Source organism: Sinohyriopsis cumingii, chromosome 9, assembly GCF_028554795.1.
Source record: "Sinohyriopsis cumingii isolate HCF-2022 chromosome 9, ASM2855479v2, whole genome shotgun sequence".
Taxonomy (NCBI): Eukaryota; Metazoa; Mollusca; class Bivalvia; order Unionida; family Unionidae; genus Sinohyriopsis; species Sinohyriopsis cumingii.
In genome coordinates, this window is record NC_142969.1 from 55,553,269 (window position 1) to 55,697,447 (window position 144,179).

General features: G+C 34.1%; 5 protein-coding genes and 2 long non-coding RNA genes across 7 annotated transcripts; 6 read left to right on the top strand and 1 right to left on the bottom strand.

Annotated features, from left to right (window-relative positions):
- Positions 1–7,301: 7,301 nt before the first annotated feature.
- LOC149791854 (zinc finger MYM-type protein 1-like) lies at positions 7,302–9,165 on the bottom strand. Its single transcript, XM_089969485.1, has 2 exons — positions 8,422–9,165; positions 7,302–7,622 (listed from the first exon to the last, which is right to left on the bottom strand). The coding sequence occupies exons 1-2, from the start codon at positions 9,163–9,165 to the stop codon at positions 7,302–7,304; spliced, it is 1,065 nt and encodes a 354-aa protein (XP_089825611.1).
- Positions 9,166–13,506: 4,341 nt separating this feature from the next.
- LOC149791855 (uncharacterized) lies at positions 13,507–19,942 on the top strand. Its single transcript, XM_089969486.1, has 4 exons — positions 13,507–13,707; positions 18,426–18,515; positions 19,263–19,422; positions 19,767–19,942. Exons 1-4 carry the CDS (start codon positions 13,591–13,593, stop codon positions 19,940–19,942), a joined length of 543 nt encoding a protein of 180 aa, XP_089825612.1. The 5' UTR covers positions 13,507–13,590.
- A 734-nt stretch (positions 19,943–20,676) lies between these two features.
- Positions 20,677–22,858, top strand: LOC149791856 (uncharacterized). The gene is made up of 4 exons (XR_016423220.1): positions 20,677–20,752; positions 21,247–21,340; positions 21,826–21,903; positions 22,707–22,858. It is a non-coding gene; the product is annotated as an uncharacterized LOC149791856 (long non-coding RNA).
- A 5,529-nt stretch (positions 22,859–28,387) lies between these two features.
- On the top strand, positions 28,388–43,563 carry LOC149791857 (A disintegrin and metalloproteinase with thrombospondin motifs 17-like). The gene is made up of 6 exons (XM_089969279.1): positions 28,388–28,491; positions 28,945–29,115; positions 33,892–34,027; positions 41,958–42,068; positions 42,473–42,514; positions 42,874–43,563. The coding sequence occupies exons 1-5, from the start codon at positions 28,409–28,411 to the stop codon at positions 42,506–42,508; spliced, it is 537 nt and encodes a 178-aa protein (XP_089825405.1). The 5' UTR covers positions 28,388–28,408; the 3' UTR covers positions 42,509–42,514; positions 42,874–43,563.
- Positions 43,564–48,333: 4,770 nt separating this feature from the next.
- LOC149791858 (uncharacterized) lies at positions 48,334–79,364 on the top strand. The gene is made up of 5 exons (XM_089969487.1): positions 48,334–48,409; positions 70,224–70,331; positions 73,736–73,983; positions 76,851–76,940; positions 79,197–79,364. The coding sequence occupies exons 1-5, from the start codon at positions 48,334–48,336 to the stop codon at positions 79,362–79,364; spliced, it is 690 nt and encodes a 229-aa protein (XP_089825613.1).
- A 704-nt stretch (positions 79,365–80,068) lies between these two features.
- Positions 80,069–85,378, top strand: LOC149791859 (uncharacterized). The gene is made up of 5 exons (XR_016423221.1): positions 80,069–80,199; positions 81,543–81,615; positions 82,396–82,489; positions 83,137–83,214; positions 85,227–85,378. It is a non-coding gene; the product is annotated as an uncharacterized LOC149791859 (long non-coding RNA).
- Positions 85,379–86,677: 1,299 nt separating this feature from the next.
- On the top strand, positions 86,678–103,126 carry LOC149791860 (metalloprotease mig-17-like). Its single transcript, XM_089969280.1, has 6 exons — positions 86,678–86,781; positions 93,703–93,873; positions 96,710–96,845; positions 100,958–101,068; positions 101,482–101,523; positions 102,720–103,126. Exons 1-5 carry the CDS (start codon positions 86,690–86,692, stop codon positions 101,512–101,514), a joined length of 543 nt encoding a protein of 180 aa, XP_089825406.1. The 5' UTR covers positions 86,678–86,689; the 3' UTR covers positions 101,515–101,523; positions 102,720–103,126.
- The last annotated feature ends 41,053 nt before the right edge of the window (positions 103,127–144,179 follow it).

Sequence of the window (144,179 nt, forward strand, 5' to 3'; positions counted from 1 at the left end):
TTTCGGTGCTGCACGAAGTTGACAAATATCAGAGAGAACACATCAGATTCAACGATGAATATCCATGGTATCCTTGAGTACGGAAATATGGTCGATTTCAATCAGTTGTCTTAAAATTCCGATTTAATACCACAATGTGGAAAATATTGGCCAGCTCGATAGTTTGATAAAATTTAGCTTTTGTCATATAATTTGATATTCATTGTTTAATCATTCTCTCTTACCTGGTTAGTGTCATATAGACTGATATTTTCTTTTGATTGTATAATAAACGTACAATGTGTATGATGGGAATTTTCAAGATAATATCACGTGTGTAACTGAGAAGGTGACCATTGCAAATTACTCAAATGCTCAGTGATTTCACTGCAGTATTTTGAATACATATTATTTTGCGATTTAGCCAACCATTCTGAATGAATTAATAATTCCTGTTATAAAGACGGTATAAATATGGCAAACATTGTGATAATATTGGCCACCAAGTTTACAACTTATAACTAAATCTTACAAAATGTACTAGTGGCAAGGTTATAAATTGCAATTCTTACGAATGCAAAATGGTTTTCGTAGTCGCAGACACTTTGTCATGATCAGTCGTCTCGTCAAAATATGAGTTATCTGCATCTCTATTCCGTTGTTCATTCCATCCTATATTCCAAGAGTTCCCTACTGCAAGTCACATTTTTACTGTAACTCACATTGTTTTTAACTTTAAGCGCAGATAAGGATATTTCAATACACTTAATAGAAACACAAGACGAGTGAGATAACTCACCTGGTGAAATAAACCTAAAGGAAGGATCGATAGAATTATAAATTAATTGAGCTTCAGCAAGAAGAATTTATGTAACGACGAAGTTGTAAACAATTGCAAATAACTTGATAAAACGTTTTACACGTGGTTTGAAAATAGTCGTGAACATGTTTTCTTAGTTTGCTTTAAAATTCCCACATGTTCTAACCTTAATCATCAAACTTTGAGATCCATTGAGATTATAATAATGCCTGTGAAATGTAGTAAAAATTCTGTCCTGCAGTAATAAAGCTGTCATGTAAAGGTTTATTCATTACTAGCAGCGGTAGATTTAAAATTAGTTTTACAGATGTCAGTGAATCTAATGTTACAATATCATGTATTGGAATAATATAATATTTTAAGACTAGCAGACAAACAATTAATTTATGTATATATTACTCTTCACCCATAAAGAGAAACATTTATATAATAAAGCCTTCCTCTTACCATAGGTCAATTATGCATGTAGTTTCAATAAATATAACATAAAAAGAAATCTTATGAATAATACAAGGTAAACATCAAATAATATATTTCTAGCCAAAGGAAAGTGCATCTGCTGTTAAATTGTATTTTTCCTTGATGTGCATGATGTCAATATTATATTCATATACCAAGAAAGTCAAACTTAATAATCTCTGATTTTTTTCTCTTCATCTTTCCGATGAAAGTGAAGTGGTTGTGATCACCAAACACAATAATCGGAGAATGTAAATTTCAAAGTGTTGAAATTAATGCCAATATCAAAGCCAAACACCTATTCTCGACTGTATAATAATTTCTCTGGTACTTATTTAATTTCTTAGACAAATAGCACACTGGATGATCAACATCATTTTTATCTTCTTGAATCAATATTGTTCCACACCCAACATCACTTGTATCAACACACAGTCTAAATTATTGACTTAAATCTGGAGCTATAAGAACTGGTGCATTCTTAAGGATGGCTTTTAACGTATTAAAAGCCTCCTGATATTGTTTAGCCCAATCGAACTTGATATTTTACTCTATAAATTTTTCAGGGGTTCAGCAATTATGGAAAACTTGGAACGAAATTTCCGATAGTATCAAGCCGTTCTTAATCATATCAGCAGTTGCTTTTTACTGATAGGCATAGGGAATTCAGAGATAGCCTTGAACTTAGCTTCTATAGATTTTACCTGTCCTTGCCCCATGATATGTCATAAACATGTTACACAAACACAGCCAAACTCACTCACATTTGGATAAATTGATTGTCTAACTTCCATCAGTGAGTCTGTCAAATAATTTCCGAATTGTCGCTAATGTTCTTTCCAGGTGTCGTTGTAGACGATGACATCATCAATGTAAGCATCACATTTATGTTGATCTGAGCTAATCATGTTCATTAAACGTTGAAATGTACTTGGCGACCCCTTTATTCCAAACGGCATCAATTTATATTGATAAAGTCCATCTGGAGTCACAAATGCATACATTTCCTTTGCCATTTACGTCAGTGGGATTTGCAATGCAAAACTCCTTTTTAGTAGGTCAAATTTGGTGACATACTTGGCATTTACAATTTTATCAATGCAATCATCGATTCTTGGTAATGGAAACGAATCTATTGTCGTCTCACTGTCCAGCTTTCTATAATCAGTGTGCATGCGGAATGTTTTATCTGGTTTCGGAACAGGTATAAATGGTGAATTCCAGTCATTTTTACTCGGTTCTATAAAATCATTGTCCAGCAAATCCTGAATTTCCTTTTTCTAGGTATTCATGTTTGAGAGGGTACCAAGGATTGACTAACTCCATATTGGACGAGACCAACACATTCTTGTCCGCAGATTTCAGAGGCGGTATTACATTTGAACACAGGAGCTCATGTAGCCATCTGATGTATTTGTTTCTAAACCTAAGAAGCTGCTACCTATTAAATGTGATAGGAGTTAATAAGCACAATAAAACAAACCCATCGAAGTCGATCACTTAGTAGCATCAGTGAAAGTCTGTTACTCTTAAATTTTGTCCTAATGTAACATTTGTGAACGGAAGTTCAATAACTGCGCAACAAAATTGAATTATTGGCATTACCACTCTAAATGAGTCTATAAAGTTATCATTGCAGGTTGCAATCCCCAGAAAATCGTTGTTTTTATTTCTTTTCCAACTTATCTTGGAAATTTACGAACCACTCAAACATGTTGGCCTCATTTAATAGAAAGCTTTATTAGAGCCAAACTAGAACATATATTGATAACAAGTGTATTGATAGCTTCTTGTAAAATAAACAAAGGTAATCATCTGATAACCTGGATATTACAAAACAAAGATTGTATCATCACATAGAAAAATATAGATACTGCACCGCTCAATAAAACTTGCAACAATATAATGTAATTTATCTCTTATGAATAAATGATATAGTCCATTTTCTATTACAAATATCACGTAATTGAACATACGTTTACCAAGTGAACGTAGAAAGCAAACAACGTAGTTTATATCATCACATGTAAAACCTATGCAATTCGTTATCTCGGAAAAGCAAAAAAGCAGTACATTGTCAGGAAGATTATAAGATGAACCTTTACAGATCTATTACGGCACCAAATAATCTTGATAAATACTTGACTGCGGAGCACTTTTGTTCTTCAATGGTCATACTTTCAATGATAAAAATCTAGCTGCAATTGCTCATAAACGCATCTGGTGTTTCCAAACAGGAAAGATAAAGAATTGTACTCGATATGCCGTCATAGAACATTTGAACCAATCTCGATTTATTCGTTGTTAATTGGTCATACATTCAATGAAATAAGTTTAGCTGCAATTGCTCACAAACGCATCTGGAGGTTCCAAGTAGGAAAAATAAATAATTGTACCCGATATGCCGTCCTAGAACACTTAAACAAATCTCAATGTATTCGTTAAAACTAATTCGTTTAACAAATTAAGCACTCACTCACCTATAATTACTATCGTTTGTTGTAGGTGCATTAGACAAGGACCCAATAAGGGTTAAAATAATTAATCTAGTTCAAAGCTAGTGTTAGCTCTGATTGGTGTTAGTCATATACTGTTATGCATATATTCATAACAAATGGTGAGGTGTTTCATCTTTATGCATATTGTACACCCATTCTTATTTATCTGTTAGCCATGTATCACTCTTTGTTCACGTTTTGAATTCTGTTTCAAGACTATTTGCGTAGTTGTATATACGCTATAGTTATGAAACAAGATGCACGGATCTCAATTAGGATCATACCCTAACAAATAAAGGAAGCCATGATTGCGTCCTTTTCACATCTGACATGTGAAGGTTTAGTTTATGTGTTTACTTCAAAAACAAATTGGCGATTTTCACTCTGACTACATACCGCTGCATCAGTTTTATGAAACTGTATGAGCTGTATTTTCATGAGTAATATCACACCATGGCAAAAGTATGTGAATGTGTGTACAATTACATGCTTCCATGACAGAGCCAGATTAATTAAATTAAATGACAGTTTCACATCCTTACAAGGAAAGAAGGACAATGCGACAATCATGTGCTATTTACAGGATAAGGACACTATTTGATTTTAGCTGACGACTACAAAAGGTTTCATTATCTCATATACATTATTGTTATAAGTGTAGCTAGGAAACTTGGTGTGATGAAGCACTTTGTTGAGTGAGACACCATATTACAAAGGTGATCACTGTGACCTGTATTTTACACATCACTGTCTTTATTTTCTTTTTTTCTGTTCATGTGTGAATCATTAAATGGAAATAGCAACACCCTTTCAAACGAAATTGCTATGAATTAATTTCTATGATTTAGAACTTGTTTTTGAATTCAGCTCATGGTACTTAGATCTATGACATACAAAAGCAGGATGGACATTCTAAAAGTCAATACAGAGAGAGAAGACAGCCGTTGGGAATTATGTAAATCGTTAACGAAGTCATTCGCATCAAAGTCTTTGAAACGCATCTACCTGAGACTGATATGCAGGAGGTTGCAGGTTTGATCCCCGGCCGAGTCATATCAAAGACTAACCAAATTTGTACTATATGCTAAATGATACAAGCTTAGCATTAAGAGGGTATTAGGACTGGTCGGCTTGGTGTCAGAATAACGTAACTGGATAGGACATGATGCTAAATGTCTACGGCTTTATGTCCCAGTGCTACTCATCAATAAAACCTGCCACACTGCAGACTTGATAGCGATATGACTGACAAACGGTTAATGCTACGTCAAAAATCTAGATCACACACACATGCACTAACGCACAGTGTATCTTATTTAAATAAAATTATATTATGATTTTGTATATTTGTAATTATAAGATCGAGCCAGGATGTGATACATACATTGCTCGAACATGTAAGATATCTAATTAAGCACGCACTGTCCAAATAGAACATATATCACACTGACATTTATATTTTGATAGGTCGAAATTGAGCTAACGAAGGGCAGTATGGCTTTTACACTTAATCCTTAACCAGTCAAGCATTTCTGCAAAACGTTCGGACGAAAGCTTTCATTTATTGATCGTAAGTTCGTAATTACTTTCCTCCAGATAGTCACATTCTAATTCTCTCGTCCTGCACGCTGGGATATCTAACGAATTAATCACATCATCCGTACAAGCATCGACAAACTTGCACCCATCAACATGAAAAAGAATCAAATTTGCTTTCCAATATCATGATGTAATCAAACATTTTATCGACTGGAACTTTACGACTTTCTGTAAACTCGTATGTTGCTCTCGGTATGGGCAGGTGTTTGTTGTGTTCCTTTTTAGTTTCACGAATACTCATGAAAAGATGTAATTTGGTACGGACAACATCCAGAATATGGCATGCTGTATCGGTAGGGGAGACTAATCCCGTTAGTACTTTTCTGTCAACACAAAAGCCTTTGTCCTCTGAAACAAACAAATCGGTAAAAACTTGTCACAGATTGGTACAATCAGAAGGACATAAGAAATGATCGTGATACAAATATGATTAAAACACACGAAACTATTATGTACCACTATTTGTCTCCTTCTGCAAAATATATTTTGGTCAAAGAGGCATTCTAAAGAACTAGATGTAGGTTATAATGAAACTGAACGGGACATTTCTTGGTCATGAACCAAACTAGATCTCAAAGGTTCACATTTTGTTTAGACATTATCTGCTTTATAAACAGACAACAATAACACGCATTGTGTGCTAGTTGGTGAGATCGGCCGTGGAATTTAATTACACTCTTATAGCTGACATCTTGGTTCTGACAAGACAATCCGTCAATAAAGTCTTCTTAAATATCGGTTACATGTAGCACTTGTAACATTTCTTGGGAAGAAGAAACATCAAAACAAATTTGACATCTTCTGCCACTTAACTTCTCCAAGGCCTGACTCATACAGATGTATGATAGCTCGTTCAAATGTAACGTTATTGACAACAAAATGATGCTTACAGTATTGACCAGTGTCACTGAAAATGCAAACACCATTACTACATTTATGGCTAGTTGTTAAATTAAATACCAGCAATAAAATATATTTCCTTTGTGACCTGTTTCAGACTGTTAACATGTAGGAAAGGTGGCGAGGGTTATTTATACCTGAGGAACACCAATCACCTTTGTTGATAAGGATATGCATTGTTCGTCCGTGTTATTAAATTCATATCTATTTGCTAATTGATCATGCAAGATGTCACATAATATAATTTTTTACTAGGTACGGACAATCCAGTGTATGATTGTATACATTAAGGAACTATACCATTCCGTTATATCCGTTGCTGTACTAATTAAATTAGTACAGCAACTTACTAGATTGGGGTTCACCTTCGTTACAGTATAGTTTATAGGAGGTAAGTGAGCCACTAAGAGTCAAAGATTCGTTCACAATTAATTTACATTTATGAATAAACATCTCGTTCATATAAATGTGTCAAATTTCTTGGATACAACCGATCTATACAAAGGTCAGGATCACCACAATACCAGATGGTCTCCACAATTTTTAAATGGACATGAAAAATTAAGACGGAATGGACTCTAATAGTAACAATGAATAAACTATTGTTTTTAAATGTCGGAAATACATCTCATGAATAATTGCACAGTTTATAACCAATTGAAACTCACAATTACTTGGATTTAGTAGACCTAGATCTAACGAAACTGTAGATTTTAGAGTTCATACATACATACATACATACATACATACATACATACATACAGTGCCGGATTTCGGACAAATGAGGCTATGTGCTAGTTAAGTTATGAGGCCCCTTACTTGGGTCCTGAAAGAGGTAGGCCCGGTAGGCCTACACAGATAGTCAGGCATACATACTCAGGAAGTTTAGGAGTAGTTAAAATAATACGTGTGACCTGATCAATCATTATTTTTACAATGATGATCGATGAAGAAGTTTACTGTTTACACAAAACAGTCAAATAGTCAAATTGCCATGTTTTCGTATTACCCTGTTAAGGCATGTTTACATTTTAACAGTAGGCTATTTAATGTCGGAACATCTTCCTTTGAGCTTTCCTGACTGCAAACTCATCAATGATGTCATCAAAATCAATAAGTCGCAGTTTATCATTCTCTATACAGTGAATACTCAGACCAGACAGCCGCTCTTGTGACATTGTTGAACGAAGGTCACTTTTGATCCTTTGCAGCCTAGAAAATGATCTCTCTCCAGAACAGTTAGTGACCACCAAACACAGGAACAATCTAAAAATTGTTTCCACGTTTGGGAAAGCAGCCTGAATTTTCTCCTGTTTTGTTATCTGGTACATGTCTTGGTGGCTGAAACTTTCTTTTTCTGCATGAACCTGTTGACATCCAACTGGAAGGTCAAGAGTTCGTCAACAAGACTGAGATCAACATCCTTTGGATATTCTTGTTCTAGTCTCTTGACACCATGGAGAATTTGTTCCCTCGTTGCTTGCAGGTCAATTAAAAACGAGAAATTGTCAGCAACACTCCTATACACAATAGCTCTTGTTTCTAAATTTGAGTGAAGAGCATCAATTACAGGTATAAATGAATGTATCCTAAACTTATCTTTTGGAGGAATTTCAATTTCATCCAAGGCTTCAGTTGCAATGCCATGATTGTATTGTCGTTTTCGTGCTCTACGCCTTCTTTGGAGAGTTATGTACTCTACATCAGGTAGAGTAGTTTTTGCTTGCTCCTCAATCTCATCAAAGTTTTCCCATGTGTTGGAAACAAATTGCAGAAGTGGACTGTTTAGGCTTGCACACGTGGTCAATGAAATCTGTGTACTTTGAATGGCATTACTTACTTTGTGAAACTGCTCAAGCAAACCTGTCCATAGATGAAGATGAACACAAATTAAAATTCTTCCATTTTCTGCAACATATTTTGAGCTTGTCGTCTAGTATCACCCTTTTCAGTGTCATACTTATGGATGTGACTGAGTGCTTCAAGAATCTGAGCATAACTTTCACTGATGGCTGTCGTTGCTCTGGCATGGGCCTCTCATCTTGTGTCAGATAAATGTTGCAGAACATTTTACTGTGGTGGCAAGAAGTTTTTCAGCACTGCCCACCGTCTTGAAGAGGCTGAGAAAAAGCAATAAATTTCATTGACCACGCCAAAGAAATTCACTGCATCCAGGCATGAGTCAACTGCAGCTCTTCCATCCAGATTTAAGGAATGTCCAGCACAGTGAATAAATTTTGCAAACTTATTCTTTTCCAGAATTTTATATTGAACGCCATTATACTTTCCAGCCATGTTAGATGCATTGTCATATGATTGACCCCTGCATTTACTGAAATCAAATTCAAGTTCTTCAAAGAAGTTCAGTATCAATTCAGCCATTCCTTCACCTGTGTGATTCTTCAGTTCAATAAATGTCAAAAATCGTTCAACTTGTATTCCATCAAAGGCAGAAACATATCTAACAATTACAGTGAGTTGATCAACATTGGAATCATCAGGTGTTGAATCGACCGATACACTAAAATACCTTGCTTCTTTGATTTCTTTCACTATTTCGTCAAGAACGTTTTTAGCCATTAGCTGGATAACTTCTTCACATGTGGTTTTGGATAGGTATGATGGATGGCCAGATCTTTTATTTCCATACTGGTTTATGTGGGTACATAAGAAGGGATCAAATTTGACAATAAATTCCAGCAAATCGAGAAAGTGTCCGTTGCTTGGTGAGCCGAAGGTTTCATCCTCTCCTCTAAAAGCCAATCCACGTTCTGCCAACAGACAAATCATTGCCATCACTCGTTGAAGTACATGCCTAAAGTATTCCTGTTCTGCTTTGACTTGCTCATCAAGTTTTGTTGTAAGCGTCTGACCACGTTTTCTTATTAAGTAGGTCAACATAGAGTCCATATGACTTTTTGAATTTTCATGGGTCTTAATAATTTGAGGATGAGACCAGTTATCAAATCCTGAAGAAGCAACTGTCGTTGGAGAAACATTCTTAGATAATTATGAGAAAGGTTTGCACACAAAACAGTAGACTTTCCCTTCTGTTGGAGAATATACTAGCCATATACTTTATCTTAGTGGAGAAGAATAAACTTCTTGAGCATGAACGAGTTTGGCTTTTGTAGGTTCGCTTCGAAGTTGTGAAAGGTCTATCCCAGTGTTGACATTCCAAAGGGCCTTTCTCAATCCAGTATGAAATTTCTTCATTGCTCAATGTGGTCCATAAACCTATATCATTCTTGACAATGAAATCAGCAGAAGAGCCAACACTCGCTTCCGTACATTTGGTGAGGGAAACTGAAGCTTCCGTGTCTGTGGATCTACTTGTACTTGGAGTTACTGACAAATGGTCCTAAGTGCCACTGATACTTGGAGTTACTGACGAAGGTTCTTGAGTGCCACTGGTACTTGGAGTTACTAAAAAATGTTCCTGGGTGCCAAGTAACGCATTTGAATCTTCTGTATCTGCTGTTGAACTTGTTTGTCCCGGGTATGCAAAGCCAAATGATGTGATTGGCTTTAAACGTTTGACTATATCTTGTTGTTCTTTTTGGCGTTTTATTTTACTTGTACCACTTTCATATCGTCTACGCATTGTTAGGATTAAAGAGCTGGAGCAGTAATATCAGTTGTTTGGATTCGATTCTGGGAACTGAATAATACAAATTTTTAAAATCAATATGTAATAAATCAACAAAAGAAATTAACAATATAATATCAAAAATTAAAACAGACGGTTGGATAAAAACATGCAACAAACTAGATCGAACTTACAAAAAATACGCCAGAACATTTTGGCACCACGTTAACATCATCACTCAACGAAAAACAATGACACACACAAACATTCCTATACAACATAACAATCATAGATTCATCAATCATACCGCATATACTTCGCAGCAAAAAGCCAAATTACTAGCATATTTCTATAAATAACTATCTACTCCGGCTATACTTCACACAATAACAACATAACAACAAAACCAAACATAAATCAACAATCCTCAGCACACAAAACACAGACACAATACTAACAGACCCAATCACTACATCTGATATGCAAGAAGCAATACAAAATCACAAAGACAACACGCCAGGTTCAGCCGGAATTAATCAGACCACTCAGAAAACCCGCCACAGGTGGTACTGCACCCAAACACTACAGTCCAATTTCACTTTTATAACTTTTAGGAAAAACATTTGGACGTTTTGACTTTTGAAAAACATTTGAAAAATTCATCGTAAAATTTTTTGTTGCCAGGAAGATGGGGCCCCCCTGGCCAACGGGGCCCTGCGCTTAAGCACACCTAAGCACAATGGTAAATCCGGTACTGCATACATACACATACATACATACATACATACATACATACATACATACATACATACATATCTTTGAGATATCACCATATTATCTTTGATTTTTTAACACGAAACAGATTGAGTATTTTTTAAAAACTATTCCCATTATATTCCCCTTCCACCGGGTAGATTCTCAGTATGTATGTATGTATGTATGTATGTATGTATGTATGTATCTATGTATGTATGTAGTATGGATGGATGGATGGATGGATGCATGCATGCATGCATGCATGCATGTATTACTGTTATGACTGATCGGCCTGGTTTCAGGTGGTACATGATGATATATATCTGCGGCATTATATCCCAGTGCTTGACATCAGTATGAACTGCCACAATGCAGACATCATAGCGATATGAGTGAAAATGTTTTGAAGGTACACGTTACAAATCGAAGTCACACTCACACACACGTGCAAACGAACACACATACACATACACAAACACATACCCACACACATATATATATATATATATATATATATATATATATATATATATATATATATATATATATATATATATATATATATATATATATATATATATATATATATATATATATATATATATATATATATATATATATATAATACGCTATATAAAACATACTACAATTACATGAATATAATCAGGGATCACTGATATGTTTGCAACTGAGCTGTTGTCTGATTGACATAACTTTCGACCAATAGTTTCGCTATGAAAAGTGAGCCGTGGCAGGAACGAATTGGTCGTCACCTTTAGAATCCTCCCCTTAATACATTATACATTAGGTAGTTATTTGTGCATAAGCCTATTAGTCTTCCAATATTCTCTAGCAAGTCATGACTATGGAAAATTATATCTTCATTTTTGTTGTTGGTCTATTGATGCACATTTTGTCAGGTACGTATCTAAGCTTGAACTATATATTTAGACAAGTACATGAGTTGCTAAATCTCTCTTTAGAGCTTCATATTTGTATTCTAGCACGTTTGTTTAATTTCTGGTATATATTTTGAGGTCGTCTTAACCTTGAATATAATGTTGTGATAGTAATTTTTATTAGAAAATGTGTCCACTACGAATTTCAAACTGAAACTTGGTTTTAATCCATTAAAGGAAGCTAACCAATAGCGCAATATGTACCTGCGTTTTCTACATCAATATGATAAGTGAAAATCAGAAAACTAAATAACGTTTCTTTTTCCTCGCTTGAAATTTTTGGACCATGGATAATCTATGGTGTCCACATAGATTCAAGAGTACATTTGGATGTATGAAAAAAAAATGTGTCTATAAAGAAAGTGACGTTGTCATTTGCTAATCTTTTTTTAGTAGCTAAATGGCTCTCCTGCACTGAAGTATTTAACTTTCGCTCAAACAATGTTGGTATTATTTGCATGCATTGTGTGAACACTCGCAAACGAGTAGTTTCAAAGGACTAGACAAAGCTTTGATGAATTAGTACTTGCCCAATTTTATTAAACAGTGGGGATGGCCATGCCGTCCATTATGAATTTATTTGCTTCACAATTCCTATTACAATATTATGTTCACATTGTACTTCATCATTTTATGCACAAATATTACAATTGACTGTGGCTGCAGGAATGAAAAATGTTTCTGCATGATCACGTCAGTTATTTTCATCTACCGTTTCTGAACTTTGTGTACTTAAGTAGCTTGTGGTAAGAAAACCAAACATAATTTCACTCTCCAAAGATCATACGTCAGCCATCGTAACTGAAAGAAGAAAATGTTTGCTCATAATAACTAGAGATTTCCACAATTGCAGCGACTAAAAGTGTGTGAAAGTCACTCCAACTGAAAATTGGATAATTGTTCCTGCAGAATAACTGGAGGTGTTCATTAAATACTATAAAATAACGTTACGCTTCTGGCTTTGTGTAATAAAGATCCATATTGTGTTTTAGTGATGAGGTCAATGGTCATGATTGTTGCAAATGAAATATTAAAAAATGATATCTTGACAAGAATTTTACTTTCATCAGGATGGCTATTGATTAGACGGCAAACGATGAAAGGTCTACAGAATGATTATTAAACACCGTGCTATATGTTGAATTTTCTTATCGCCACAGTGGCGATATCATTTTATAGAACTAATTTGTTTTCCCATGTATGTAGCACATCTGAAATAATCGGACCTTTATTTCCATATCTATGACTTTTCCGTTTTGTTTCTTCTTCTGTTCTTTCTTTTTATTCCCCCTCTACCCATCCACATCGGGATGTACAGAGATTAATGTGTAGACTCTAGTGTATATGAAGGCAATCATTAAGGTGCCTTCAAGAAGTGATACAAAGTGTATCGCCACATTGAATAAATATATCCCTCTTTATATATGTAATTTTATTATTATTTGTCTATGAATGTATGTATCAGCGTTCAAGGAGAAGTTTGGCAGAGTAATGGCCATACATTTCATCTGAAATAATGCAGCTTGGAATCCGTCTATCTTTAGAACCTTCGTACATTTCCATTAGTAAAACTGAGCATTATTATTATCATCATCACTATTATTAATATAATCATTTTCGTGACATTTGAAATTATTATTATTATTATTATTATTATTATTATTATTATTATTATTATTATTATTATTATTATTATTATTATTATTTACGGAATGCTACTGACTCATTAATAAGATGGCTGATAAGTGTTAGTTTTTGATAATCATGTGAATATTATACAATGTTATGTTTGTTGTTTATATATAGTGAAAGTAACGTGCACCAAGTTACTCTATCACGTACATTCGCTCTTTCACTTTATTGACATTATTTTTTAGAAGTTTTCGTATCTCCATTTTATCAGCGGCAACGGCTTTAGAAAGGGTCTGGCTTAAGGACGTGACTGCACCATTGCTGACTGGAAAACGTACGCTGAGTGAGACTGACCTACCTAATGAGTTAGTGTTTCAACTTACTCGCCGTTCAGAAACTATGTACTTAAATCTGAGAAGAAATCATGACATCAATCCAAATCCTAATTTCTATTTTGCACGAAAGTTGAAAAACGGTCAATCCGTTTTGGTGAAAGCACGCAACGTAGACAAAGAGGTACGTTTACGACATTTTACAGCAAACTAGTTTGGTTAAATTAGTAGCTATCATCACAAAACATACCAGCTGTTAATACCATATTTATGGGGCTTTTATGACGCATATAAAAGTTTATAAATTCGCGTGGTTGTGAAGTTTGCAAATCTTGTAATATTAGCTCTAAGAACATACTCTCCTGATGCTGATATTTTGCTGATTACAAAATAAAATAATAGTTAGAAAAGGGCCGCTGATATGAAGATTAATTTCATTTTTACCTGCGCATATTTTATGTTATGCAGAATTGTAAAAGCATAAACATAACTTATAAGAAAATTAAGAGGTAATTAAATTCAAACAAAGCATTTATCTGTCTCTACTTTGTGTAAACACTTTCAGATTCACTTTAATGATACAAACACACATACTAACAAATGTACCGTAGATAACGGACAAAGAATAATGTTAAAAGAGGAGAATATAACAGAAGTGAAGCATGAATTGAAATTAATATCTCTGAAACGAATGTTGATTACATCGTTACCTGGTTGATTCATTTCATAGCATGTGAGAAGGAAATGAAATATCTAGTTTTAGAAGGAATTAAGGTATCTAAATATGCAAACTAAAAACAGAATATTAATGATGAGATTTAATGACAATTTTATAAGAATTGCAACTTGGGACAGATTGTGTGATGGTAATAATGAAAGGTTCGGATACGTCTGTATAAATGAACTATACTGGAAGAAAAACATTATGTCGGAAAATTAGTGAATTTGTTTACATTAATGAATGCTTTGACCCAATGACTGACTTATTAAACGGATTTTTGAAGAAGTAGAGAAACTGAGTACTTGATGTTTGTTCGATGGTGTACGTTGGTTTAAAGAAATCCGCTACACAGTATCTCCATGCGGAAAATGTAGTCACGTTGGGTTCAATTAATGCTTCATAATCCGTGCCCATATTTTCCACGAAACAGTACACTGTATCCAATCTCACGGTGTCCATGCTCATACTATCCATACCACAGTATCCACACTAGAGTATCCATGCTCACAGTACCCATCCCCTTAGTATTAATGCGTCAATATATTAGCTATGCTGCAGCATCCAGGGTCATAGTTTCCTTGATCAGAGTATTTATATTCTGGACCATGTAAAATGTGTCAGTAATACATGTTCCACAGGAAGAAAACAAAATCAGCCCATAACATCAACGTATAGATAACTTCCATCCGCATCAAAGAAATATACAAATCTTAGTTTAATAAGTATTTTGCAAAGGATCATATAAACGTGCAAATCATGTTATGCTCTTCAACGATATAACGAGTTCAATTCAGTTGATGTTGATCATATTTGTGGAAAACGAAAACTACAAATGACGGCTTAGAACCATTATCAGCTCACCGAAAGGTGTAGACTATATTGATAATAATAAAAATTCAATTACTATGATGTGCAGCTGATAAGTTTCTTCCTTCTCTAGTGAGACGAGCTACATATTTCGGAGTTACTTTATGATTAAAAGATAGAAAATGCCTCCAAACAATGAAACACTTAAATCAGTTATTTATTGGAATATGTGGATATAATTGATAAGATCGATGAATTATCATTATACATAAAAAGGAAGTTGTTTTATAGCTTGTAAACGCCTTTATTTGTAATGCATGTATCCTTTCTTCGTTCATCAAAAACATATCCGTGGTTTCTGTAAATTGTTGTATCAGTAGAAACCCATTTGAATAAACCATGTTTGGCAGCCGTTCTTTAATAATAATAATAATAATAATAATAATGATGATGATAATAAAGTGGACTTAGTACAGAGACTCAACATTAGCAGCTCAAAATGCTTTATAATATTTTAAGAATTGTGATAAAAAACAACACAAACGCAGAAAATTCTGTGCAACTAGTTTCGCATTTAATATATGCTTCTTCAGGCTCGAAATGTTTTTCTAAGAATTGTGATAAAAAACAACACAAACGCTGATTTTTCTTTCATGCCAATAGATATTGTGCATGGTGACATGAATAGACTCATAATGATTTTTCTTTCATGCCAATAGATATTGTGCATGGTGACATGAATAGACTCATAAACTGTTTGGTTTAGATTTTTAGATGACATATTTATGATCTGGAACCATTGAACTGAAGAACTAAAAATATTTATTGATCGCCTGAATCATTTTCATCCGACAATTAAATTTACTTATACTGCATCAAGTACGCAAGTTTCATTTTTAGATGTAAATGTAATAAAACATATTGATAACACTATCTCTACAAATATTCATATCAAAGAAACTAATATCCACCAATATGTAGAATATTCTTCATGTCATCCCATGTCATGTAAAAACGGCATATCATATAGCCAGGCCAAAAGATACCGACGCATTATTTCAGATGATTGTCAATTACAAAATTCTTTGAATAAATTACGAACTTATTTCCAAAATAGAAATTATCCTACATACATAATTGATTCTGCACTGAACAAAGCCCTTAATCGTACTCAACATGAGGCTTTAAACGCAGCAGAATGTAAAATAGAGAGAGATGTAATTCATTTCACAATACAATATAATCCTTCATTACCTAATATAGGTCGTATAATTAATAAATATTATAGTCTCTTAAATTTATCCAATAAAACTAGCGTCAAATCACTTTTCAAAATTAAACCAGTTCTCGCTTATAGAAGACCCAAGAATTTGCAAGATTTTTTAATCAGAGCTAAACAGACAGAAAATAAAAAAATACACTTTTCGTCATCTAAATGTAACAGACACCGGTGTTCTCAATGTGCAAACATAAGAGAAAGTACTTCTTTCAGTAGTGCTAATACAAAAGAGGTATTTTCTCTACGCGATAACACTAACTGCATATCAACTGATGTGATTTATTTAATAACCTGTAAAAAATGTAGCATGCAATATGTTGGACAAACACTACAACAAGTCTCTAAGAGAATGAATAATCATCGCTTTCCTATAAAAAATTATAGAGATCCTCAGTTTTCCTCTAACGTTTCAACACACTTTAACACCAATAATCACTCTCTACTTGATTTTTCTTTCATGCCAATAGATATTGTGCATGGTGACATGAATAGACTCATAAAAGAAACTTATTGGATTCATAAGTTATATACTCTGTATCCTAATGGACTTAATGCTAATGCACTATATAAAATTGTATAATTTACATTGATTTTTTGTATATCCTTTATAACAATATAATTATATGTATGACTGTTTGTCTCTAGTGGACATGCAATTGGAAATAAACCCATTTTGGGTTCAGTGATTACCTTTCTAAAATCATCTCACAGACGGAATGCATCATCTGGTGTCGTCACAATAATACATTTGACCGACAGTTCATTTTACGTTTCCAGTAAGTATTGAATTTTCACTCTCACATAGCAAAATTCAGGGGATTCATCCCGTAAAGATGATGTTTCAGAGGTGTGAAATCTACAATTTCATGGTCATGATATATTTGTATGTGCTGGAACGAAAGGAAACTTATTATATTAAACATCTAAAAGCTGGTTTCGATCATTGTTTTATTGCATTCAAAGATTTAAAAGTTTCTAGTCCAGATTTTTAATATTTCTGATCGTAGTAGATTGGTTATATGAGAGTCAGATTGCCTTTTAATGTTTAGATACACATTGCTTGGGAAAGGTAAACTAAATTGATCGAACAATCAAAACAGATATGGGATATCTCTATCAAAATTCTATTTAGCATATAAAACATTGTTTGCTTGTCCCTCCAAAGAGTGTTAATTTTATTGTTTACGTCATGTCCTTATTATTAGTTGTATAAATACCAAACATGTTCTTCAACGATTGATGAATTCTTCCCAAAGACCCCTTCCTTTCAGCGTGATAGGCAGAACATTCAGGGAGTTTGATGCCTAATTCATGCATTAATAATTCCAGACAAAAATAAATTGCCCCTTGATCAGGCGGGATTGATTTACGTAGTCCATGAAATGTAAAATAAGCTATCAAAGCTTTAACTATGGTTAATTTTTATTATTTCTCAAAGGAATTGTCTCGTCTAAACGCACACAATATTGTGAGCTGATATTGATTGTCTTGCTTGGTCTTAGATTAGGGACTGTACACATTCTTTGATTAATATGTTTAATTGTTCCTAAAATGCAGGAATTGTTTGCTCGTGAGTCGTACGTATCATCTGATTTGGTTTCCCTAAATTCCCTATGATTTTACAAATGTGACAAGAACAGAAGTTTGGCCAATACTAAGACAATATAGACGCACATTCTTCTAATCTTTGTTCTAACACAAGGTCTCATATGACAGTTCCCATGTCTCCTCATACATGTTCGTATAATATTGACACCATGTATGGCGCTTGATAAAAGTTTCGTCAAAGGTTCTCATGTTCTAATATTTCTTGGAAAACATAATCATACAGCTAAAGAACTGCGAACCTACTCAACAGCAACAGGGCTTCATCTTCAAATCTATCAGTTTGTATATCTACGTAATACATACAAATACCTAGCACCAAGCACATAAATAATACACATACATAGTATCATACCCACTTACCTGCGTACATCCAGAGCTACATATGTGCAAATTACATGACTATCCAATTTTGTATTTACATATTTCAATACTGTATCTACCTGTCTTCGAATATACATAAAAAATTGATGCATATTTGTTTCTACAGAATGTGGCTTATTACCAGGACATAAATAATGGGGCATTTGTGACTGCCCGATGTGTCAATAAATGGAATGAACAGTGTGACATAACCATCGTGAGTATAAATTGAGACTAAAATGTCTAGAGGAGTATTAATATGAATATATATCATATGAATGTGGTTACTTGTATGCTCCTGATACTAATCCTATGAATATTCTTCTTTATAAGTATTAGTAGTGTTGAATTGCCGTAAATGCGTATATAATAGAGACTGACATATTTAGTAGCATAATCAGGATCAAATTTAGTATCGTGAAGATTTGAATTTCCGCTATTATCACCATTATCACTAGTATTAGCAGACTAACCAATATTATCAAAACACGTATCATTATTATTACCACAATTATCACTAGTAGTATCACCTTATGACACTTGTTGTCTTTGATCTTATTAACCTGTATTTCCGTCTCACACTCTATACCACTGCTCTTTCTGTATTGTTATAATTTTGTAAATGCATTACTAAAGAGCAAATGAGTATGCAGACAGTACATAGTCTGATAATCGTGTATGAGGATTAGATAACGAATTAGGATAGACACAAATGATAACTGATTAATTCGTTATCTCAAGCGTATTTTATAAGTTTTAGTATATCACTTATTTCATAAAATAGTACGTATCCTTGTTAAAATCTTTCACGACTCTTGATACCACCATATATGTGTGATTCGTATTTCCTCTTCTGGTCATATAACCTCCAGTATTATTTTAAACGAAAGGAAAATTAGTTAAAGTGATTACTAATAGTAACAGAAACCCACTTGGACGATATTTAAATAAACATATGTTTTAGAATGGAAATATACGAATACGAGACGTAAATTACGGTCTTGGACCAGCGGAAACTGATGTTGCATCAAGAAGCTTCTTCGAAGATCCAGGTCATCATGGTAGACAATATGTTCTCGAGGACCAAACACATGCCCAACAAAAATACTCACTCGAAAGGAAAGGTTAGGAATATTTTATGTTATTGATGTATAAAGAATGCTGAAATAATCTGTGCATTGTAATTTTATTTCAAGAATTCACAAAGGTGTACATTATTTATTTATTACACACATTTAATGTAATATAACTAATTATTTCCATTTGTTGTCACTCTTGAATTGAAGGAAATTTAGAACGGACGAAATCACTGATAGATCAATATGACTAAGACCTGTCTTTCTGGTGGGACCTTAGTCTAAATCACTATTCTATTTGGTTTGTTGGTATGACAGTATAATACAATGATGAAATATAATAACACTTACGTCATGATCTTTGTAGCTGATAATAAATATATATTCTACAGGTGCAGCTCAGGAGAATGAGATAAACGTACAACATAAATTTAGGAGTCTTCGCCGACATTTCGAAAACCAGCACAAACAAAAGCACAAATCTCCCTCAGATGACACGTTATCATCCCGAATAGGATCAGCTTTACATAATAGAGCGGACACAGGTCAGTATAGTCATAGCACATAATTTGTGTATATGAGGATTGACATATAAATCACAATGAGAATGACAAATTGAGTTTTAGTACGGTACATATATCTAATAGTATTAAGCACTGCATGTTTTAGTACGGTACATATATCTAATAGTATTAAGCACTGCATGTTTTAGTACGGTACATGTATCTAATATTATTAAGCACCGCATGTTTTAGTACGGTACATGTATCTAATAGTATTAAGCACTGCATGTTTTAGTACGGTACATGTATCTAACAGTATTAAGCACTGCATGTTTTAGTACGGTACATGTATCTAATAGTATTAAGCACTGCATGTTTTAGTACGGTACATATATCTAATAGTATTAAGCACTACATGTTTTAGTACGGTACATGTATCTAATATTATTAAGCACCGCATGTTTTAGTACGGTACATAGATCTAATATTATTAAGCACTACATGTTTTAGTACGGTACATATATCTAATATTATTAAGCAATACCTGTTTTAGTATGGTGCATATATCTAATATTATTAAGCAATACGTGTCTTAGTTTGATACATATATCTAATACTATTAAGCACTACATGTTGCCTACGAATTTAACTTAGTATGAAAGAATATTATATTTTTCATGTAACTCATTCTGAAGACAGCAACGACAAATTACGTTAAATATCAAAATGGTAGATATAAACATTTAATATTAATGACTGGACATATACAAATATGTTTACTCACTGCAAATTATATGCGCAGATAAATCTCGGCAGTTAACCCACATCTACTATGTCAATCTCGCCGTACTGATAGATTCAGGATTATGGGACTTGTAAGTGATTTTTGCATGAAAACAAACTCTGTAATCTATTCATCTTTCTCTCTCTGTCTTTATCATCCATCCCTAATATCAGAGCGAAACTGATTTCATTATGTGGCACCAATTATTTATGCATCAGGTAATCACAAGGCTCACAGTAATGCGTGTCTAAAAATGCATACAGCATATCTGACCTATCAAATTTAAGCAAATTTCAAGTATTATTCGCCAATTCGCACTGCGATTGCAACGTATATATATATAATGATCAATTCATTGTGATAATTTAATTTGCGGTATGTTACCATTCGTTCTGTGTGTATGTATATGTGTGTGTGTGTGTGTGATTTGGATTTTTAAAAACATTTCAGTCATATCGTTACGAGGTCTGCTCTGAGGCAGTTTATAGTGATGTGTATCACTTGTGCATCATTCCGCAGACATTTAACATCATGTCCCACCGAATCACATTATCCTGACACGATATATATAATCTATATTTGCAGCTATACCTCCATGATACACTCCTATAATATCTTAACAAGAAATCGTGATGTGAGAAGAAAGATTAAACAAATTTTTTCACACGTCATGAACGGCGTAAGTTATGAATTTGTAACCAATGAACACATTAACATTCATTTAATTTATACCCATACGAAGCCATGTTTTGAATTGTCTACATCGGGGCTATTTTACAGCTATTTTGAAGCATTTCATTTGATTCGATTTCTTTTTAGATAATTATAATACACCTTCCCTAAGCAGGCGCATCTGTAAACTGGTCCATTTTGTCGCACTGCATAACAAACACGAACATGTTTATAAATTCAAAACCAACGTTCATATAAATATTTGAATCTATGAAAAAATAAATCTTTTGATATTAATATTGCCCGGTGTAAAGATATTTCATAATACTTTACAAAACGAAACATTCTTTTTTATGCCAAAGTTAGATAATTATGCAAATTACATGTGTATAGTCACAAAGAACAATTTTAAAAAAGCAATTGTTTGCATATTTTCAAGTTTATATCGTAAATTATAATAAGACTAAAACCTTTATTTGTATTTTATCACAGGTAAATATGCTCTACAGAGGAATAGAAGATACTAGTATATCAATCAATATTTTCCTTCATGACTTTATCATTTTTAAGGTAAGACATGTTCATCGATATGCCAGCCCATGTTTGAGAGCTTGCTATATAATGCATGTTTTGTCATTATACAAATGAGTTAATCTAATTCTTCTATTACAACAGAGGTTGTAATTATTAACACCTTCACGAGTTTGCTGCTATTGATATCTCTCAAGTGATCACCGAATAGTTTTGCACCGATGACAGATAATTAAGGAGAATAGTTTCAGCTAATCCACATATTTAGAAAATGCGTTGATACTTCTATGGCAAATCCCAGGAAGCAAAGTTACAAAATGCAATATCGTGTTCATTATTACCTATATTGATTTATGATAGATATTTAATGAAATAAAATATCTGCATTCTGTCCACATCTTTTTTCACCCTGAATAAACAATTTTTGAATTATTTTAAAGAGAGATGACAAATAAGAACGCAGGTTAATTTGAATAAGATTACTTGATATGATATACTTTCTTTCACGAAAATTATCGAATTATGACAGAACCAACAAAACAACGTTTTTCGAAGATCGAGCTGGTTTCATATCATAAAGATTTAAAGGTTAAAAATATATTGATGTCTAATATTTAATGTCTCATGCAGAGAAATACGAAACTGACAGGTTTATAACTTTATCTTGAAATATTGAAATGTATGAACGAATTATTAAAAATGTGGCAAATAGGGTTTTCTAGGTTTCACTGAACAATAGACATTATAATATATTTTATACGCATTGATTATCAGAGCGATTACAAGCCAATTCAAACCGCTATATCATATCAACATATTTTTATTTGCTTTTTTGAGTATAGACAAAAAATGAATTTCCACATGAAGGATCTAAGGTGGTGCGACATAATGGGACATATTATATTGATCTAAATCCCTACCTTGATGATATTGTAAGCTGGGACAAGAAAACAGATGTGAGGAGACAAAAAACTTTTGGGCACGGAATGCTCTTTACGAGGTAAGTAACTGTCCACCGTTTATAACATTAATGTATATTATATACTGATGATGCGCGGATTGTACCCAGCTTGCATGCTATATGCGATTCGAGCGATATGACCAATAGATACCAAATATACATTTCATTATTTTCTCATTATAGCTTAATAGTTTGGAGACAGGTTGTAGCTCATAAATACAACTATTAATTTTAAGGTTACATTCATTGCAATAAACACGGTTCGGTGTTTCCAAATACTTATACAGAAAATTATATAAGGTACACAAGAAGGCATGCAAGAAAACCGTTCTGATTCCATAATGGATTGTTTCTGAAAATATTTGAGTAATAATCTATCACAAAATTTTTAAGGTAGAACAGACGTTCGATGCATATCGTTTATAATGTAATGGAAGTTGAACTGTTCTTTACTGAGAATATGGTAATATTTATTTCTAGATTATTTTAAATAGAGCCTTGCATTGGTTACACCATGAATACGGACACAAAATGGACATGTCGGTTGTATCATATATCAGAGGCTCTTTAATATTTCTAAATCATAACATCACTTTATTTCATTATATTTTCATTGTCGAATATTAAATAGTCTTAAGGCCTTTTGTTATGGGTTTGTTTTCTTTTCGTTTATCTCAGCAACATGACAATGATATTGATTCCCATCAAGTATATTGTTAATTATTGGTCAGCATCGACTTTAAAATATTTGCTGTACATCATGCCCAATGGTGTCTAGATATATACCGCTACGGTGGCCTAGTGGATAGAGCGTCCGCCTCTGATGCGGGAGTTCGTGGGTTCGATCCCCGGCCGAGTCATAAAAGAGACTTACAAAAATGGTACTTACAGCTGCCTCGCTTGGCGTTCAGCATTAAGAGGTTAGTGTTAGGACTTGTCGGCCTGGTGTCAGGATAATATAACTGGGTGGGACATCATGCTACATGTATGCGGCATGATGCCCCAGTGCTAGACAGCACTATAAACTGGCACATTGCAGACATCTTAGCGATATGACTGAAAAATTGTTACAGCTACGTTAAAAATCAGAATCACATCACATCACATCTAGATATATATTTTTTAAGCGTTATACGGAAAGAAAGTGTGATACACAATGGTAATTCAGTTAGGATGTGTTTCTGTATGTTAACTGGAATAATCAATTCTTTGTCATTTAACTCACACCTAGTTTTCCTACATTGCTCATAACTTACATACGAAAATAAATCTGAACAAAGTTGGTATGATGTAAAAGTGCAGATCGGGCCAACTCAGCTTGACTGCCTCGCAGTGTGATTGGCAATGTTACTTAGTGTCCGTTTTCTCAGAACGATATACGTAAGAAAGTTCAAAAAGTGAAATGTCAACGCAGGCAATAAACGAGCCACATGCAGGTTTCTTGGAGACGTTTTCAAAGTCTGCACCTTTATAATTTAACTAGATCTCTAGGGATAGCAATATACAACAAATGAATTACTGTATTATTATTATTATTATTATTATTTTGATAGTTGAAATTTAATGAAAAGATAACGTAATTATTAAACATTTAATTTTTACTGATTATGTTATGCAAACTGTAACGATGTCAATCAATGTAGCTTTCAACAAGTTTATAACAAAATGTGACAGTTCATATGTCTATATCGAGGTCCACGTAGAGCTAGCACGAACTCTCAATTAAATAATAAAAGAAATTTATTTTGGTAATAGCATAAGTGTGTACTACTGTTTACAACCAAAAGAAGCCTTTAGTGAGAGCTGAAGCCAAAATATGTGCAACCAAAACAGATCTTCCCACCCGCAAACTTCCCGACAAATGTCTATATATGTTAAGTACTTCCAAAAATGGTCCAATAAGGTTGTTCTTTGGTGATGGCATGCAGTGATGACTTGATTCCTCTTTCAGCCCGCTATTTGCTTTGATTATGTTTCATTCTCTGCAAACGATATATTGTATTTGATGTTTTATTTCCTCTCTGTTTCCTATATTTGTTTCTTGTCGTGTTGTTGCGCATGATTTTTTTAAAAAAAGAAACGCCTTATTGTTGTATAAGTGACGATTACAATCATTTTGCAAAAGGAAGTTCTTTCGAAGAACAGTTTTACTGTAGTGCTCCGTTGGGTAAACATTTTCACAAACATACTAAGCAATGCAAAAAAGTGGCAGCAGGTACATTTGGCAGTTACTTGAAGACGAATGCCTTCCGGGAAAATAGGTGATGCAAGTACGTATATTTGCACACTAACTAATGGGTTTGTTGTACACACACACACACACACACACACACACACACAGATATATATATATATATATATATATATATATATATATATATATATATATATATATATATATATATATATTCTTGAGGTCGAAGGTAACCGTCTTAGCAATTTGGAATGCAAAAGAAGAATCCAACACAAATGAAGCATAAAAATGATTGTCTTGCTGCATATATTTTTTACATATACCAAGTGTGTGTATTTTTGTTACCTATGTCACGTATAAATAGGACTAATATAACTTTTTTTCTTTTTATTTTATGAAAAACGTATTCTATACTCAACGGAATTCATTGCATTTAAGAATGCAACCGTTTCTTAAAATATTTTGCTTTTGTACCACGTTATCAATGTCATTGTTTGTATGTAAATGAGGATTAAAGATTATGATGTGCTTCAAATAGCATATTGTAAATGTACATACTATATATTTATTTTAGGTACAAATTGTATGATGAAGACCTAAGTGAAATTGATGCTAGTGGCAAGTGCTCTCTCTCTCTCTCTCTCTAATAGCACGTCATTCCTTATATGCCTATGTGAAAAATTCCTTGTTTAGGACCATGTATAAATTTAAACTGACTTCTAACTCAGGTCTCCTCCTCCATCCTATGGAATGTACCTTGGGTCTCGACTTTAAAACCAGACTGATCGTTTATGTTTTCATATTTATATGCTAGTTGGCAACTGTAATGTTAGTTCACTGTACGGGGCCCCGAGTGGCCGAGTGGTCGAAAGCGCTCTCCGTTACGGATCACTGCCATCTCACCTCTGTCTGCGTAGGTTCGTGTCTCGGATTCAGCCAATGTGGGTATGTCAGAAAGCTTGCCAGTAGCTTCTCGAGGACCGGTGGTTCTTTCCGGGTTTCTCCCCGGTTCTTCCTCCACCATTAATACTGGCCGCCATGTATAGCCTATCGTGTGCTGCAAAATGGCGTTAAACCCTACAACAAAACTTCACTGTACCGTACCAATCGAAGTCATACTTATCAATATTTGTAAGGGATAGTTTCCTTATATTTCTACATAAAGACATCTAGTATTACATTTAGAGACAATCTGTTGCATGTATCATGAAATTTGATTATGCAGTTGACGCTTAATATGTTACAAAACAAGACCGCCTGATTCATCGTCCTGATTTAATAATACAAAACATGACCTAACAAGACAGTACCCACACTTGTATTATCTCATTCAATAATTTTTTATTGATCTCTGTATATATAATCTAACTGATAACATGTTTTGTCCTACACTATTTGTTTTCATTTCTCTAATAAATGCTACTACATTTGTTAATACTAACATATAGCACAAACAAGTACAACACGTTGCAATCAGGGATCTCAGAGAGGTGACAATGCTTAATACCATGCCAAAATGTATCTATAAGAGTAACATATATCGCTAGAACTCTGTCAGGTCCCATTATTTTCCATCGAACCAATACTCAGTTACACGATCAGTAATTTATTGCTCTCTAATAAAGCGGATTGTCAAACATGTAATACCCTTATATTATGTAAAGAGTGGACTATTACGTTAGGATGTTAGCTTCTTATGATGTAAATTATTCCGTTGACAGATTTACTTCATCGAAGGTTATATCAGTATATACACTGGCATACACCACGGATCCTTCAAACAGCATGCATATTTCGTTATCTAAGTTGTGCTGAAAATAATTATCTTTAAGCTTCTCTTGAACCACCTATACTGAACTGACCTTAATTCAAAATACCAATCCAGCTTTCTTGCAAACAATTATACCGTATTTCAGCTTATTAATATGTTCCATAGTGTAAGTAATGCGCTTGATGGCAAGAATGGCATATGTTTAGTCTTTTGGGACATCTCAAAAGCATTTATTCCGATTTGGCATAAAGATTTAATACATAAAGAGCAATTGCATTGATATATCTCTTTTGGATTGGTTATCTGACAATCTATCGAGTATGCTTCACACAGATTTTATAAATTTTGCCGAATCAAATAGCCTTTATGTTGTGGGTAGCATACCACAAGACTCTGTTTATGGTCCCTTATTATTCCATGTGTATTCTAACGATATAGGCGATGACCTTTTGAGTGGCACGATACTCTTTGCTGTGAATAGATCTATTGATTATTCTTATGACATAGAATATGAACTGAACACAGATTTTCAATCGGTTGACGATTTGTGAATGCAGTGGATGGTTGACTTTAATCAACCCCGTACTGTGGCAATGTTATTCTCGTGTAATCTAGAATCGGCTTACCTTGAACTAAAATTAAAAACGAAATCAAATATCTTGTTGAGTTCAACAAACACATTGACGTAACTTTAAGCAGTCTAGGACACTGGACCAAACATATTGGTAACATTTATGTCGACCCTAAAAATGATAATTGATTTTCAATTTAACACTTATCGGGAAGACATTAGAAATGATACACATTTCATATATCCGCCCCTTACTAGGATAGTGTACGGGGTGGTTATTCCACAGAAAACCTCTCCATTTAGACACATTACAATTATAACAGGGATAATTGCACATGGGTTCACTGGAAGTGTCTCCTGTAATAAGATTTATAAAGAAACTGGTTTATCTACCTTGTCAGCTACACACTATTTTCGTAAGCTATGTTTTCGTTCATAAAATTGTCTCTCCTTTTCATCTTTGCTAAAATTCTAACACCAATGCTCAGTGAGACAAACAGACATAATCATAGAAATAAGAGTAATTCAAAGGCATTAATGCAAGACTCAACATAAGCAGAATCGTATTCCCGTATTTTATATTCGTGTTTGGAACTCACTACCAGATATATTAAGAAGCGAAAGCACCTATTCTATCTTCAGAAGTAAAATAGACTAAGGCAGCACAGGTGCCTACCCATCTTTTCGTTGGTAAAAGTAACATATCTTTACTGCCTTCTAGAGTTAGAAAAACTATATTGACTTACATAATTACTTTTTATTCTAATCATTTAAGAGATAATCATTGCGTGCGTGAGGTGACGATTTAATTTAATTAAACAATACTTGTACTTATCGTTCTTTATGAATTTATGTTCTATGCCATTCCATTGATATCAATCAAACATATTCTTATTAGTTAGTTACTGATTATTGTGGTTTTGTAACCAATATAGCATACCCGTCCATATCAGAGTATCTGATAAGAAATGCACTTTGGTTTGTAAATATGGCATCTATTTTTCTTCTTGCTTCATTCCAGGTATCAGCTATGTAGGGGATATATGTATGGTTGGTAGAAGAATGTCTCTGGTTGAATCAGGTTCTTTGCTTTGGATGGTACATGGAGCAGCACATGAACTTGGACACAAGTAAGTAATCTCCTTGCGCCGTATTTGTCTCACGCATGTGCGTTCACCCGCTTAGCGCTTCTGGTGTCCCATTTTGCATTCCCCATTTATAAAAGGGCCACTATCATCAGTCGTTAATCCATGGCCTGTGGTTTCTTCCGAGATTTGTTTTCCTATCTTCAATTATCAGATCACTATATCATCATGGTTGTCAAAAATATTTCGTTTTACTATTAATTCAAAATACGTTAAGTTCGATAATGATCTGACACATGTGATTTGCGGAAAATTACCAGACCAGCTATTTTCGCATCATTCTAAATTCAAAGTATTTCCCATGGGTGTACGCATAACCCTGTTTAGCTTAAGGTGTACTAATACCGACGTATCTATTAAAAGTATGTGTTGTCTGAGCAAAATACTTAGTTTTCATTATGTTTACAGTCATACGTTTTACATGTCTCTTATTTCCAGTCTTGGAGCATATCACGACGGTGACGAGAACGCCATGGCTTGTAAGGCAGATGATTTTTTTATTATGAGTGACGAAAGGGTTGAACCCTATCTTGGTTGGCCATACTCCAAAAACCCATGGTTATTCTCTAAGTGCTCTGTGGAAGCGTTTAAGAGCACTCTAAAGAAGAAGTATGTACACTGTTTATTGATACATATACTATTAGAAACTTTAATTTGTTTTAGACCTCCTTTGACACGAGTTACTGGCTTGACCGGTAGTTGTTTAGAACGAACACTGTTACGCACTCACTTTGAAAGCATCTACCGGTTCGACCCTTGGCATCAAGAAGCATCGTGTAAATAATGAATATAAAGACATCTTGGACAGATGATATATACTTAAAGGGTGTATATGCAATTTTTGTATCCAACATGTCTCTGTTGTGTGTCTGAAGAAAAAAAATTAGATATGATTTCGATTGAAACTAAAGGGGATTGATCGCTGAATCTCCTCCATTTAACATAAGCATTGCATCCTTCTGACTTTTTTGTGTGCAATTGTATTCAAATAGTTGTTTGTTGGGTAACGCAATTGCACTTTTGTTCTTTGAAACCATCCAAATCTATGATATTTGCTTTATTTTATAGGCAAGCCAGTGCAATAATTTTGAGACAATTATATAGAAAAACCGTAATCATGCCCTGGATTTTACATCATTTCATTCTTATTACAAAACTCAGAATTATAAGTCTATGAAACTTTTGCATTTACTACATAGTTCACGTATGGAACTCCTGTCTCACCCAGTGCATATATATAGCATTGAAATTACAACTTTGTTATTCACATTCATACATATTCATGTCTTACCAATATGTTTCATATCCACTGCAGTAGATGTACTATGTAACTGAACATATTCTGCGCGTGCATCTTGATAACACACATTATTCATGCCTAGAGTGAAAACATTCAAGGAATTTTAAAATCTCTTTCCATTCAGGATCAGAGTGGATTTACCATTTTGAATGCTTAAACACGATTACCTGTCTTGTCAAAATACAAAGAAGTATCGAGAAAAATATCTTTAGCTATTTTGGTAAACAAGCTGACAAAATTAAACATCAACAAATAAAAAGGAAGGACCGTTTCCATATAAGAAATTGTATATGCTATATAATATGCTTTAGTAGCAATATTATTGATACAATTGTACTCTGGTGTCCGATTTTTGTTTGAAATACTTTCTTATAGTTTTGTGAACTCTTCGTTCATGCAACTTTTGAGTTTCTGCTTTCCATTGTCTATTTTTGCAAATATTCTATCATCGAAACAGTATACACATGCTATACAATTTCATGTTGTTTTATATAGCCCACAAAGTCGTTTCTCGGCTTAATTGCATCTTGTACCCTGTAAAGCACTCCTTCTTTGGATGACTTCCAGTTTCTTCCTTAAGAAGAAAACTCGCAATCACATGCCTCTCCCCGTTGGATTCTTGGAACAGGCTCTGGTGATGTGAAATGTTAATTTCCTTGGCTCTTATCTTATTTGATAATTCTTTTTAGATAGTCACACGAATTCTGTGTGTATTTGTTAACAGTAGCCCTCGTATCATTATGTTGTGTGCATACATAACTGCCTTCTTCTTCTTTCAATATTATTCTTGCTTCTCCTTCTCGGACCTTTTTTTAAAACCTCATCAGGATTATTTATTCCAGGATAATCAGATAATTACATGGATGGCTTCCAAAGGCTGTATTATCTGCTTAAGGCTGTCATTCTCTAGCACGGATCATCTATCATATTTTTTCTCGATCCTTCCGTCTCACATGCCCGTTTTGCATTGTTTATTTATATTTCCAGTCATTTGGGACTGAAATTGATTCAGGTACATCTTTGTTATCAATGACTTGAACACGATTTCTCTATACTCTTATGAAGCCAGTTTACACATTCTAGACATCGCCACCAACTGCCTGACTTTGCGTCCGAGCAAATGGGCTCATATTGGGGATAACCCTCCTTCAAATGCACGGGCTATTGCCTCATTAAATTGTACCAAACCCCCAGTGTAATTGGTGGTTTGTTATACTCTTACTCCGTAAGATGCTTCATCGATGATATCTGAGATTCTTCCACGACCAGTCATTTTCAAACTTACACATTTAAAACCACAATTTATGTACTTACCCCTCCATCAAGCAAACTATGCAATGCACACGTTGCCTGCAAGGGTGTGCCACTAACACATAATTATAGGCTATTTTGCTTGCTGAATATTCAACATATAAATATTTGTGAATTTCGATTGTTTTAAACATGAGTTTCAACAGGTTTAACAAATACTGACAGGAATGACGTACACATAATCTCAAAACAGTTTTACATACTGAATAACAGTTACTAGAACATAAGATTTGCCATTATTCCCTGCTTTGTAGAGTTGTTGAATGATGTGTTACGGATATATATAACATAGTTTTATTTAAGTCAGTTCGGTTACTGTCATTTTTTTTGGAATTTTTTAAATACGTGGTTGGCACGTATTATAAGAAGAGTACATGTACAGGCTTTCTCCATATTCATAGATCAAGTTATTTCTAGGTTCATATCATCAACTAACTCAATTTTTACAAGTAGTATTATTCTCTTAATTACTCGTCACCCCAGTCGTACATCTTGCAGTTATAAATTTTAGACTTGGCTGCAAGAAACAAACATTTGTGTTCCTCGGTAGACAGCTCTCATATACAGAATTGCATAAATGCCGTTTAAGTGTTTATTTAAGTTTCGAAAATTCCTTTGAGTAATGTATCTTCAATAAGTTTGAATGTATTAAGTATTGAAAAGCTTTATTAACCTCCTTCCATGGGATTGATTGTAGTATTGAGTGTAAACTTCGAGACAAATAGTCTTACAGGGTTTTATCAATTTGTAAATTTATCAAAATAGATCATCAGGAGATTATTATAAAGAGAGGCGCACTGTTGGCATACGTTGGGGCCCTCAAGAGCGCAATTACCACCCTGAAACTTATTTTCGTGGCAGTTTTGCTCCAAAAATCAGTCTTTTTATCGTATGAAAATAGGAATACTTTAAAAATTGCGAAATATATTTTACTTTGCTTTTTATTTCAATCTGTAGGAGCTTTTACGCATCTCAGAAGGTAACTTACAAATACGCTCTTATTCTACAGCATCAATGATAATACTATTCTGGACCTACTGAGGAAAACAACGACACATCGAACACCTTAGGGCATGTTGAAAGAGTTATAAATATCTAAAATCACATTAGAAAGTCATTGCCCACAATAGACGTGTATGCTTCTATGAGAACCATAATGTTTTGTAAGTACATCTGCGACATCTGTAGATGGGCACAGAAACAGCAGTCTTATCATTACTGGTGATAAATGGGTTCAATTTGATGACTTCTAATGATCAATACCATTCTTTGAACTGGTATTGTGTTCTTGATTGTGATACGAGCAGGAATAGCCACTGGATTCTTTCTTCACTTTAAGAAACTCGATGATTTTGCGGAAACAATTATTCATACAAGCTGTTCGTCGTATTATTGATATTGTTTTTGTTAGGAAAGTGCTCGTTTTTGTAGTCGTTTAGTAATCCGTATCCAGTATCAAGAGCCTTAGATAATTTGACACTTACCTATGTTTATATCAAGGCGCACTCTTCGTCCTCCTAACGACAAGGCCGGTGTTGCTTACAAGTGTTAGCACACTTGCACCATTACAGAGACATCATCTTGTTATGGCGATGAGAAGGCAACACAGACTGATACATGTTTGTCGGTAGAATGAATTTAAATTTGGTCAGACCTTCATGCTGGGGAAAGTGTTCAAAGGTAATATTTTGTTAATTTCTGTCACTTTCTTTCTCGTATTATAATTCGACGAATGACGTCGCCATCGCCTTGTGCCTGCCTGCTCCTTGGAAGGGCGAGATAGGTTCATGATGGCAAGCGATTCAGTCTTAATTTGACCTTGAGTATTTCTCTCTATAGGAATTCCTATATGCCCTCTACAAGTGAATATACATCTATTCAGATTCATTCTGTGAGGATGTAGCAACCCCGAACGATGACATTTATCGTCCGAGATTTGCATGAAGTGATCAGAAAAGACACATTCAACAGGACTTTTGATAGACGGAAGACTAATCGTCTGTAGTTAAAAGCAAAATGCAAGTTATTTCTTTGAAGACAAAATGCAGTGGGACACAGAATGTCGCAAAACGGAACCTCATTACAGACTAATAGTTTTGTTTTAATTATATTATACCTGTTCACACTTAATTTTTCTTTTCTTGTTGTTTAGATGTCCCTATCTTGTTGTATTGCAACAATCGTATGTTCTTCTCCCGTTGATGGTCTACAATATATCTGTCTTTTCGTTCGGTTTTCTTTTAACATCTGGAAGTTATGAAAAAGAATGAAAAAGTTGAAGTATTTGATTCAAGGATAAGGAATCGAGAACGCGCAATCTTGACCCAATGCATTATCTGGAACATTAAAAATTACAGCAATAGTCAAACGGTTAGCACAGGCTTGCAAATTATCCACTGCGTTAATATTCATACCCTTTATACTTTGCTCATCTCACTTATTTGAATAATAGGGTTACAACTGTATTAGGGAATGTTTAGTTTCGTTTTGTATATACATAAGTTTGTTAGAAATATTAGTCCGATTTAGTTTTAGTTAATAAGGGGTCAAACATACGGAATATTTAATTAGCACATTTACTTGTTCATATAAGACTACACAATAGTAACATGTCATGTTATGTTAATAATGTGCACATGAAGGCTCATGTTATTTACATGGGGTAATGTTAAGTTCCGTTAAGTGTTTCATTTGATTGCTAACCGTCGTTATGCAGATAATGTCCCATTGATCATAGACTATCCCACTACACTAATTTTATATTCGCATTTCAGAACGTGCCTGAGAAGCCCGGGTCCGTACTATAACCACGGGGAATATACCGAACATGTGATGAAAGAGGCAGGACAGGTGTTCACAATTAATGAACAATGTGAGCTCATTGTTGGACGCAACTCTGCCTTATGTGAGGTATTATATTGTGTATGCATTTATGTGTGGAAACAAACGATTGAATGCATGAAGTCGTACAGAAGTAGAATTGTGTATGTGTTACAAATCTAAGATGTAGGCTGGGCTAACTGCCAAGCTTAACTTTAAAGGTATTTGAACGCTTCACTGACCTTTCATTCCGACTACCGGACCCTCTGACACTGAATCACATGCTGTACTATTCAGTAAGATTACATAGTAGAATCACAATATTTCTAACAGTTATGACTTTTGACGTAACAAAACGTCGATGTTGATTCTTGACAAACAATGTATATTTTCGGATTTAAAGGGTTAACTAACTCCATAATTTTAATAGACCAAATTGTTCATGTACACTGATGGTTGTTTTTGAACCAGAATGCTTCAGAGGCAGTATCAAATTTGGAAACTAGAGCTTATTTAACCATAGTGTATTGTTTGTTTCTAAAAGTTGTTTTCTAATAACCGCGGCAAACCTAAAGTAAAAGTAAAACATGAAGCACAATTAAACGAACCATATCGAAGTTGATCAATTAGGAATAAAAGTTTAAAATTTGTAACCGGACAAAACGCTTAGTAATCGAGTCATAGGCATTACCACTATAAATGAATCGATGAGCTGTTATCGCAGACTGAAATCCTCTAAAAGTCAACATTATTATTATTTCTCTAATTGATCTTATAAATTCAAAAGCATTTGCCTTCATTTAATATAAAGCAATATTAAAGCCGATACATAACATGCATGTATTTCTAAGGTGAGGTATATTGATAGCTACATGTAAAATAGATAAAGAAATCAATCGCATCACCTGGAAACTACAAAATAAATAATTGAATTATCATCACATTGACACAAGTGAAAAACCCGATACTGTATATCTAAAAACATGCAAAACAGAATGTAATTGATATGATCTCATGATTATATGATAGAGTTCATGTTCTGTTTAAAGGATCACATAATTGAACACATATGTCCAAATGTAATTTGTATTATCACATGTTAAACCTAGCGTTAGCAATGAACATTGTTAGTTACATACTGTTATATTTAGATTTTGAGATTTCATCATCATGCATACTTTACTCCTAAATGTAGATATATGTTAGCCATGTTTCACGCTTCACTTCAAGACAATTTATTTAGCTGGGTCCATGCTTGAATTTTGAAACAAGATGAATGGATATCAATTAAGATCATATCCTAACAACCAAAGGAAGTCATATGTATATACGCTTAGCATATAATGTGTTAGATAACGTTTATTCGTTTAGTTTAAAATATCATGGGTGCTTTGCGTCCTGAATGCATACTTTTACACTATGAATTATGACAACATTTGAGATATATCTGCATCAGTACTTGCCCATCATCACCAAAGTATGTGAATGTGTTTCATATTTCATGCTTCTTTGACACTGCCAGGGTTACCCAGTGCAAGAGTCATCAGTCAAGATAACCGTATGCATATATTTAGTACAACATCAATACATAAAAAAGGAGAATGTGACAACCATTTTATATTTAAAGGATAACTAGAAATACTTTCATAGCTCTTGAACACGTCATGTTTCTTTATTACGTAAATAATATGGTTATAAGTTTATTTACAAAACTTGGTGTGATGATGCATATTGTTGAGTGAGACGCCCATATCACAAAGATGGTCACTGTGACCTACATGTTTCACATCACATACGTTTTATCTTTGTAGAATTTTACTGTTCATGTTTGAATCTTTAACTGAAAAAGCAACATTCGTGCAAAAAATATTGGTGAGTAGATCATTGTCATACAAAGTACATTTTGACCAATCATAACGCTTAGCGATAATGAACACTATTATCACAGGTCAGTAGCTTGCTGTTCTAGCTCATAATGAAAATTCCGCTGATTTGTGTTACAACGTTTGTTTTTAATTTTGATTTATCAGACACTGATGATGCGAGAATCGAGTAATCGATAATGGCATGCATTTATGGAACAACCATAATTGTACACTCAATACGTCTCATGTGACTACAACTTAATATTTTACTGGCTGTACTTTAGTTTCTATATTTAATTCTTAATCATAAAAGATTGTTTGTATGCGTACATATGTTACCTAGAATCCAGAAATTTGGTGAGTGGATACATTTTGATAATGGTTGCATCCTTATTGTACAAATGCATTTTTATGAATATACTTCATGCTTCAGTGAATTTTACGCTCCATTCATCGCATATGATGTATCACATTTGGTACAATGCCATACAACCCAATAATTATGAATGTGACTTACATCCAATGATTTACAAAAATGTACTCATTATTTGCTTTTATGATCACATCTAGCAATTACTACTAGACCTATATAACTCCGTGTTATTAACTCTACAGTTTATGGGTGATACGCTGACATCAACAGGTTTAAATGTTACCACCAGCAAAACTACAATATTCATATCAACATTTTAAATGTCTCATTCGTTTATGAATTAGTATTAGAATTAGATGAGCCGACTATATTCGGATGCTTTTCATGTAATGCTCCGTCCTCGTGGAAGTTCCCGTTATCATCATGTCATATGAAACAGCGTTGTTGTATATGCAAGTCTGCGTCAGGAAATATGACCTGTACCTTTTGCGGCTGAGGGTTTGCAGTCAATGTTGATCTCCTTGATGTCCTGTTCTACATGTCTGAGCCAAGTGCATGTCGATAGCGATTTTCGTTCAAGTGCATCATTTAAAATAATCAGTTGTGATCCTTATCTGTAAAGTCTATAGAATATGGCATAAGACTTGCAATTGCCAAGACCTGGTGGTATATGCGACCAACATTCTCTTTGATCTGTTCCTGACTTCTGAATTAGTAATGTTGTGAGGGCATAGAAGGCCAAGTGTTCTCTCTGTATGACTAGGTTAGTAAACTATATGTACTATACAGACATACCTTTGCATCAAACCAATATATGTTATTTATATGTTGTGGAGTAAGTAAGCGAGAGAGAGAGAGAGAGAGAGAGAGAGAGTTAGTTAAAGGAGTCCAGTGTCTCTGCCTCGAGTCCGTCTGTTGTTTTGGCTGACGTGATGTTTTATAAACTGGTTGTTTGAATTTTACACTTTGCTAATCCCATGGCCCAAAATCATTTCATCCTCTTGCATGATTTCCTAGGAGATCAACACCAGGAAAGTCAATTAGTCAATCGGAATTCCCTCTTGTAAGGAGTAAATATTTTAAAGTCCTTTCCCACGCATATAGCACATAAAAGATGCGAGCATTGACCTTAAATGTCACTCGTCTATCACACAAGGTAACTATTGACTAATGAAACTAAATGACCACACTGCGAGCTGTCACGCCATGGTTGATCAAAGCCTTAGACTTATTCCAGTAACATTCGGTTTGCATTATAAACTTCAACACAGCCAACTGCTCAAAGAAGCATAGATGTATAAGATAACTTAATTTAGTACATCATAATAATGTAAAACAAGTACACAGCAGAAGTCATACGTTATTATTGTACCATGTGTTCTATAACATTAGCAAGACAATTCCAAACATTTTCCTTAATGTTGACATATATGGCCTTTGGGTCTCAGAGGTTTCTGTAGTTTTGAAATCTTTCAACTTCTGACCTTTTTATTAGTAGCTAATATTTGTGGTTTCTTCAGGTGCAGATCATTTATCAAAATATGTGGTTGAATAAGGTACATGTCTAGAACTAATGCTGAGCAGACACTAAAGTGGTAAATGAACAAATAAGGATGGGGTCAGCGGTTGAATACCAGCTTTCATTTTAATCAAAGTTCATTAATCGCAGATCTTACAGCAAGCTCGCGTCTTTGTTCTAGTTTATTATCAATGCAGAAATGGCAGGTTATGGGAACGAAATTGAAGCTGGAAATTACAAAACAGTGTATAATTATCATATTGTTGAGTCCAGTTTACATATGCCCATAGTTGCCTTGAAGGTTTCCTACAAAGGCTGTTCACATGTGAGTTGAACAGCAGTTGATAGTCAATGAAATTTCCTAGCAGTCTAATATTTTTTATTCACCGTTAATGAGAGCACTGCTTATGTGTACCACCGGTTTCATTCCGAATCTTGTTTTACTCAAAAGCTTGTGATATAAATGTCTTGCAGAGTTGGCTTGCATTTTATTCGCAATGAATCACTCAACAAGTTAATCAGAATGTTGGATTCTATTTCAAATGTGTTTATAAGAGTGTCAACATATGTTGAAGAACATGATACTTGTTAAAATATGCATAGTTATATAAAGATCCATATTCAATGAAAGCATTGAAAAGTGTTGGTAAGTTGATCTTAACTTGACAAAACCCTTTTCTGAATACCTGTCAAGCTAATCCGGGAACCATGTATCCTACTTTGCTGCTTCTATTTGACAGATAGACAGTAATAGTCCAGACCGCTCCGGTGGCCTAGTGAATAGATCGTCCGCCTCGGATGCGGTAGGTCGTGGGTTCGATCCTCGGCCGAGTCATACCAAAGACATACAAAAGTGGTGTTAACAGCTGCCTCGCTTGGCGCTCAGCATTCGGAGGTTAGTGTTAGGACTGGTCAGCCAGGTGTAAAGATAATGTGACTGGGTGCCACGGCATAATGACCCAGTGCTATACATCACTATAAACCGCCACAATGCATATATCGTAGAGGGGCCCCGAGTGGCGGAGTGGTCTAAAGCGCTCACCGTTACGGAACCCTGCCATCTCACCTCTGTCTGCGTCGGTTCGAGTCACGGGTTTGGATAATGTGGTTATGTGAGAAAGCTTGCCAGTAGCTTCTCGTGGGTCGATGGTTCTTTCCGGGTTTTTTTCTGGGTTCTTCCTGCACCATTAATACTGGCCGTCATGTATAGCCTATCTTGTGCTGAAAATGGCGTTAAACTCTACAATAAACAACAACAACAACAACAACAACGACAACAACATCAGCATATATCGTGGCAATATGACCGAAAAATTGTTAAAGTTACGTTGTAAATCCAAATCACACACACATTAACTGTCCAAATGCGCCATTTGAAATACTTAAATTGCAAATAAGAGTTGTATGAGGCAGACAATCGAAAGCATTGGGAATATGCATCAGAAACACAGCTACATATTTGTTTTAATAACATTCCTCCGACTTTACGTACACGTAACATAATGGCATGACATTATTGATCATTATCAATTGCACCCTAATGATGTTAGCAATGTTCTCAAAGACTGCTTGTGACTGGGTCTCAATCGATTTACTAGAAAGTTTCTTATAATAGGTAGAATGCTAAGAGGTCTATATTTATTTTTATCAAGAAGACTTTTTATTTGAAAATTAGAACCACTTCAACACACTTTATGTAATCAGGAGAACATATTTGGCTCTAAAATTGTGTTAATTAGATCTCTGATTGGTGGGCCAGTTTAACAGGAATCTGAATTCCTCCAGTAACCTTTTCGAATTTAAGCCTATTATCACTTTACATCATATACGTTGCATATATAGCTTTTCTTAGTTCTTTTTTATGTTCACTTTACGTAGTGGTTTTCTCCGTGAGTAGAATATCTATATTGTAGCATGATTGTCTCTAACGTTTAACAGAACTTTAATAAAGTTAACTTAGGAGGATTAATAGACTATAAGTCAATACTGAAAGACCGGACATCCATGGACGATTTTGTACATGGTTTACAAAGCCATTCACATGAAAATCATTGAAACTTCAATGCCATTATTTTCTTCTGATTACGTAGACAGCAGTGCGTCTTATGGGAGTAAAAACGATATTATGATGATCACTAATTCTAGTAGTCATAGTTTGGTTATTAATACATTGGGGATATATTTTGTTTGTAAGCAAAAGGTCAAACCAGGGTCAACTACATCCATTCCTAAACAAGTAGTTATTGTCAAAATAGCAAAGGTATCATATTGACATCAATATTTGGAAATGTCATGTATGTCCAAATAGAGATAGTAACAATCATCTGTTCACAATTAATCCTTAACCAGTAAAGCGTTTGGGTATTATGCACGCTATGATTTGACCACTTAGTCTTAATTAGATAAAGTTCATAATTAGCCGATCAGGAGAACATATTTGACTCTGATATTGTGTTTATTAGATATGTAATCGGATTGGTGCGCCAGTTTAACAGGAAGGTGAATTCCTCCAGTATCTCTACCGAATTTAAACCTCTTATCATTTTACATCATATTCTTTACATATATAGCTTTCCTTAGTTGTTTTAATTCACATAACGAAGTGGTTATCTCCAAGAATATGTATAATTTCATGTAACATGCTTGCGTATAACGTTTAATAGTTACTAAGGCAGGACTGGTAGACTCTAAGTCAATACTAAAGACAGGACAGCCATGGAACATTTTGTAAATGGTTCACAAAGCCATTCGCATGAAAATCTGTAAAACTTCAATGCCGTGATTTTATTCGGATTATGTAGTGCGCAGTGCGTCTTATCTGAGCAAAAACGATATTATGATAATCATTAATTCCATTAGTCATAGTTTAGTTATTCTTACACTGGGATGTATTATTTTTGTAAGCAAAAGGTAAAACCAGTATCAACTACATCTATTCCTAAACAAGCAGGCATTGTCAAAATAGCACATCAATCATATTGGCATCAATATTTGGAAAGGTCATGCATATCCAAATAGAGCTAATATGTGACACTTAATCCGTAATCAGTAAAGCGTTTTTGAAACAAATTCTCAAAAAGTGCTTTTTTATTAATGGGTCCTATGCACGCTATGATTAGACCATATAGTCTATTTAGAGGAAGTTCATAATTAATCCTGTCCGGGTATTCAAGTTCTAGTTTATTTGTCCTGCGAGCTGGGACATCTGATAGAATAAATAAACTATCCTTACCACCACTGGTAAATTTACACCCATCAACATGAAAAATAAAGTTTCTGAAAGAAGAAATACATTTGATTTGCAATATAATAAAGACATCAAACATTTTATCAACTAGAACTTTACGAATTTTCTATAAAATATAATTGTTTTTATGGTCTATATCACGAATAATCATAAAAATATATTCTTTGGTGGCTAGAACATACGACATTCTGAATCGGAAGGGACGACTACTTACGTTGGTACTGTTCCAACACACAAATAAGACCTCATCATGTTATGAAATACGAATATGTAAAAACGTGTCACATATTGCTTCAATTACAAGGAAAAATGAAATGGACAAGTGACTGAATATATAGGTCGTAAATTGCAATTGTCACATCAGTACATTTAAGATGAGTCCAGCGATTACATAAATGAGATGGAAGCCATGTGTGTTTTTATTTGATAATTTACTGCAGACAGTTCACGGGTGCCTGATCGGGTATTGATTGACCAGACATCAAGAGTTACAAATCACTTTGTTACTCAGTATTGCTATAATTTTCAGATAGGTTGTATTGCCAGTTGAAGAAAGCCACTTGGAGAGCCATATCGTCATGTATTTTAGATGGTGGAGTAATTTCAGTTCAAAATCTGGCTTACGCAGTGTCCATTCGCACATTAAAAAGCTAGTGTTGATGAATGGTTAAGAAATGTTGGAATATTTGTCAATCAGAATTTTCAAAAAATATCAAGGCAATAACCCGGCAAAGGATAATATACCGAGAATCTTGTTTTTCTTTCCAATATTATGTAAAATTGACACCTATGAAGAGACTTATATTGCTAGGACCAGGTGCACAGTCGTCAATGTTCGCAGAATGTTAGAGGAGATGGACACATTCTTTAAATATCATAATTGGCAATAGAACCCGGCTTGTCAGTTTTGCATTCATTGGAACACAGCTCTAGACTACGAAATTATATTTAGTGACTGGCAATTCATGTGTCATAATAGGCATCAAGCAATACGTACTTTTATTCCTTTTTTAAAGACTGCTATTGAAAATGTCTGCCTCCTAATGAGATGTACGGATCCAAAAACGAAAATTTGCGGGACGAGATATTATGGTGCAGCCCGAGGTACCGAATGTGGAAGATATAAGGTAATCTCTCCACTCTCACCCTCTTTAAAGACAAACAACAGGTTCCTATGTTTCTGAAAATCAAATCCATGATGGTATTTTCTAACGAAGGAAAACACGACACAAAAATAACTTACAACATCCGTAGCAAATGATGCCAAGAATGGAAAAACAGTTCAGTACGTTTTTCAAAAATGCACACTTAAACCTTATAACAGCCACATGACCTCCCTTGCAAGTCATCTAAGAACCAATTTAACGTAACTGAAACAATTCCACAATCCAGCGTTATATTACAAATATAGAAAGGCATTCTATTATATATATATATATATATATATATATATATATATATATATATATATATATATATATATATATATATATATATATATATATATATATTCCTTTCTTCTTTATTTCAGTGGTGCATTGATGGACTTTGTGTTCCTAAACGCTAGAAATAGGTGAGTTAGAGCCCAGAAAAACAACAGTTAGCCTCCCATTTGATACGCAATTAACGGCAGTTAATTGACAGGGAACATAACTCTATACGATATATAATTTCATATGTTCATATTCCGTTAAACAGCAAACAAGTACAAAATCATTCCTTAGGGATTATTTATTAAACACACTAATGAAATTTTCATTCTTAATAATCAGCGATTATATGTGAAGTATTTTAAATTTACAGTCCATTCAGTGTTGTTGTTGTTGTTGTTGTTGTTGTTTATGATGATGATGATTCCATACTCTTGAAATGAAAGTTCGCCCAATTAAGGAAATCAAGATGGTCATTTAAGATCGTCCTTCTCTTTTGCAGGACCAAGCTTATTTGTGACAATCGCAGCAATGCATGCATTCGGAAACGTTGCAGGACTACCAAGCTGAATAATAAATTAGAAAAAGCATTTTTGTATTTTAGTCCCCAGCAGCTCATATTAAAACACATGTATCAATTCAATATATCTGTACCTGTATATTAATTTACATTACTCATTGCAACCAGCACTATATTCATAATTTTATATAGGTAATGGTATATATATCCACATTGAACATATTAGTGCATCGTGTAATCAGGTCATTTTTTGCTGGGTTTGAACCACGAATACAAAAGATCAATTATAGATCAACCACGCGTGATGTCACTCCTGCATTACCCATGTGTTCCTAGCAATTACTAAAGATCAACCATCTCTTTATTTAAATGAAATACTCAAATCACACTATAATTTACATGTTTTGTTTTGTTTTAACTTTTAAACGTCTTGGAAAATAAAACTAATTGATGAGTACACTCACTGACTAAATCAAATAGTACTTAGATCAGTAAGGATGTAACGGAGATAGAAAGAAAGTGATACATTGACTTGCCAGCATTATTGAAATTAAAAGAAATAATAATGAAGTGACTTACGAAAATTAGACATTTTGCATTTAATATCATGCAATCATTAAGGCAAAACTGCTTTCAGAAATACTTTTACTGAAGACATGAACTTACTTTATTATCTGCAATTACATGTGAATAAAGGTTTAAATGCAGTCTTGATGTTGTATATGAATAATTGATATCACACAAAGAAAACTAAAAAAATTCTTCTCATTACACAGATAAACCTTCATTGTCGAAATTAAAATTATGTTATTGACTTACTGTTTAAAGTACCTACCAGAGTGAGAGCGAGATGCGTTAGCGCTTGATACTAAATATCATGTTAATCAAGTCTCCTAATTAAAACAAACCCATGATTTAACTCTTGCTTTTTTCTTAAAGAAAAAAAAAAATAACAGATCATTAGATCCGACCTCTTATGCATGGTCTCATTATCCATAATTAATCGTTTACCACGAGTCGTCAATATACGTTATATATTTTGAAGGACAAGTATTCTGATCGTCAACTGTAAGCCATTCATTTTAATTTCATGGTTATATAACCAGTTTCTCATATCAGTAGAAGTTTGATTTCAGTTCCTAAACATATTTGTTTACAACAAGCATAACGAATGGAGTTGATTCGTATAACAGACAAGCACAAACAAATAAATGAATCCATAATCTTTCAGTTTAGCAAGCATCGCACTTTAAGGAATGAGACCACTAATTCTTTTTTCCGTATACATTGAATGTTAGCTTTAGAAACACTTTGTGCACTAGATGACCCAGTAAAAAACGCACCTAGTTCTTGATTTAAGTCACCTAAAATGATTTGATAAGCATGGCAATAATCGGGTACAACCAGAAATTACATTACAATTTTAGGTTCGAAATGCTGATGCAGCTGCTATTTACGAAGCTGCAGGAATAGCTATGGCTGGTAATATTTCTCTGTTGTTTACACTATAAAATAAAAGACCATACAACATAGCGATATAGTAATGTATGCAATACATACGTTGAGCACAATCAATGAAAATGATATATGGTATGATGATTTAATGTGATCAAAGAGAAAATTCGGTGGCTATCTATCTATCTATCTATCTGTCTGTCTGTCTATGTATGTATGTACGTATGTATGTATGTATGTATGTATGTATTAATCTATAGAGAGAACAAGAGAGACAGAGAGATATACCGACATACAGGCAGACACAGACAGGTGGTATATGGGTAATTTCATGTTTCTTTAAAAGGGGTACGGCATCTGACGAGTATATGGGTTTATAATTGGATTTTGAAACGATGTTGCTTTAATCGACTTGTCTGTGAATTTAATTTCTATCAGCCTATCTTCACATGCCTACAAACGTGTTTGCAAAATTGCGGTATCTCCCATGGACCAAGCAATTTTATTTTTGAATGGTCGGTGATGAGTGGTAGTTCAATTTGGTCTTTCTTTGTAATACAGTCGTTGTTATCGTTCCATGCGTATGCAAAGTTCAGAGATTGGTGTTGCTGCAAGAACATTTGGAGTGTCTCCAATATTTCTGAGGGACCTTGACGTTTGAAAAGAGGGCAAAAAGATGCATTTGGATGTCGTTGCAAGGAAACAAACTGATTTTAGTGTAGACGGTATATTTGAAATATGACACAGTATGTAAACTTGTAACATACAATATAGAGTTCAAAGATATTGCTAATTCTTATAAAACATTTGCTTAATACTGTAGGTATCTGGTACGATATTGTACATTAAACTTATTATATTTGTTCAATGTTTATTTGTTCTTTTAAATGGTTAATGGATCAGCGGGAGGCGGAGCGTTGTAAGGCGTAAAAGTGGAGTTAGCACATACAACAATATCAATGGTTGGCAGTTTTGACATTTAATTCTTACTGTATAAGAGTGATCACAATATGCAGAGCTTGTCTTGAAATAATATTGTCTGATGTATTGTCAAGATGTTCTTGAGACCTGTTATACAATTATAACATTCAAATGAACACAGGGAATGGTTTCTGGGTACCTGATTGCTAGTCCACGTATACAACAAAATATTTAAAAAATCGTATCTATGGGTATTGATTGGAGTGAGAAAGAGAGAAACTTCTTATATCGGCAGCTTCTTTGTGCAGCTTTGGTTGTCTGTTACACTTTCTGTGAAGAAAGCATCCAATAATCATGCATGTACAGCCATCAAAAGCCCAAAATAACTATAACTGTACTGTCAAATCGATTGTGATGGATATTTGGAATTATGTTATGATTTAAGTCTTAAAAATATATATCGTCACTGACGATTAATGATTAAATGCTCGAAATGAAGTTACATGTGCAAATAGAAGTTCATATAAATGACAAATAATGCATGAAGATGTAAATTGCATGAGTTAGAAGACATACTGAGTATTACAATGATCATGGTGAGCATAAATGCATACATACATACATACATACATATTTACGTAGATGATACATACATACATACATACATACATACATACATACATACATACATACATACATATATACGTACATACAATACATAACATACATAACATACATACATACATACATACATACATACATACATACATGCATGCATGCGTGCGTGCATGCATGCATGCATTCATACATGCATACATACATATACACACATACACACATACATACATACATACATGCATGCATGCATACATACATACATAAATACATACATACATACACATACATACATACATAAATACTTACACACATACATACACATATGCATACACATACTGTCATAGAATATGGCAATAAATAATTTGGTTTCGCCTTAGAACGATTTGATCATCTTCGTCGTACATACGTACAGCATTACCTAGGGTGAATAGTTGTTTTTCGACGTAAGCAACTGAACGAACATATACTTCTTCGTAGATTGCCTGCGGCGAGAGTTACTAAAAGCACGGTATGCACGGGTATTTTACCCTGACTAATACTCACTCTCCTGTGGATTTAATGCATGTTTCGTTTCTAACTGACACATTGGCATATTGATTTTGTCAAGTGAATGTTCTCCATTATTGTTCTCCAGCCATTGGGGTAAGTGTTATTGTACTTTATTTGATAGTGAAGCTTATTCAGTATTTAAACGTCGTATCGTGAAATGTTGCTTATACTACTACGTAGATTTGAAACGTTGTGAACTTTTGAATTACAAGTTGCTGTTAGAGTTTTATTTAGTAGCATGTATCTAATTCTGAACCTATTATTATGACCAGTCTGGTTTTATTGTAGCTGTAGCTGTTTACCGCTGTCTGAACCTGTTTATGGCTGTCGCTGTCTCGGGCTGTCTGTTCCTGTCTGTACGTATGTCTATCTGTATGTCTGTGCGCATGGTGGATCCATGAAGGGCGGACGTGGCCAATACAAGTGTTCCAACCAAATTTAGGAGAACTGTGAGATGTCGTTGCGTAGGTGTGTGAGGGTATCAGGCTATCTGTCTGACAGTCTCTGTGCCGATATGGAAGGTGATGTAACCATGAAGGTCTTACGAAGACGAAACCGCTAGTTTGTATATTTGTGCCCATGGTGGATTCATGAAGGCTGTGTACTGCCAATACAAGTGAGGGACAGCCCAAGAATCTGAGAGCTGTGTGGTTTGTCAGTGGACACATTTTCAAGTTTTACAAATATTTATGAATCTTACGGCTGTACAAATGACTGGGTCATGTTTCTTTCAATTTTGATTACATAAGATTATTTAATGTTTTTAATGATTACATGAGATTATGTGAATCTCACTTTCATTTGATAAGATTAGTTCGAATCTCACTTTCAATACATGATGTTACATTAGAATTTTTGAATCTTAGTCATACATGAGAATACTTAATCACTTAGTTTACCAATTTATGAATGCTTGGATAGAGTATTTGAATGAGACGTATGTTTGGAACGTGAAAGAATCGCTGTCTTTGTCGTATATATATATATATATATATATATATATATATATATATATATATATATATATATATATATATATATATATATATATATATATATTGTATATTATATATAAATAATTCATTTTATATTTTATAATATAAATGTTCATCTTTCATCGCATTGTGTTGTCATTCAATCCAAGCATCCATCCAGGTCTATCCTGTTACACATACACCCTTTATAGAGATACATATATATAGATAGATTTGAGGAAGAAAGGGGAGAGAGTGTCTGTGATAAATCTTGGATTGGCAAATAGTAAAATTTGTTCAAATTATAAGAAGCAATTCTTTATGTAATACTTTCTTCTGCCAACAACTTTCCCCCAGATGTTCAATAGGTAGCGAAATAGCACCATTAAATGGATAACATTGTGACTGTATTATAAAATGTAAGGTATCATCTATTTTAAAGTGTGTTCTTGTTCTTCTCTCCGTCGTGACTTCTTGAAGGACCCATTTATAATAGTCGCATTAAATCTCGAACTACAAATACGACTGTAGCAAAATTAACAATACATTTGTGTTTCGCCATGTTGTCTTTTGCTAGGTCACATCACATGAAGTCTATAGCTTAAATTTGTATTTTGCAAACAACAATGGATGTTTTCCCTTGCTTACCAATTTTTAACTTTGCTTAACAAATGATATCTAATATTTAGGGTAGAAAGAAGTGGCTTGCTATTGGGTAAAATGTGGTCAGTCAGTTTTCAATAACAAAATTTGTAACATAATTTAGGAACCAAATAAAGATCACATGATAAAAAATTCGTTCTGCCAGTGTGTCAATCTAGTTATTTACTTATATATATATATGGTTCTAGAGTCGTTATCGCTCAGTAGTAGCTCCTTTATGGCTGAGCTCTGTGAGTGGGTACTCCGCCACTCAATTAAGATAATGAGAGCCTTTGCAGGATTAAGCCAGATGGATCAGATACCAGATGAACCAGATGACGAGCAAGAAGATCTGCTCGGTGAGGTCATCGGTCTAGCCGATATTCTGGAGAGAGAAAACGAAATCACATAACGCTAGGGGGTAAACTTGCCTGTAAGAATATACAGAGTAAAGTTGATCTGTGTACACGAAAGGCTGTTTCCCCCCACAAACAACTTAGCGAGGCTAAATCAAGGACAACCCACCTGACGTATCAAAATCTTCTGGCGCCCTGTAATTAGTCATGTTATTACCTGGGTGTCACATTATTTACACCAAAAATAAAGTCAATGCATTATTGGCACAATATTACTTGTAACTCACTACTTCTGTATTGGGTATAACCTTGTGCGGCTCCAAATTGTCCCAACTTTTTACATTTACGTTTATGTATTTTCATGTCATAACCTTATTTAATACTCGCTCATGCCATCTTCTTGTTTCTCTTTTACCGGGTGGGGAGGTGGGGTTAATCTAGTAATCGCTATAAAATTGTTTCTGGACTGTCAGCAGGTAACTAAGGAAAAGTTGTACTTAAATATTTAGCACGAATGACTGTACTTTTGTTTGTGATGTCATTGAACCCTGATGTAGAATATATGTGATTATTAAGTGCATGTTATTCTCGATGATATCCAATATTTAAGTGATACTGTTAAACATATGCAATCCTTGCCTCCTTTATAAACAGTTGACTTGAATATCTTTCTTTTATCTCTTTACTAATATGTTTACAGCTGAAAAGTTTTACCTAAGGGGGAGACGTAGTATATTCGAAGAGTTAATATGAATCGTGGCAAACAATGATTGGCAAGTAGAACACAATGTATTAATCCAGATATTTAGGACTGTAAAAGGATATAAACTTTTATTTTTATATATATTTTCACTAGCACTGAATGGAAGTCGTAATGCACTTACAGCTTACGCAGAGTGAACATTTATAGAACGTATACGTAAATCCAACACAACTTGCTCACCTGTGGTAGTTATGCTTCTATACCAAGCAGATTTGTGTTATTCTTTCGAGACCAACTTTGTTGTCCATACAACAGTAACGGATACCTTATGAGAAAGTCAGCTGTTTGGCATTTATGTCCTGCTTTTGACTGGTAATATACATATGTTCCTAAGTCTAGGTGATAAAAGGCACCTAACCTTAGGACAACATATAAATATACGAAATTTAGTTCCTTGTGGGATTTTAACATGATCTGTTTCCACTACGTGCTTGTTCCTTGCCACTAAGTGATTGACAAAAGGAAGGATGAAAACCTTCAATCAGAATGTTATTTGTGTCTCTCGCACACTTATTTCAACTGGAAATGCACCAAGTCATGAACTAACGTAAAATAATGTAACTGTTATATTTATGTTATATCTATGTCACTGTGATGGGTTCAAATATAAATATACATTATATACAGTGACATAAAACTATTTATGTCACATTTATTCAAGATTTTGCATTTTATCATATTACAATTATTTTAATCTTATATCATCTCCATTAGCATTGTTGCCTCCTATGCTCTTAAAGTTAGCATGTAATAATTTTGTCATAGAAACGATAGCAGTTTGGGTTACCCTTATTGTTGCTGGGAGTTACAAACGTATGATACATACGATACTATCACGTTAGATGATTTACATTGCTTACATGTTTGATGCATTACAGTGATAACCCTATTTAAACTTTACAATACTTACCCGTTTGATGCTTGACAATGCTTACACATTTTATGCTTTACAATACTTACACGTGTGATCCTTTACAATGCTTATATATATATATATATATATATATATATATATATATATATATATATATATATATATATATATATATATATATATATATATATATATATAATACTTCACAAGGCTTATACGTTTGATTCTTTACACAGATTACAAGCTTAGTGATTTATAATACTTAAATGTTTTATGCTTTCCAATGATTCCAAGGTTGATGCTTTATAATTCTGGACCGTTATATGCTTTAAAACTTCTTGCACGTTTGATGCTTACAATGCTAATATGTTTTATGATTTACAATGCTTACGAGAATATTCACGTACTTTAAGTAAAGACTAAGTGGAAGAAGTACCCTGGAAAACCGAGAAGAACCAATCACCCACGAGAAGCTACTGGTAAGTTTTCTCACGTACCCAATTTAGCCGAGTCGGAGACTCGAACCCTTGCAGACAGAAGTGAGATGGCAGTGATCCGGAATGGTGTGCGCTGTAGACCACTGTAAAAGTAGTAGTTATATCGCGGGCAGTGATCATCACCCTCATTCAAACATGGTGCCGAAATAGTGCAACATTTGTACTACATAATCGGAGTCTTGTGGTGACTTAATAACGTTATACCATTATAGGTCTTGATTTCATTTAGATAAATGTTTTCGAAAAATGTGCGAACACGTAAAACACATGTACATTTTACCTTTTCATAAAGACAATTTTATTCTTGGACGCTTTATTTTCTGAAGTGAGTAGTTTTACATATAATAAAACTCTTCACTTTATGAAGGAAATAGGTCTTAAATTCTCGTTGCAGTGGTGCAATGCCTAAATAGAGGCTTGGCGTATTATGTCATTTATAGTTAGCACACTTTATTTATCGGAAATTTTGAAGTTGAAAATAGCTCAAGTTTCAGACTGACATTTCTTTTCGACACAAATGTAAAATAACCAGACTGAGACAATTACATAGCCAGATTAAGATAATTATATAATCAGGCTTTGACAATTTCATCAACAGGCTGACGAAATTATGTAACCAGGCTGATACAATTACATTAGAGTCCGAAACAATTACATAGCCAGACAGACATGATCAAATAACCAGACTGAGACAATTACATAACCATTCTGAGGCATTTATATAACCAGACCGAGAAAATGACACAATCAGACAGACAGGATTACATAACCAGACTGGGACAGTTACATAACTAGGCTGAGGTTATTACTTATCCAGACTCAGAAAATGTGTTCATTTGTTTACTAAATATTTTCCTTTTAAATATGAAATGAATAAGCAGGAGAAAAATTCTTACAGAAATTAAGAAAATATTCCAATATGCGTCTTGGAATCTTCATTATTTCGTTCGCTATAATTGTATTCAGACGTTGGTACAAAAGGTTGAGCCACATTCATTTTTTTTCTGGCATCAGCAATAAGGCTGATCGTATTACATCGTGTTTTTGGCAATTTATGCATATTTATGTTATAAAGTTGCTTTCACGCAATAATTACCTTGTTTACATTTACAGTTTGCACATTGATTTGATGGCATATAAATAAGCCTGGGTTCGGGATGAATTATATCGATCTTAAATGCTCAAAGATCAAAAGTGAACGTGGCTGAAGAAAGGAAAAATGTTTCTGCACAATCATTTGCGATAATTTCCATCCGAAGTTGCTGAACTTTGTGAATTATAGCAGCTATCAGTAAGAAAACAATACATACTTTCAGGGTCAGAAGATTAAAAGTCAGCCATCGTAACTTGAAAAGGAAAATGTTTCTTCACAATAACTGCAGATCTCCGACATTTCCAGCTTCCACATTTTGCAGATATCTTGCACTTATGACTCAAAAGGACAAAGGATAATGTCACCCCGAATGCAATTTACATAAACTTTTAAAAAATGCCTTTCACTTCGTGTAGTTTAGAACTTTGTTTTTAGTCAATAGGTCAATTGTCATGTTACTGAGAATGAAAGACTAAACAATTCAATCTTGTTTATAATGTTACTTTCATGTGGGTAGCTATTGATTATAGGTCAAAAGGTCGAACATCTACATATAATAGTATTATACACTGATTGCTGTAATGGCTTATGTGATCGCCACAGTGGCAATATTACCTTTTGAACAACAATTTTCCGTTGAAAACGTACATCTGGCATTATGTTATTCAGACCCGTATTTACATATTTACGCATTTTTTATGTTGGTTCTTCTTTTATTCTTTCTCGCCATCTCGCTGTATCCCTCCTAATCATCTACATCGGCATGTGCAGGTTTCAGAAAGTGTTAAATGTAGACGTCTAGTGTTTATTTAAGCAATCGATGAGATGTCTTCAAGATGTGCCTTAAAACGAACGCCAAACAGCAAAACTGCGACTTCAAGACGTTTTCCACATGTATAATGGACACTGGTTATATTTCACTCATACAATAATTCTGTTAGACAATCTGAGCACATTTTTAAAACTACAATTCTTCATTAAATACAGTTATTTTAATACCATGTTAACTCACTTTTGGTCGATTAATCAGGTGTTGATTAAGGTTTATTGGAAACCGAAATCAGATGAAAATCGAACATCGGTCAATGAGTCGTCTACATAGATAGACTGCAAGGTTATCAATGACACATAATAATGACTGAAATAATATCAAGGACACATAATAACGTACGTTTGAATGTAGAAATGAACAAAATGAAGAACGAAAATCATTGCAAGTAAGCTCATAATCATTATTGCCTTTATGTTCAAAGATCGTATGATATTAAGTCAGGTAGATACAACTTTTGTCTTGTGTTTCTCTGTTTTGTTACCTCACACAGTCAGTCTAAATCCAGGTATGAAATGTGCTAAAGAAAAAACAAATGTCTACAATTGCATACTGTCCAAATAAAAGAAGGTTAAAATCTAGTTTCTTTTCACCAGAATAATGAAGTTTGGAAACGCCTCTATGTTTAGCACCTTCATACATTTTTCATTATTAAAATTGAAGATTATTATCATCATCATCATTATCATTCTACATTATATTTATTATTATTGTTATTATTATTATTATTATTATTATTATTATTATTATTATTCATGGAATGTTATTGACTCTTTATTAAGATGACCAATATATATATATATATATATATATATATATATATATATATATATATATATATATATATATATATATATATATATATATATATATATATATATATATATATATATATATATATATATATATATATATATATATATATATATATATATATGAATCTAAAATCGAATTCCTTCATCAGATGTGTTTATATTTGACGTTTCTTTTTGCGTTACTTATTTCCCATTAACTCTAATAACGTTGTATTAAAATGCTGGCAATAATTAAACCTTTGCAACTCCAGATTGGTTGGATTAAATAGTCAGATATCCATATAAATAGTTTATAGTGGATTAAGGCCGAAATCATACATATTTAGCTGGATCATGTACACCATACAAAGATCGTCTACAACTGCAGTCATTCAGCTTCAGTCCAGTTGCTTCCATTAGAAAATATTTAACGATAAATGCATTTGCAATATTGTTAGGTTCAATTTTACAGTAAAGAAACAATGAATCAAACTTGAACAGGAAATCTCTCATGGATTTACGCGAACCTGCAATACAATTTCTTCAAAGGCTTATTGAGTTCAATATGTTTGAGAATTAGCAGCAGAGGGGGCGAATCGGACATTTTGTCCAATCGTCATTTGGTTTAATTAATACTTTCTGCACTCAGCGGATCCAGCGTCGTCAGCGCCTGGTAAAAAAAAAACGACGTCGTCGTCGGGGGGCAAATCGAACGTCATTTAGTTTAATATACTTTCTGCACTCAGCGATCCAGCGTTTTCAGCGTCGGGTAAAAAAGCGCGACGACCGCGTCGATTACATCGCCCCCTCTGCTGCTAAGGGGTTACAATGAAAATCTTTATGATCTTACAGAGTGATCACTAACTCCTCCTCTTGTAGATCAATTAGGTTATTTGACTGATCGGTAAGTCTGAAATTAATTCTCGTTAAAAACCGATTATGGCATCGCATATAGACTGGATTAATCGGACTCTCAATAATTAAAAATCCCGGAGGGGCTGTTGGTGAAAATGAATAAAGGATATACCCCTGTTGAGCCTGATTTGATTGCTTGGTATCCACCTGGTAACTCCCTTCGATAACATCACACACTAGATTGATTGCTATCACCGATGCAATATTTACGTTGTATGGGGCAATATGCCTACCACCCTCTCCGTTATCGTGTCTGAGGATAGTTGATGGACCGAGAAAATCATTAAGAGATTTTCTTAGTTCTGACGCGTTGTATTTTGGAAACTTGAAATCGGGTAAATCGGCTTCTGTGATATTATACTCGGTTAGGAATTTTTGTTTATTATCATCGCTGTTAGCAGATATTGTTTTAACGATTCGTTCATTGATATATTCCATGTCTGATATAAGTTGATTTAACACCTCAACGTGTTTTCGTGCTTTTGTTTTCCGTAGCTGTTCTAGTTGTGATTGGTAAATATAATTAATCTCGGTAAAAGCACCAATGATATCATTTAAATTAACTGTGACCGTGGCGGACGATTCAGGAGTTTCCTTATACGGAAAATACCATTGCATGGTATTCCTGTTTTGAAATATAAACCTGCTGGGTAATAACGTGTTTTTTATAATAGACAAATCATCTCGATACCCGGGATAAATCTCATGATACGATTGCGCATTCGTGTGCAAGTCCGCGGCGATTTCATGAGGTGGATTCTCAGGCCATCCTAGTATGGTTCTTATTGAACTGTTATAAATATCAACCATATACCCCGGTGTGCTTATTTCAATCGTCGACGATAACGTTGGTTCATGAACCGTAATAGCTATTTTTGATTCCTTTGTGGTAATCGATTTTATCCTGCGTTGAAATTCTTTATTGATTTGTTCTATTTGGTATGACCCAGTTGGTATTGTAACCTCCTTCCAGTCTGGGGTCCCATTGGGTTTATTTGTCCATGCAAAAACCAGCGAGTTATTAGGTTGTTGTCCGTTAAATGCATCCGCTCGGATATTAGGCCAACTGTGATATACTCGCAATTTTGCCAGCGCTATATCCTTTACTGGAACCGATGATGGGAAGTTCACACTGAATTCGGGTTTCGTTGACGTTATCGATATCATACTTGTTTGTACCGGAGTGGTGTTCTCCGCGATCCGTTGAAGTAATTGAAACCCTTCGGGGTTCAGCGACATTATTATTATTCGCTGTTTTTAGTGTTCAATTTCAACACCGAATATTAACAACTTGCTTGTTTTCAGGAGAATGTTTTAAGCCCATTGAAGTGGTTTCAGCGACGTGGTTTCCAGCTTCCAGTTGAAAATCCTCGATTTTTGACATCGCGGAGTCATACAACTGGACCATCTTGGAGAATTCAACATCGGATATGAACGAATTATCAATCGACAACGAGATCAACCCGGATAATTTCGAGTACGCGTCGGATACTATTTGATGTTTTACTGTATACTCGTTGAGTTTTTTCTGAGAACACGATGATATCTTTTTAGTGATTGCGTTGGCAACTCCAGCAATTGTTGTCGCCGCGGAGATAGCGATTGGAACAGCGATCGGGGCCATCATGGTCACCGTGGATAAAATGACACCGGTACCAGCTACTATACCTGACACCGAGTACACGGCCACGTCGATGGTGGTTATTTTTCGGCGGTATTTTTTTATTTTTACACGGTATTGTTCGGAAAGCGTTTTCAAGTTCGCGGAGAATTCTTTTACGGTATCGAATCGATATTGATGTGACGTCGGTGATACCTCTGATTCAATTACCCTGGTGGTCATTTTATTTTAAAAGAGCTAGTGTTTTCAATTACTTACTTAAATTATCACCACGAATTCCACATACCATGTGATGTTTGTATTGGTTAAATTTCTATCAACGGCTCTAATTATAAACCGTTCAGTTGCATCCTTGTCAGTGATTGTTGATATTGTACTGTTAAACCCGGATGAACTCGACGATGATATATTAAACTGCATCGTTGAAATCAATGTCAATCGATAAATGCCCTTGACGGTTGCGGTAATATTTACTATATTCTGTGTAGGAGTCCAAGTGAATGATCCGTGTTGAACCGTGTATACGCTATTGCCGATGCTCCCATGAGGTGTTTTCATTTTTTCAAGTTGCTCTGTCATTTTCGGTAGTCTGTCTTTAATCGCTGTAATATCAGTTTTGACTGCTCTTATTTCCCCTCCATACGCGTCTACACTCCTTTTGTTCGCTGCAACATTAGTTTTGATCGTTCCTATTTCCCCTGTATGCGCGTCTACATTTTTTTTGTTCGCTTCAACATTAGTTTTGATTGTTTCTATTTCCCGTGTATTCTCGGTCATACTTTTTTTGTTCGCTGCAACATCAAGTTTGATTGTCCCTATTTCATATGTATGCGCGTCTATACTTTTTTTGTTCGCTGCAACATCAGTTTTGATTATTCCTATTCCCCGCCAATACGCGTCTACATTTTTTTTGTTCGCTTCAACATCAGTTTTGATCGTTCCTATTTCCTGTGTATGCGCGTCTATATTATTCTTGTTCGCTGTAACCTTAGTAATGAGTATATTTATTTCCTGTGTAGACGCGTCTACACTCCTTCTGTTTGCTGCAACATCAGTTTTGATCGTTCCTATTTCCCCCAATACGCGACTACATTTTTTTTGTTCGCTTCAACATCAGTTTTGATCGTTCCTATTTCCTGTGTATGCGCGTCTACATTTATTTTGTTCGCTTCAACATCAGTTTTGATCGTTCCTATTTCCTGTGTATGCGCGTCTATATTATTCATGATCGTTGCAACATCAGTGTTGATTATTTTTATTATCCGTCCATTCGCGTCTATACTAGTCCTGATTGCTGCAACATCAGTTTTGACTGTTTCTATTTCTTGTGTATGCGCGTCTACATTATTCTTGTTTGCTGCAACATCAGTTTTGATTGTTTTTATTTCCTGTCCATACGCAGTGATATCATTTATAGTTGTTGTAATTTCATCCAGCTTGGTATCTTTTTTACCAAAGAATTTATCAAAGTTGTCATCGATCCTGTTAACATTTTTTCGTAACGTGTAAAATTGGCCCGACAGCGTTGTAAATTCCAAAATAGTATTTTTTATCCCTGTTTTTTTGGGGTCCCAAAAAAACTAGCGGTAGTGAGTTGTATATCGGTGACAGACTTTTCCACCTCGGCGAATTTATTCACCTGTGCGTCAAGTTTGGTCACCGATCTATCTAACATCATAAAACCGTCTTGGATTAATGTTACCCTATCCGTTATCGTCGATATATGTTCACCCGGTTTGAGTCGTCCGTCGCTGGTATACAACGCGATAGTGTCCTCGGCGGCATCACGCTGTCGTATTAAAACGTCGTCGAGTGACACATTACTGGATTTTAATTTACCCTGGCGGTCTTGAAATGCAACTATTTCGCCCGGGTCAACACTGGTTAGATTTAACGTATCAGCGATTTCATCCTCGATTAGTTTTTTTATGTCATCGGTGGCGGGCGTTTCCGTTAATTTTTTCAGCGCCGAAATAGGTCGTCCCCAGATATCAATCATTGTTATCTAATGTAATTGTCTCTAAATTTCCCACTAGTGTATTCGTTTACAACCATATGAGGTGGTTTCCGCGATGATGAAATCGCCGCGAGTACGTTCAATACCTCACGGCCGCATATCGGTGGGTCACTTAATTGCTGTGTTGGCAGCGTGGAATAAAAAACCGGGGCTGAACACGCCCAGATATACCGCATGAACTCGTTTGGCGGGGCTAACCCGTATGAATCAAAATAGACGATCTCACGCGGATCAATCGCGTATGCAACCCAATGAGTTCCCGCTCCGGAGGATTTATCGAGGTTAATTATACCGGTTTCAATATTCCTTGGTTTTGTTGGTAATTGATCCCTCATAAAAACACCTCTGAAGTTTTTTATCGCTAACGCGTCTGCGGCATCTATTAAATCAAAATTGGATAACGGAACCATAGACTCTTGCGTTAATAAACGGTTCCCGGTAGTCTTAGACCCTTCCCCGAGTACCATGAATACGGGGTTCCCGGTAGTCTTAGACCCTTTCCGGCTACGAATCGTCCTCGTTTCTTTTTTTTATAGCCTCTCCCGGTTGCCTTCTTCAATGCCATTCCCGCCGCGGTACCAACGGCTCATAACACTGCTGGGGCCGCCGCGGCAATCAACGCCGGAATCGCAGCTAACAACGGAAATATCCCACCGGTCTTTTCCATGTTTTTGATTGCTGCGGCTGAGAAAGTTATTTGAACACCTCGCTGTTTCTTCATTGCATCATTGAAATGTTTTATTTGACGTGTCGTCAATGATATTTTATGCTTGCCACCAGTCATCTGTGACGGCTTTAATGTTATTGTTTTTCCACATTGTTTAGCGGACTTTGATCGTAATTTCTTGACTTGACCATCGGTTAACTCTACACCGACAACACTATACGACATTTTTATTGTAAAACATTTATGTTTTTAATTACATATTTTCCACTGGTGCATCAACGATTCTCATTCGTCCACCAACACCTTCCAACAGCATTGATTTATCGCTGAGAATGACAGCAACCGCTCTATAATTAACACCACCCGGGGCTATACGAGCTCGGAAGTGTATATCAACGACGGATTGTCTCGTTAAATCAAGATGTTCCAACGAAAAGTAATAAATCGGATACAGGTTTTTAAAATCAAGTTGTGATATTTGCAAACCAGTGTCAACGTTTTGATCACGACCCATATATGACAGCAATCGATGATACACACGTGCGACATGGTTGTCGCCGTAATTAAGCTGTATATCCTCGGATGGTTCCTGTTGTCCGTTTATTCTCAGCGAAACATCCCTGACTCCTAATTGATCAAATATCATATGGCTGCGTTCTTGATTACCCAATCGATCCCTATTCTGTAGCGCTATAAATATATGACGCGGGGCTGAAACGCCTTGTTTTGATGCCAAGTGCCATGTAAATGTATCAGCGACATTATCCTCTTTAGCATCAGTTGTTACCGCTAGCCAACTCAACAACGATTTCCCCCCCTGTTCCATAAATGATAACAATCATACTTCCGTGGTAACTGATGGAGTCAACACCGGCATCCACAATGCTATTTTAGTTAAAACGACTTTACCGTTAGTGACGCCAGCAGCACGCCATATTGCATTGTTATTATCGCCCCTTCGCCCCTTTCCGGCAACATCTCCAATAGCGCTGATTCCTTTATCACGAATAACATCAATGGCTTTCATAGATAATTGTTTAGCTAACGGCGCCACCTTTGGAGCCATTCTTGTAAATAACCCCGCAATGGTGCTACCGAGACCATCTCCGTACCACGCGCGGTATACAGGCAATCGCGAGTTTACCACGTAGACGCTGACTGGTTTATCATGGTTGTAGTGTATGATCATCTTTATTATAAAAACACCAATGTTTTCCAATTAATCATCCACGAGTTCGTCAATGAGTTCTCGATATACATTAATGTCCATGATACCACCGGCAAATAACCGCCTGCAAATATCAGCGGCTTCATTAATAATTTCACGAGAGTTATTTCCGGCTCGTTTTCCTCTGATTAGTACTTCCAGCCGTGATATATCACTGAGAACATTACCAGGACAAGTAACACTAGCGTTTGAAAAACCGTAGGATTTTTTACCAGAAAAGTTTCCAACGGAGTATCCTTTTCCGCGCTTTGTTTTTTTATTTTTTACTTCCTTGAGGAATGTTGTATAATTAGTATCACCGTGTAATGTATTTTTATATTTATTTGCTAAATACACTATTCTTGCCCAATTATCTATCGACCTTATATTTTTCTCGTAACCTTTTTTGATATACCCCTCTCGAAAATCCTTATCAAAGTTTACAACAGTAAAATTAATCAATTCTTCCTCGCTGTCGAAGGCTCTAATTCGATCTATTGCGGACTTTGTAAGTACATTACGGGGTGTATTCTCCTTTATTTCTTCTTGTTCTTGTATTTCTTCCGGTATTTCTTCCTCTGGTGCTCTTGCAGTAGCACCTGGTTCTTCTTCGTCGGCCATTGTAACATAAGGTTCTTGTGGGTCCGTTATAGCGAGTGGTGGTGGACCCCCCCTCCGCTGGTGTGTTGTAGCGACTGCTATTTCCGCAGGAAGTGTTTCCAGAGACTTTTTGTTTGTTCGGTCTGAGCTGCTATCTTTTCAAGCGCACCGAGGACGGGCACAGTTGTGCTTTTTACCGGGGCAAAGAGTTGTTCGCTTCCAACAGCAAAATCAGTTTGTAGTTGTTGCCGCGTTTGAAGTTGTTTTCGGACCCTGTCTCGTAACGGTATGAACTTTTTAAGCGCTGCTATCCGCTCCCTGGCTAGCCGAGTAGTAAGTGATTCACCTACCATTATTGCAAATTGCTCCGCAATTTCTAATTTCCCGCCGAGTCATCAATTTTCAATCCTGTGGCAGGAATATACCCAAACACCTGTCGCGTCAGATCAAACGCAATCGTCTTACTATTTCAGTATTACAGGACTATTGTACCACGCGACCTATCGGGGAAAAAAAAATGTATACAACGATGTGCCACTTCCGTTACGCTACCATTAAATCGGGGGCTCCACGGGGTTTTCGTCTATAATCTTTCTAATGTTTTTAATCTTACTAGAAATCTCCCGGCGTCGTTCATAAACACGTCCGAGTTTTTTTCGTATTGTTTCAACGGCAGTGAATAGCCCAATGAATGCATTTACGTCATTGCGGTACAGGTTTTCATTAATCGTATGTTGTAATCGTTTTATAAAAGAATACTCGCGGGCCAGGGTAAAACGCCCCCGTTTCGATTGTTCGTTAATAATTTCATAATCGGATAATATTCTTTCGCTGTTGAGACTATCAGATAATTCAATTCCTTGATTTTTTAATTTTGAAATCTCGGTTAATATATTATTGATGTCTTCGATATTCATATTCTTATAAACATCTTATTTCTAATATAAAAAAAAATTATTTTTACAAAATGATCTCTAGGCACATAAAGGTGCTATTAAGATCTTTACTGCCTAGAGAATTATATGATTGCGATCATAAACCCATTTGGCAATCTCGCTGGCGCCCTATGACGTCAGAGAGACCCAGAGGTTACTTAATTAACTTAATTAAGGACAAGCCATCAACAACACATCTTGGAACCCCTTGGGTGCCTTCGCATCCATCTGAGCCCAAGGGGACCCCGAAACATACATCTCCGGGAGGGAGGCCTAGGGTGACAAACGTCATCGTAGACCGCCCAGAAGATATGCTTGGGGGGACATCACTACATGTACTTAATTAATGATGGGACGGCACAAGACGGCACCGACATAAAACGGTGGGGCGGAACTCTACGGTCAATTCAACCAATCAAAAGCAACCCAATTAAATTAACCCGGTTGCATGATTGTGAACAAAAGACAACCACACGCCCGGGTCAAAAGCGTGGGTTAGTTTTGATTGGTTGAATCGGCTTTCGAAAGCCCCAGGCTTATAACGAGTCGGCTTATATATAAGGTGACTAATACAACCGCGTCAGTCACAAGGTGTGTTATTGTATTTCGTTAAATTACTTAAAAAACGCTATCAATAGCGTTTAAACAACACTAAATACTTCGATGAAACATAAAACAGAATATTACAGTTGTTTGTAAAGCACGGGTGGGGGCCAAGAGAACCATTACGAACGCTTTGTAAATGATATCCACAAAATTCACCTCTACATGATTTATTGCACAGGGTTGTCGACCCAATCATCAACCATTTGCAGTGATTCATTATACTATATTCTTTCATTTAAATACTTGTTTTAATTATATGGAGGAGTTCGAGAGATTAGCAGCAATTAAGCCCTGGAAAAATATTAAGTTCAATCTCGATAGAGTCCTCAAAGACGCACCAAAAACGGCAATAAACGATAGAACCCTGTTAAATAAAATCCGTGATTGTATCAATGAATTCAAGCGTGATGGTGCATCTCATAGTTGGTCAACATTTCGAATTGATGGCGTTGTTGATGCTACCATGAACGACAAACGCGCAGCAACGATAATATCACAACTTGACGGTAAAAAGTATTTTTTCAGAGTAAAATTCATTGTCCGGGTGGAATCAGGTAATTGGATCATACTTGATAAATTTGAACCAGTTCTCAGCGACAAGAAAACAGTCATTGTTAGCCGCGACTCCAAGCCGGGGTTGTTAACCGGAATTGACAAACCATACTATGAACGAGCGTATCCTGAAACAGCAGTTGTTTATGGAATATACCCGTTAAATAAGAAACCTGATATCGGAAAACTAGCGCCAATGAAACAGTCAACGGGATAAATTGTGTAGCAGAATGAGTAATAGAGCATTTTACAAATGCGTGTCGAGGAAACAAATTGACTGATTTACGACGTAGCAAAATCAACCAATGGGGGGAGACAGTGCGCGAGCGAGGAGCAACCATCAGCGACATAGCGAGATTAGAAACGTCGTTGAGATTTCCAGTAACCGTTACAACGATAACCGGTGAAGTATTATACGAATCAAAGTATAGATCAAAGGGAGCCCCAATCAAAATTATTGATCATAACGAACACGCATGGACGTCCGCGATCACAATATTTCCACGGGATAGAACAGTAAAGTATATACCTGAAGAATTCCTGGGAGAACAATTCTCCAAGGATGGTTTTCTCGCGGAGAGGAAACTATTTGATGCTATTGCTTGTTTGTGTAAAAACGACCCCGTATCAGTGTGGTTACTTCGCAGCGCTGAAAACGATGCGGATACCTTTGATCAGTTTGTAAGACCAAATGGCGAATTATATCGCACTGAAGCGTTTCACAACAAGATGAAAAAAACCGCCATGGAATTTGGAGAGCATAATGAACAACTGCTAACAAATTGTTTTACAATTCCATCGGTTGCAGCTCATTTTGCAGCAAAGAAAAATGCGTGGAGACCAACACGCAAGGAATTTCTACCGGATGTACAATCCAGTTGTTTGGAATACTATCACGGTGGACTATGGAACACTAGATACAACCGCGACGCTATGATTTCCGTTGATATGGTTGCCTGTTATCCAGCGAGTTTTCTCGGGTATGGATCCGCCGCTGAGTACTTTAAACGATTTGGACACCCCATACATGAAATGACTCGTGTTGCTATTAATGGACCACTGCCTGATTTTGATTTAACCGGATTCGCTCGCATAGTATCATTTGAATTCGCGGCAGGACTTCATCGCTGTTGCTATATTTGGATTGGTAGACACATGTCTGAAAAGAAGTGGTTGCCAATAGCGCTGCTACGGTATATGATTGATTGTAAAATGCCAATTTCGTTGATTGTCAGTGACGCGATTATATCATACCGGGCGCAGACTGAAGTCTGGTTACCAGAACCGGAGCGTCTAGATAGCATAATTGACGAATCCAGAAAACAGATTGATGCCGACGAGGAATATATCGTCGAATGGTCCAAAAAGATATTCAACCAACGAAACCGCGAGGCAAAAGATCTCGGTAGAAGAATAATTGGTAAGTTCACACAAGGTGGAAAAAACTGCGACTACAAACGATATTGCTTACGGCTGATTATAGATGACGCAGAATATGATTTCGTAATCAAGGACGCAGTGGCGAAAAATAGATACGTGAACTGCAAAACAGCTTTCTTGTCCAATGGAACAAGGTTGGGTACAGTTGTTACTTACAGCGATGGAGACAGCCCGGCATATCCACATTTGAGGGCGTCTATGCTGGGTTACGCCGCTATCAATTTATTCTCGATGATAAATAGATTTCCCGACACCGCAGTTAGAGTTGCGATTGATTCATTTTATATTGACGTAAAGTATAAAAGCAACGTAGCTGTGCTTACTAGTCCGGACGAGAGTTGGGGTACATGGAGAATTAAAAAAGAAATACGACGCGATTATTCCCCGTCAGCAGATGTCACCGTTGAAAACAATTACTTACACGGTGATAAATTGTCAAAGTGGTCTAATGCACCGCCGATATCCGACCCAATTTGTAGATACAAAACAGTTTATTTAAACGGCTGTGGCGGGTCAGGAAAAACGACTCGGGCAATTGAATTATTTCGAACGCGGGCAAGTATGATTGTGCTTACACCAACGCATAGACTAGCGCGAGAGATAAAGCAACGAAATGTTGACGCCGTTACTTATCACAGCTTTTTTCGATACAGCGGCGGTGAGTGGACTCCTGATCGAATGGGTGAAAAATTTATTCCTGAGGTTATCATCTGGGATGAAATATGTACTGTTTCGTTAGATGTTTTACAAATGTTTCTTGAGTGGTTGCTGCGCGCGAATACAGCGGTGATAATGTGCGGAGATCATGGTCAGCCACCACCATTTGTCGGCGAGGGTCCACATGATTGGTTAAAGGGTTTTGTGGACTATTATGAAGAAACCGATACTGATTACCGAGCACTTGATGAACAACTGCGCGAGGTTAAGAAATTAATCAGATTACAGCCGGATAGAATTCAATGTGAAATAATCCGCGAGGTGATTCCGGAAACGCCGTTAAATGAATTCTGGGAAACATGGAGACCAAATGATTTAATTGTAGCGAGCAGAAAGATAGTCAGAGACACACTTCAGCAAAAGTTGTTTACGTTGCATAAGGAAAAGTTTCCAACGCGCCCAGTGCCGTTATGTTATAGACCCGCGGATACACGGCGGCAGAACATTGAAGTTGAAATTCCAGGCCTGACAGCGTCAGGGACAAAAAAACAAATTCTCGTGCTGAATGATATCGTGCTCGTTGATATCAGCGTCGTCGAGGACGCGCTACGTGCTGATAAATCCCCGTGGACGCTAGGATACGCAACAACAATACATTCCTCGCAGGGATTGACTATCACGGATACAATTGTTTGGATAGTTGATAATCGCATCGAATGGTCAAATCTAGTCTATCTTGCAGTGTCCAGAGTACGGAGGATAAATCAGCTTCGAAGAATTGTTATTGACGAAGCCAGTGACAAAGTCACCAACGACATCATCGATGCAAGCGTCATTGATAGAAAACTCTCGGGTTACCGCCAACAGGATAAAAAAAAAAAACAGCGGCGTTTTGATATTGATGCCGAATTAATAATTGCGTTACGACAACAACAGAATAATCACTGCGCGACTTGTAATTGTATAATGAGTTGGCGTTATTCGGATAAAGACGCTCGCCAATTTACCGTGGACAGGATCGATAACAGTCTCGGTCATGTCAAAAACAATGTGAGGTTGACCTGTCTTGAGTGCAATAGACGCAACGGCGCTAGTTAAGACCACGCGGGGGTAATTGAGTATCGTCAGGTATCACTTGTAGTTGCTCGCGTGTAAACCCCCGCTGTGGGGCAGTTGAATCCAGTCTATAGATCGGTGGTCTATCAGTTGATCGTGTTATCGTTGATATGTTATGTGTGGTAACACTCCAAATAGGATCAGTAGCTCTTTTTTTACCGCCTTCAAGCTCTCCTGGTTCATATAGATATCTAACAGTGACATCGCCGAGAATCGGCTTGGAAACGCTATCTATTTTTGATCCTCCGGGTATATACTTTTTTTTAATCGCGTCACTGGGCTTCATGTTGATTGCTCGGGTAATCTCGTTATTTAACGCTGCAATTACGCCTGGCAACCTTTTGACCCATTCACGAGATCGTTTTTCTTGGATGAATTCTTTTGCGTACTGATATCCAAATAACCGTTCAGCATGAGTCCGATTGAATCGTTCAACAATTGCCTGATCACGATGTAGCGCAGTATGACCTCGTCGTATCGCGACGCTATGATGTTTCAGCGTTGATAGAACAGCGCCGCGAAATTCACTACCAGGATCAACTTGTAATAGATTTGGCCAGCGCAGAGGACCTCTTCGATAAATCCGCTCAAACGCATCGGCTACTTCAGTTGCTGACTTTGTTTTTAACGGCTCCACTTGTTTGTATCGACTCGCAACATCAACTACGGTTAGCGCGTATTTGTAACCGTTGTCATGCGGCAGAAATAGTATATCAGCCTGATGAACCTCATTAGGTACGCTGACATCAAAGCGCGAGAAGTTGATTTGTTTAGGCGGTGGTAGATAAATTTGCCATATAGCCTGTTTGGATAACCAATTAGCCGCAGTGGCCCTCGTTACTTTTGCAGCGCTTGCAAGCTTACCAATTGCGGCCTTCCCCTTCCAGTATCCTCTCGGAGAATAATAGATGGATTCCATGTTGTTATTAATTACCAGCGCCCATCATTAATTTACCTTTCATAGCCGATTTTACCAACCATGAGGCCAATTTTTCTTTGAAGGATTTATCAGGAATAGCATTTAACGCGTGAATTAATTTTACATCCGCGATATGACGCTGTTGCAGATCGCTACTTTTATAAGCAACATCTTGAGCATGACACGCCTTATCGATAGCGTTTATTGGATACTCACCGGGTTTGGGCTGATTTTGATCATCGAGTCTGATATCTAATCGTGTTCCGGGGCCACAGTAGCTATATCCCGGGAGGTGCTTTTCTCCTGGATACTTTGCCCACGGTGTTCCGGGGAGTTTTGATAACTTGGCTGCAATATCACCTCCTCGCTTTTTTTTAAAACATCCCCGGGTCTAATAGAAATAAATCTAAATTTCTTTATACCGCATTGTATACACTTACCAGTAAGTGCTGATCTGTTATTTCTTGTTGTAACGGTTGTTATATCATTTGTGCCAGTACGCACTCTACACTTCACACAATATAGATCCATAATTTATGTATAGAGATATGACTATAATTGATTTTTCGGCGACTAAAACAAGAGAACCAGTTAAGCATGTTGCAGCGTTACCAAACTCGATCCGGATGATTATCATCGGACCATCTGGATCCGGCAAGACGCAATTGTTACTTAATTTAATAATGAGATGGATGAAGTGGGATAAGTTGTATTTAATCGCCCCTAGCGTAGATGATCAACGATGCTACGAGGTGTTGAAAGATTTTAACGAGAATGCATCAGCGATCGCTGAAAAAAATGTTATTGAGTTTATTACAGATATCAATGATGCACCAGGTATTGATGATATTGATGGCGACGTTAACAATCTAGTCGTGTACGATGATGTTATGTTAGACAATCAAAAAAACCCAGCTAGGATATTTTCCAGAGGCAGGCATAAAAACACTGACGTGATATATGTCACTCAACGATACACTCAGATTCCAAAAGTAATCAGAGATAACTGTAATATTCTTGCTGTATTCAACGGCGTTGATACACACACGCTACGAAATATTTGGCAGACATGGTGCGGCGGTGACATGGACTTTAATGTTTTTCGAAACTTTTTTAGTCATGCTCAGTCGACCCCACATGGATTTGTAACGATAAATTTACATGATCCTCGGACACGATATCGTATCGGACTTGACCAAATATTTGGTTAGTTGTAAATAACTCCTTAGCAGCAGAGGGGGCGATGACATCGACGCGGTCGTCGCGCTTTTTTACCCGACGCTGACAACGCTGGATCGCTGAGTGCAGAAAGTATATTAAACTAAATGACGTTCGATTTGCCCCCCGACGACGACGTCGTTTTTTTTTTACCAGGCGCTGACGACGCTGGATCCGCTGAGTGCAGAAAGTATTAATTAAACCAAATGACGATTGGACAAAATGTCCGATTCGCCCCCTCTGCTGCTGAATTAGGAATATAAAAAAGGACGAAGAGAACGAAGAGATTAAATATTAGCGTTAGTGGATCGATTACAAATCTAAAATTTCATATCTTGAGAAGCAAACCGATGAATATTTTGAGATGCTCAAGAATGTTTAACAAGAAATTAATTACTCTGCATATACTTATAAACTTTGGAAACTATTTAATGTGTAACAAACGTAATGAACTTACCGCAGCGCTAAAAGCAATTGAAAAAACGAGGTATATTGAAATATCAACCGTAAGAGAGTAAGGCAGACAGATATAATACATGTCTGGAACAATACATTCACAGCAATAATTGTTAGAAACTTGTTATGTTTATGCTAAAACTTTGAAAGATAGACTAATATGCCTTTGCAAAAGTCTTTACAGTTACTGAGGACAAAAGACTCCAAAGAAATCACTATAAAGATAGTGGTCTTAAGTAATAAGTTAATCTCAGATAAAGTAATGATAAATATACGCTGAAGCAATTTCGATTTAGTATTTACATGATGTAGCAAATCAGCTCAAACGTTTAAGATAAAAGAAACTTAGCAATATAATTTTACATTAAAAATGTATAATAAACAATAAAGAATCTAGTGAATACTTAAAGGTTTGTGGAAAAAGATATAGACGAATCGGATGAAAAATGTAAATCTAATATATTTTGGATGCAAGGAAAATGTCCTTTGATGGATGGATGCTACATAAAGTGTAAGGGATGTGGCAGTATTGGGTGATTCATGAAACCTAATAATTCTGGTTAATCCAGTAACATATATAGAAGGAAAAAAATGGATTAATATAAATGCTTTGAAATTGAGACCCTGTTGTGGTCAGGTAATTACGTGCAAGCTTTACATATATATTTAACACCATTAATTGTGTTTTTGTACGTTCATTGTAAGGTAATCTAGAAAATAACATCACCTGTTATCATTAAGTGTATGTTTCTAATTTAAGTGGCATTTAAGTAATATTACTCAACATATATGATGAGTTCTTTTGGTATATAACTTGGGACTTATGTAACTCTTTTATTTTCCCTATGTTAATATTTATACACCTGGAAAGGATACGTTTTCGTAGACAAATGTATAATAGAGCTGGATTTAGTTTGGGTCGTGGCAAATACAGTATACAAAAAGGTGTTAATCCGGTTATGCAAGACTGTAGTGGGTGATTCATGAAACCTAATATTTCCTGTAAATCAAGTAACATATATAGAGAATATAATGGATTAATATAAATGCTATTAAATTGAAACCGGGATGTGGTCAGGTAACTGCGTACTTTCTTTACATATATATGTAACACCTATGATTGTGTTTCTGTACGTTCCATATAAGGTAATCTAGAATATGACATCACCTGTTATCATTAAGTGCAAGTTAAATGACATTTAAGTAACATTACTCATCATATATGACGAGTTCCTTTGGTATATAATTTTAATTACATTATTATGTACAATAGCCATACAAGATGACATACATACATACATACATACATACATACATACATACATACATACATACATACATACACACACACACACACGCACGCACGCACGCACGCACAGATACATACATACATACATACACAAGCAAATAATTAGATATACATTTCAACATGGATGCATACATGAAAAGTGCATTCATACACAAACATAAAAGTATATATGCGTACATTATGTGGTGCAAAGAAAGCACTGTGGATGGATATTGGCTTTAAGACTTGTGTCTCCTTTGCTGCTTATGTACTATTCGAAAAACGTGTCTGTATTATAACTTCGATAGCATATATATATATATATATATATATATATATATATATATATATATATATATATATATATATATATATATATATATATATATATATATATATATATATATATATATATATATATATATATATATATATATATATATATGCGCATTTATCACTTAGTAAGAACGGAACGGGATGTCACCGACATTGTAAAATGATTTTGTTCTGATGTTTCGAGATAAAGATTTATTTCCTGTAGAAGAAATTTATAGTATGTTCAACTTATGACCTTGTTACAAAGAAACTTATTCTAGGCAATCCTTTTAAAAATTTTGCAACATAGCTTTTGTTGATTGTTTCAGTTAAGTTCCTTATAACATTTTCAATAAGAAAGCTGAAACATGGCACGAATAAAATTAGATAATTAGATCTAACCTTTAAACTTTGACCTCTGCCAATCCTATATATTAGAATCTAGCGGAGACGACCACCAGTGTTCCGACAGTTGCCAGCCAGTCCAGACAATGAAAAGAGCTGTCTACCTTTTCGTCGTTTGTCTCTTTGCCTACATTCATTCAGGTGGGTGCATATACATACATACATACATACATACATACATACACAAACACACAAGCACAAACGCATCTCTAATTGATACTATGTTTGAACACATATAACGTATACAGCATCAAGATTATACATATTATATTATTTTGATCCTGTTTATCATGAGATCGGACCAAAATAAATATAATTTATTGTTAGATATTAGCTGATATTACAAGCTTATTATACACTGTAACACGATACCATGCAATTTAATTATATCACAACATTCTCTGTTACTAGTGGACAATGGTTCCCAATGTTCCTCAATCGACGTATTCTTTTCCAGTTTGATTGCAATAATTTTCCCCATATCATAGCGGTATTAGAAAAAGAACTTTCGACCCATCTGATCTTGGTATTACCCCTTTCATTTTGGAACATTTTGACGTAAGAACTTTACATATTAAATTAAACCCTGAAATCAAGAAAATTCGTGTTTAAGTTCAAAGATATATCAAAGTCAATAATAGTTCACAGATACAAAAGCATAGAATAGAACTATGACATTCATTTAAATTCTCATATTATTAGCAGATGGAACATATATTACTCTTTAAATGTACCGCTTCATTTGATTCTTTAAAATGCAGGGCGCAGTTAATTGTGCAGATGTATAGTTGTAAATATGATGCATATGCTATATTATGTTTAGAATGGTTTTGCTTTATATCTGTATTTTAATTTGGATGTATGGACTTTGAAGTCTGAAACAAAGAATCCTTGTCTTCTCTTATCTTAATGCTCACACCATTACCTTTTGACAGTTGACACATTGTTCTCTCATATACGGAAGTTCATCCAAAATTGTTTGCATGAGATCATCACGTGTCCGGGGCATATTTGTCTCTATTAGCAGTTTCAAAGCTATCAAGATATCAGGAGAAACACTTTTATGTCATTTTTTATAATGTTATCACCTTTTCATCCCCTAATTTATAGCAGGTGCTTCATTTAACATATTTGATCTTTAAATAAACTTATTAAATTTCTGTTTGGCAGAAGACCTTTACGCGTCCAGTCATGATATTTTCAACGCTATTAAAATGTATCAATATCTGTCATTACCAAGCAACCTTGAGAAGACGTTTGTCATACGCTCGCTTTTAACGTTGTCCACTCTTGACTTCTAGATAGACTAAAGATTAATATATTTAATTTCATACTAAAATGGTACGCTGTTTGGATTATCCTTCTTTCTTGTGCAAGTTATAATGCCCTTGCCTCAAAACAGTTGAGAATGATTTAGTTTTATATCTGTTATAATTACAACTCCCGAAAAGTTTTAGATTTGAAACAGAAATGGGTTTTGGGATTTTTGTACTTTTCGTACATTCCATACAATCAAATACTTTTGTTTTGTAAATGTGTCTTCCAAGCTTTCAGAGTGCACTTCGTTGAGCCTAGGTATATGGTATTTTTTGAGAAGGACCTCTAAAGTTAAAACGTATAATTATTTCGCTTCAATTTACAGATTATTAGAATACGTTTTTTCTTCTCCTGGATTATCATATTGACTATTATTCCATCTTCATCTGCAGTTAATTTTGTGAATTTTGTCACTCACATCATTTCTAGATGGCAAAACTATCTTGATGGACTCTTTCTATTTTACCCTAATTGTGATCATAATTCGTTTCTGTTCTCATACATGAAAGCTGTTATATTCAGTCTCCCGTAATTCTCACATAATCCATTGGAACCACTCTCTATGCTACACAAACTCATTTGCGTCTTTTAACTTACATTTATATATATATATATATATATATATATATATATATATATATATATATATATATATATATATATATATATATATATATATATATATATATATATATATATATATATATATATATATATATATATATATATATATATATATATATATATATATATATATATATATATATGAAGCATAGGAAATGACTTGCCATGGATTTCCAAATGAATCTGATATAATCAATCTTAGATATAAATTCAATACATCTGTCGATATTTTCCCCATAATCAGTTGCCTTTCATTATTTTATTTTTCTCACGCAAAGTTTGATTTTGTTCGATATATTTTTTCCTACCTGTAAATTGTTATAAAATTACAAAAAACCTTCACTATTATGGATGTATAGTAACTGAAATGCAATATTATCATGGAATGTTTACACCTATAGCTTGATGAATCGTCACTTTTCTACATTTGGCATAAAAAATCCAAAGCTTGATTCATAAGACGTTTTCTTCTTCGGCCCTACAATTGAGGCTCTAAATGGACAAATTAGACCAAAAGTTTATTTTATATTTAATAAATAATTGCTACTATTAGGCTTGTTTACATTTCTATATTTAAATGATTATAATTCTTTAACAAAGTAAAAGTCCCAACATTTAATATGACTCCTTTTCTTATTCATGTACAATATCATTTATAGTCTTGTTAATATATTTTGATTGATATAAATTAATTAAAGAGAAGTTGCGTTCACCAATTAATAAACACATTTGAAAAGGTAATATCTTTTCACAGACTTTAAAAATATTTGTGCAAGTGTACATTTTGTCATTTCGCTCTATCATTGAAAATAATGTTGCAGCAGTACGGGTTATCTTACACTGTGTACAACATGCCTACGTACTGAAATAGTATTTTAAATCTTTAATGCAATTGATCTATGCGTCAATAGGATAACGACGAATCAGAATATAAATAAACGTTTTCACTGCCTAGACGAACTAGGCCATGCTTATTTAATGTTGTTAATATATATGTATGTATATATGTATGTATATAAGTATGTATAAAGAGAGAGAGAGAGAGAGAGAGAGAGAGATACAACCCATATTAGTCAAATCATTAAGTTGTTAACAAACAAAACAATAATGCAGCCATTGCATGAAGTGCAATATGCACAGGATACATTTGTAAATCGTAACTGTTTCAAAATTACTGTGAAATAAAAAATTGGTTTTTATTGATACAGTAATACAGCTGTTAATCGCATTGACACATGACGGAGATAATACAATCAAATCGACAGCTTTCGAATTTTTAAAAATGTGTATACATATATCATTATTATCGTCATCAATTAGGATTATTTTCTTTAATAATATTAATAATAATAATAATAATAATAATAATAATAATAATAATAATAATAATAATAATAATGAAGTTTTATTGACCTTGTAGTAATACGACCGATAAGCTTGCATTGATGGTGATCACTTGAATCTTTACAAATGTGGGGTTTTGTTGCTATTTATATTGGCTTATATAAAAAGTGACTTCGGGCTACTGAATATATCTCGCTAATTTACTCCTTGATTCTGTTTTTTATATTACTTCCAAAAACATTTTCTCATCTCCGTTTTAGGTACACCAGCACGCTTTGAAACGGTATGGCTTAAGGATGTAACCACAAGATTCCAGACCGACAAACGTACACTCATTGACATTGACCTACCGAATGATTTGACCTTTCATCTTACGCGCGGGCAAGAAATTCTGACCTTAGATTTGAAGAGGAATCATGACATTAATCCACATGCTGACGTATATTTTGCACGAAAATTGAAAAACGGTCGAACCGTTCTTGTGAAATCACGAAATTATGAAAAGGAGGTAAGCTTTCTATTGGTTACAAAAACGTTTTTGGTGGAACTAGTGGAGGATTTCTTAAATATAACTGTAATGGTGTATTTCTATATTATGTGGCTTTAAAACATTTATAAAAGGCTATTAAAATAATACATTATTCATTATAAGAATTTTGGTTTCTCAAACATATTTTTGCCACACCTCTACACGTAATTCTAGGTCCATGCATACTTGCTATTGTTTAGTCAAATATATAATCCCGAAGCGTAGATAGATTGATATTTAGAGCAAGTTAATATTGCCTGCACGTGCTGTAAGTATGTAGATTCAAAACTAAATAATAAAAAACTAAAGATAATAAGAAAACTACGACGTAAAATAAAATCAAGAATGTATCTGTATCAGCTGTGTTTAAAACAAGTTCAGAATTTTAGATATGGCGTATATACGTCTAATAATACCTGATACAAAATAACTCGTAACATATACATTTCTCAAGATTACGGAAAAAATAGGTTTTAATGGAAAAAATCATGAGCAATATTTTAGAAGAAATCTATAATAAATAACTAATTAAAACGTATTAATTGCATTAGAAGTCAAAACTAACTATTTCTAAAAACTTTGTGGACAATATACAAGCAAGTATGTTACTTCACATTCGAGACATATTAGTTGCTGCAGGAAAAAATGAAAAAGACAAACAGACATGCAAACGTTAATGAATTAGGTGGGCATTATGCAAAATGTTAGAGTTTCAAAACAATAATTCGATAAGCCTATTTCAATTAATCCACAACAATAACTCAATTTTTAATAAGTAGTTACGTTTTGCATATTAGGTGACCGATTAAAAGCGTGGACATCAGTAAATTAGAGAATTAATTTGATAGATCTATAAATATGAGTGAAATATACTCAAGAAAGTGATATGAGTAGTAACTGTTTTAAAGCTGAGATATTAATGAAGGAATAGCACGCCAGGCTCGTTGGAACATTTACTGTACCAATGCGTTGAAATAAAAGATGTATTTACTACGTCATTACCAAAGTGTTCGTTGCTGATTCGACAGCTCAAACAATCTAAGGCAGGACTATTTCAAGCTTGCTTCCTTTATCATAACCAGCACAAAATAAAAACATTAAAAATATTTTTCCCTGTATAAATAATTATGTAAAATTTTGTAACCTCCCCTCTTTTTGATTTTTTGGTTGTCTTCTCTGTTTTGTATTTGCCTTTGAAAAAGACTAATTTATAGTAGAAATCGCTCAGACACTTTAGAAACTGGTTTTTGCACTGTTCATTGTCTTTTGTTAGACAAACACACACACACATGGTGAGGGAATTCGGGTATCAAAAGTAGAATGTGAAACAACAATCGTGAAAACGCATTACGTAATTCCTGAACAGACTTATTGAGCTAGTTGTTAAAATCAATATTTTCAAGTTAAGTGGCAAGAACAAACTCGATCTAAACTGAGTATCCATGGGGCCTACCTCGGCTTTCTTATATATATATATATATAAACATTATTAGATATTCAACTTTTGACATTTATAAAACATTTAATAACAGGTTTCGCTGACGATATGGAAAAAAATCTGCTACAAGAGAAGAGATGGTAATGTAAACAATAACAATCATATTGAAACATTTATTAGACCGAAGTAAAGTCATTTGCACTCTCAAATCAACCAGCATATATAATGTCATTAAAATACATTCAACACTTGCCTAAACATGATATATACACATTTTACAGGATAGTCACGGTTGAGACATTACTTGCCCACAGACATATAGGTGCAAGAAAATTTAATTAGTCCAATGCAATGCAAATTAGGCAACATCCAGTTTGATGGGAGATGAATGAAACTAAATTGTAAAATGAATTTATATAAATTACATTGACCGATTGCAAAAATGCAAGGAAGGAAGCCCTGAGGAGGAACACTTATGGTATCCAGTGCACACATTCAGTGATATATTTCTGCCCGATTGCAAATTCATGTAACTGTAAAACGGACATACATAAACATATTGCATCGGCACGCCGACAATACTCATAGTCCAGTATCAAAAAGAATCTAAACAGGTGGTTTGACTATTAAGTAAAAAGCAATAACCAAGTTACAAAAATCTCATTTTCATTTTCTTAAGATTAGTTTTCTCAACTCTATGATCGAAGTTTCCAATATTCTGTAAAGGTCAAATTAATAAATAATTCAAATGTAAAAGCAGAGATATAAATTATTTTACTTACTGACATAGGTTCTAACTGTTAAGAGTGAATGCTCTTATAAAATAACAAAAAAGTGAAGTGAACAAACTTTGTAAAATTTAATAAATCTTTTATTTCCTTAGTATTTTCTTTGTATTTTCGGAGAAAATAATCACTTGAATTCAATATGAAACACAAATGATATCAGTCCACACTTGACACAACATAATACAACTAGGTGTTAAAGCATGACTGGTGAAATCATCACAGCGACAAGATAAAGTTCTCTGTTTGAATTCAGGTCACAATTAGCATTTTCTAAACATAACCATTACCTAATTGAAAATAACATTCTAGAATGATCTGATGAGTCTTGTTTACAACACAATAGCCTAAATTCACTTTGGAATCTAAAAAAACTCTGACCGTAATCAACATATTTACTCATTTGTTTATCTGAATAATAATCCTGATAATAAGCTCATACATATAGAGAATAATGATGCAACTATTATGTAGACAATATGAAGTAATTTTCCTTTCTTTTCTTTCGTACATATCTAGTTTGGTATTTATTCTCTACAGTTTGACAAAGGTATTGCATTTTTCCAAACTTGCCTGGATTAGTTTCATACTAGTTGCCAAAATGTACGTATTTCTTTGAACAGGACGTGGCTTACTACCAGGACAGGGAGAACTGGGCATACATGACAGTCAGATGTATCAAAAAATCAAATGAACCGTGTGACAGAATCATCGTAAGTATATTATGACATGAAGATGAACAGGCAGTGTGCTGTCCCTGCTGCATCAATTTCAAAGCATGATATATTTCCTGTAGAGTATAAGATGCTGTTACTAACTATTTAAGGTACTTGCATGTTATACCTCACAAAAAGGTGTAATATTTTCAAAGTCATAGAATTTAAAAATCATAGACGTATTAAAAAGATGCGAACACACATACCCACTCTATTGTGTTAAATATGCCACCTGAAGAACTATATTGCTCTCAGGTTTACAGTTCTCATTTGCACATCATGAAGTCAAAGCTATAGCTTAAAGAATATTGCTCCAAACGTGTGCATATTGCATCGTGTGCATTTGTTCTGATTGCTCGATTGCATAAGTTCCAATTATTTACACAAACATATACACGCATACACTGTACTCGTTCTGTTGAAAGTCTGTCACTAATAACAATTGCACATTTTATCTCTTAGATCTATGTTTTCATTACGCTAGCTAGGAATTCAAGTTTTATGCCGCCTCTCTTTCAAGATGTTGGTCGAACAATTATACACACTCTCAAGTCAAACAAGACATACTCAAGCTTTATTTAAATATGAAACGCGCCTATGTTGTGCTGCCTTTTAAAATGTACCCGATCTCAAACTGAAACCCTCCGTTTTATAATCGGGGCTACCATCCGAAATTCCCAATGCAAAAAATGTTCAGTCTGTTTCTATATAGAAAGTAACACCTGTCAGAAGATTCATCATTGGCCCTCCATGTGAATTATCTAATGCCAACAACCAGAGGGTTTATATTATTGTTGTTCATGTGGTGAGTTGTAAATTCAGTTTTTGTTGTTTTTCTATGACGTTTTAGTGTTGGTTAAATATCTAGTCTCACACGAAATCTTCCAAATCTTAATCTGGCACATTGATAATAAATCAAAACTTCTAATACAACTGATGAAACACCACTATTTCTTATTATAACACAATGTGCACGCCATATCCTAGTGATAGGGGTTACACTATAAGCAACACAGTGTGTGTTGGTTCCTTTACTTGCAAGATATATGAAACTCGCTTATTATGTAAACCTCTGGATCGTCTTGTAGCGCAAGCCTCATTGTGACATATGTCCTCTAGTGCATATTATTTTCTGGATCGTATATTAACTAAATTTATTTTTTATTTATTTATTTGTCTGGTTAATTATTTGAAGGAAATGATAATAAATCATCTAAGCTATATCCATCAATATCAATTCCATGAAGTCACTAGTATTTACCATCCGTCATGCCCTAAATATCTACTTTGTTGGTTTGAAACTTTAAGTAAAGCCAAACCAAACTTCGCAGACTATATGGATTGATGATACTTTATATTTAATATACTTCTACAGGTTAATGCCCTGTGGTGTGATTAAATTAGAATGTTATTCTCGTCTTGACCCGTAAAGTTATTATCATAATAGATAATTGTGTCATGGTCGAGGTTAACTCTGGAATGTGTGTGATTCTGGAGGCATTGATACATAATACAATTTAATGCCATTATCATTGCTCAGAAACAAATCTCTGAAATGAGATTAAACCAGGTATAGCAACGTATACGGTTGGTTATGGTCTAACACAAATCTATCTGAACTTTTAACTTATTTTATGTTAAATATTTTGCATTGCTTTACTCAAATAAAAGTGAAGATTCAGATGCCATGTTTATACTATAGTTTTAAATATAATTTTGCAATATTGTGTTAGGTATTCAGATTTATTAATACGTTTATTTGGCAATAGTATATATGCGTTAAGTCAATTTATGAAGCGTATTTATCATTTCAGTGTCAAATGTTTTGATTTATTTCAATTGTTATTGACTTTATTCAATCATCTGGACCTTTATGACTTTAATTAATATCACCAATAGTTTAATATATTTTTCGGATATTACTCTATATTGGACGTTATTATTTCACTGTCGCTTTTATATAAATTTTTATTTTGCTCCGTGCAACACTCGTACATTGGCGGGGCAAGGTAAGGATTTCGTTTCAATTCAGTTTGTGATGGTCAGTATATAAATGTTGCATATATAATTAGATATTAAATTATACTACTTTGCTAAATTCACTTCAGCATTGGAATGATAGCTTATTTCTAGACCTTTTCTTGGTTTTAGTTCTCCACATAAAATCGTACATTCTCTGGATGCTACTATGTTCTCAACAACTTCTATTCTAACAGTCTATTTTGAAAATATACAAATACACATATGTTCTAGAACGGACATTTACGAATAGGAGACAGAAGTTACGATGTTCAACCAGTGGAAACTGATGTCACATCAAGAAACTTAGAGGATGATCCAGATAGTCTTGGTAAACAATATATTCTAAAGGACCAAACCCATATGGAACGAGGATATTCAGTCCAAAAGGAAGGTTTGTAATATCTTAAGTTTGAGCAAAAAATATGCTGAATCGTTTACATTCTTTGAATTTTCTTCTGTAAAAGCTGTGAAGGTTATTTTGTTTCTTGTATACAGTTATACTATTACTATCAGCAAAGCACGACGCATATATATATATAATATATATATATATATATATATATATATATATATATATATATATATATATATATATATATATATATATATATATATATCTAAAGAAAGAGAGACATTAAGTGATATACGAATGATCATTATAATCATGAACGTTTTATTGCATATTTTAAGATATATTAACTGTTGTACTATAAATTAGGAAATTACTTGATCTCGTTTACTCGAGTACGGTTCAATTACGTTTATTTTTCTTCATTTAAACGAAAAACGAGAAGGGAAGAAATTACGGAAAAATCACCTTGATTGGACCCCTTCTCTCCCATGGGACCTTAGTTAAATCCCTTTTGTTATTTGGATTTGTTTGAAAGTAGATGACATTGAGTACATGCACGAACATTTAATTAAGTTTAAATCCTGATCGTTATATATGACATATATATATATATGTATATCTCTGTGTGTGTGTGTGTAGATATATATATGTGTGTGTATATATATATATATATATATATATATATATATATATATATATATATATATATATATATATATATATATATATATGTTGCAGTTAGAACACCAGTGAATGAGAACAATGGAGAACACAAAATTAAATCTTTTAAAAGAGGACAACACAGACGAAACAACTTATCTACATTAGGTGATACGCTATATTCCCGAAATGTAGCAACTGTACATAATGGAACTGCAACAGGTGAGAGTCGTTCTAGTAAACATTTGTAGCTTATGCAGTATTATTACGTACAAAGGTGGTAAGATAATATCACATATGAATATGTACATATAACTCAGGATGATAATGCAAAATTCAGTTTGATGATTTTATATATATATTTAATATTATGAATTATTACATGTCGTATGAGAAGATACATTAATACCTATATGTTACCGCATTGTTGTACGACGTTAGGGGTGCACTATTCCTCATAGAAAAACAAGGTGATATGTATCCATTCAAGTCTAGTAACTGTTTCGTATATACGCATTTTGCTTTTTTACATGAGGTTGAATGACAGAAAGAACACACTACAATAAACAAATTGATTGAATTCATGTTGGATTCCAATTAAGTAATATATCTCTAAAAGACGCAGGATTAAATACTGTTGCTAGATAATATCACATTCGTTTCGTTTCTGAGTGCAGTAAGAAAGATATGATTTTATGTTAGAATTAATGTTGACAGAAAAGTGTGGATCAGTGTTTGGAACTTAAGCAAAAGTCTGATTAACAAATATAACTGAGGATATATATTTCGAGGAAATGCAAACGGTAAGTCTGTTTACGTATTGTATTACCAGCAAAAACGACACGTGTCACTTGCACGTTCTTTGTTGGAAGGACCCCATATATTTACATAATATGCATATCTTGTGTCGCTAATATACACACAAACATTTTGTCAAATAAGTAAACCAGGGAAATGTACTTTTCTTAGCAATTTTTATTAAAACTTTGGAGCGCGAGTCATAGTTTGGACCATTCGATTTCAGTACAATTACGAACAGCTGGCACATAAATGAATAATTCGGTGATTCGAATGGTATTTTCAGATCTTCTTGTCTGACCTTTGTTGTGGACACTGTGAATATACGTCCATTTACTTGGTTGCAAGTTTCTTTTGTGTCAGCTGTATTATCTTTATTTTCAAATTGACCACTTAGCTTGTTTAGTTCATCCACATTGAAATCTCATAAATCAAAATTCCGCTGTCCTCGACATTAGCATACTTTGTTTACAACTAAAAGTAGATCCTAATATGCGATGATATTGTAGAAAGACGTGTTACATAGTTTGAAGCTGTACAGTATGAAGAAATAGTTCACGATTCTGACAATTAAAGTTAACTGACAAAACAATTAATTTAGTAAATAAAAGGGCAAATATAATATTAATCAGGCAATCCATTCAGACGACAATTAATCCAATATATCCTGAATTGAAGAGACAGCAGCTACACAGATTTATGTTTATTACCAGAGGAAGGATTATATTACACGAATAAAATTTCTCTGGGCAACATTTTTTACATAGATAAATCTCGCGGGCTAAAGAAAGTCTACCACGTCAAGGTCGCAGTATTGATAGATTCATCTGCATGGGACTTGTAAGTGATCTCTTTGTATGAATACTGACTATATCCTCTCTTTCTCTCTCTTATATATATATATATATATATATATATATATATATATATATATATATATATATATATATATATATATATATATATATATATATATATATATATATATATATATATATATCTGCCTCCCTAGTATCAATTCCAAACATACAGTTAATTGCACGCACACATATTTAACTATACCTATCACGGATGCAAACAAATGGTTGCAGAAACGCTTAGATACTTATGAGCTAGAGTACAATGGGGGCCAAATTGCCATGTGTAGCACACATTAAATGAGTGCCCAGCGTTAAACGAGGAATCCGTGTATGTTTGTCCATGCATTATGGCATCGAATTGCGGCAAATTACATGTGCTACTATATTTGTGAATTCGCAATACGATTCGACGGGATAACTCATGATGAATCCATTATGATAATTAAACTTTCATATGATTGCAAATGCGAATCGCGTAGCAACATTTATGCCTGTTGCCCTCAAGACGCAGAAAAAGACATCGCCATCGTTTGTTACATTTACTACTTTTACTTATTTACTGAAACTTATATCCTTAATCAAATTCACGTGCAGATTTTACGTCCTATTTGCGATACACAAAAGCCTACACAGGCACAAACACATGCATTAATTTATAGATATATATATATATATATATATATATATATATATATATATATATATATATATATATATATATATATATATATATATATATATATATTAGTATCTTTTGCAGCTATTATTCGATGGTAAGCCAGCTTAATATCCTAACAAGAAGTCGTGATACGCGAAGAAAGATACAACAAATGTATTCTCACATTTTTAATGGCGTAAGTGTTGAAACATAACAATTGAATACATTATGAACTGAGCCAGTAATTATTAACGAATGAAAAGAATATGAACGTAGTAATTAACCAATTTTTGATCAAATCGTTTAAAATACATATCACATGTTATTATAGAACAGGAATACGATAAAAATGTGGAATTGGCCGATATGTAATACATTAGGATATACATATAAACATTGAAGACAGCAAATGTACTTTTAAGCATGTCACTTAATTGAATTTCTTTAAAATATTAGACGTTTGTATTTTTTAAGATAGAGGTAACTACAATACGACTTCAATAACCTGGCACATCTGTAAATAGGTCTATGTTTGCGCCATTCATGTAAGTAACATAAGACGCGATGCATAACGATGCATATCATAAGGCGAAGACACGAAAACCATTTTTTTTAAATATTAAGCAGATGTTTATATTGGCCATCTCCATGAAACTATCTCTTGTTTTTAGTTATGTTTGGTTTAGAGACATTACCGTTATAGTTACAAAATAAAACATTTATTTTGATACTAAAAGGAAATAATTATGTTTACAAATTCTTCAAGAAGAATGTTTTATTTTATTTCATGTTCATATTGTAACTTATAAACATTGATAAAGTCCTTTTTTGCATTTATCACAGGCAAACCTACTATACAAAGGAATTGGAGATCCCGATATATCAATCAATATCTATCTCGCTAAGTTCATAATTTTTAAGGTAAGACTAAGCTATTTCTTAACTTGATAAGGCTGGGTATGCTAAGTACTTGTAGTTGAGTCATGTGTTGTCCTAGATAACATAATATATGCAAATTATCTATTATTATATACTCATTTTTTTTCTCTGTTATCTTTACATTGTCAGAATAGTTCAGTATTTTACGATATTGCACATCGTCATATTGCACTCACCGTCATATTGCATGACACGTGTGCCCACTAGTGTATTAGGAACAGCTTTGTAAACAAATCATGTAATCTCGTGTAGCAGACGCTTTTCGTTTTGGTTGATTAAATTTGTTTCTGAATGAACTAAAGCAGATGTTTCGTTGACTGCCACCTACCACCTGCTTTGCTACATTCCGCGTTACTTTTTTGATACAATGTTTCGGATTTTGTCGATAGACGCCATATTTCATAACATTATTTAGTACCTACAAATAACATGCAAGTTATAAAGCCATATAATGTCTCCTTTAGCTGGTAATAAGAATGGCAAAAATATACTTACATTTTTAGATTCTGAATTTCCTCAAAATGTACTTTCTGAGTTCTGCAAATCCGAAATACATGAGCCATGTCATGACTTCTCAAGCTTGATTACACGTTTCGAAATTGTGCTGTAATTTCGACTATATTAAAGTGCAATTACATCCTCATTACAGCACTCAAAATGAAATATACATTAAATTCAAAAGCGTCTTTTTTTTGTAATTGCAATTGAAACAATTCATATTTTCCCAATTAATGATTTCAAATAGTCAGTGACAGAAACAACAAACTTGCAGATGTTAACATGCTTCTCCAGCGCTGTTTCAATCCGATGTATTTCATGTACAATTTGCCCAGATGAATCCAGTGCATAATCACGACATTTCGTAGAATCGACAAAAATACCAAATTCTATTCATTCCTGATCAAATGGAAAACTTGTTGCAATGCGCATTCATACACAACATGACTTAAAATTTAATTTAAATAGAGAAAAATGCCATTTTATTTCGAAACGTAGGTCTAGCGCGCGACAAGTTCAAATTTATCTGGACTGAGTTATGTGCGCATTAATAATGTTGTTGTTGTGCAATGATGAACCTGCGCTTGTATATTTAGTTTGTAATACGGCATACATTCATTTACGTTATTTCTTGTAGTGTATTTTGTTTATATAATTAAGTCTTCTGTACAATAAGAAAATCAGCATCTAATAAAAAGGTTATTGCATTTGTATGGGCAATTATGATCTCATTTTGTCGGATGGATATACTGCACTCCCAAGGTCCTGCCGTATTCCATTAAAAAAAAAACTCATTCAGATTTTCCCAAACAAATGCTGTAACCTATAATTACAATAGCTGTATAAATTTTTATTTAAAATGAGAAGAGCTAATGGTGATTTTAGCATACTAAATAGGACAATACATCAATACATCTTTCATATAAACAATCATTCAGCCTGTAGAAGAAAGTAGAAATAGTATCCTGAATTACAAATACCTGAACACAGTTATACTTCTCTAATAATTCCCGCCAATGTATTCATCAATACACGATTATCAAATAGAATTAAACATGGAATTGATGTTTAAAAGCAAAGATAGGGAAGTAATGTTTCAAACTGAGATAACTTTTTTCCCCAAGTATATTTATGATGATTATTTAAATGAATATAATCTTTGTCATTTTGTCCACAATCTTTGCAACTTACAACATAGACTTTGCCCATTATTCTAGAGACAGGTGATCATATTTTTGTGATGGTTACTAAGACCCGTGCAAAAGCCAAAATAGGTTTACATCCATACAAACATATCTTAAAATGCAAAGTTATATTCGACAAGCTAATGATTGGACCAAAGCAAATTTTAAGATTTTCTTGGTTTCATTGAGCTATTTTACTTTAGAATATATTTTATATGTCTTGATTATCAGTGATTACCAGTGCCATTATACACGTGTCTGTATCAAACAAACATTGTATTGCATTTGTTTATTTTCCATTTTTGCTTATAGAAGTACACTGAGTTTCCATACCAGAAATCTAACATGTTCGCTTTTAATAAGACAAACTACATTGATGCAGTGGAATATCTGCATGACATAGGAAAGTGGGACGAGGTGGTAGGCGCGAGACTTGAACCACAGTACGACCACGCAATGCTCTCTTCAAAGTAAGCATATGCACATGAATCAAAACTCTATATAGTGACAAGATGCGGAATTCACTCAAATGATGTGATGTACGCGTTTCAAACGTGCGTATCAATGATAACCAGTTATACATTTTGCTAATTTTCTCAACAATGCTTTGTAGAAAAGGTGTAGTTCATCAAATAATACAGTGCTATTTGTTTTTATACATTGAATTTATGGCAATAAATACAGTTTGGGCTATCTCGATGCTTATCATAATTGGCATAGGGTGTGAAAATGTTAAATATGTCATTCATATATGCCTAGGACTAACATAGCAAATGTAAATAATAATAATAATAATAATAATAATAATAATAATAATAATAACAACAACAACAACAACAACAACAACAATAATAATAATAATAATAATAATAATATTATTATTATTATTATTGTTATTATTATTATTTCCAATTACGAAGACCCGTTTCAACACGTTATTATAATTCCATCCGTTAACAATGAAAACTATTGTAGTTTTATTAAGGTTTCTTTGGTAGGTTTGTTTCTCTAACAGATCGATATTTTATGGATACTTAGAATGCCTATATGTTTATTGCAGGTACACGTTGTTTCAAGGTATATTTTCTAAGTTTATAAGGAAAAATAATACCCTTGGCGGTAAGTGTTCTCTCTCTCTCTCTCTCTCTCTCTCTCTCTCTCTCTCTCTCTCTCTCTCTCTCTCTCTCTCTCTCTCTTTCTCTCCTCATGATATCACATCATGTGTTACATGAATTCCTAATTTGCCTAAATGCATGGAGGTGACAAATTGCTTGTTTAGAAGTCGACATCAATTTAAACTTATGGCCAATTCAATTCGAAGGTTATTTAGTTTTACACTTTTGAGGAATTATAAAATGTAGCTTGAGATTTGACGTTCGATCCAAACACTTTTTTTACTGACTGTATCAGTTTTGCGTTTATAATAAATGCTGATTTACAACACAATTTTAAGTTATGTACGAAATACAATTTAGACGTCAAATATTTTTATATCGTTACGAGTTCGTATCCCTGTATTGTAGCATAAACACATATAGTTATATTCTTTAGGCAGCCTGAGAAATTAAGCAGTAAAATTGATTATGTATTGGATGCTGAATATGTTACGAAATGCAGTATAAAGCAGTTGCCTTCATTTGTTCAATCTGATCAATGTACAAGATATATATATCTTAGTGCATCCCAAATCACATTATCTGGTAAATCATGAACTTGTAGGAATGTAGTTATGATATATGGTTTTCTTCTTGGTTTCAGGTCTTGCCATTAGAGGGATGGTATGTAATATTGGTAACAGAATTTCGGTTGTCATGATAGAAGACTTGAATTCGTTGGTGATCACAGTTGCACATGAACTTGGACACAGGTAAATCAATCCTTGGCACCCATTTTGTATGCCTCATTTACGTCCATTTTTCGCTTCTGGTACCCATGATGGATTCCTGACATTTACGTGAACCACTGTCAGTGACCTCCAATCCAAAGTCTGTTGTTTATTCTGGAGTTTCGTTTTCCTATGTCTCAATAACCCGATCAAAGTATCATCTGAAAAGCTAAAATTACTTTACATCCAATTAATATAAAATATAGCAATACTACATTATGTCCACAATCTTAAATAACAGAAAACAAGCAATACCAACACGTTTTATAAAACTGAACAAACCATTTAGTTATCAATGTTATACATGAAAAATGATAAAGGAACTTACAGTATTATGAAGCTAGTATTTATAAAGTTCTATGAAAGCTTTAATGAATGAAAGTTCCTAATAATTTTAAATATTGGAAATTTACTGGCCCTCCAAAAGCCGTGACGTTGTCAAGAAGGGGTTGCCCAGAATTCCTTTGAATAATTTAACAGTTATATAATAACATTATAGTCTAAATAATCTTATCTTTATATTTCCTCTTAATAGTCCAAACAATCTTTTTCCTCTCAAATAATGTCTTAGTGCAGCATAAAATACGTCTGCATACTCGCAACAGGAACACAATAATTGTGAATAACTCCGAAAATCGGCATGAATCTGATTGATTATGTTTTCCTATATACAGCGTATATTGCGACTCTACTTCGCTATAGACCCCACGTGACAGCATACACCATTGATTTTGTTTAGAATTAAGCATATTCATTGGCCCTCGAGCAAATAATGGCAAGTTACAGTATTATTCTCGAAACATATTTACCCCACCAGCCCCCGAGAGACTGCGCAATATACGCCACTTACATCTTGTTATTAAGAGTATTATTAATAGCTCTGAACACGTTCGTAAACATCTATTTATAGATCATATGTAATAGTATACTCTTAACATATTCAAGACACGATCATCAAACTTAACTAAAACTTATTCTGCATATAGTATAGCCATGAATAAGAAGTATACAAATTAGATTAAAGCATGTACCAGGAGTTTACAAAAATATAGATATACATAAACATATGAAGTTATATTATCATCCGACGTAAACTCTCAGTAAATTGTGGTAGCTATTTTGTTAGTCATTTTCGTTCTCAATAACGAAAGACAATAAATAAATCCAAATACAATTGTTGTGAATTTATTGAGTTTTCCGCATCTTGACTGAATATTCAGTCTCACGTGATATCATTTTAGGTGAAGATTTCTCTCCCTCAGTTCCCTCAGCCATAATAATAACAACAAGCCTTCTAACCACCACCCAGGTGATTTCTAATGACAATAAGCATCCCAGTGTACTATAGCAGATGCAATGTACTAATAAGCCAGTAAGACCAATGGTGTCAGAAGGCATATCGAACTACTCCTTGTGGAAACCGTATTGCATTTTTGAATCAAACGTGTGTAGCACCAGTTGCCATTGCAAGACAGTTCATATAAGCAGAGATCACACCTTAATTTGATTTTGAAAGATTAAAATTTATAGAAAGCAAGGAAAACAAATGCAAAAGCAACACGTTCCAGATGCAAGATTAATGTTGAAAACGAAACGTTAGACTGGAGATTATAAGTAAAACTCACTGAATGACAAAGTTCATCATACCTCTACTATTACCATTTATGACACTAAACCATGTAATACTACATAAGCGTCGACGAAAATAGGTCACTGTCAGGAACATAACGAGAGAACCTTGTGACCTACCTAAAATCGAATGATTTGTTGATCAAACCAGCTGATGCGATGATAACATATATTTCATTAACGTTGCGAGTGACAGCGTCCAATTAGCACCTGCATCAATTCCAAAACCATAACGACTTAGTCGTATATTTTGAGCACTATGCACACAATTTTAGACATTTTGACGAAAATGTGTTGCATAATGTTAAATGAAAGACTTTAATCTGCAAGGGATTTTTAGTATAAGTCTCCAAAGAGTGAGGCTCCCGAGAAAACGAGTTACTAGACACATACAGTAGCACGCGTGTAATAATTTTAATCGTAATTCGAATTGTAAGCTTATCTTTCAATAGCTTAGTTTTTGTTTGTTTCGATAAACGAATGTATGACATATGGCAGTAGGGTGGTTTTTAATGTTTTGCAATGTTTTAAAATAAACGAAAACAATCAAAGCAATTCTTAAATATGAATATCTGCAGCAATATGATGCATGCATTCACCATTCTTGTAATGGTATAACCTATAATAAATTAGAAGATGGAAAAAATGACAAATATTAGCCACAAGTGTGTTTATAGTCGCTTGTATGTTATAATACATTATTACATACTGAAATTGTCTGATTGTCTGATTTTTGAAAACAATGCTAATGGTTCAGTTGCGATATGTTAGCAACAGTATATATATATATATATATATATATATATATATATATATATATATATATATATATATATATATATATATATATATATATATATACGGCACTAAAAACGGAACAGCAGCTTCAAGACGGTTAAGCGATAGCGGCCATCTTGTTTTTTGATCATACATATAAAAGAGACAGCCGTAAAGCTGAGAGGCTTTGGTTTTCCAACAGACTCACTATTCATAAGCAAATCTATGAAGCCGCTAAGAAGAATGTCACAAATATAGTCCATGCAGTGAAATCAACCCACTATAATGCGAAGATCATGGAAAGTGCCAGCTGCAAAGAGTTCTTCGAGATTACTAACAAGCTAATGTCAAGGAACAAATCTACAACATTTCCATCTACCTTCTCTCCAGTCGACCTTCCGGACATGTTTGCAAATTTCTTCCGTGACAAAGTACAAATCATTAGAGATAAGCTTGACACCACAATTTCAATTGACTCGTCGTCACCATACAGTTGGGATACAGAATTTGAGCAGCAACCATTAGCAGCATTTGAACCTGTCTCTATGGATTTCGTACGTACAATCCTGATGAAGAGTGCACCAAAGTCATGTGAACCTGATCCAATTCCAACATCACTGCTGCTTGAGTGGTTAGATCCAGTACTGCCTTCACTAACTGATGTTATTAATACCTCTCTCTCATCCGAGTAATTCCCATCATTTTTCAAAACTGCCACTGTAAAGCCTTTGCTGAAGAAACCAGCACTAGACCATAACGATTTAAAGAACTACTGCCAAGTTTCTAATCTCCCATTCTTATCAAAATTCTTAGAAAAGGTTGTTCTATCCCAGCTTATATCTCATCTAAATTCAAACAGTCTTTTTAGCAATGTACAATCTGCATATCGCCCTTGCCACAGTACTGATACTACTCTTCTAAAAGTAAAAGACATTCTCTCTGCGTTGGATAGCGGAAAGATTACAGTCCTCACACTCCTTGATTTGTCTGCATCATTTGACACAATAGACCATGATATATTACTTCACCGTATCCAGCAAGTATTTGGCATTCATGATATTGCCTTACTGTGGTTCAAGTCCTACTTGGTCAACAGAACACAAATTGTATCTGCAAATGGAATACACTTCAGCCCAGTCGATCTATGTTGTGGTGTTCCACCGGAGTCTGTTCTTGGACTAGTTCTCTTCATTCTGTACACTCAATCGCTCTCAAGTGTCATAGGTGACCATCCAGTTTCTCACCAATTGTACACTGATGACACCCAAATATTCAAATCTAACCACCCAAACGAAGTTGATGCTACCATCCAAGGTGTAGAGAGGTGCATTTCTGATGTGAAATCATGGATGATATGTAATACGCTGCAGATGAATGATGATAAAACTGAGGCCATTCTGATCACAATACAAAGACTTTCTCATTCACATCCTTTACCTCAAACAATAAATATCAGCAACACCAACATTAAATTCACACAATCAGTACGAAACCTAGGTGTTACTCTGGACAGTACTCTCACATTGCACCATGTCATGAACATATGCAAGGCTGCATATCTTGAGCTGCGACGCATTAGCTCAATTCGCAAATATCTTTCAGCTGATGCCACTAAAACATTTGTGTGTCATTAGTACTTTCAAGACTTGACTATTGTAACTCAATTCTGTCTGGTTCATTTCAATATCTGCTCCAGATACTTAAAGTTCCACGATCAGAGCACACCTCTCCGCTGCTCTGTACCCTACATTGGCTATCCATTCGATCCAGAATCAAACAAAAAATTTGTTCTCTGTGCTAGGTCTCACTGCCGGACTCTAATCCAACATACCTATCCGACCTCACCCATGTGTACACACCAACAATATACGTACGCTCCTCTTCTGACAATCATATAAGCATTATTCCAAGTATCAAAAAAGTCATATGGACAGCGTTATTTTGCATAGCAGGGCCCAGCAACGTGGAATGATTTGCCCACTGAACTTAGACACAAAGACACAGAGATTATTATTATTAAAAGAAACATAACCTTTGAAGTATTGGTATTTCGAATTGTGATTTGCCCATGGCGTTAGAATATGAATAATGGTTATGTTTCTATAGCTATTATACTCTCTAAACATGGTTATGAATCTATTGGATTTATACATTAGAAAAGGAGAAACTAATAAGAACTTGATTTTCATGTTAAATAGTTATATAGAAACTAACATGTTTATGCAAAACAAACAACCATCTTTAATCCATGAAATACATATTATTGAACTCCACCCTGTATAGTTTGATGTCATCTCTGTCAACACAGCTGGTTCCAGTCTCTACCTCTGGCAAAAATCAAAACTGTAACTCTGGAGATAAACTAGAAAAATGAAAACACATGCGGAGCAGGAGTTTGAGACATTTGCAAATGAAAATGATTTTTCTTTGTTTAAATGTGAGCTTGTTCAGGAAGACACATTTGTACACCATTATCTTAATGATATACTGAAATTTAGAGAATATAAGCAGACCGCAAACACCTTAAAAATACACTTTTTGATGTAAGGCTAGTTACATAATTATTGCAGTAAAAAAAATGATTTCAGAAATTGACACGAGATAGACCCATCTGAATTGGATCAGGCTGGTTTTATACTCAGTGTTAGGAGAAAGGATGGATCTGAGTTTGAGAAACGCAGCTTAAGAAGCATCATCAGCTCCATTGATCGCCACCATACAATCAATAAATATGCAAATACAATCATGAGGGGAACAGATACTACTTTTGTATAAAAAAAGGAAGCTCTTTGGGCTAAGCAAAAAGATTTAAATTCTGTTGGAAAAGGAAATAAACCCAATTGAAGCCTACTGATGACAGACGAAGAAATAAATGAATTGTACAGCAAAATAATAATGGGGATGAAAACACCTGAAGCAATGGTTGAGACACTGTCGTTTGACAACTCTATGCATTTTTGTTTGAGGGGAGTGACTGAACATTACAATCTGAAATATGATGGTGTTAAACTAAGAAAGATGTGAATATCCTCGAATATCTGGAACTCTGTGAAAGGTAGACAAAAACAAAAACTGAAGACAATGTCAAAGACATCTTGCATATGAATCCTCAAATGTATGAAAACAAACACAACAGAGAGAGAGAGAGAGAGAGAGAGAGAGAGAGAGGGAGAGAGAGAGAGATCTACTTGCTATCTACATACGGTATGCTGATCTAAGACCAGCAGATTTATTTCAACGTGAAGATCCTTTCGATATTGTGCCTAACACCGTGCAAATTTCAGCGACAAACCCAAAATGGTTTAGGAAACAAGTCTTTGGAATTAACAAACATTGATGCATCATGAAAAAAATGACAGAAAGGGCAAATATTAAAGAAAGAAAGAAATTAACAAACACTAGTAGCCGAAAGTACCTAATTCAGAAGTTAAGAGACAAAACATTCCCCCAGCTGATATCATGCAAATTTCAGGCCACAAAGATGTACAGGCTACGAAAAGCTACTCAAACAATAGGGACAAACAAGGACAGACGTACTAAAATTACCTGAGCAACATCGGCCACCCAAGTAACGATACGCTCAACACCCACCCATACAGCAAAGAAATTTGAAACTGCTTAGCAACAGACTGTAGTATATCAAGTTCCCGAACGTGTTTATTCAACATAATCAGATTAGCAGCTACTCATTCTACTGAACAAACATCACCGTGCAAAATATGTTTGTTATGAACCTCCCGAAACTAGTTAACGAGATTCTTAACGGGGTCAACTTCTTTCAACAGACTAATACTCAAACAGCAACCCCACAGCGGAAACGTAGGAGAATCATTGAATGTGACACAGACAGTCATCAGGAATAGTGAAACATGGACAGAAACGACATCAATGAGGTGTAGTTAGGGTTAAATTGTTTAATTACGTCTTGTTCCTTCATTCATGTGATGTTTCTTGCTCGACTCGAAGTGTTGCTATAAATGCAAATGGCCACCCTGTTACTGTTAAAGACAACGAACGCTGAAAATTAATTGTTTGCTAGCACATTATTACAAGTTTTGAATGTTAACTATCAGTCTTGTGCTTTCATTTAATTTCATATTGCTAAAAGAAACATATAGCAATTAAAATGAATGAAGTGTACAGGAAATTTTGAATTACTACAGAAGTTCTTGTTGGAGTGTACATCCCTGTCGAGGGTTGTGAAGAGTTCTCTCCGCTAAAATGCAATGTTTATGGCTATCTCCAATATAAAACGAAAACTTGGGTGTGTTTTAATTAAAATTTATGTATTGTATACACGCTGTATGAATGATATACCACTTGTTGTATCTATTTTTCATGAAAATAAAAATCGGCACACCTCGTTTCATCTTAATGAAAAAATTGATACATCTCGTGGTATTTCATTGATACAGCGTACTATCTATCTATCTATCTATCTATCTATAGACTTTATCTGGTTTATGATCATGCGCATTCGCCGTTTCGTATTTCCAGTCTGGGAGCATTTCACGATGGCGTAGGAGACGCCAGCGATTGTAGTGCTGAAGATAAATTTATTATGAGTGACGAAAGCGATGCACCTGATCCAACAAAGCCATACTCCAGAAATCCATGGTTATTCTCTAGATGTTCTGTGAGATCGTTCAAACACACATTAATGAGCAAGTATGTATAATGTATATCGAGACATATACTATCATTTAAGATTGATTTGACACGAATAAATGTCATGCCTTGTATTTAATTACAACGTACACATTATTACAAACACATTTTTATAGTACGAATCTGAATGTAACCTCTGTAATTATTAAGTAGCGTCTAAATAATGAATATAAAAACAATTTGACCTAATGAGGAATATGCATTTATATGAATATATGTATGTGCGCGTATGCATTGGCTGTACGCAATTTCTATCTATCTATCTATCTATCTATCTATCTATCTATCTATCTATCTATCTATCTATCTATCTATCTCGCTCGCTTTCTCTCTCTCTCTCTCTCTTATATATATATATATATATATATATATATATATATATATATATATATATATATATATATATATATATATATATATATATATATATATATATCTGGAGATTGATTAGTTTATCTCTTAGGGGTTTTGTTTGTCTCACAAAAAATACGGAATTAACGTTTCTGAAATTTCCCTTTGTGCAGATGACTACGACTGCATGTAGTCCATCCGGTAACACTAGCAAGTACTTGCCCGTTCTAGAAATGTTCCACGAATGATAAAATAAAGCCTATACATTATGTATACATTCCTGCAGCAAATTTTCTAATTTCATCCAAATAGTTATTCCTTGGTAAACTGCAATGCATTATGTTTTTCAAACTGTCTACGTACAGGGCAATTTGTTTATTTAATATGCAAAGCGATGCGTCAGTTCTAATCACTCTTAACTATAAATGGGATCTTTCAGTTCAACTGGAGTACTGATGCTAACAGCAGGACATTAACTTTAAATGCTTGGTGGACGTTTTGTCTCTATTGAGCAACATTTATGGCAAACATGATCACAGATGTTACAACTTAACTTTACGTTAAGCTTGCGAGTAAAAAGTTTGGACGTCTCTGAGCATGCGTTGAAACTCATAAGTGTTTACATTCATTTCAGTCTTATTGCAAAACTCATATGATTTAATAAAATGTTTAATTGACTAAACCCTTAACATACTTAATGCACGTACATTGCATTAGAACCAAATGTATTATTAAGGTTCACACTTATTGATGTCTTAAGAATATGGCCAATGCCCTTTAGTGTAAATGTATTTCTTAATTGAAAATATGCTGCAAATGCATTTGTTTAAAGCAGAACCCGGGTATTTCTCACTCTTTGTCATAAAATAAGGGTCTTGTTAGTCTATATTGAGATGATTTTAGAGTCACCTTGCTGTTATGAAGAAAAGTGATGTCTTCACTAAAGCCAGTTTAAAATAATGTAAAAACATCTTAATGTTGTTCATTGTTGTACTATTTACACATACTATTCCATTTGATTTTATTTCTCATTACACATTCAATCTTAAAACAGTGAGTATGACACTCGATCCTTATCTTAGGTTAGTTTGGTAAACTTGAAAATACCTGAGTAACCTTGGATAAAGTCCAACCTTTCATAAATACACGCTTTCCAGTTGGAAGTTATTGTTTAGTCCGCAGGAAACGTGAAGATGCATCTTAATGTGTTTTGCAACAGTAACATAGCTTGATCACATCACCAATCTCTGTGGAAAGTGTGAAACCTACTGCTACATGTCGACACTAGTTAAAAGAGATCTAACCATGCTTGTTTTTGTTCTTTCCTCGATCACATATATTTGTATTCAAATATCAATGAACGCATCGTTTGCATTTTGGATTATTTGGAAGCATTAATTATATAAATCAGGTTCTTAATTCAAAACTAAATGCATAAAATATCCATTGAGTATATGCTGATTGTAAAGTCGTCTTTAGCCGACTCACTTCAATGCAAACATATTGAGTGGCAAGATGTGGTTCAAAAATTGTGATAAGTTTAAAACTGTAATTTGGATTTGTAATATCTGACGCTATGATAAGTTTAAAACTGTAATTTGGATTTGTAATATCTGACGCTATCTTGTTTGTTATCTTCTTATGATTTACTCTGTCTAAGGTAAACGGAAAATTATTGCTCGTACGTCCACATGAATCGGATGGAAATGAATTGAAGACACATTCGTAACCATGTGATGATCTAAGTAGCTCACCCATATTAGTATATAAAATGTGCATCTTGAAACAGATACACTGATGTCTTGTTCTTCAACGTTTAGGTAATTTAAACAAATGTTCTTTTTGGTTCGGTCACCAAACTCCTGTAAATAAACGGACTCGATTCCCCATGAGTCATTCATCTCCTTCGTATGAAGTTGATGTCATCTAAATCTGCTTGTTACAATATTTCGAGCAGTTGCAGATGCAACAGCAAAGGTATGATTTGGTTACGTATATAAATAAAGGTAAGAGACTGCCTACCACTTTTTTTATCTTGGTGAATATTCATTTTCTCAGCCATCTGATAAGAAGTTGATTCTGTTTGGTACGGGATCCATTATTTCCTCTTCAATGTTGATTAGCTACTGTGAAAATTAGTCTTATATTTTAAGGTGACATATAGCGTCAGCGTCCCTTCGTTTCTGGCTACCTGTTTTAACGTCGCAAAAGGTTTATGCTGGCAGACGATTCAAATTGAATTTGAATTGAATTTGAATACGATTCTTGCTCGCCATATATATATATATATATATATATATATATATATATATATATATATATATATATATATATATATATATAAGCGCTCCGAATATGACTCTTGGTTTCTTGGATTTGCAAAGACTGATTCGATAATACGTATGAATATTTATAGTCCTTGTCGGTACATATTCCCACTGGTCATGTAGAATTTCCCTACACTAATTATACGTTCTCATTTCAGAACTTGTGTGACTATTTCGGGTCACTACTACGACCACCAGGAATACACCAAGCATGTGCAGCAACAGGCAGGAGAGGTGTTCACTGCTAACAAGCAATGTGAGCTCAATAATGGGAAAAGATCTGTCGTTTGTGAGGTATTACAATATGTGCGTATATGTATCTGCTTTTAGCCAACTATTGAAAAGATGACGGCCTGCTCAAAATTAAATGGCATTTATACTTAATCTCCTGTATGCGTTAATAATCTGAGGTTGTGCTCTTTGTTAAGCATACTTGTATAGCTTTATGAACGTTTTACTTATTCTACATTCATACTGTCTGACACTCCGTCACTGAATCGCATGATTTAATATTGAATACAATAAGCGATTTATGTAAAAATATTTCCATGTACCACGCTTTGGACGTAACAACACATTGGTGTTGTTTTTGTTTTGGCAGAGTTATTGTAAGAACATGTGATGGAAATATTCAGACACCAGGGGTCTACTAACTTCGCATTTTGTACCAGAACAAAACGTCTCTGTTCGCTGATGTTCGTGATCCGCCTCGATGCTTAGGAGGCAGTGTTTTATTTGGAAACTAGAGCGTATGCAACGATCTTAATGTGCTTGTTTCCAAAATGTAGGAGTTGCTACCTAAAAACGGGGCTGGAAATGACGGCAAACATGAACCACAATGTAAATGAAGCAATTGAAGTAGAGCAATCAGTAGTTGCTGATGGAAGCTTGCTTGCTTAGTTTTGCATCGATGTAACATGTGTCATCGGAAGTTCAATAACTGCCTAGCCAAACATTTATTGGCATTGCCACTTAAAATGTATCAATAAGCTGCTATTGTAGCTGTTGATATTATAATCATCAAACAATCGAAGTATTAATTTTATCTCTGATAGATCTTGGAGAAATACTAACCACTCAAACATATTACCTGCATGTAATGGAAAGTAACATTGAATTCATAAAAGAGCATATATTGGATTCACAGGTAAGAGATACACCTAGCTAAGTGCACATTATATAATATATTTCATTTTATTACATGGAACGTTGAAAACAAAGAACTTAATTTATCATCACATTGAACAAGCAAACAAAATTGTTAATACACTACTCAAACATAACATGAAAACATACGACGTAATATGTCAAATCTCATGAATATACAATACAGACCAAAACATTTTCTAGTACAGCAAACGTACAATTGAACATAGATGGTGCAACAGAACGTGCATAACAAACCCTGTAATTAATATTATGACAATAAATCTCTAATGAACTGACTTCAGAAAGCAAAGCGTGACAGAAAACTTTTGCAGAACACATCAGTGCATTGGATATACTTTCAATGATATAGTTCTAGCTGCATTTGCTCGGAACCAACATTGGAGTAATAAAATCAGGAGAGAATATGGATGTGCCGCCTTAGAACACTTAAACGAAACTTTTGCATCCATGGAGAATTCAATAACGCACCGAAACGTAAATAAAAAATAATATATTTACAGTTACCATTTTTACTCAGACTAAAGATTATTTTATTCAATTCAACACTCATGCTTGTTTAATTACTTTCGTATTTAATGGTTGCCTTACGAGAAATGCTCAGTTACAATGCAAAGAAAATAATCTAGTTCGAAGTTAGTGTTTGCACTGATCGTCTTCGGTTACATACTGGTATGCCTAGTTCATGAGACATGGTGCTGGGATGAATCTTGACGCGTAATTCGTTTCGAAATGTTATTGTTGTTACCCAAGTTTCACGATTCACTGATATTTTTTTAATGTTGTGTTTAAAGACTATTTATAAAGCTCTGTCTATGCTTAAATCATATCGCTTGAGGCATGGGTCTCATTTACGATGGTATCCTAACAACAAAGGAAAGCCATGGGTACCTATGTTTTGTTATCCTAACAACTAAGGAAAGCCATGGGTACCTATGTTTTGTATCTTAAATGCTGATGTCATATTTTTTAATTTGGTTCATAATCAAATGGCGTTTTCAAACTTGTATTCATATCGTTGCTATAAAATGTTTTTGTGATGTACCATTACGAGTCCTATCCGAAACAGCACTAAATTAGGTGAATGTGTTTCATATTTCATACTACCTCGACTTGGGTTCAATGTCATGAACTGAGAGTGCCAGACTTGATGATTATACGCATCTCCGTTCGTACCTCATCCTTTCAAGAAAAGAAGGACGATTTGCTCATAATTTCATATTTACAGGATTAGGACTTTTTGTATTTAGCTCATGACCACGTCGGATTTCTGTATCTCGAGAATAATACTGTTGTACATTAGTTACGAAATTCTGTTAGATGATGTACCTTGTTCAGTGAGACATTCATGTTACAAGGTTAATCACGGTGACCAACATTTTACATATCCATGACTTTATATGTATTTCAATTTTTCCTTTTCATTTTTAATCATTGACTTAAATGTCAGAATCATTACAAAATATAGTAATGTGACCTATATTGCAGTGAGTGATATTTTATTTTTGCATCCGAAACATGGCACGTATGACTTGGGCATACTATGACCATTGTATAGCGTCTCTAATTATAAAGGTAGCGAGAAGGTAGTTATTGATGATCACTACTACCTCAGGTCAGTAGCTTGTTATAGCCCATATTGAACGCCTCGCTAACTTGTGTCTTATATTGGGTATGTACTGTTGATTTGGCAGACACTGTTAGTACTGGTATAGCGAAGTAGACGATGACATACACATCTTCTATTGCAACAACTTAGAACAAAGCATGCCTCTTGTGAAGATAATTTTATAATATCTTTGCTCTATGTTTGTTTCTGTATTTAACGTTTGACCGGAAGAGTTTGTCTGGTATGCGTTCATACTTTTTCAACTATAATCATAAAGATTGCTTTTTGGGTAATGTTTATTATTAAAATCAACAAACTAGAATAAAACACATGCTACTACACCTTATAAACAAGGGTTGCGCTCAGATAGACAGTGTATCCTGTATTAATATGACTTCATTTGTTTTCTTTTATGATCACATATATAAATGAATACTAGGTTTATATACCTCCTCTCCCATTTGGAATTCCCTCGAGAGCATTGCAGTTAGAAATAGAAAAAAAGACTGATTCAGTGGTATGAATTCCATTTTAATAACTTTATATTTATTTTTGATAGGTTGACGTCAATTGTCTGATAGGTTACCATCAACATTTTCCACAATAGAACCAGTGACATGATACATGATATAGATATCGTAGCAATATTACTCTGTGTTAAAGCAATGTTAAAAATCTAAATCACACACATGCACACACACATGCACACACAAGACCGAGATCGCCCCAAACATTGGGTCTTCGCATCCATTTTGGTTCGCTTCTCAGGTTTACAGTTATTGGTTTAGTTCAAGAGAATAATTTGTAATTTTTTTAACTGTATGCCTTAATAGCGGACTTTAAGTCACGTGTGAACCTAATTACCTAACATTACAGCAGTTGTATTGTTGTGTTACCCCATGATTGGAAAGGTCGGGTTTTATTTCACATCACCACTTTTACGCCAGATGTTATCAATACATAAGGTAATTACCCAAACTAATACCTGCAGTACGGATCAAAGCTGATTGCTCGCACATAAAAATGAATGTTGCTATACCAGTAACCTTGAGTAACACTTGCCTTTTTGATTTTGCCTTTTTTTTAAAATAAGAGATCAACGAAATAAGGTACCTTCGAATACGAAAGTTTGTTCCATTCATGCCAGGAAATCTAAACCACACTAAACTACAAAGTTTTACAGCAAGACCCACACTGATTGGTTGGTCAGCTTTCAAAAGTTCTGCATGAATCTGATCCAGTTCGGTAGTTTGTCCGAATACAAACATCAACAGGTAGAGTTATTCCGTAAGGAAATCTTACTTGTGTAGTGTATATACGCACAACACAAACTTTAGTCTTAACAAATCGGATGTTTAGAATATTTGTTGAATAGATTTTAAAAAAGTAAAGTAAAATCCAGTTAACAGCAGAGCATATTCGTCCCGTCATCATGTTGTAAAACTGACCACCCCGAAGCTAGCTATTATATTCCCAAGTCCACCCGACTTTAGTCATCGGAAATAGAACCCTGCTTGTGAGTTACACAATCATAAAAACATAGCTCTAGACTGAAAACAATCGGCTTAGTTGCCGGTTATGTGAACTCAGACCTTATTCGCTATACATAGCTTTATATCCTTTTTCAAAGACTTCTATCGGACGCATCTGCCATTTCATGAGATGTACGGATCCAAAAACAGGCATATGCAAAAAACAATATTATATTGCAGCTAGAGGAACCGAATGTGGATCACATAGGGTAATTCCTCCCTTTCTCCTTTTCTCTAAAAAATGCAGATGGTTTCTAAATTTATACAAATCTAATTTACCTGATGTTCCGATGCTATTTTCTAGCATAATGAAATTCCGTGAGACAAATAAATTACACCTTTAGAGCAAATTATCACTAATTGTAAAACAATAAAGAATGTAAAACATTTCATGACGTTTAACAAAAATTCGCTCTTAAAGTTTGTTTGCTATCAGCCGCGTAAGCCTCTTGACAGTTAATCCATTAAGAGTCAGTCAACAGACACGGGTACGAATTCTGAAATTATGCTTTCTATTACAAATGCAGAAAACTATATATATATATATATATATATATATATATATATATATATATATATATATATATATATATATATATATATATTCTTTTCTTTTTTCAAGTGGTGCATTGACGGACAGTGTGTTTCCAAATAATATAAATAGGTGAGTTGGAGCCAACAGTTCTTACCCTGCCAAACTTGCAAACTTCATAAGCAGTAGGTTTAAATTTGTCTCAGACCAGGCAGGATATACAGCCAATAGGAGTTACATTGATAAGGATTTTTTCTACGTAATATAGCTATTCACGTGTTTATGTTCAATTAAACAGCACACAAGTGCCAAAATCAACATTCGTCAAGAATTAGTTAAATTTAAGAAAAGGATACTTCTTAATTAAGCTTGTAATATATGAAACTTTTATATCTTTAGTCTATTATATTATATCCCTATCATTATTATACCTAGCTACGATGTCGTAGCCTCAACTTGATTTGTTGTGGTTGAGGCTACGAACTGATCCCATATCATGTAATGGAGCAAAAAAAAAATCATCACTAAAGTCAGAAAAACAAACAGTGTAGAAATCAACTACATAAGTATAATCATGTTGTGAAAGAAGTTTGGCTTATTTTGACTTTATTAAGCCCTTATACGATAGAATAAATTGGCATGGTTACTCTAACCTTATCCTGTCCACCATGACAGACAACGCGAGACTCTCGCCGTGACCCCTTTTCTACGTAAGGCTTGCCAGAACATATTTTAGGTATTCTACGCTATATTATTATCAATTAAGTGAGAATAATCGCTACTTGGTTGAATTTCAAAGTTGCCGATAAACCGTATTTACTTTTAATGCGCAGATTTTCTGACTCAAACGGCGCCAAATTTTTACTACGATTTGTTTACATTTCCAAATAAGGCGTCAATGTCCTAATATGGCACACAAACAAACGAGGCTGAGAACGGAAGTAATCATTATTTGAAATAACATGGCGGACGATCTAAACGAAAATATCGGCTGAAAAAGTAAACGAGATTTTACAACTATTTCTACAATGATTTTCGATACTTCCGGTATTAAATAAGAGGACTACTCTATTTATTGGATTATATGCAAGGAATGTGTTTAAAGTGTTATTATTAGGCTAAAAGAGCGCCGGGTGTGATTCACACCCGGCTTGCTCCATTAACACGTATATGCTCATGTTAGTACCCTGTCCACGAGGTACGAGTAAGGGTACTAATATTAGTACTATATTATACCCCTTGTATGGGTGAAGGATATGACACGAAAGTTCTCCTAGCTGTTTTGAGAAATGAAGATGATAAATTAAAGTACTCCTTTTATTTTACAGGAGCAAGGTGCCTAATGCATGTCTGAGATTAGAAATGTTGCAGTTCTTCCAAGATGCACCATATATGCTTTGCGATAGCTAATGACTTAACATAAATACAAGGAACACGATGTATTTAATTATTTATTTTATTGAAAATGAAAGAACAGATACGAATGTGACTGTACAAAATGACATTTGATGCTTATATAATTCCATCGTTGAGATGAAAATAGTCAGGATAATACATTAACGGAGGAAAGAACGTATTTTCTTTTCCGTAATTATATATGATTACAAAGTGAAGCTGAAACATGATCATTAATAATTACATCAAACATAGAAGATGCACATATTTTAGTTTGGTTACACGTAGCAGTCTTTACTGTTAAAATACAAATCATCTAATGGATTTTTGCCTTAGAGGACAGGACGTATTATATATATATATATATATATATATATATATATATATATATATATATATATATATATATATATATATATATATATATATATATATATATATATATATATATATATATTTAATTATTATAAGCTGTATATGTTATACATTATACATTTATGTGCGGAAGATGTCAATGGAGACCTCAACATATATAAGCTCCGGTTCGGTCATATTTGCTTTTATATATATATATATATATATATATATATATATATATATATATATATATATATATATATATATATATATATATATATATATATATCATCTTATAAATGTTCCTTCCGTTTACGAATTATAATGTTTTTCCTCACATCGAAAGTCTGTGTTATTTGCTGTCTTATATCTCCATATTTATTTAGCTAAGTTTAGGGTTTCTCTCGTGGATGTTATTCAAAGCATGAGGACTGTGGAATTGATTTAGTTGAAACTGAATGAATAAGAAATATATGTTTGTGCCTGAATGTAAATGGACATAACAGTTTCGTGCAAATCGTCGTGTCCTGTGGCGTCCGCTGGCAGAGTGGTCTAAATCGTTTGCCTATACAAATAACTGATATCTTACCTGTTCACGTGCGTTCAAGTTTTTCTTCGAACAATGTCAACATGCAAGCAAAATTTTCAGCAGCTTTCTCTGGTTTGGCGGTTGTTTCTCCACCTAAATATACTGGTATCTATATGTAGCATATAATGCCCGGAACAGATTCGTGAAAAACCCAGCAAAAATCATACGAAAGATAATATGCCTTTCTCCTAACTCAGAATCCTTCATTATCAAGTTATACATAATTTTCATTCGGAAATGTTTTGTCTACATCGAATGAATTTAAATAGTCATGAAGCGAAAATTAATCTCTAAATTTACTTAAATAATTTAAATTCTAGAGTCATTTAAACATGTCTTCTTAAGTATAATTGTCATCTAATATTTGAAACAGAATTCCTCCTAGTGTGCCTCGCTCTGGCTCTGCATGTTTATATTATATTAAAGCTGATTAGTATTTTACTCCATTCAAAATCATCACGAACATGACAAAATTTGTTACAGGTTCAAGTTCTACACCCAGTATATTTGAACATTCATCATGTGATACTCCAGTCAAACTTGTAATTACCTAACATTGTAAATTCATTGCATAGTAATATATAGATTGATTATATAAATATACAATCAACGACATGATGACAACTAATGCATACCTGTTATTAAAAGACTGATGTGGCTAATGAATTTGCTGATAAACTGAAGTTCTTATTTAAATCAAGTGAAATAACTGGGTATATGATAGCATTTGTGACCACGCAATATAACTGAGGTCATTATTTTAAGCTTCGAAGTACATCGCAAGGTATCAATATCCTGAACTCACGGCCTACAATTTTGCCCTTATCTTAGATTAAAGGCTAGTTATATATAATCTTGGATTTAACACCTGAAATCTGTTTTATAATTAAATCAAATGAGGCAAGAAATAGTTGCTCTGAGGCCATGTATGAAAATATTGCAATGAAAGGTACAGCTCGGTGGCATAGTTGTTAGAGCGTCCGCCTCGGATGCGGCAGGACGTGGGTTCGATCCCCGGCCGAGTCATACCAAAGACTTACAAAAATGGTACTAACAGCTTCCTCGATTGGCGCTCCGTATTACACACACACACACACACACACACACACACACACACTAAAAGGTATGGAAAATGTTAATAGTAATTGACAATATAATGTAACCCGTTTCATCATTTACGTAAAACTGCTCCAGTCGTGAGAACATCCGCCTCTGATGCGGTAGACGAGTTCAAGCCCTGGGCAAGCCATACCAATGACTTATAAAAATGGCACTAGCAGTTGTCTCTCTTGGCGCTCAGCATTGAGAGGTTAATGCTAGGACAAGCTGACCTTGTGTCATGATAATGTGACTGTGTTGGACATGAAGATGCATGAGTGAAGCATGATGTCCCAGTATCCGACATAGTTATAAACTGCCACACTGCAGACATCGTAGCAATATGAAATAATGTTAAGACTACGTTAATGATCTTAATCACACACACACACACACACACACACACACACACACACACACACGCACACACACAGACTTTTATCTTTGACATATTTTTGTTTCGTAAATCTCGTTGTGGAGATTATAGAGTCTACGATACAAGTATACAGGACTGGAAAAAAATCCCAATGCCTATAACGTTCGTCTCCTTTAATGCACAATATGGATATGCTGTACTCGTGAACATAATGTGGATGAAAGAGTTTAAACGACAAGTTCAAAGTCTTGATTGGTCGTGATCAAGTGTAAAAATATAACATTTAGATGACAACGTTTTACACCCATTTATTCCTTCATAAAGACAAAATAACTTAAAACAAATTATATGCTATATCCCAGTGTGTAATAAAACAGTGAACGGAAACCCGCTTTTCACATTTTACCACGATTACATCCAAATTATGGCTTGAAGTGTCAATAAGCTAGATTCCATTATATGCATGGATAATGTTCATTATCGAGAATGTCAGAGCTCGTTACTATGATAGGCATACATTCCAAACCTGACCAAAACTATATATTTGGCCTCTGGTGTATTAGCAAGTTCATCAAATCAGATAGAAAATTACCTTAGCGATATACATATATCTCACACACGATGGGACGCATCCTCGATAATAAAGATACATGTATGTGTTCCAAGTTTGATTCAAATTGAATCAGAAATATGGCCGATAGAGAGCAATAATTTCAGACAATCACATCACTACAACCTCTAGATCGTGTTCATGTTTAACTCGTCTATGATTTTAATGATATCGGCATATTTCAAAAGGAAGCTCATACTTTATTTCAGAAATATGGCTTCCAGCGTGACACCATATTCATTGAATCAGATGAATACGTAACTCACTAACATTAACGCATCTTGTTCATTATCAAGTTTGTACAGACTTATTTATGTTATTAACACATATTTCACGTTCAGTTCAAAATTGATCAGAAGTATGAAATATATAGCAGTAACACGACCTTTTGACCAGGGTAGAGACACATTTAATAAGCGACATACACAATATAGATTTCTGCGCAAGCTGCAAAATAGAAGCTCATAACTGACATTACACTATGAATGCTCACTTTTAACAAATCCATTCAACTTGAAATTTTATACAAATGATAAAACATTTCTTCCTAACGATAAACGTTTAAAGAGCAAACTACTATCAGGGTGTAATAATAAAAAACTCTTGTCGTTTGCACTAGACAAGAACTACGTTAAATTCAGCTATGTTTACTTTATCGTGCATATATTCTGATCAAGAGATGATTAATAACTATGGTATGCAGTATATTTAGTATCTGTCTTAGTACTGAATTCATTAGACAATATTATAATTCTGTTTATTTTGGACTTGTATTATTTCAAAAATTAAATTAAATATTGCATGCTGCGAAGTGTCAATTAATGTTGCTTTCAAGTAAGTATAATTATTAAATTTTTGTGTAAGCCCGGACAATTCGGACTTGGTATTGTATTTGATGTTTTGCTGCATACTTTGTTTGATGCAATACAAATTCGGATTGCGATCATATTTAGCTTTTTCATAGTTATTCCCAAAATAATATATCCTTTGTAATCGGACAGCCCCTTAGCTTGTAATATAGCAGTCGCTTTGGGTTTCAAGCCGTTTCGTTGAGCTGATATTTTGTGGGACACTTATGTTACATATGTCACTAATTTTGTAAAGTCCGTATATTTATGAGTTTTGCTGCAGTGCTATGATTTCTCATATGCTTAATTTCAACTATGAGAAACTCGCACAATTAAGATATAACAAGATCGCAACAACAAAAAATGGGTAGTAAATAGACATAACTCTTAGACAGAAATAAAACCGTTGTTTCAAGTTTTGATATCAAACTCATGAGTTATTTTATTTTAAAAGCACTGCATTGAAGGACGGTGATCGATCATTTTATATACAGAGTTGTCTAGCCTATTGAAACCGAACGTATTTTTCTTGACGTGTATTCACATGAATTTCAAAAATAAATTGAAAAGCATAGGAAGAGTTGGTGCTTTAAAGTGAAACTTTGAGCCTATATTATGTGGAATCTGTTAAAGCATTTACAAGAACTGAATAGGTTTCAGTTGTGCGACATTGCAGGAAGTTCACAGAAGCTGTCAACTGAAGTTAGTACTAACTGGCAATGAGTATGTTATCACAGAGATCAGATGCTTTTTTGGCCACAAAGAATTTTCAATGAATCTTTTTAAACGTTGGAAACATCTCTGATATTTGTAAACAATACGACGGAGGAGTAACAATGACAATATTTCCAAGTTTGAAACGGCACGGAAATCGTGTTGGATACACGATGTCACCATTTTGATTTGAAAAGAATGCAATATCGTATAAAATCTTTAGCAGATGCCCCTGTTTATGTGGCCATTCATTTCGGAATTGTGATAAAAAGAGTTTCAATATGTCCCCCAGAATATTAATTTGAATATGCATTTACAACATGTACGAACAAGATTGTCTTGAAGGCTGCAACGTCAGATGTCAGATTACTTGCTAAAATGTAATTCCTAACAAGCACAGTGGACCAAAAAGTATTATTCAATTATACATGACTTAAATAAGATGTCAAGGACTAGATTTTGTCTGAAACCATTAAAAACTGTTCCATCAGAAATCCTCGTCAACAAGGCAAATGAAAATATCTAATACAAATGAACAATTATTATACGTGCTTCTAAATATAATTAAATCATATTACGACTCTATCGTCTTAAACTAAATAGTATAAAAGAGTAAGAAGCAACAAGTTTTAGAAACGTCAGCAAATAATTGATATCTCTAGAAAACAAAGTGAAACATGTAAAAAGAACTTACGGTATTGCGAAATAAACCCCAACTAATTGTGGAATTGCTAACACAAGTCATATTAATTTTTTTTTCTTCTGGATAAACTTTACTGATATTCAAACAAATCCAACACTGGATGTGTTGATATGCCTGTGCTTGTCTCTGTTGTAGTGAAGTGCCAACAGTTTATGCTTAACATAATAGAAACCGAGTAGGTTTTGGACTAAATGGAAAAAGCAAACACACTGTGATGGACGATGGAGATTTATAAAATAAAGTAATAAAGAAAACATATATGGTGTATAAATACAATGAGTCTCTCATGCTCGCAACATACAATTGATCCAATCACTCTACACAAATATTCACAAATTGAAAAACGAAAATATGATTCATGTAATCTTACGTACGGAAAGTGATTAAGATTCAAATAATCTCATGGAATTCAAATATGTTTCAAATAATATTATGCACTGTAAGTGATATTCACATAATCTCCTAGATTATGCAATGTAACCGAGATTTCACATAATCTCCTATCATACAAATAAATTCAAAATAATTTCATGCAATTCAAAATGTAATCAATTGAAACATCAGTTTGAACAAACATATGTCTCTTGATTCTTGTACAATCGTATGATTCATAAACTGATGAACTACAGTTTCACCGAGTCCTTGGGTTGGCCCACACTTTTATCGGCCGCTCACACCCTTCACGGATCCCCCACATGTACAGACATACGTACACACATACGTACATACAGCACTCTTGTATTGGCTACGTCTACATTCGTGGTTCTACCAGGTGTACAGACAAACGTATTGACAGCACGCAACACTAAACAGCTACAGTCAGCCCTACACAGCTACAGTCAGCCCTAAACAGCTACCGTCAGACCTAACATGCCATGAACAACTTCAGACAGCTATACACAGCCATGAACAGCCCATGACAAGGTCCAAAACGATCAGTCTCGGTTAGAAATGAAATCTACCTTAAATCCATAGAGAGTTAGCAATAGTCAGGGTAAAATATCCGTGCATATCGTTGTTGTAATGTCTATTGTCGCAAGTAATGTTCGACGAGATACATGCTAGTACAGTCACTTACCTGGAAAAACAATTATTCACCCTAGGTAACGTTGTACGCATGTACAACGAAAGATGGTCAGATTGTTCTAAGGCATAACCAAGTTATGTCTTGCCTTATTATGTGACATTCTGGTTGAATCATAATAATGCATTGCAAGAATATATCCTTATTTGTATTTCTCTATAAATCCAAGTCTCTATTTCCAAGGATGTTATTTTTGAGCACTATTTTTTCATGAGAATAATAACTTGAATTATATAATTTCAATAAATAAAGTCCAGCCCAAATGAAATATTGGACACAACAATAACACAATTAAGTTTGCTCATGTATTACCGCAAGGATGAATATTTTCTAGATAAAGAAGATTATATAGTCCCCTACATCACACCAGGTCACGATTTATATTTGAAAATAACCCAGAAACAAAACAGAGCAATTACCTAATGGTCATTAGTTTTAATAATAAGGTCTGTCACTAAATTTATAATACAAACTCGGGTCAACAACAGGTAGACCCTGCATTTCATTCGTAATTGCAATGCTCTGTAATCAGATTGAGATAGTCATGCAGTTTACAACGTGAGTCCAAAATACAGTTACCCGTAGTCCATAATGAATATAAAAATACCTAACAAGCAACGCATTTAAAATATACATAACTATACATCCATACATATATGCATGCATATAATATACAAGAGAAATGTAAGTATTTTCCTAGCATCGTACTCACTGTTCCTAATAGTATTTAGATGAAATACGTTTGCTAATATCACCCATAGCCATATTGGATTCCATATATGAAACATCAAGTTGGACATATATATATATATATATATATATATATATATATATATATATATATATATATATATATATATATATATATATATATATATATATATATATATATATATATATATATACACACATAGGGTACCATGTTTGACTTTAATCGCTCCGATGCATATGTGCACACATGCAAAGAAACATAAGGTTATAATGTTAGACGGATTAACCACTCTATGCATACATACATGCAAGAATAAGAATTTGAGAACAAATGTTTGAATTGTTCTCTCGATTTCATAAATAGTCATGATTTGTTATTCTTTGTTTTAAAACTTTGTTTTAAAGATATTTTATGCTATTAAATACATGTTCACACTGTTGGACTTAAAACCTTGCTCTAGTTATTGCTCTTTGTCACTCTCATCATCACACACTTTGCTATTGTTAAAACAAAATTGACCGCAATAACTCTGAGAATTTCCCTCGAAGATATTGTTGCCATCTATTCGAATACGTCCATAGTAACGCCAAATATATTTTGTGCTAGCCAAAGTAATGCTATATTAAAATGTAAGTGACTCGTAACCAATAAATTTACCGTATAGTGTAGACAGATTATTGCAACATTGTATCTTTGATTATATGAACACTGATATAAATCCCAAGAGAAATGTACACATACCGTTACGACGAAATATATTCTTGTAAAGTACTTGGTGTAAGTTCATTTGCAAGGTTTTCCTCCAGCCCATTATTTTTTCCCTCTACTCTAGATTTCTGTGTCCCTAATGCAAGGGGGGGGGGACGGAAAGCAGAAAGGATTGCTCTGAGATTGTGCACCATTTTAATTTCGTTTATAAAGTAGGGATTATTATTATTATCGTTATTTTCATACGTCATAGGCCTTCACGTTTCAGGAAGTTCAAACAAAAAGACAAAGATTTGATGAGCACGTATTTGTCCAAGTTTGTAAAACAGCGGCGAATGACCTACCATAAATTATGTATTCACTTTTTGCAAAAATACGGTCATGTTCATACCATGTTTAAGTTATAATTGAGTTCATGTTAAAAGAAGATAAGAGATAGTGACAGAATTGCACATTGACCGCATTGATACACAGCAGCAAAAAAATCCTTGCCTTTAATGAGTATATATTAAGTTTCGTAGCAGCAGCGGTAGTATTTTCCTCCATCATACATATCTATTTAGATATACTTTACTTGCATTTATTTCCCTTGTATATAATTTGTTCTTAGTTATAAAACCACTAAACTGACATAACCACATATATTAAATAATTTTTTTTTCTAATAAAAGGCTTTAAAACGTAATAAAGTCATTTTACAATGTACCGTACAATTGAATAAGGTTAACGCCACCGTGCACAGCTCTTCTGCCATATCGCCATACACTATATGGTTTTGTTCATTATCACAAAGAGGACCGTCACAATGGATACATAAGCAAGTTAAGGATCTTCCAAAATAGTTCCACACACATAGCAATATTGCTTTTCTCGTTATGGTGAGCTGCGAACGTTATTATTACATAATTTAAGTGTGTACTTACGTAAAGGTTTTCATGAAATTGTGTATTCATATGTTTATTTAAATTGAGAGCTTGTACACCTTTGCTCTCAAGTGCTTCCCTTTTTTCGGAAAGTAGTTGTACGGGTAGTCACGCTCTATTATTGAAAGTAAATAATTCGTGCAAGCTGGGTGTATTATCAAGCTGCAATAATGGAAGTGATTGGAACGTTGGAAGTTTAAAGGTTACTGAATTTTCAGACTCACATGTCGTGAGGTCAACCAAATCACGTGTTATAAGCAGACTGACATGTCGTGAGGTCAACCAAATCAAGTGTTATAAGCAGATTAAGACAATTAGCACACTTGCAAAAATATTTTCCTTTCAACTGAAAAGACTCATTGCGAAACATTCATACTGAAATGTAGAAAATATTTTAACCTGCCTAAGGGTAACTTCATTCTTGCGCTCAGTAAAATTTTATTCCCATCTTGATGGCAAAAGTGTACAGTATGTTTATTGGCTCCATGCCTCTGTTTTCGATGAAGTGTCTTATGTCATGATCTTGTCCGTCCGTGTTTTGCAACCGTATGTTACCAGGTCGGTTTACAAGCAATAATTAATTTGTTCTTAAGCTCAAAAACACAAAAGTTAAGATCGCTGTGACTGATAAAAGGCAAAATCTTTGCTTCACCAACTGCAGCTTCTCATATATGGGGATAACTTGCACTTAAGGTAGGAAAAAACGTTGATTTCAGTGCGAATAGATCAGGAGTCATGGTCACCGTTACTTAAGAAAGAACATTCATAACAACTGGATTTCTACTATATTGTAGGCAGCTAGCAAAATATGGGGATGCAATCCATTGATAGAAAGGAGAAACCGTAGTGATTGCACACGTAAAAAGTCAATTACTAATATAACTCCAATAACTTAAAAATGGTTGCAACATTATAGCTTAAGTTGTCTAGGATAGATATTGTTGTTAAATGTGGCTTATATTTTGTGTAAGAGTCCAAAAGGTCAGGATAATCTTGAGTACTGGGCTAACATACAAAGGTCAAGGTTGTAGTACAATACAATACAATAATTCAGCATCACATACCTTATGCAAGTTACATATATATATATATATATATATATATATATATATATATATATATATATATATATATATATATATATATATATCAATTGATTAGTATCTTTGTTGTTGTTGTTTTTGTTGTAGGGTTTAACGCCATTTTGCACACCGAGATAGACTATACATGGCGTTCAATATCAAAGATAGAGGTAGATCCCGGGAAAACCCTGGAAAGAACCACCGACACTCTTGAAGCTAACTGCAAGCTATAATCTTTGAAATATGATGTCAGTAATTAATATGTCTTTTTGCATTACATTATGTTCGAAATAATCAACATCAATGTCGTCATTTCTAAAAGTGGATAACGTTGACTTATCTGATGCCCATAAAATGTAGCTCGCAGTAAAGTTTTGAAGAATTTGACATATCAGCAAATCTGCGTTCACATTTTTAAGGGGAATTATGATTTGATACGAAGATTAAGGATTTCAAAACTAACATAGTAGAGTACATGTTAATCATTTGCGATGGTGTTATTAACATGGGTTAATGTTAAGTTCGATGTAGAGTTGCATTCAAGTATTTGCATCCTTTGTCAGTGTGTGTTAACAGAGTCATATAGTATCCCCCAAAGCTAATCATATATTCGAATTTCAGAGCTTGCGTTACCAGTCCGGGTGACTACAACGACCAGCCGGAATATACAAAACATGTGGTGACACAGACAGGAGAGGTCTTCACTGCTAATAAGCAATGTAAGCTCAATAATGGACAGAGGTCTGTTGTTTGTGAGGTATTAAGTTGAGTACATACATGTGCATTTATGTATGTGCGTTTAGAAAACTATTTAGAATATGACGGCCTGTTCCAAATTACGTTCTATTTATATGTAAACGTGTGTACGTGTTACTAATATGAGGTGTAGGTTGAGCTATTTGTTAAGCATACTTTTATAGGTATAGAGGTTTATGAACGGTTAACCGGCTATCCTTTCCTGGTGTTTGACACATAGACACTGATGTAATATGATGTAATATGATGTAATATATTGTAATATGATGCAATAGCATATAATCATGTGAAATATTTCTAACTATCATGCTTTTGGCGTAACAACACACTTGTGTGTTTGAGCAGACTTATTGTAAGAAAATCTGCGGATATCATCAGATTCACAGGGTTGTCTCCCTTCGCATTTTGTACGAGAACGAAACGTCCCTGCACGTTGATGGTCGCCATGCGCCGAGACGCTTCTGAGGTGTTTTATTTGGAAATAAGAGCGGGTTGTAACTATTGTATGGTGTTTGTCTCCATAATGCAGGAGTTGCTACCTAATAATGGGACCAAACCTGAAATGACAGTAAAACATGAACCACAGTGACCAATGAGTAGATGAAGGTGGAAAGTTGTTTGCTTATGTTCTTCTCTATGTAACACGAAGTACCGGAAGTTCAATAACCGCATAATCAAATAGTTATTGGCATTGCCCCTTTAAATGTGTCAGTGAACTGTTATTACAGCTAGTGTTATTACAATCCCCATATCATCGGTATTATTATTTTGATCTCTGACAGATCATGGATAATTGTCAACCACTCAAAAATGTTATCTGTTGGTAACGGAAAGCGATATTAAAGCCTAAACATAGCATAGATTTATTACAACGGTAAGACACACACACACACACACACACACACACACACACACACATATATATATATATATATATATATATATATATATATATATATATATATATATATATATATATATATATATAGCTGTGTGTACAATAGAGAATGTAATTCATCACATGACATGGAATGTTGAAAGCGAACAACTGAATTTATCATCACATTGAAGAAGCAAACCTAAATTTGAAAATACACTACTCAAGCAGAAGATGAAAAACTACTAATGTAATATAACGTATCTCATGTATATACAATACAGACCAACACATTTTATAGCACAGCAAACGTACAATCGATTATACATTTTTCAACATAACGTGCAAAACATTCGCTATAATTATTACTATCGCATGTAAGACATGTGACCATTAGCATGTCAAAGGAATATATTAGATTAATTTTTATAATTCTAGCTGCAATTGCTAACAAACACAACTTGATAAACAAAATCTGGAAAGAACCTTACTTGATATGCCTCCTTAGAACACTGAAACCAACCGGTTTCAACCATGAAGATTTCAAAAATGTATCTAACAAAAAATAATGATATGTTTACAGTCCCAATTTTGTTGTTGTTTTGGCCTTATTCTTCTCTGAGTTATTTCCGTTTAAAATGTTTCAACTTCTGACGTTTATGTGGTAAGCCTATATTTTTTATTTCTTTCAAGTTCACGTAAATCTACACAAAGACGTTTGGACTAGGTATATGTTTAACTGTAATATTGAGCAGAAATGAAAATTAACAGATATGGAAAGGGCTAGTAGGAGACAAAAACTTACCTTTTATGGAAGATTCATTATTCAATAGGAAATGTACAATTATGCAAAGTGATACAATGTAATAAAATCACATATTTCAATATTTCTTGCCACTACTCCACCACATTTTAGCATATAACATTCAGTCATTTTCTGTCAAGCATTTACTACATTTTAGCATATAACATTCAGTCATTGTCTGTCAAGCATTTACCACTTTGCCTTACATGATAAATTGTTTAACGTCTTTTTCGTGTTTTAATTGTTGTCATATGCTTTCACTTATGCAGTTTCAGGACAACTCCTTCACTTTGCAAGAGTTTCTAGTTCGATCGGTTTCTGCAGATTCAAATTTCTAATTAATTTGTTTTTATCCATTTAAATAATGTAAAATGTCTGAAGACAGCAATAGCCGTCAGTTTGAGAATCTTGGTTTTCATGATACATTATACGGCACTTTGTCTTTTATTACGATGATTAATGAATCCATGGAATTTGAGAAGATCTTTATAATAATGATTTAAAATCTAATAACAAATAATTAAGGAATTATTTACACAGGTAATTGATGAACTATACAAGAAAGAATCAGAAATAGATGCAGCACAATTTGATGGCATTAAGTCATGAGCAATTCTTTCTGAAAATAGGTTGTATTACAATGAGAAAAGTACAGCGCTTATTGAAATTTCACATACTGGCAGCAACAATAAGATGTTGTCGACAAACAAAATATGAATAAAAGAGGTGTACATGTTATATCAGATACTAGAAGGAAAATTACGGAATGAGCCACGTTATAAATATACAGGATCAAACCATTATACGGATAGGCAGATGACAACAATGTCATAAGGTATTTAAACTAAAGTAACACAACTGAATCATTTGAAAGGGAAAGAAGCTTGTCGATGAACAACTTGAAGAATAGACACTTACGAGTGTGATAAAGGATTTCAAATGGCACACACACACACACACACACACACACATATATATATATATATATATATATATATATATATATATATATATATATATATATATATATATATATATATATATATATATATATATATATATATATATAAATAGATAGATAGATATGAACTTCAACGTTATGCTGAAGTATTGAAAGTAATAACATAAACATTGTAGCATGGGCATCTAGAAATATACGAAAAGGATATCGCATGGACGCACACCAAACACTACACAAATGAATTAGAAGCTTACTTCGATATGCTATGCGAAATTCTGCAAGTTAAACTGCGCAGCATAGTTGGGCATTTAACTTATTTGGACAAGTTTGATGATATAGGAACATCTCAGAGTTAAAGAAAGTTTTACGTTTGGCAAAAGGCATAATTAACAGTTATTGAAAATGGGTAACAACTGCATCACTTTTGCAGTTATTTCTTTGTTAGCAAGGTAGGAGATACCAACGTAGTTCGCAGTCACCTCAGGGATCTTTATATTTCTTCATTGACATATTTTCACAGGAAGCATCAACATCAATATTGATTTGTATCGTTGATGCGTTATTTTCTTTATTTGTCGGAAACGTAATTATTTTATTAACTGACAATGCAAGTTTAATTCTTCGTGCATTAATTGTTTTGTTTTTTTGCACTGAAAATAAACTTACAGTTTATTCGGAACTGTGCTGGTAAAAAAGGAGAAATGGTCTATTCTAAACCGTGACAGTAGATAAAGAGCAAATTAAAACATGGATATAATTACTGTTTTATCTGTCTCGTCATCTTTTGTATTGGTTGTATAAAGTTTACCATTGTTATCCTTGTTGTCACTATTTGAATCATTCTTACGTTAGTTTTGCAAATACCCATTTTTTCATCAGTAGTCTTTGTTCCATTAACATCGAGGAGATTGACACAATTATTCGTCTTATTATCATAGCTTTCGGTGTTTGCCATTGATGAATTATTTTTAATGTTATACCAGATTCGTGTATCTCATTCTTTTCATCCACATATGATAAAGGTTAGTCTGACGTTTGAATATGAAATATATATCTAAAATCTTGTTGTGATGCTTCATCAGAGGCTAAGTCATGTTCCCATAAAATCAATTATTCAGAACGGTTTGTTCTGCTTCTCGAATTGTATATGTTGACAGCGTAATACATGATCTATTTTGTACCTGAACACCAAAATACATATCATATATGATCTAATGGCATTATTTAAACGAGTCATTCCGTCAGCAATTTTATAGTATGACAACATGGGGTCATATTTGGAAATCGTATTATCAATGGGTTTATTTATTTGATTATTTTGAGACACGAAAAGTTAACATTACATTGTTATCATAAGGTACGGTATAGTGATATATGGCAATTCAAATGATTTATCATATTACATGTATATCGCTACAGCCATTTGGAGTGACTGATAACCATTGGAATATTAACCACGCAATGATAAGATGGAAAATAAGCAGCATAGCATGCAATGGAAATTTATTTTACATTAAATATTCCACATCCCGTATTAGACTCGATATTATCCAATCCAAAGCACAACTAAACAAATATTACTTACGTATTTTACCATTTTAAACAAAACTATGATTGGTATCACACTTATACTTCCTATAAAACCTTCCACTGAAGCGAAATTAGGAAAAGGGACATAATATAACCCATTATACGCACAAATACATGCGATTCACTATCGCAGAGGGAGAGAAATAATAATGGTACTGATTCAATACATGCGAATATACTTTGGTTTGCTTTTACCAAACCAATCAAAAGCAGATCCGACACTGACATGAACCTTCATGAACGTCATACTACAGTATTTTTATTTTGCCTTCCTAAATGTAATGTTTTCACTACAACTGTTTTGTATTGACGAGCTGGCATAAAGAATATGTTAACACGTGAGCCTTAATTGGTTCAAGTTGACGTTCAGGTTTTTGCTATTTTAAATTGACTGATCACATCCAACCGAATATCAAGACACTACTTTCTTCATTTACATTTCCATATAATTTGAGACGCAGAACTGATGATTGATAAAGAAATTAAAACGTGTTGGAATGTACAAAAGAAATAAAAACTAAGCTATGGACTTAATTCAACGATTGTGACCTAGCAAAAGAATGATGAATACTATAGATGTACATACTGGTAGTAATATTTTTATACATTTATTATTTCATTAGAAAGTATGTGCTCATACTCATGTTAAATACCAAGTTTAATTTCATCTCACCATGATGCACATCTTATGTACTTGTAGGTTAAAATTATATCGCGCATACCCTGTACGAAACGAATGAATAAGGTGGTACCGCTTAAGGAATATGCCCTAAATCATAACTATTTTCATCGTTCAGAAAGAACCCTTAGATATAAATCAAGAAGTATCAGCATGATCTGTATACCATGACATCAAGTGTAAAAAAATTGTATATTCTCAAACGTTAAGATAAGTTTCTATATAAAAAATAGTAGACTGATCCGTATAGAAATAATACACATAATAATTTAAATCACATCACTATTGATATTTAAAATAGGTCACTGAGACCGAAAATGGACATGGAAGAGCTCTCGCGCGCTTAATTCACTGTCTAAGTGGATTTTCAAAACTTAAAGCGTACGACACTTCATGCAAACATGCAGATAAAATGTCTCAGAGATTTAGTCTTATATAATTTAATTTTCAAATAACTGTTGTAGTGCATAATCTGCATTGATAGGAGTATTTACATGACATACCCATGCTTGACCTGTGTTCAGTTGTTTTATCCGAACATGACCAACGATGTGTTATAATACATACATACATACATATATATATATATGTATATATATATATATATTAAGCCCAGTTTTCGGAAGAAATTTTAAGAAATTTTTTGTTCGTTCTTTCAGTTTTAATATATTAATTCTGTATTCCACGTCTTTTCTATTTCCGCTTACTTCCCAAACTCAGAGCCTGTTGCTTTAGGACGTCAGAGGATTGTGCAATTTTCTTTATTTCTTTTCCAGGAGGCTAAAATAAAAGGAACACGTGCAAATGATAATATTTATTGTAACAATACTTGATGAGATGAAGAAATGACTGAGTTTTTTTGACTGCTAGATATTTATCAATAACAAAGAAAATATATATGACTTCGTATGTGGCTAAAGATCCTTTATATTTCTACTCTGAAATATATGAAAATTGGTATCCAGCAAAACATAAGGGACCGTTGGTATATGTGATGTTAGATAACGAATATTACAAATATATAACAGTGTATATTTATGGTGGTAACATTGTATCAGTATGCATATAGCGTTAAGTAAATTGTGTTATTTAAGTGCATACTGTATTGACAAACTTAGAAGTCCGGAAACTATTCAGATTTCAGACATTGCTGCGAGTGAAATGGTGCGCCTTGGACCTACAAAATACATTGACTGCTTATAATTTCTGGAATCTCTTGAAATCTAATAAATTAGGCTAGTTTTCATTTGATAAATTACGATTAACCAATAGTTTATAATAATAATGGTCATCTTCATAATTATAATTGAAAGGTGACAGATTCACTTAACAAAAGTTAGTTTTAACAATCTCTCCTAATTGAATAAAAGCATTATGGGATGTATCTTTTGGGTAATTATTTGGTCATTAAATGGGCATAAACACTTCAAAGCTTATATCGTGCAGAGATAGTAAGTGTGATGTGCCTTGCCAAAGAAGAATATGCCTATAATAACTGTTAGTGTCTGAATTCTAAATAACATCAACTCACCTATTTTTCAACGGTTTACAGCTTTAAAACACACCTTCCTTCAATGCACCACTGGAAAACAAGAATGAATATATCCTCAGTCCCTGGCTATATGTGATATTCCTAATGCAGTGTTTTGGATGACAGCTAGTTGTGAGGCGAGACGTATTTTTCGCGTGGTTGGTTTCGATTAGATATATGTATATAGTGTTTTCTATAGCCTCGATGTTTTGTCCAGGAAAATATTGTTTGAGTTGGAGACTTATGCAGTGAATATTACTGAGGGATGGAAGGTGTTTTGCCTTTGATATGAAATGTTCCATAATACGTTCTATTCCATGTTGCTGTTTCATTTACATATGACCGATACACCATACGCACTTGTATGGTGTATGCTCAACCGATGCTAAAAGTTGACCTTCTAGTTTCCCATACAAATATTTTGCAGCCAGTGCGGGTTCGTTGATTTGGATGTAGTTCTAGTCATCAAATTCAAAGTTATTGAGTTTTAGGATAAGCTCCAGGAACTGCAATAGGATGTGTGTGGGTGGATTGTCTAAAGTTCTATTTTCCCCAGCTTCTCTACACGCCTGTATCCCTTCGATGTGCAGTATGTTAGTGTACAAAGATGTGACGTCTAAGGAAAGAATTAATGTATCCGGAAGCAATGGTTCGGTTTCTTTGCTACCTATGAGGTAGTCTGTCGTGTCCTGAAGATGTAATGGCAATTTGTGGACATGTGGTATCACAAAATGATCCAAATATTGATATATTTTCTGTGGCATGCCAGTTACCAGAAAGTATAAGTCTTCCCTGGTCTCCTTGTTTGTGGTTATTAGGTAGAAATTAAAATCTACCTGCCCTTGGGTTTTCTGGGCTTAAGTACTTTCTCGTTTGCTGATATATTGGCACCAAAGAAATCAATTTCAATTGGGATAAGGGGATACCGGGTTGTATCATTGTTGTTTATAAAAAAAAAAAACTCTCATACAATCTTGTAGTCAAGTACAACATGTGGATGGACCAAGACTTTTCCTCTCTGCGTTGTTTATAAATTTCCTTACTCACACACACACACACACACACACACAGATATATATATATATATATATATATATATATATATATATATATATAATATATATATATATATATATATATATATATATATATATATATATATATATATATATATATATATATATATATATAAGGAGACTATTGTTATCCTTTCTTTGTAAAATATAATCTGACCATTTTATTAATGAGCTTACTTTTATAACTTTATACGCCCTTGTGATTCAGAGAGAGAGAGAGACAGAGAGAGAGATAGAGAGATTACCTTTTTCTTTCCACATTCAGTTCCGCTAGCTGCACCGAAATAATCTCGCATGCATTTACCCGTTTTTGGATCCGTACACCTCATTAGGTAGCAAATATCTGCCGGATTAGTCTTCAAAATAAGTAAATTTATGTATCACTCAATAAGTATAATGACCCTTAGTTGACAAGGAACGGAAAGGCATATGAATAGTGGTCCAATCTCTTATCTAACAAAGCAATAATTAAGATTCCTGCATGCCTAATGGAATTATAAACCCGTGATAAATGACAGATGAACTGTATGCATCACACACACATACATTTTTAACTTAACGTTTGTTTGATGACACCGTCTAGTATGCTTTCGCTGAGTTTGTTTTCTTCTCATGGCCTTCTCTTAATGGAAACAGTTTTGAATTCAGATCTACAAACAATATAAGTAGAATACAATAAATGTGATTTTTGATAACACAGCACTATTCTTGTTGTATTTTGATTACAATATATATCGACCATTTATTTTCACCATTGTCATAAATGTAATATTCCGCTTCTAGTTTGTTTAACATCTGCTTCTGTCCGAAAAAATGAATGCAAAGTGGATCGGTATTAATGAAATGCCCCTTCAGCTTACTACTATGTTTGTGTCATGTTGTCTTATAAAAAATGTGTACAATGAGTATTTCCATACATATGTCATTGTAAATGCTCCATGTATCAGTTAGCGAGTTTTATATTTTTGTTTGCCATACTCAGAAAGACAAAGTTCATTTTAAGGTAATATTTGATATTTCATTTTTCCTGTGCATATTTTCATATTGGTGTTGCATGTATTTGTTAACAAAAGCGTTATTCAAACATGAATAGCAAAAATCCAAAATTACACAAAGCCAGTAGTGTTGAAAATATTGGACGATGTGATCACTGTTGTGATATAGATGTATCATCCACCGAGATGCATCATACCACAATGCTCACTTCAATATATCCATGTATTATCCAGGCGATAAAGTAAACTGACGTGGTGATGAGCTATCCCGTTCCCAAATATCCTCATTGGGTAAATGTACAATGAATGCCATATTATCCTTTTCTTGTAAGACTGTGATACCTGCAGAGAGACATATATTCATCGTGTTTGTCGACCCCAGCACTGACAGTTCATAGGTTAAACTTTCCGTAATCATGTATTACTTTCGTTGTAATGGTATGGTCCTAATGGAAATGAATGCATGCCTATATTTTCATGATTCGACCATGAACCGAACTGGATCATTGAATTCAGACGAAACATTAAAGAAGTCAGCGATGCGGAAAAGATACATTAGAGTGAAGAAACTTTGCAATTAAAGTATACTACTCATTATTAAGCATCCTCCAACCAGCTGTCATGCATCGATGCAAACATCAATTTGTAACAAGCCTGATTGGTTTCAGCTCTTTTTGATTCAATGCTAAAGGCGATTACAAAACAGGCAACATAAACTATACACACAAATGAAGAGATAATCTTATAAATATTTCCCTTGGTTGGAAGCTAAATGGTAATATCATTTGTAAATGTTTGATGCCGCACGTAATCTATTGCAACCTCTTTGATATAAATAACATTCTTGTTGGTATTGCCCAATTGAACTTGGAACAATACCACTATGAGTTTCTAAAACTAAAGTGGGATAAATTGTAACAATACTTATTATATGTAAATGAGGGCGTAATGAGCTAATAAAATAAATTAACCGAATGAATGGGGATTGCAAATAGATGATGATGTTATTTGTGTGAAAGTGTCCTTTTGGAGTCTTCGTGGTTTAAACAATTAGGTATCCGTGTTCTATTACGTCGTACCCCATACTATCTGCGTTCCTTGTTTTGGAACTCTATTTCTATTTGTGAATATGAATCGTATATTTCAAACTATGGCCAGGGCAGGGAACTGTTATCCAAATATGCTTATGTCTAACATCATACAACCAGGTCTGTAAAGATTTATTGTTTTGTGTTTCGTTTTCATTTTTGTTTCTTTGACTTACCTAAGGTTGCTGATCTGGGATGTGATATAAATCACATTGGCTATTTTGCACGTTCTCTTAGAATCATATTTGTTCAGTTGTGACTCATTGCAAACAGGGACACTGACTTGTATTAATCAAAATGCTTCCCATCTGTTTGCCGTCATGGATGCAACCTTCCAAGTCATATGTGGACCACACTTAACCCCTTTCGGACAGGACACAATGACATTGGTCAATAGCTGAGCACGCACTGCACTCGATAATATATATATATATATATATATATATATATATATATATATATATATATATATATATATATATATATATATATATATATATATATATATATATATATATATCGTACGGTGTGCAACAACTTAATCACGGCAGCACAACTTATGTACATATGTGTACAAAGTCACCAACCCTTTCGGACTCCTATCCAGTGGATAAATGATACGAAATCGACGAAAATGTTGTTCTCCCTTAATATACATGCATTAAAATAATATCCTGCTGGCTATATATAAGGTATCTGATGGTGTATAAATGAGGTTGTTGCTGATGTCATTATTATTATTATTATTATTATTATTATTATTATTATTATTATTATTGTTATTATTATTATTATTTGCATCAGCAGTTATTGTGGTCGTGGCTGTAGAAACAATTTAAACTAAATATGATATTACTACTAAGTTAATACTTAAAATGTGCAGAAATGTTCTCGGACCATGACGGAATTTCTCGATACCCTTTCCGCTCCATTCACCTACGCCCGTCAGATTAAGTTCTTATAGCAACAAGCGGAGAAACCTACTTTAAATACAATACTTAGTAGATGATGTAATTTACATTAGATTTTAGTTTATTTGTACAAATAGTTCCATTTAGCACGGTTGTAGTGTTGGTGTGAACAATTTATGGTATTATAAAACTAATTTTGTTCGGATCTATGAATTTCCTTTTGTGCTAACCAAATATATTCGGCCCGTTTGTCATTTGTTCGCATGCACTAAGCTCATTGTACTTATATCGGGCATTAACTGGAACAAAATATATCAAATGGAAGTACTGATTATGTTACACTTTACAAACATAATTACATTTTATTGATCACACAATTGCAATGTTTAATGTGAATGTTCCTATCTAATCCTCTTGAAAGACACATATTTAATCTTCCAGCCTATGCAAAGTTTCCTAGGCTGATTAATCAATATATCTACTGTTTATGATATAATATTGCTTGTTATGAAATAACAGCAACATTTTGGTTGGTTAGAAAACCTCAAGGATCTTAGCACTGGCAATTATATAGCTACTCTGAACTATTTAGAACTTCAAACAGAGTGCCATTATTTCACCCGGTCAAAATTTCTACTAAAAGAGTACGTCTAGAGCATTGTAAAATATGAGGAGTTCGTCATATCTGGGTGTCTTAATATTTTCTTATTAAAAGCTCAGTTCTCTATCAACAACACTGTGATGTTATGTACAAAGCAAAATAGATAGGAATAATTTGGTATTTCTTTACGAAATATTAATCTTACATCTAAATTTACGTCTCACAGTGAACCCACCGTCTGAGCGTAATGCGTACACCTCGAATATTAACAAATGCAGTTTTGCATATCAATACCAATGAATTTGAGTACACAGTCTTCCAATATTTCCTAACATGTACAAACACTCACACTTGCACATACGCACCCACACACGTGCACATACACACAAACACACGCGCACACACAATGTAATACCTCACAGCAGACTGATCTGTGCCCCATTATGAGTTCACATTGTGCATCAGGACTGTACACATCTCCAGGCTCCATCATTATATGCTCCTTATTACCCGGCCCGATCACGCACTTTCTGAAATGTGAACATATTAATAGTGTTGAGAACACTTTAAGTACAATTTAGATTTAGCAGCAGTATTCAAATGAAACTCTACACGGAATTTAACATTAGCCAATATACATTAAATGATGAGCTGTAGTATGAACACTATTACAATTATTTTACATGCATAAACATATGGATCTGCATACATACAAGAGTAGTACAGTATTAAATTGTTCATCCGTTTAACATGATTGGTGGGTAATATGAACAAAAGAAACGAAATTGTAAAAGAAACTGACATACTCTGACAAGCACAGAGAACTAGCGAACAGTACAACCACTGCCTGAAAAAACAGTTATACCTAATAATCAATATACTGTCTTATTGATCAGCTTATATAATAAATGACCAACATCCACACTGATTACCACAAAAGTGGTCAAAAACATGGTCAACTAATGCACAGCATACCCCATATTATAGTCGTAAAACCACATCATACATCAACGTTAAAGCACATTTCCACAAAAACATTATCGCACCTTTTATCAAAGTTGTTAGGTGAACGGTATTGACACAGTATATACTTATAATACCGGAAGTGCCAGTACGGCTAATATTGTTGTAGCTTTTTTATTTTAAAAGATTAATTTTGAATATGACTTGTCTTGATCGATTTAATATCTTCGAAAGAATTCTCTACATTCTACTTATTCTTCAATGCAGTCATTACTTATTGATTTTCAAAGTTAATGGAAAGCCGAATTGTATACAGTTATACAATGTCAAAAGTAAATTAAGAATATAAACAGAGTCAGTAAAAGGAAATGTTAGCTATAATGTGTGAATATAAGGTAGTGAAAACACAACTATTAATATGTTAAATGACATTTTGACGTAGGTAAAACCCATGATAAGAATGTACGACACAAAAGGAAGAGAATATCCAAGTCCTAGATTTCTAAACATTCCATGGACAAATCAAGTACCAAGGAAACAGTTGCAGTGTCAGCAATCACTACCAGAACAGCAGTATAACTTGGAATAAGAAATGTCAAGAAGACAGATGAAGCTGAAGTTGAAAAGTTCATGAAATTTGTAATACCAAAGGCATTTATCAGGTCCACCTTGTTATCTCAGAAATAGGACACTTATCCGTGTATGCTAAACAATGACAGTCAGCGTGCGAACGTGTATATCGAAAAGATGCTATCAAGAAATCATAACATAAACACATGTACGTTTTGCTTTAGTTTCTTCAATAAAATATATATGCATATATGCACAGGAATACGTTTTTTCTGCTCATTATAATTTGGATTTGATGCCTGGAATAGGTTCGTTTTCTTTCATCCAACGAAAAGCAACTTTGTTTAGATTTTCACCTTTACAGGACTCTCCGAATACATTTTTCTTAACAATTAGTGCATGTACCATTGCGTTAGTCTCTGTCCCAACTGTCTTCAATTCTTAAGGTTCCATTTCTTAGGCCCTATTCTGAAACGTTATCTTTAAAGACATAATAGGTATATTAACATTTAGAGACGAGATCTTTCGAATATCTTCAAGTCTTCTTGAAGTTGTAATTCTCGAATAAGTCTAGTCATTTCGAACTAGAATTGTTATCTTTTGAGGTTCTTCCTTCTTTTCAGATTGTAAAAGAATGATTGAATTGATGAATATTGTGCAGATTGTGGAGAAGATATATATATATATATATATATATATATATATATATATATATATATATATATATATATATATATATATATATATATATATATATGCAAACGATTGCGTCATTTCGTCTTACTGACTTCCTTTGCATCTATGCACAGGAATAAGTTGCGCCACCTCAAAGAATTAGAAACTCTTTGACACAAGATTGTTCATCCTGGAAATTTGTTATTATCTATTGAGTCACCATCGGTCAATGAAATAACCGTTGCATTTTTTAAATCAGGTTTAATACATTAAATTTAGAACGACCGCTGAAATGTAAACATTCAAGCCTATAGAGCAGGTGCAATCATAATTAACTTACAGGAGTCTATTTTAGATGAGTTGACGTGGCAGTGCTAAGCTGAAGATCGAGATCCTTTCCAACTGTCATGACTCACGACAGTTCGAAATGAAATCGATTGAATTTTCTACACCCGCATAAGTAACCTCTTTGATTAACGTTTTTCGGAAGTCATGTGTTGAACGAGCCGATGATGGTTTTGACATGACCGATGGAAAACCTACCTTTCAAACGACGCACACTTCACTTACTTTGGGCATCGTAGATCCTAAGTAATATATGTGGATCAATTACCATCCCCAAACAAAGTATTATCATGAATATACAACGACCTAGAACAGATGTGATTTGCTCGAAAGCACATGGTGTCTATAGCTCATGCTGATACACCAGACTGAAAACGATTATGGACGAGCACTATCAAATTGGGGTGTATAAAAAAACAGATTGAAGCAGAATTTGCTCTTGGACAAGTATAACTTTGGAACGTTTGTAACCTCTTCACATGCAGAATATATAAAACATACTAGCATCTTTATGCACGTTGAAGGTTTACCTTTGCATTTATTGTAGAGATCTTCTATTTCTTTTGCCCAGTTTTCCAGTTGGCAACTATTTCTATGTCTATCATCACCGAATTTATTTTAATGTCATTACAAGTTGCACAGCACATGATTAATTGTTACGAATTGCTACTTATGGTATAAAGCCAACGCTTTTATGTCGTTGTTTTGGACAATTTCAACGTTTAGTTTCGAGCATGAAAGTATCGATTCCTTGGATTAGGCCTCCATCACCGTAATGGATAGGTGTTCCAAAGTATGTTATGCACAATTACAAACTTGCCATTTGTCATCTGTCATTCTTTAGTAAAACAAAAACAACATTGCGTTAGTTGGATTACACGTACCAAGCTCAAGACAAAACAACGTTTTGAGAACGATATATATGAATTTATTCCATTGATGGATATGTACAAAATTTTACAGATCTTTAGTTGTTGCATTTACCACTTGTTCTTCTTACCGAGAACTGAAACAATGATTTAAAATATTCTAACATGGAAAATTTGTAGGACAGAAATTATCAAAGAAAACATTTTCAAAAACGATTACCCAATGTGTTGTAAAAGAAAACCAAATGTGCACTCATGATACGCATGACGAGAACGTACTTTGGTAATTCTCATAAAATCGCTCCATTGTGCGTTGGCAGCAGTGATCACTGTATCCTATTTCAATATCGTGTGATATAAAAGAGGTGGCTGACTCAAGAACAGTAGTTCCGATATAACGTATTCAACAATGTCCCACATATGCGCTACTAGATACAAGGAAAATATTGTTAATACAGATAGAACAAGCACTCACTGGTTGAAATAGACAAACTAAACTGTTCAGACCCAAACAGAGAATAAAGATGTCGGAACATGAACTATCATCGTTGATATATTCAATTATATAAGTGGTACACCGAGATTCAAACAGTATTGCAGTTTTGATATGAATGTCTCATTAACTACTTGAAATAGTATAATCATTTATTTAAAATATCACGAACATTATTCTAGGGTGGTTAGGCGCGTCGTTGATAATTGCCAGGAGTTAGAGATAGAGTTCAGTGTTAATAAAGTTTTACTGACAATAACTAAACGTTTACCAAAGAAGAGTAAAATTAGATACAAATTACAAACATGATAGTGTTATGTATTTCAACTCATATTTCGAGGTTTTTTCTTCTATGGTCCTGATCTTGGGACTGCCAAATGTTTACGCTAAAGTGTGGCAGACAAAGGAGAACTAAAATTTAGCATATCACGATTGTAGTCCACTTAAAATTAGTTGTGAATTTAAGCTTCATACATATAATGGAAGAGTTGCAATACTTAGTATTTGTGCTGAACGTAATCTGACTTGTGGATAAAAACAAATATAAATTTGGAGAAAGAAGGCCAAAATCAAGCATGTAAGGTTAGACAGAATTTAACAAATTTAATGATCCCTGTACCATTGTCAGAACTGCATACTAAAACTAACTCTTTGTATCAGAAATAGGACAAATTATCATAATTTATTCCAAATGTGAAATATTTAGAATGCAGAACATTTGTTAAGTGCTCAATTTAAGAGTGAAAAAACACACACACACACACAGATATATATATATATATATATATATATATATATATATATATATATATATATATATATATATATATATATATATATATATATATATATATATATATATATCGTAAATATAATGATTACTTGGAATTATTTGTGAGATTAAATTCCCTGTCATTGACTGATGGAGTTGATGGAGTTTTAAACGCTGTTTTTTGTAGGCCGAGATAAAACCATATCCTACGCTACAGGAAAGAAATGATAACTAAGCTGGAATATAAAACAAACAAGGAGATAATTATTTAAGATAAAAGAAACTGTGTGGATTTTAATATGCTAAATGTATCAGAAATTAAAATGAGTCAGGTGATTGACATTCGTTCAAACTATTGGAATGGTGGATTAACGATTTCAACATTGCTCCAAAATATTTATGCAGTTTGCATAATAGAAATCATACAAACAAGATGCTGCTACATTTAATTAGACACTATGGAACATTTACACAAAGACGGAATGGATATATATCTTCAAACTAGTATATCGACTTGTAAGGTTGGATCCAGCTCGTTTGCCAAAATATTAAATCTTGTGTCACCGTAAATGGGCAATACCCATGGTGGTTTGAATTAGAGGGATGATGAAAACAAAGTGGTTCACTGTCCACATACATTTCATATGCATTGCTATTAGCTTATCTAATTCGCAATTATCACAATATTAATGAAAATAATATACTAAGCACACACTATATTATATCATAGTACGCAGATTGCTTCGCTCTCACGCTAGGTGGCTCAGATATTGAGTCATTTCTAGATGTACTTTTCAGTGTGTTCAATCTCTAGGGCTCAATACACTTATTGAAGAAACACTTCATCAGTATGGGTATGAAGGACGACTGTAAATAATATAAGTTACTGTCACGAATAGTATCGAACATGGAATGGAAATTATTTTCATACATAACATTACATTTTCCAAAGAGTTATATGGTCAAGATTAATTAAGAGAGAACCGTTACGGATCGCTGCCATTTTACTTCTGTCTGCGTGGGTTCTAGTCTCGGATTCGGCTAATGTGGGTATGTGAGAAAATTTGCCAGTAGCTTCTCGTGGATCGGTGGTTCTTTCCGGGGTTCTCCCGGGTTCTTCCTCCACCATTAATACTGGCCGCCATGTTTAGCCTATCGTGTGCTGAAAAATGGCGTTAAACAATACAACAATAGTTTAATTAAGAGAGCACAACGAGTTAAATGAAACCTTTACAGTGAGATCCCTTATCCGAATTTGAAAACAATGTGCCTGTTACAAATCTTATAATATACAAAAATATTCATCAGTTTCTAAGTGTATCAAACCCGCGACTACGAGTCATGAGTTAGATACACTGTTTCACATGGTTACAGAATAATGAATCAATTGAGTACAGGAACCATTGTGAAGGACGTTTGAAAATGATAGACAATACATGCACTTGGATTTTTTGAAAGCTTGGTTGGGATGATTTATCACCTTTGAATCTAAATAAAAAGAGGTTTTAACAATTTACAGACATAGATGCTTTATTTCCATATTGGCATATAATAAATACGACAACAGTGAGAGGTACTTGAAATTCATTTTGAAAAAGTGCATTGCAGCATATGTTAAATTAGATAATAAATGTACTGTGGAAGAAGTATAGATGAGTTCGTTAAAACAAGATAATTAACTAGTACATAACATTATGTGTTGGAACTTACATTGTACGTACTTGTCTTTTAGTGTATAGGTACTTGTTTTTTAATGTATAGGTACTTGTCTTTTAGTGTATACGTACTTGTCTTTTAGTGTATACGTACTTGTCTTTTAGTGTATGCCTGAACGCTTCCACAGAGCAACTGGAGAATATCCACGGGTTTCTGGAATACGGTTTGCCTGGGTAGACTAATTGCTTGATGCGACACATAATAAAAGAATCATCAGCACTACATCTTATGGAAGTCCCTTCTCCGTCATGCGGTGCCCCAAGACTGGGTATAAGAAACAAGAATGATTATAAGCCAAATACAGTACAGTTTTCTTTAATTATCCATATACACTGCCCTAGAATACCTGGCCCAATATTAATAGCCAATGGTCATTGGCTATTATAGTGCATTGTAGGGTAGAGTGTCACAGCTCTTTGCAAAAAAAAAAAATTGAGAAATATTGTTAACTCTCTAAGAGGTATTTTTAACCAGGTTATTTACTTTTCAATATCAAGCCTACGTCTGCCACGTGTTGTATTATATTTCGTTGTCCTTACTTTCTACGTATTAGATCATTAAAAACAATAACGGTGTCCATTTTTACTGATCTTCTATAATTTTTATATGACACTGACATTCAACAATATACAAGTGAAACATAAAGTCAAATGAAACGTGTCAATATGTGTCCACGCAACGTGACTCGTATAGCCTAACAAAGTTCGTTTTGTTGTTAGCTAAGGGTGTGTGTAGGAGTGTAGAAAAGTCTGTGAGATTATATTGTTTGATCTTAGAATGAGCTAATAATTACTTAGGGTTGCAATGTATGACCAAAAATGGCGAGCGGCTAGCTTGCTATTAGCATTATAGTGAACAGAGTTGGTATCGACAAAGCATATCCTAAAGAGACCTTGAAACTGATGGGGTACCAAGAGTTGTTCTCAGTATTTACCCATGTGAATACAATTCCAGAGTAGTATCACGTGATCCATTATATCAAATTACATTCCAGAAAAATATTTAAAATCATACCAGTTGGAATTGTTAACATAATGTTTCCTTATGGAGAAAGAACAAGAGAACTGTCGTATTAAATTATCTACGAAAACAGCTGGTGTGGAAAATATCCTCAAAATTCGAGGGATCAATTGAAAATCAAACATTATGTATTGGATGTTAGAGTGATCTAGTCATTGAGATATTAGAAACACTAACTCCGAAATAAAAAACAGCTCTTACATTGGCGATCATTGGTTTATGAGTAAATCAGGAATCCTTCACAGTACACATGAAGTGCCATGCGAGTAAACTTGAACTTATGAGACAAATAATGAGCCAAGAGATGATTTACCTGTGTCCAAGTTCGTGTGCTGCGGTCGTCACCATCGAAACATAATCACCTGCCATGGCAACTGACGTTCTTTCACCAGGCTCACATACCTTCCCTATAAATGCATAGCCTAAAAGTAACAAAAAAACAAAAAAAAAGATCAGATATAATTATTACAGTCTAATGTTCAACACTTGTAGATACTCTGATCTCGATAGCTTAAATATACAGATTTCAAAAGAACGCTAATCGGGGTTTGAGATACAAGATTATTATATTGATGTCAGTGAAGTTTCATTCGAAAGAAGTTTCACTGAATGCATTACAAATGTGAAGCATTATAGAGCGCTAAATACAATGTTAATTCCATCGTGATTACTTTGGAATATTCAGGTATACCAATATACATATAGTGATTACACTTAAAATTAATGTGTATGATTAAAGAACTGAGGCACTGGGTTTAATGACAAGATTACTATAAATTAAACGTTACGTAACGTCAAAGCTTTTGACGAAAATTCTATTAAGATTACACCCACAAAATTATATCCAAATATAATCCAAACTTCCTAACATTTATCAAAAGTGTGTTTCACTTTCAATGTACTGTCATCTTTCCACACAAGTACAATAGACATAAGAACACTTGAAGGAGGTAATTAACTGGTTTCAAGATTATGTTACTGTGGGGACAAAATTTTGGTTGACCAAATTAATTAGACATTACCCCATGCAAAAGAGTTTCAAAGTAATAACTCATATAAATACTGATTTGTATATACATTATCTATTCATAAGAAAGTTAAGCAATCATCAACCAAAGATATTGGAGTCTAAATGCTTTTTGAGGACCTAGCAGCGTTTGAAAAACTGGTTCCAAGTTTGACTACGCTGGACAAACGTAGCATGTGTACAAATGTAGATACATACATACATACATACATACATACATACATACATACATACATACATACATACATACATACATATAATACATACATACATATATACATACATACTTTCATACATACATCCATACATACATACATACTTTCATACATACATACATACATACATACATACATACATACATACATACATATCGGCCAATTCTGCGCGTCGGGTAATTCTGCGCAACGATATGTCATTTATGTAAACATTAGATCACGTGCAGTTTTGGGTCAAATCCATTTTGTATCCAGAAATACCAAACGTATATTAATTAAGAAAAGTGATATTCATAAAGTGTACAAAAATATCCCACATTTAGACTCGAATGCAGATAAAAATGTGATTTCTAAATGTCAACATGATGACCCACTCCATGACCTTGACCTGTAACCCAGACAATTCGATTTACTATGCATCTTTTAGAATAATACAAATAAATACATTATATGAAAGATGGAAATGTGTACCTTAAAATAAAACTGTATTTTAATCCAAGTTTCCAGTTTTGCAAGAAATTGTCCCACACGTACAAAATCGTCTGCTACCCAATGTGTTTACTTGCCGCTAGAACATAAATTATCAACAAATTCCTCGGCGTATAGTCTGTTTCTAAGTTCTTCTGTAATTTTTCCCCATCAACAAGACGTTGTAATCACATTACATCCTAATCATCGTTGTTTCTCTTCCTTGTAGTAGCTTATTTTTCATAAAATGTTGAACTTTACTAAGTTTTTTACAAGATCGGTTTAGTTGGCTTAATATCTCTTGCCATTTATTGGCATTTTTACGTTGAATTTTGTAAAACTAGCTATAAAGCTGATCTAATTACTCGACTGACTGCTAACAGAAACAGTCCAAAGCAATATATTTCATTTCTGTAGCCCAAATGGATAAACATGACATCTTTTCAAAGCTATGAGCGGAATAGGCCGACATATCGAGAGTCAGGAAAACAGGGGGGTGGGGTGGTATCCTCTGTGTCCAAAATTAATATTATTTTGAACAGAATTTCCGGTGACCATTGCATCTTTTCAAATGGTAAACATTGCTGTATTTTATTTTTGTCAATTGCTCGAATTCCGTATGCGTTTTGCTTCAATATTGGAAACGAAAACCTTAGGTGCGTATAAATACCCGACAGCAGTGTACATACATGCATACATACATACATACATACATACATACATACATACATGCATGAATACATACTACCTATCTACTTACCTACCAACCAACCTACCTACCTACCTACCTACCTACCTACATCAATCCATCCATACATACATCTATACATACATCTATACATATATACATGCATATATACATACAAACATACATACATACATACATACATACATACATACATACATACATACATATAGACATACATACATACATACATACATACATACTTACATGCATGCATGAATACATAATACCTGCCTAATTACCTACCAACCTACCTACCAACCAACCTACCTACCTACCTACCCACCTACATCCATCCATCCATACATGCATGCATGCATCCATCCATCCATACATACATACATACAGACATACATACATACATACATACATACAGACATACATACATACATACATACATACATACAGACATACATACACACATACATACATATATACATACATACATACATACATACATACATACATCCGTACATACATGCATGAATACATATATACATACATACAAATCTATATACATACATACACAAACAAACATACATACATACATACATACATACATACATACATACATACATACATGCATACACACAGACACACACATACATACCTACATATATGCATACCTACCTACCTACCTACCTACATGGATGCATACACACACACATATATACATACATACATACATACATGCATGAATACATAATACCTGCCTAATTACCAACCTACCTACCTATCTACCTACCTACCTACCTATCTACCTACATCCATCCATACATACATGCATCCATCCATCCATCCATCCATACATGCATACATACCTGCCTAATTACCTACCTACCTACCAACCAACTTACCTACCTACCCACCTACATCCATCCATCCATACATGCATCCATCCATCCATCCATCCATACATACATACATATATACATTCATACATACATACATACATACAGACAGACATACATACATACATACATACATACATACATACATACATACATACATACATACATACATACATACATACATGCATACATACAGACAGACATACATACATGCAAACGTACATGAATACATATATACATACATACAAATCTACATACATACATACACAAACAAACATACATACATACATACATACATACATACATACATACATACATACATGCATACATACATACACACACACATACATACATACATGCATACATACACAAACATACATACATACATACATACACACACACATACATACATACATGCATACCTACCTACCTACATACATACATACCTACCTACCTACTACCTACGTACATGCATGCGTACACACACACATACATACATACATACATACATACATACATACATACATACATACATACATACATACATACATGCATGAATACATAATACCTGCCTAATTACCAACCTACCTACCTATCTACCTACATCCATCTATCAATACATGCATCCATCCATCCATCCATACATACATACCTACCTGCCTAATTACCTACCTATCTACCTACCTACCTACCAACCAACCTACCTACCTATCTACCTACCTACCCATCTACCTACATCCATTCATCCATACATGCATCCATCCATCCATCCATTCATCCATCCATCCATCCATCCATCCATCCATACATACATGCATACAAACATACATACATACTTACATGCATACATACATACATACATACATACATACATACATACATACATACATACATACATACATACATACATACATACATACCTATCTACCTACATCCATCCATCCATACATGCATCCATCCATCCATCCATACATCCATACATACATGCATACATACATCATACATACATACATACATACATACATACATACATACATACATGCATACATACATACATACATACATACATACCTGCCTAAGTACCTACCTACCTACCTATCTACCTACATCCATCCATTCATACATGGATGCATCCATCCATCCATCCATCCATCCACCCATCCATCCATCCATCCATGCATACATACATACATACATACATACATACATACATACATACATACATACATACATATATACATAAATACAGACATACATACATACATACATACATACATACACACACATTGATTCATACATACATACATACATACGTACATACATACATACATACATACATGCATGCATGCATGCATGCATGCATGCATACATGCATACATACATACATACATACATACATACATGCACACACACACACATACATACATACATACATACATACATACATGCATACATACATACATACATACATACATACATACATACATACATACATACATACATACATACATACATGCACACACACACACACATACATACATACATACATACATACATACATACATACATACATACATACATACATACATACATACATACTTACTGGTAAACCTCTCCAAATTTTTGATCAATGTATTAAGGACCTCCTTTGCAGACATTCTAATGAGTGTGATGTTAATGAGGTAGCTTTAATAATAACTGACCCTCTAAATAATATGCGTCTCTATCGAACAACAGATATTCGTTCATAACTATCAATCTAGCCTCCACCCGGTTTTATCAACAACTTGCAATTATAGAATACCGGTATATTAAGGCTAGTTTCAGGCGTCATATTTATATAGAAACAGCAATTCAGTATTGCCTATACATACACATATATAAATAGGCAGACATTATACATATATATGTATTATGGCTACCTTCTTATAATAGCAAATCAATTTATAAAAATGATGTTCAATTTTCTTCAGGGAAATAAGACTTCGTTTCGATGCACCATGTCATTAATCCGATTTTATTCAGTGTCATAACTAGCAATGACGTCATGACTACATGTCATGTGTAAGTGTTGCACATTACATGATGTGTTGTCATTCAACTAAGTCTCATCCCTCAACGGTACCATGTGCAGTACAACCCCAAAGATGATGTAACTTGAGACCATTCCGCTGAAATAACCACACCGGCGAAGTGACAACTCCGATAAAGCTATCAAACGTCTCACGATACAAAGTTAACATGAAGCATTTGCATGGTCCTATTGCCACCGCGATTTTTAAATTTCATTTACAGACTCTGATTCTTGTCAACTTTGGAATGTTTTATGATACACTTTACTCTAACCGTACGACTGAATTCACTATAATTCCAAACTAAAGTTGAAATACAAGATAAATATGGTGCACATTGTAATAATAGTGAATTCTCATTTGAATAATTTGAGTAAATAGATGCCATTAAAAACTGAAAACGGAATCCAATAAAACTGATTTTGATTCTTTATATATAGGAGGCTTTGGACAGTTACTGATGTGGTAGGCCTTCCTGGTGCAGATTGGTCAATGACTCTTGTATACTTTATACTAGTTGTTAGATCAATTATCACGTTATAAGTAAGTAACAATAACCAGATTGCAACATGTATATGTTAGACCCTGAGGCTAATTATTCGCTTCATAACTATTGCGAGTGTCAGCCTTGCGAACAATGAGTGTCAAAACGATGTGTACACAGCTGGCCGTCCGTCTTATGTTATGATAGTGTAAGCCGACATCAAAAGGATGGGTGGAAAGCCAGTTGTATATAACATGGCCATAGGAACTTGGTACTGGCGCCTTATTTGGCTGCGTGCTATTCACAGGTAAGTGGCATGAATTGCCAGTGTTAGGTTCAAAGGAACATCAAGTGGGGGTCATGAATCCACCCTTGACAAACTGCCGGGAAGGGGGCAACGTCTTCTAATTATGTAGATCATGGGTGAATCGACATCCACTCGGAATTGATCAAAGCGTGACCACTATTGGAATCGCAAGTTTAAATCATGTGTCTTGAAACTAAACGTCAGTAGTCGCTAAACGATCTTGCGGGAGTTACATAAAGAAGTTATAAGCTACTCTGATGTCATTCGAAATTGGCGAGAAACATTGTTATTTTGGGAATTACTAAGAAGCTTCGGACAGGAAGCTTTTAGAGACCAGAGGAGCTGTAGGAGACAGAGAAGGGAAATACCCTGGCACAGTTGGTCCCGAATCGCTGGGAGACAAGAAAAGGAGAGAACGGAAGTGGAGGAAGTAGAAGGGTGAAGGACGTGGTTGTTGGACTGAAGGGGTATACTGGGTACCAGTCAAGAAATACTACAGATGGATATAAACATAGGACAGGAGGAAAATCTATCACACTAAGTCAGATGATGAAATAGGCCGTCACTTGGTCGAGTGAAAGACGAGTTATAGGATTTTGAATACTGAATTTCATTTGAGGAAAGACTATATGTTATTGAATGGCATTAGATTTGGTGTTATTTGGATTTTACCTTTTGTGTATTAAGTAATTTAACTGTCGGCATCGCTGACTGGGGGCTCGGAGCTTTGCATCTCTATCATTACTTCAATGTTTTAACAGAACGAGTAATAATTACTGATAATACTGGGAGCACCCCACCCCAACCTAAAGTAGTCTACGAGACCTTTACATCGATTTTGTCACAAGCCGATGAGTGCTTGTCGTACTCTTAATATACTTATATTTATATATTAGGAGATTGACTGGTTTGAACTTCCATAATGACAGTACTTGTTACACTTGCAGTAAAGGATTACAACAAAATATGTAGTAGCGATGTACTTGATCCATCGGCGTAAATTGATCCTAGCGCCTAAACAAGAACTTGTAACAGGTATATATGAAACGGTTTAAAATGTGTTTGAAACATCACGTGTTATTGCAAAGAGATAGAGAGCGCACACGAGAGAGAGAGAGAGAGAGAGAGAAAACACCTACCTGAAACAGTATTAGAAGGCTGACCGAGAAATAATTTGTACCTAAAAGGAAAGAAGAAACATTTGTTATATGTATTTGCATAAGATATTTGTTCTTATATGCTGGAAAAGGTACTAATCAATTACAAACAAACGATAACATTTATAGTGGTATATCAGGAAACCATTATTAAAGCAACCTAAAGAAAAATGAACATTTTGTATTGTACCGTGTTTTCATCTAGAAATATGCTTTTTATTAACGTATGATATAGTTAAATTGGGATACAATGGATCATTGATTACTTGGTGCATGTAGTGATAATATATAAGAATATTATTGTGTGCTTGCAAAATGCATATCTTTGGGTTCGATGTTTGAAAAACACTGCTTACACGTCAAGCTTTCTCAAACAGTCAGTCCAGAAATTCATGTTATTACAATCACTCCATACTGGAACAATCAAAAATAATGGGCATGGTTATGTAATAATGGGCATGTTCATGTAATAATTACATCTCTGACTGCGGTGACATTGCTTTCATGTGGACTACACGCAAATTACATGACGAATACGTTCCCAAGACATTATGAAATGTCTATCAATGGTACGGTTTGCCACGTTTCTTCTTAACACTTAATAATTGTGCAAAAATGCATAGTCCACGAGACACTACCAAAAGAACTTACTTTGAGATAAGGCAATTACATTTTCAGAATAACTAGAATCTATTTTCCATTGAAGAAACAGGTAGTATGATGAATAAAACGACAATAAGCAACTATAAAAAAGGCAGATAATACAAAAAAAGTTATTTTGTGTTGACAAAAACACTAATTGCAATATTAGGAGAGTTGTTGTTAATGTTGTAGGGCTAAACACCTTTCTTTTGCACAAGAAAGGCAATACAAGGCAGCCAGTATAAATGGTGGAGGAAAAACCCGGGAAAACCCCGGAAAGAACCACCGACTCACCAGAAACTGCCGGCAAAGTTTCTCGCATACACACAGCGGCCGAACTAGAGATTCGAACACATGCAGATAGAGGTGAAATGGCAGCGATCCATAACACTGAGCGCTCTAGGCTACTAGGCCGTTCGGGGTCCCTCTTTAGGAGAGACTGAAGGCAAATTAGTGCAATGAGTGAACAGAAAGATGGTTGTAGCGATAATCTTTCAAACATGCAATGAATAATCCTTTGACCAGTGTTTGCAATATTTCACAGATATGAGCTTTCATAGGATGGTTGGGAATGGAAAGGCGAATCTTCATAACAGAACATTTCATTTCATCTCTTACAAGCGACGTGCCGCTTCATCTGCTTCTGAAAGTTACTATTCTAGCCCCATTTACACTGATCACGAAATAAAATTGCACAATTCACTGATGGATAACACATTCACACAAGTATATTGAAGTGTTTGCATGTTTGAACAAAAGCTCTAAAAGACAGGAAAGAATATGTATATCATACATAAAAATATCTCAGAAATAAAATAAATATTGATGAAACTAACATAAATAATAATAATAATGATAATAATAATAATAATTAATACTTCTACCACTACTACTACTACTACTAATAATAATAATAATAATAATATTGCTTGGTATGATACGTTATTGTATGCTTATTTGTTTCTGTCTTAACTTTACATTATTAGAATGGTGTAATACAGTACATACTACACGGCTTAATTCTGCACGACACGTGGGTCTAAAAATAGTATAGTGCAGATTGCGTACGCTTATCGGGCATACTCTTTAACTGTTGGTTTATTAGATCTGCTTTTGGCTGAACTTAGCAATCTGGTTTGTCCATTTGGAAGTAGAGATGATAAGGTTAACGATGTAAAACGACTTCAATGAATCACAAAATCAGCTATCAAACAAGCAAACGAATGAACATACTATTAGCATATGAATGTGAGAGACTCAGTAATTCAAAATATTATTCTGAATATTTAAATAGCTGTTTAGGAGAAATTCGCAGATTTTTCGCAAATATAACGTTTCAGACTATCACCAAAGCTTTCCAGGGTCCAGACAAATGACACAAAAAATATCATATTATAGCCAAGAGCTAACTATCACGAACGAGTCATTTTACAATTCAGCCAAACACTAAGGGGGTCAGAACTAATAAGCCAGGATGGTGAAGTACGATAGCTTAATGGACTGTCACACACCGTTTCACTAGTTAGATACAATGTTTGGCATGCAATATAATCCGTAAAAGATTATAGCTCGGGTACCTCCAACAGAGGGCATGAACATATCTTCAGCATGTACTTTCTTGATAATTTCAATTTAGTAACTACAACTGAACTCACCTCTCAATTATCTAGAGAATAACCCACTTTAAAACAATAATTCATTTTAGTCCGCCCATTAATTTATCCACTTATCTGAACAATATGTTAATACCCTGCTTAGTACAGCTGGAGGGTTTATTGGCACCACCTTTCATCAGAATGTGGTGCAATGATAGCTGTTGTTGACTAATATTCTGGATAATATCCATTATCAAAGAGCTTTGATAGTTTTAATATTGGTGTAATAGCGTTAGGTTTAGTGTATTCTCTTTTTGATTGCAAATCCATTGCAATTCCAGTAATTGTTTGGTCCATTTCACTGAATTTGTTACAATCATTTTAGTAAAATAATATCCATATTTCCAGGTAGAATATATTTTTGATTTTTGTCAGTGAAAGAGATTCCTTCTTTTTGTCCTATTTGCATGTAACTTCTACTTTATATCCTTTATATTCTCCTGTGACACATATAGCTTTCTATCTATACCAGTTTGTTCATTTAACCCAGAGAAAATACAATCGGCATAAGTATAAATTGTATTATATCATGTAAGTCAAAGGACGATATAATTTGTGCACATAAGCTATAACTCAAGCCGAATTCCTTTGAATACATGGGATGGACTGAACAGACACATTATATTACCCCATTTATTAAAATGTTTTAAACGTTATTAGTAATGTCGGAAGACGAGGAGTGGATTTGATAATAAGTGTAATTATTGCAAAGTATATCCTAAATGCATTACCATTTTATCTCCTATTTTTTGGATTAAATGACGCTGCCAAAACATCGTATCTTTTCATCCATAACTATAACTGACCAGAATGATTTCTGAACTCTACTGATTGGTCATTAACGATATACTTCAAAGGAGTGATTGGCTTTAGCATATGGCTCACATAAACATAAAAATGCAGGCGTATTTAATTCATATCTGTCAGGGTCTTATGAGACTATATGATTGTATGACTCTGTAAAAATACTAAAGAGCTTCTAAGATAAGATCGAAGCTATAAATTGCTGAAAGTATGTATCTGCTGAACACATGCATGAAACCCAGTCTGCGCATACTTTTGACGTATTTATGCGTGGCGTTGCTGAATCGTACATATTCAGGCTATACCTCGTAAAAAGCATTGCGTGGTCGATGTTTGGTAGAATCTTCGCGCTATTTTCCAGGTCCCACTTTGAGAAATCAGACAAATAGCCCGCTGCATTGATATACTGTGCCCCGTTCAATTTCATCACATTCGAAGCTTTGTGTGGAAAGAATCCCTTTTGCTTTGAAAAAAGTAGACAACAAAATGATCCGATTTAGTAACTGCGAAAACTCAATTTCCTCTATACGTTAAAAGGAAAAAAATGCAAAATAATTTTAAGTGATATAGAAACGTGAATTATATTGTACGATCTTTATAATCAGTGAATATAAAATATATGCTATCTTTTGTAGTTCAACGAATCTAATAAACTCTTCTAATATGTAATGTTTTAAAGCATTGTTTTTCTCCAATAACATGTTTCATTTTAAGACAGCTGTTATATCTTTCTAAGTATGTTTTACCTTACATTTATGTGTAAACCTTTCAACATGATAGCCATCCTAGCCTCTGCTCTCTCTGTGTATGATTCAGTAAAATCAATCTATTTTATGTGTAACTTAGTTATGTAATGGGTACCAGTATCCCCCTAATTGTATGTATTCATGAAATATATGAGAGAGTATTGCTATCTTGATATTGCACAAATGGCCCGTACAAATCATTCAGTACACCAATATTTAGTGAATCAAGTATTGGAAAGTATAGTCAATTGCTGGTGTGTGATTTATTATTTAACTTTAGTCAAGTACTGCTTATAGCATCCTATTTAATTTTAGTCGAGTGAATACATGTAGTATCCCATGTGAGTTTAGTCGATACTGGTGAGCGGTAGTGTGCAATTTTAATCAAGTATTTGAGAGTAGTATCCTGTGCAATTTGAGTCAAGTAAGAATCGGTATGTAGTATTCTACATACTTTTGGCTAAGTTCTAATAATTAGTATTCTATGTTAGTTTTGTCAAGTATCATTAAATAACAGCCATATAATTCTCGTAAATTACTGGTAAGTAGCATTCTACGTAATTGTATTCAAGTACTGGTAGGTAAAATACTATATAATTTTAGTAAATTACATTTTATATAATTTCAGTCAGCAAAGTTTTAGAAATAATATTCCATGTAATTATTTAGACTGGAAACACCAGATATTAATATCTGCAATAATTATCTAGTTGTGAGTGTAAAACTTTATCAAAAAGTGTTCTGATATTTGATAGTAAATGTGCAAGATGCGCAGATATCTAATGATTATAATATCTGGTTTAATTTTGACTATATGAGAGTTCGCTTATTTATTATTCAATAATGTGTGGTCAGATGTATCTGGTATACATTCAAGCATCAATTTGTAATTTTGTTTACAAATGCTTTTATCTAACTCATGTGGGACATGTGGTGCAACTGGATAACAAAAAGCAAGGATCTTTGTTCCCAGTCGAGTTTAAAACTTCAACATCAATGCACCTATTGTGTTTTATAGTATCATGCTAAACAAGTTTTGTTTTACCTGCATTATGGTACAAAACAGGGATTTGACCATAGGAATTTAATAATAATAATAATAATAATAATAATAATAATAATA

Excerpts from the sequence above, each read along its gene's own strand:
- LOC149791854 (XM_089969485.1), bottom strand. The coding sequence starts at position 9,165 with ATGGACTCTATGTTGACCTACTTAATAAGAAAACGTGGTCAGACGCTT. Across the intron at positions 7,623-8,421 it reads TTGACTCATGCCTGGATGCA|GTTCATGCAGAAAAAGAAAG; the intron begins GTGAATTTCTTT and ends GGATGTCAACAG.
- LOC149791858 (XM_089969487.1), top strand. The coding sequence starts at position 48,334 with ATGAGAGCCTTTGCAGGATTAAGCCAGATGGATCAGATACCAGATGAA. Across the intron at positions 70,332-73,735 it reads CTTTGCCTACATTCATTCAG|GTACACCAGCACGCTTTGAA; the intron begins GTGGGTGCATAT and ends TCTCCGTTTTAG. Across the intron at positions 76,941-79,196 it reads AACCGTGTGACAGAATCATC|AACGGACATTTACGAATAGG; the intron begins GTAAGTATATTA and ends CATATGTTCTAG.
- LOC149791855 (XM_089969486.1), top strand. The coding sequence starts at position 13,591 with ATGTACTTAAATCTGAGAAGAAATCATGACATCAATCCAAATCCTAAT. Across the intron at positions 13,708-18,425 it reads CACGCAACGTAGACAAAGAG|AATGTGGCTTATTACCAGGA; the intron begins GTACGTTTACGA and ends TTGTTTCTACAG. Across the intron at positions 18,516-19,262 it reads AACAGTGTGACATAACCATC|AATGGAAATATACGAATACG; the intron begins GTGAGTATAAAT and ends CATATGTTTTAG.
- LOC149791860 (XM_089969280.1), top strand. The coding sequence starts at position 86,690 with ATGGTATGTAATATTGGTAACAGAATTTCGGTTGTCATGATAGAAGAC. Across the intron at positions 86,782-93,702 it reads GCACATGAACTTGGACACAG|TCTGGGAGCATTTCACGATG; the intron begins GTAAATCAATCC and ends TCGTATTTCCAG. Across the intron at positions 101,069-101,481 it reads CCGAATGTGGATCACATAGG|TGGTGCATTGACGGACAGTG; the intron begins GTAATTCCTCCC and ends TCTTTTTTCAAG.
- LOC149791857 (XM_089969279.1), top strand. The coding sequence starts at position 28,409 with ATGGTTGGTAGAAGAATGTCTCTGGTTGAATCAGGTTCTTTGCTTTGG. Across the intron at positions 28,492-28,944 it reads GCACATGAACTTGGACACAA|TCTTGGAGCATATCACGACG; the intron begins GTAAGTAATCTC and ends TCTTATTTCCAG. Across the intron at positions 42,069-42,472 it reads CCGAATGTGGAAGATATAAG|TGGTGCATTGATGGACTTTG; the intron begins GTAATCTCTCCA and ends TCTTTATTTCAG.